General features: G+C 45.2%; 7 protein-coding genes across 15 annotated transcripts; 4 read left to right on the top strand and 3 right to left on the bottom strand.

The window, feature by feature from the left end:
* Positions 1–27,851: 27,851 nt before the first annotated feature.
* On the top strand, positions 27,852–65,348 carry runx3 (RUNX family transcription factor 3). Of its 3 annotated transcripts, none has more exons than XM_037241453.1 (8): positions 27,854–28,043; positions 28,278–28,363; positions 41,314–41,555; positions 41,973–42,129; positions 43,228–43,332; positions 52,845–52,988; positions 58,585–58,659; positions 62,788–65,348. In XM_037241453.1, the coding sequence occupies exons 2-8, from the start codon at positions 28,306–28,308 to the stop codon at positions 63,255–63,257; spliced, it is 1,251 nt and encodes a 416-aa protein (XP_037097348.1). In that variant the 5' UTR covers positions 27,854–28,043; positions 28,278–28,305; the 3' UTR covers positions 63,258–65,348. The 3 variants fall into 3 exon arrangements, with proteins under 3 accessions (XP_037097349.1, XP_037097348.1, XP_037097347.1); XM_037241452.1 differs by having other exon boundaries at positions 27,856–28,043; positions 58,582–58,659; XM_037241454.1 differs by lacking the exon at positions 52,845–52,988 and having other exon boundaries at positions 27,852–28,043; positions 58,582–58,659.
* On the bottom strand, positions 63,366–84,928 carry clic4 (chloride intracellular channel 4). Of its 2 annotated transcripts, XR_005096250.1 has the most exons (7): positions 84,498–84,928; positions 78,834–78,943; positions 77,585–77,710; positions 77,381–77,487; positions 76,422–76,603; positions 75,847–76,337; positions 63,366–63,379 (listed from the first exon to the last, which is right to left on the bottom strand). XR_005096250.1 is itself a non-coding variant. In XM_037241456.1 (6 exons), exons 1-6 carry the CDS (start codon positions 84,564–84,566, stop codon positions 76,173–76,175), a joined length of 759 nt encoding a protein of 252 aa, XP_037097351.1. In that variant the 5' UTR covers positions 84,567–84,928; the 3' UTR covers positions 74,991–76,172. The 2 variants fall into 2 exon arrangements, 1 of the variants encoding a protein (XP_037097351.1); XM_037241456.1 differs by lacking the exon at positions 63,366–63,379 and having other exon boundaries at positions 74,991–76,337.
* A 289-nt stretch (positions 84,929–85,217) lies between these two features.
* On the bottom strand, positions 85,218–93,436 carry srrm1 (serine/arginine repetitive matrix 1). The gene is made up of 16 exons (XM_037241199.1): positions 93,284–93,436; positions 92,022–92,111; positions 91,801–91,923; positions 89,826–89,996; positions 89,582–89,670; positions 89,287–89,511; positions 88,924–89,106; positions 88,719–88,838; positions 88,389–88,597; positions 87,696–87,782; positions 87,492–87,627; positions 87,333–87,419; positions 86,731–87,195; positions 86,383–86,569; positions 86,134–86,307; positions 85,218–85,976 (listed from the first exon to the last, which is right to left on the bottom strand). The coding sequence occupies exons 1-16, from the start codon at positions 93,302–93,304 to the stop codon at positions 85,866–85,868; spliced, it is 2,478 nt and encodes an 825-aa protein (XP_037097094.1). The 5' UTR covers positions 93,305–93,436; the 3' UTR covers positions 85,218–85,865.
* A 207-nt stretch (positions 93,437–93,643) lies between these two features.
* Positions 93,644–100,259, top strand: cdan1 (codanin 1). 2 transcript variants are annotated; one of them, XM_037241137.1, is made up of 27 exons: positions 93,644–93,766; positions 94,262–94,863; positions 94,935–95,138; positions 95,258–95,451; positions 95,538–95,657; positions 95,720–95,798; positions 95,864–95,984; positions 96,070–96,179; positions 96,242–96,331; positions 96,410–96,485; positions 96,555–96,760; positions 96,833–96,968; positions 97,039–97,182; positions 97,255–97,421; positions 97,493–97,574; positions 97,654–97,743; positions 97,851–97,905; positions 97,972–98,215; positions 98,315–98,464; positions 98,550–98,613; positions 98,706–98,784; positions 98,863–99,050; positions 99,160–99,267; positions 99,342–99,405; positions 99,471–99,649; positions 99,753–99,860; positions 99,928–100,259. In XM_037241137.1, the coding sequence occupies exons 1-27, from the start codon at positions 93,689–93,691 to the stop codon at positions 100,015–100,017; spliced, it is 3,828 nt and encodes a 1,275-aa protein (XP_037097032.1). In that variant the 5' UTR covers positions 93,644–93,688; the 3' UTR covers positions 100,018–100,259. The 2 variants fall into 2 exon arrangements, with proteins under 2 accessions (XP_037097032.1, XP_037097031.1); XM_037241136.1 differs by having other exon boundaries at positions 94,259–94,863.
* Positions 100,260–100,382: 123 nt separating this feature from the next.
* Positions 100,383–116,174, top strand: stard9 (StAR-related lipid transfer (START) domain containing 9). Of its 3 annotated transcripts, none has more exons than XM_037241058.1 (27): positions 100,383–100,681; positions 102,054–102,123; positions 103,069–103,185; positions 105,731–105,847; positions 105,921–105,953; positions 106,018–106,079; positions 106,289–106,401; positions 106,727–106,869; positions 106,931–106,998; positions 107,208–107,305; positions 107,385–107,594; positions 107,661–107,758; positions 107,842–107,919; positions 107,985–108,059; positions 108,141–108,320; positions 108,680–108,731; positions 108,798–108,923; positions 108,998–109,083; positions 109,154–109,203; positions 109,268–109,452; positions 109,608–110,064; positions 110,126–114,565; positions 114,840–114,977; positions 115,050–115,233; positions 115,322–115,459; positions 115,541–115,601; positions 115,686–116,174. In XM_037241058.1, exons 1-27 carry the CDS (start codon positions 100,635–100,637, stop codon positions 115,763–115,765), a joined length of 7,506 nt encoding a protein of 2,501 aa, XP_037096953.1. In that variant the 5' UTR covers positions 100,383–100,634; the 3' UTR covers positions 115,766–116,174. The 3 variants fall into 3 exon arrangements, with proteins under 3 accessions (XP_037096953.1, XP_037096952.1, XP_037096951.1); XM_037241057.1 differs by having other exon boundaries at positions 107,982–108,059; positions 110,129–114,565; XM_037241056.1 differs by having other exon boundaries at positions 107,982–108,059.
* A 505-nt stretch (positions 116,175–116,679) lies between these two features.
* sptb (spectrin, beta, erythrocytic) lies at positions 116,680–133,286 on the top strand. Of its 2 annotated transcripts, none has more exons than XM_037241061.1 (36): positions 116,680–116,940; positions 118,955–119,233; positions 122,292–122,443; positions 122,535–122,708; positions 123,064–123,161; positions 123,235–123,315; positions 123,418–123,834; positions 123,907–124,024; positions 124,103–124,261; positions 124,343–124,645; positions 124,718–124,868; positions 124,940–125,229; positions 125,301–125,881; positions 125,972–126,109; positions 126,184–126,943; positions 127,122–127,324; positions 127,634–127,724; positions 127,802–127,948; positions 128,071–128,358; positions 128,455–128,709; positions 128,799–128,888; positions 129,058–129,345; positions 129,408–129,538; positions 129,618–129,822; positions 130,115–130,338; positions 130,401–130,551; positions 130,675–130,919; positions 130,995–131,133; positions 131,212–131,296; positions 131,370–131,566; positions 131,635–131,717; positions 131,876–131,936; positions 132,014–132,231; positions 132,312–132,485; positions 132,547–132,589; positions 132,700–133,286. In XM_037241061.1, the coding sequence occupies exons 2-36, from the start codon at positions 119,086–119,088 to the stop codon at positions 132,883–132,885; spliced, it is 7,074 nt and encodes a 2,357-aa protein (XP_037096956.1). In that variant the 5' UTR covers positions 116,680–116,940; positions 118,955–119,085; the 3' UTR covers positions 132,886–133,286. The 2 variants fall into 2 exon arrangements, with proteins under 2 accessions (XP_037096956.1, XP_037096955.1); XM_037241060.1 differs by having other exon boundaries at positions 131,635–131,741.
* A 3,225-nt stretch (positions 133,287–136,511) lies between these two features.
* Positions 136,512–140,680, bottom strand: LOC119116174 (synaptosomal-associated protein 23-like). 2 transcript variants are annotated; one of them, XM_037241398.1, is made up of 8 exons: positions 140,531–140,680; positions 138,851–138,962; positions 138,184–138,225; positions 138,045–138,093; positions 137,844–137,961; positions 137,367–137,534; positions 137,083–137,227; positions 136,512–137,015 (listed from the first exon to the last, which is right to left on the bottom strand). In XM_037241398.1, exons 2-8 carry the CDS (start codon positions 138,905–138,907, stop codon positions 136,953–136,955), a joined length of 642 nt encoding a protein of 213 aa, XP_037097293.1. In that variant the 5' UTR covers positions 138,908–138,962; positions 140,531–140,680; the 3' UTR covers positions 136,512–136,952. The 2 variants fall into 2 exon arrangements, with proteins under 2 accessions (XP_037097293.1, XP_037097292.1); XM_037241397.1 differs by lacking the exon at positions 140,531–140,680 and adding an exon at positions 140,342–140,524.
* Between the last annotated feature and the right edge of the window lie 350 nt (positions 140,681–141,030).

Below are 141,030 nucleotides of genomic sequence, written 5' to 3'. Positions count from 1 at the left end.
TCATCCTACACACACGTTGAGCTTCCTGGTCAACAAACTTTGCTGTGCCCGCACTTTAATGACCTTCCCCGGTAGGCATCGTTAACTTCTCGTTATGACAAATGAGGAGGTGTTGCACATTTGAAAGGTCACTCCGCTGCTCTTTCGGCGGCACGCCACTCGCTCAAACTCAAAACACATGTTCTCATCGTCTGTAACCCCGAAAGGTGTTAACTCTCAGAGTTCACAACCTCATTTAAAGTCGTCTGCGAGAGCTTCGGCTCGGTCGAGCTGAGTCATGCGCATCGACGACTCTTGTTGGCTCGGGCTACTTTTTGCGAGAGAGACAGCTGTTTTTCTTGAGTTCAGATAAACACAACCTCTGAGTGAAGGATGACATTGATACTATGCAACCATGCGTCAGATTAGGAGGTGGGGGCATGCACAGTTAATGTTAAGCGTGGACTAGAGTCACATGTTCTTTATTTTGGTATTTTGCCATAAGGGCTTTTCCCAGGCTTTGTACATTCAAGTATATTTTTAGACTCCTAATATGCAAATTAACATCCTGGTCCGTTTGAGGTGTGCCACATAATTGTCTCCGATTCTGTAGAACAGAGCAGGTAATTTCCTTGGTTGATGATGCTGTGGAAGATTTTGCCAATACCATATATTTATTTCATACACAATTGTGTAATCACCATAGAAGCTTGCACGAGTTGGCTTTATCAAATTGGTCAAAACAAATCCCATGATTAGTTTGGAGTTCACTTTTTCAACTATTTTTTATCACTTTCCGTGCACCCGAAGCAGAAAAAAAAACATCCCATGCTTACACGGCGGCATGCTTACACATTGATAAACATTCCACAGACTGTGGTGGAAACTGAATTTGGGATTGAAAAAAAAGCGGCTCTGTGTGCTTTTGTCAGCCAGGAGGAATGCATGTAAAGCAGTGTGGGCCGGCGGGCCTTTTAAAGCTGTACACCACTGGAGGGCACTGCTTCGTCTCAGTTTACACAGGGGGCTCTTTGTTGTTGTTGCTTTTGCTACACACACGGGAAGCTTAGCAGGGGCAAAGTTAGGTCACCTTGCTTGTGTATCATATCATACATCAGGGGTTATGCAAGCATCAAAATCTGATGAGGTTACACAATATGAGTACAAAGTGTAACAATGAATTTTAATTTTCATTGTCAGATTTCATTTGTTTGTATTGTTTTGACTTTTTGTGCACACGATCACAACAAATATTAGTGTCTAAGAATGTGTCCAATTAAGAGTTGGTCTAACATAACTTGTGGTTTGTTGGCCCTCGTTCCTGTCCTAATTGTCCTATTGTCATATTTAATAAGATAAGAAATGAGGCCAAAATAATGAATGCATATAGTGAGCGCAGCATTGCTATAACCAGTATTTACCTTAAAGAACATGAATGGCAGCGTGAAATACTTGAATTTGCTAAGAGGAAAAAATAACAACATACAAATGCCACACAGCATGAAGCTTCCTCCTGCAACCATGTTTTTCTACTTCCCTTTTTCCCTTCCTTGGGCAATCTGAAGGAGGTTTGTCTACGTTGGAATGCTACTGGCTTTCACATAAAACAGTCTGGCATCAACACCTTCGCATATGGGCCTCCAAGCTAAAAATGTGTAATATATTTGCTGTACACCCTTCCTAGAACAGTTTATCTGGCTTTTTTTTTTTCTTTTCAACTGATGAGTCATGTTATTAAATGAATAGTAAAGTAAGATTAAAAAAAATCATATATATATATATATATGCAAAAAAAACAAACGAAAATCATAAGAATAAAAAACATATATACAAAAAAAAAAGAAAATCATAAGAAAATAGGAATGCATGAGCAATTCCACAATTATAGACTTGTTGACGTTCTCCATGACTGACTGACAACCTTCAATCAAAGGATTTGACAAAGTGATGCAGCCCCCTCATACTTCATCATGTGCAGTGCTGGAAGTGACGCCTGCAGAAGCTCCAGCTTTATTGGCGGTGGGCAGACGTTCAAGTTTTTCTTTGACGCTCCTCCCTGCAAGCGGCTTTTATGGGCCTGTTTACTAGCATGAGCTTCCAGAGATCTTTATCCAGTGTGCCTTTGATTTGCCAGAGCTCTCATCCCACATCCCATATGCAGCAGCAAAGACACAGGCCTTTCAAGATGCACAAATAGAAATCTGGCAGTCATTTCACAGTCACTTTTTTTGCCCCCCCACCCCCAACCCCTTCATTTTACTCCTTTCTACTTCTCGCTTGGTCTCAACATTCTCAGATATAATTACTGAAGCGCTTTGCAGATGTTCCTATCCACTTCTCCAAGATCTTTGTAGAAAATGTGATATTGTGCCCGCAAAGGACTGCAAGTGCTTCAACTCAAAACAATTTCTGCCAACACAAAATGCCACCCCTAAAAATTAAATGTCAGTCTTAAGCACTGGTTAAAAAAATAAATAATGCAATGTCTCAAAGTTATTTTTCACGACATATGACAATTTGAAATTTGGTAGGCTAAAAATATTTTGCAAAAATCTTAGAAATGAACGCACATGATTTGCTTTCACGGGCCACAAAATAATGATGTGATGGACCATATCGGCCCCCCCAGGCCTTGGCTATGACAACTGTGTTTAAGATAACACAATAGGAGTTGAACTCATAATGTGGGCACTTTGAAATGAGAAAAATGTTGCCATTTTGGGGTTGTGAGGGCAGGAGGTTGTGCGTGAGGAAGCGGAGCTTAGCGAGTCTCCGTAACGGTTTCCGAGAGACAACTCTCTTAACTGAAACTCCCGAGCCCTCAGTTGCGAAACCCCCCATTGTGGTTTCCTTCCTCACCTCCTTGGCCCCTCAACACGAATGCCGACAGCCTCCCTTATAGCGTTGCCCTCTGAATCGCCTTCCTCGCATCCCTTCTTGATTTGAATCTTTTTTGTGGTTTAAAAGAGATGATGCTTATTCAGATCTGACGATGGCACTGGATTTTACTTCATGGGAGGAGATGTGGTTTCTTCAGTGAATGGAGCGATGAAGGTCTTCGGGTGTAACCATGATTAACTTTTGTGGTTAGGGTAGCGGAACACCCCCGAAGTTTTACTAGAGCTTCTGCTTGACGTTACCATCCGTGTTCCTTTTCTGCACAAGCTGGTATCGCCACAAAAGACTTCTAACTAGGTCACTTCTCCCTATTTTAAATTCAAATTAGCAAATCACCATGCCTCACTATTTGACCAACTTCACTCAAAGATCAGTAGACTATCCGTCCCCCAAAGTGTTTTATTAAAGTTCCAATCACGTGAAAGTTCAAAAATGTCTTGTAATTTGACATACCATAAAGAATGATGAAAAATATTCTTGGCATTGCCTACCATGAAAGATTTCTTGTTGTATTTTCCAATATGCAGAAATAAATAAATGAACTGCAATAGTAAATGGAAGAAAATTTAATACTTTAATAAGAGTTGAGACGTTGCCATGTCCAGATATAAGTCCAATTGACATCTACCACACAAAGGACTGCCAACAGTCGTGATCAAAACATTACATAAGACTTGTGTGGCGGTGGGCTAGGAAGTCTGGCTGGGATCCAGTGGCTTTCTGGGGCGCTGGCTCCTCTCTGTACATTATCCAGGATATTAAAGGAAATGCAAGCTGCCACAGACTCCACTACTGTGGTTTGCCATCAGCTCAAGTAAATGTGTGTGTTCCAATGGCACGCTCTCTGACATTAGGAGTGTGCGTCTTTATATGCGCAGTGGGGAGTGAGGAGGCGACGACTTTGGACACCGTGTTCCAAATTGTGAACATCTGGTCACCATAATAATATTCATAGAACTCACTCATTAGTCATCATAGCATTGGAGGATGCACTTCCATGTGCATCACCAAAGATTATCATTAGCATAGTTCAAGTGTTCGCAATATTTTCATCGCAAGACACACAACGATGATATATAGTACAAAAGTTGATTCGAATGATTGAGTGAAGGAAGAAGGAGAAGATTCTTCCTCTTGGAATTGGAACAAAAAAAACTTCCCACTTCATTATTTGTTTTACAACGAATACCACCCAGTGTGTGTGAGGAACTTAAATATGTGTATTTAATAGCTGAATATGCATGCGGGTGTCTGTGGGATTTTCACTTAATGTAGTTAAGCTGTGAAATACCCCAAAGTCTTTGGCCAGCTTCCATCCACACTTTTCCCCTCCCGCACTCAGCAAAACATTTATCAGAAGCGAACAGGGGCAGCTCGCATGTCGTGAGCCTCTGCGGAGCCACAAACAAATCAAGCAAGACTCTCCATCAAATGAATCCCCCTCACTTGACTGGTGGTTACATAAAGGTTACGCTGGCTGTGCAAGAGCATATTTCAGTAGGAATGATTAAATACACCCCTACAAGAGAATGGAAGATAGACGATCGAAATTCAGTGTAGGGGCAGGACTGTCAAACATTTCAAACATGTTCATCAATCATCTGTGAGGGCTTTTATTTGTGACTGGAAGGAAACCAGTTGGTATGGAAAGCTGGAAAAAAAAAAATCGACTTTCCCGCTCCCCATAGCTAACAGGAGAACGCCTATCCTAAGTCTGACAATGACCACAAGGGTCAGTTGCATATGACGTGGCCAATCTGCTTTGTTTGAGGTCAAATATGCAAACAGACGGAGCTTGAGGGTAAGCCTTCTGCTTTGTGGTTGAGACTACAGCTGGAGACACACTCTGTGGACTTCACCTCTGGACCTGACCATGGCTTTGGAGCACTGGAAGAGGGCTGTAGGGTTAGGGTTCCATCTTTACACTGTCCCTTGTGGAAGACTAAGGGGCTTTTAGGGCCCTGACCAGGATGCAGTCAGTGTCACGGGGTGAGGACTTCTCTCCATCTCATCTCAGATACTGCCGTCAATAAGGTGTCGAGATGACTTCAAGGAGGAGTCCCCACTGATGTTTCCTCGAAACCTTTGGGAATGGGAATGCTTTTACCCAACTGTGTAACATATGCGATGCTAAAATGGGCTCAAAAGTATTTGACATGATCAATCCAAGTGTCTGGATGATAATTGCAAATCAAATCTGATGACTGTGCAAAGGTCTGGTTTCTTAGGATGACCACTAGACAGGAATATTTAAGGATTCCTTTGACATCCCAGAGGCAGGTGAAGTCGACTCCCACATTTGATAACACTTATTGCGTTCAGTGTGACAGCAGGGATTGGACTTTATCCCAGTTGGATTTGGGAGACAGCCTAGTCCTCCAACTGGTTGCCAGACAATCACAGAACAATTGCAAAGAGAGTTGAGTAGGAACTGATCCCGTGCCAGCTGTATGACACCGATAGTGTCATCCAGTGTAGCATCACTCCTAACTGGAACCTCCATCACCTTATTGCGCCTTGTTATTTCTCACTGTCACTTATTTGTTCCTTTTCTGCGCCCGATATCGATATAATGTCTGTATATGGTCATTTATATAGGAGAAGCCAGTAGCGGAGATTGAGATGCATCTGACAACAAGGCAGCTGGTTCTTCTTTTGCTTTAATCGCTCCCAGAAAGCCAGGCAAAGTTTGATTTGTTTTTTTACAAACTGGCTCTTATTTTTTTCGATCAGCAACACGAATCCCCTGCCTCCCGCCCTCCCGCCGCCCCCATCCGCATCTACTTTTGATCAAATTTGCACCATATGCTTTTGAAGGCAATTGAAGCCATTGGAGGGTGAGCTTGTCTTAAACTCTGCTTCCCCATGTGTATGGTTTGATCAGGCCCCAAACCTGATGGGGGCAAGCTCCCAAATCCTAGGACGGTATAATGTTCCCAAAATTGCCTGACTGGAGATAATGAAGGCCTATGATTTTTTTTTTTTTTGCTCCTCACATCCAGAGAGACAGGGACTTGAACGAGGACGTGCTCACTGGAGCGTTACTACCAAATCAAGTTTCAGGAGTAGAACTGGGCAGATATGGGGGCATCAAAGGAATGACATAATCACCTCCAGTTTGAAGTCTGTCCTTCTACACTTTCCAATCCTCTGGCAGACGCAAGCAATAAGGTATGAAGTGAAGGGTTTAAAGAGTTTTATTTCACCTTGAATTACCACAAGCGCCGTGTCGTGTAATCCATATTGAAAGCCTTCTGGGAAGAGTTTGGGCAAACGGGGGAAAGGAAAGGAAGGCGGAAAGACGGGGCTGATTGCTAAAATGGATGCTATGTTACCCCCGTATCTTTGTCCCGTTGAAACCCTTCTCTTCTTCCGAAGCCGCGCCAATCAATGCCCTTATCAACTGTCTGATCACGCCGACTGGCCAAATTAGCTCCTGGCCATTCACAGAGTGATGCATCGTTGGTGTAATCAGGCAGAAATCAACATCAGAGAGAGAAGAGTGTACTCTGGAAAAATGGTGAATAGAATAGTTTAATGACCACTGATGGGATCTGACGGAGAACAGGATAAAAGTTAGACTACGCAACAAACTGATGAATAAATAGTTTTGAAATCAGACAGACTTTTCTTGAGCTAACAGTGGCAAGCATTTCGTGGCTGGAGTCCTTGACAAGGTATTAAGCAAAGAGTTACTGGCCCCAAGAGACAACCGGCCTTTAATTACTGTTTCGTAGTGGCAGCAGCAGTAAGCTGTTCAAAATAATCAATTCTAATATAACATTGTATTATTCCACGCTGGCTCATTTATATCAAGAGGCCATTTCGTTGTGTTAAAACGTGCCTGGATTTATTTATAAAAAGTCAAATACTTAGATGACAATAGAATAGTGCTCCATCACGTGAAAGTGAGCAGATGGAGATCATTAAAGAAGAGCGAATGACATTTTGTTAGGAGATGAGTGTTTTGAAAAAGCTTGCATGCACACAGAAAGCATCTTTGACATGCTGCAGCATGCCTATCAGCAGGCCGTCACTATTGATTTATTAATGCTAGAGAATGCTGCTGCGCTAATTGAATTGAGATCCAGGAAGTCAGTTAATGTAGCGGACAGCGATACAGGAATTTAATCTCCCCGGTGCACAGAATTATGACTCTTTCCTATATGTGTGCTGTCAGAGGGATAAAGGAGTAAATCAATCTTATCTACAGTTAGCCCCAATGCTTGCACCAGACGGTTTATGACAACCTGCTTCTGTTTCAAATGATAATAACAGATAAAGCTGTTTAATTGGCTTTTTTTTTTTTGGTCAAAAATATTGACAAGTAGTAGAGTCAGCATAGCAGAAAACACACTTGTATAGAAAAACAATATGCTCATAAAAGCACATGTACTACACGTTTGGTATGGCGTAAAAAAATAAATAAAACAATTTGCTACATTACCATACATTAAAATTCAATTTCTAACTTTGAGCTCAGCCCAACTGGTATTCATCCATTCGTCACCCTCTACCGACATCAGCAATACTTCCACGTAAGACCACCACCACTGGGACAACAAAAACCGTCCTAAAACATCAGAACCACATTTCCAACAAAAAATCACTTCTTAATGTATATATGTATTTGCACAGCTGCGGTATAGCTGCAGTTAAAAAAGTAAAGCCGTCCGTCTCTGACAGCAACAGGGACGCCAACACTTGCGAAGAGCAAAAACACACAGTCGCCAGGCTCGCTTCCAGCGCCAAACCACTACAGTGTGCTCACCGGCAACACCACCCAGCCCAGCCCGCCCAAGGTGTGTGGGCCTTCTATTGAATCACCATGAACGCTAGGTGTGGAGATGTACATTCAATTGACGCAGGTACCGTTCTTATATTGCATGGATCATAAAAACAAAACCACAAGTACATTCAAAATAAACGTCTTCATATATTTTACTATCGACCAAGGAAGTTTTGAAAAGAAAAACATTTTTTCTTCTTCTCAATCTGTCTGTTTCTTTTCCCAGTGTTTAATGGATACATGAACTATACACAGTACTTATTTTAGCCCCTTTAATCATGAGCTTTTATCGCATGCTCTGCCAAGACCTTCCACTCAGTTACTGGTCATGGCTGCCAAGAGAAATGAATGAAAATGTGGAGAAACTAAATATTGTGGAACCCTGGCTCACAAGTCAAAACTCATCTTCCTCTTCCTTTTGCAAATCTAAGCTATAAAAGAAACACCTTTTAGTGAGGCTGGGTATTGTATTCACAGATTATGGAGGGGGGGGGGAGGACACTTTAATCGGTTTTGGTGGTGTACAAATTTAAGGTCACCTGGCAACGTCTTCAGCAGCATAAGATCACAATCATAGACACAACAAATGGCTGTGTCAGCATTTTAAAAAGCCACTAAAAACCAGTGGCTTGAGAACAGAAACGGCATCATCATTCATCATTTTCCAGCAGGCCTGTAAGAGAGCAAACTGAGCCATTTCAACAAAGCCTTTTCACGCTAACATAAATGAGAAGACCAACATTGCTTGTGTTCAAAAGATGCAGCGAGAAGGATCAGGAGCGCGGATCAACATCCAGGCCTTCTTCGGCTTGTCCTTAATGGATGAGGGTCTCTGGTCGAGTCAGATCCGCAGGCTGATGCATTAGGCTTTGCAAGCACTCGAGAAGTACTTAATAGTTGGAAGATGTGGAAGGGCGTCCTGCCCACAACACCCTGCCCCGTGCCCCTTTCAAAACCACAGCTGACCAAAAGGGCACTAGCAAATGAAACCAAAGAAACCACCGGCCAGGCAAGAGCTTCAAACACCAAGGTGGAAAAAAAAAGAAAAAAAAAAAGAAAAAGGAGGCAGGCCTATCGACAGTTTGGTGGTCTGCGCTGATGGAGGTATTAAAGATATTAATTGCTTTTGACATGATTTTGTTAAGCCAAGCGGAAAGGCCTGCGGCTTCCAGTGGAATTTTGAATAGACCTGACTGGGCAGAAAGATTCCATCTCCACGCTGGAAGACAAATGTCCAATGAGAAGACTCAGTTGTCATGTGGCCCAACTGCTGACCCCTCTCGGGTCTCAACTAAAACCGCCTTTTACTGCATCCATTGTGAGGTTATCGTAAAATATATGTATAAATACATTTTTAATCTTCTCGTATTAATACATATGCACAACAAATAGATGGGTTACTAGTTTTGAAATCAATTATTGGTCAAATTACTGTAAAAAAAATAAAAGTTATAATAATACATTTAGCAAGGATCACGCGAGTTATGATTTGCTTTCGCGGGCCATATAACATGACGGGCCGGATCTGGCCCCCGGGCCTCAGGTTTGACACCATGACTTCAACAATACACCAGAAACCCAAAAATATTGCAAAAGAGAAATTGCAGATCTAATTAAAATAAAACAGAGACAGGGAAAAAATAAAGCACGTTGGAGGAGGAGAATTCTTGGCATACGAGATGTGGTAAGAGCAACTGGTCGAATGATTATAGGCAAAAGGATCACGCTTGCACCTATGAACCAACTGAGTGTCAAATGGAAAGCAGGTGCACAACAAAGACAGACTCGGCTCACCAATGCTCACCAAGACCTTTGAAATCTAATAAAACAGGAGCAAGACATGAACAACTGGCCAAATGACACCGTTCTTATTCAGTCAAAGTTGTGAGGAAAATTTCTGATAGGAGTTTCACCCACTGAAGTGCGTCATCTGGGCTGCAGCCTGCGCACAGGATGGCAAACAAAAACAGCTTGACGCATGACTTTAGCCACACACACACACACACACACACACACACACACACACACGCACACGCAGTAGTGAATCACCAGAAGACTGGACCTATACTTATGGTTTGCTCCCATGGTGACACCGCGCTGAAAATGGGAGTGGATGGTGAATCCCATGCATATGGATGTCCTCGCCGGATTACCATCTGCATCTCCACGGATCAAGGCGAAGCGCCCGGTAATCCTGGCCCCTCTCCAAACTCCCGCACGCCTCAATTAGGATCAACCCTTTCCTCCTCCATCCCTCAAGAAAACAGAAAGCGCTGGCATGTGGGGCTGCTGTTTTATTGCACATCTGTATGGGTGTGTGATGTGCCCGAGGGGAGATATTACTCTTCTTTCTTCATAAGAATAATCACTTTTTTAAAAAAAAAAAGGAGGAAAATCATTTGCAGACCCAGTTTTTGTTTTGCAAGAAACAGAGGCACATGCGAGTGACAGGGAAGAGTTGGACATGTAAACAGATAGCAAGTGAAATGTGGGGAGCGTGTAAAAAGTCAAGGAGGGATCAGCGGGCCGTTTATGTTTGAGTGCGTCTGAAAGCCGAGGCAGATCTGTTAATCTTCAAGAAAACTGCCCTCAGGAAGAAAGGGGGGAGGGGGGGGATTTTTTGTTTGCTTTTGGGAGGAGGGGGGGTCATGAGTGATTAACAGGTTTCCCTGTCAGTTTGCCGATTCACAAATGTCTGATATGGAGGTACAAAACATTTTCAGGAGAGGACATTGGATACTAAAATATATTACAGGTAGCGCTATCTCAGTCTAGCTCACATTTGTTGGCGCTGTTGGAGAAGGTTTTGAAGGCCCACTCTGCATGCCGCTGGTAAAAAATAAAAATATAAATTTTCTAATTCTATTCTTTATTTATTTATTTGTTTTTAATGGATTCGGCCAGATAGTGATTCACACTCCGCTGGCTAAAAGAGACAATGAAAGGGAACATCATGCAATTTATGGATTTAATTGTTCGCTGGGTGTTTGTCATTTTCATATGACACCGCCCAAAATATGTTGTGACTCACAATGTTTTCTATCATTCACCCCCAAATGATGCTGAGAATTCAAACAGCTTTTTCCTTCTCCAACAATGTCCTCTGCAGCAGATAGACCCAATAGACCTGCCAAAGTGAATTTACCTAGTTAAGTGAATTACAGGGTGATAAACGATACTTTGGCAGCAAGGCAGTAAACTGCTGAGAGAAGCTAAATACTAATGTGATTTGTCAAGGAGTTTATAAGCTGTAAGTGCTGCGATGAAATGACCGGCTCCATTAAAAGATATAAACACCAGGAGAAAGTCTTTGTTTTGCAGCCTCATTGAACCATCACAGGCCAGTGGTGACGGATGGAGGGAGGAACTGCTTAACATTTACCCAGTTTGCTTGTACACACAGACGTGCCACACTGTTTTCTTATTCCATGAGCAAGAATATCAAGCGTGCTGAGCGATGGACTTCTCATGAATAAATATTTTCTGGGTCAACCTCTTCATTTCCATATGGGAGGTCTCTTATATTGGAGAAAAGTACATACTAAAAACATCTCCCTGTGCATGAGCTCCAAACCAGACCTACAAGGACGGACACACAATCGTTTCAATGCGCGCACACACACACACACACGCCCTATCACTGTGGCTCCGCTGTGGAGGCTGAAGTGGCCTTTGTGGGCTGATCTGAATATCTGTGTCGACTCTGGCAGGGCCTCAGAGCGAGCGCCTGCTCCCGCCTGCTCCCGCCCGCCCGCCTTCCGCCTCGGCGTAGGGCACAAGGCTGCCAGCCGGCCTGCCGACCAACCTCGCTGAACCTCTGCCAAGCTCCTGACGCCATCCTGGGTGGTCCCGCTTCATGCGGCTCTGGCAGAGCTCGGCACCGTGGCCCCCCCCCCCCCCCCTCTACCACCCACCTACCCCAAGAGCTCCCGCAAACAACCTCACTGTGTTTCTTTCCCAATGTGGAGCACCACTGAGAATCAGTCAATGTTGCAAGTTATATTTTTATCATAAGGGAGGATGTGGATGTACTGTATATTTGAGGCTTTTGGCAAAGTGAAGAAGAATGTCTGCACACAGGGGCGTTTATATTTAGTCTGCATTTCAATTTGACTTCATACATTCAAAACCGAGTCAGGGTTTTACCGACGGGAGGAAAAGATGTCCTCTGGTCTTATGTTAACCCCGGGTCAAAACTGCCACTTTTAGTATCGGTCTCTCTTTCACTTTAACAACCTGCAGAGAAAACTTGAAATAATCAAAGGATTCATCTGCAAAGCTCGGGTTGGAATCTGCTTGTCAAATTACAGATTTCAGATTTTCCTTCTGCAGATATCACATCACGCAAGCAACAAGTCAAGCATGCTTGAACGCAGGGCAGGGCAGGGCAGGGCAGGGCGCCGCTCTTATTCTGTGTCTTTCCAGGCTTTGGAGTTGGGAGTCATGTTCCCGTGGAGCTCTGGAGGTAATTGTTCCAGGATCATACACACCATATGACAACCCCTCTGTTTCTCTCCGAGATTCATGACTGCTGTGCATGATTGCGGACAATTAAAATCATTAGAGGTTGTTAGCGGGAGCCACTTACTGCTGAGCTCGCTGTGAAGCTTGGGTGGGATTGTGGAGAAAATGGAGTTAAGCGAGGGGGGCTGGGCAGTCCGGTTGCAGGAGTTTGTGGAGATGGTTGGGGCGTCAAAAGGGAGATGAGCACCACTCTGCTGTAATTGAATTGCCAATGCAATGGCAGTAGCCATCTACCCCACCCACCCAACAAACAAACAATCTACCGCTGATGTCATCAGGAAAAAAAAAAACTCTTCAAAGAAAAGTGCCAACATGTGTATTAGCGGTGTGTGTAATCATGGGGCCTTAGGGGACCCTAATGGATTAGTCCACTAACACCCTGTCAACTATGGGGCCCACAAAGTGACTAACATTTTCAAATGACACAACCACTGCGTTGGAAAAGTCCTAATTGCCCCTTTTAGACATCATCAACAGAGGACTTAATAATTCTCAAATGACTCATTTCAAGGCCAATGTTTGTGGCCGTTGATTAGAGAAGGCAACAATACAAGCGGTGTATATACACAAGCCATCAACGGCATGTACTTTTCCGTCAAGAGCGGCTGGGCTGGCTTTTGGCACGCAGATGCCGCACAGATGTGATTGTCGCCAAAATGGACTTGGTCATGTACACAACAAAATATTTCAATCATTGGTTTAATGTGCCGATTATTTTGTCGATTAATCAATTCGTTGAAAAATGTATTTAAAAAAAAATAGGACACTATTTCAAATCGACATAAATTAATATTATAATTGATTCAATTACTGATTTAGTCAGTAGCATGGCAGAAAATGAGCAACACTGCTAATTAAAAGCAAACATTTTATTTTGATTCAACACAAAGATAATCGGTCCGCTTGCATGAAGCATGGCGGATAGCTGATAATATTTACTGTAAGTATCTAAACTATTAATCGGCTATCAAAAATAATTACGATTACATTGATAATAAATTACAGTTCGATGAATCGATGAATCGTAGCGCCTCTAAATGACTTCAAATAAGAGACTTCCGATCTCACCATTGGACAGAATCTTGCTCGATCATTCAGACCTTCCAAATGAGGTCTGGCGTGAGATTTTGAACTTGAATTAAGTTGAGATCATGTTCATAAAGTGGACAGCTGCTGTAGTCAATGTGTAATGTGTGTGAATCACCGGCTTGTACGGCAATGAATAATAGATGCTGTTTATGAGTGTATGTTTTCCATCTGACCCCTGGGTCTGCAAGGAAAACTATGGCGGGCCTCTTAAGGGGCTGCTGAAGGTGAATCGGGAGGGGACCAGACTGAGAGACAGATGCAGCTAGGCCTCAGAGGCGAAGCTTCGTTTGGCGCTTGGGGACCCACCATCAGCCATCAGTGACATGTTCAATCAGGACGTACACTCGCACACACACAAAATAAGTAAAACTATTGATATACGACGTGAAAATGGAAGAAATATGGAATTACATTACCAATCAAGACAGTTTCAAGTTGAAGGCTGAAAAAAAAACTGGGCATGCTTACAGTGCACTGACAAAATATTTTTTAGAGATGCAGAAAAGTCATGTGGTCTTGAGGTGTGACTACTACTAGGAAGGCCTCCTCCCCACATTGAAGACGCGCCATAGCGTGACTGTCTCCACAGTTCCTGAAAAAGGCTCCAGAAGGGTTATGCTTTAAATAAAACAAATTCACCACATTCACAAGCTCCAAAGCTTCAACTGGTCTCATTTGGGATGCACGGTCTTGACATTTGAATTCACAAAGCACCCGTTGTGCATTGGGCTCCATGCGCAATATTTTTAAGGTTTCTCCTTCTTGACTGAAGCCTGGGGGACTTAAGTTATTGCTCTAAATTGGGACTTTAGGGAAAAAAACAAATCCACCAATTCTGTACGGCTAATTCTGATACTGAGATAAAAATGTCAGTTATTGCAACTCGTGGTCTATATAAATAAGTAAAAGATATTTTGCTCAGGCCTCAGGTAAAGGTCGAGCAGCCCAGACAAAGTTCCTCTTTTCAATTAGTAAAAGCAGCTCGGCTGCAGACCCCAAAGACTCGCACAGCGTCGCTAACGATAAAGAGGTCAGAGACTGTGCGCTTTACAAGAGTGGTTATGGTCTGTGGGTCTCGGTCGTATTTTCACATGTGCAGAGGTTTTGGTTTAAGGATCAAGAGTAGAGGAGGAAACAGAGGGTTAGTCTCAGGTTAGATCACTCGGGCTGTAAACGTCAACGGAGCCAATCAGCCTACTGTAACGTTTGCTTTCATCTTTAAATTTGGACCATCGCTTTGTTGTGCAGTTTAGGGAATATAAGCATAGTTAATTCTAAGAAAGACCCGGCCTGGGCTGTGTGTAGTACCACTAGATGGCATGGTGACTCTAAACCAACTTGGAACACTTGGCTATCAAAAAGTACACTCATTTGTGACTCAGCAGTTTCCAACACAGTTTTGATGACGTTTTGCTGAGTACTTTAAAAATACAAGAACATTTAAATCGTTCCAGAGCAAAATGCTATCAACTTTTGCACCATCATGTCACAGAATGTTATGTCTAACCTTCTTACATACATGCGATTCAGCAAGTGTCAGGAAAACCCCCAAAATTCTGCCGTACTCGCACGAAGAATGATGGATGAGAAAAATAGGCCCGCTAATAACTTGTAACACGAGCGTGTTGTTTATCGGCGACAGTGTGTGTCATATGTGAGCATATCTGTGTGATCACAGTTGTAGCCTTCTAAATAATTCAGTGTCGCCCCCAGTGTGAACACAAAACGGAGGGGAGCCATTAAAGGAGCCAAGAGGAGGTCATTACGGACCTTCTCCTTTTGTAGCCGCCACTTCGCTTCCCCCGAGGCAACCTCGTCTCTGAACCGTATTGCTTTATCCTCTTGACGTTGGGCTCACGCTCCCACCCGGAGCAGCAAATGGGGTTGGTGGTGGGAGGGAGGGTGAGGAATAGGGGGGGTCAGAGGTTAGCCAAGCAAAAGCGTGACCTACAGCACTAATGCACTTGTAACACTTTAAAACACTTAAGTGAGAGTTAAACAGAACACGCACTCAAGGAGGACCACACAGAGAATTACTTTTTTTTTTTTTTTTTTTCATCCCCTCCTATTCACGTCAGTCATTTCTTTGGCATGCTAAATTCATGCAAAAGTGATCATGTTCCCTCTATTTTCTTAATTCCCCCCCTCTTTCTTGAATTTTGCGGAGGCAGCACAATGCCCTGGCGGTTAGCACGTCGGCTTCAAGTGGAGAGCTCCTCGGTTTGAATTTCCACATTTTGTGTAATTCATTCCATGGCGTTCTACTTTTTGGAGTCATTTTCAGGAATATTATGATAAGATCTGTTGTGTGTTGTGGCTGATTACTATTCTCAATTCAGTCCACCTCGAGACCATTCAAATCAGGTTATACGAACCTGATTGGCAAATTGGGCGTCTATCCTGGTCAACATTAAATGATATCACATCAGAACCTTCTAAAGGGGGTCAGGCGGGGGTCATTCCCCCTGGGTCAGAAGGTCAAGCAGCCACCAGAATGACAGCTGTCATCTCAGCGATGGCCAGCTTCTCTCTTCCAACCAGGAAGTGGAGGTGTGTTTGCGCTGGAGGCTGTGGAGTGTGTGGTTAAGCCGGCTGGTCAGTGGTGGGCCTAGAGTGGTCTGGCTCCAGCCACCAAGGAGCTCTCAGGCAACAGTGGCAGCCCAGAGCACTGACTGATAGCGGGCATTATCATTTGTTAAGTGCCCCCTTCGCCTCTGGTCAGGAACACTTAACACTGCCTGTGGTCAGTAAATGCTACACGACTGCCGGTAGCAAGGTAAAATATTCATTGTCGCGGAGTGGTGGTTTTCCTCTGCAGTAACCCTAAAAGCCTGGATTGGTTTTGGTTCTTTTAAACAGAGCCCTAAAACCAGGCTGCGCAAGAGTGGCCTTTTACTGGACAATATAATGGACCTCAATAGAATCTGCCTTCCTCACCACAAAATTAATAAGACTTTTTTTTTGTAATGAGATGTTCAGCGCTCTCCTACATCTGTTTGAAATTGAGTAGCTAAACCAAATATTTTTCTTCGTCGGCCACCACAACTGTCCTTCAAACAAAACAGACTTCTGGGACCAAAATTTCAGTGGACTAATACAAATCTGCAAGACAGTCAAGGAAAGATCTGATATTTTTAATGAATAAAATGCCAACTTCCATTGATGATGAATGGGATATATTTCGCAGAAGATTCACAGATAAAACTTTTCCCTGTATTTCGTGAATGAGGCCGATTCTTTTTAAATGTCTTCTTTTAGCTGCACATTTACCGTAATTTTCGGACTATAAGTCGCGGTTTTTTTCATAGTTTGGGTGGGGGGGCGACTTATACTCAGGAGCGATTTATATACATATACATGGTTTTTTTTCACTTTTTTGGGCATTTTATGGCTGGTGCGACTTATACTCCGGTGCGACTTATAGTCCGAAAATTACGGTACAAGCTTAGGAAAATAAATGACTTGTGAATATGCCATCTGTTAAGCCATTGTGCACGTGGCCTTGTTTGGACCCGGACATTTTAGACAGGAACACTCAAATATTAAACAAAGATACATTATGGTATATGCTTAAATGTCTTACTTGTGGAATGAAAAACTCAATGGTGACTTTTTTTTTTGTCATTCAACAGTTTTGGTGGGTCTCGCATTTCCATTTGATGAAAAATTTCTGAGACATCAGTGCTCTGAATGCATTTTATAGATTCCGTTGCCGCCATTGACACTTTTGCATCTTTGTCAGCGGGGAACTTCCCAGAAGACCCCATAGTGGCCTGCACGCCCCCCCACGCAAGTTAAAACACATGGCATTCACAAGTGTGCCAACACACAGCAGAGAGTGGAGTTTAAAAATCGCTGCTCTGTGCCGTGGATCTTAAATCACAAAGTAGTTGAACAGACCCTCGATTTTCTTTGCTTTTAATGGGGTCGACAGAGGAGCCCTCACCTGTGGTGAGTCTGGCATTTAGCAGCCTATAAACCTCTTTCCCATTTTTCATTCACTTCGTAGCCAGACGTGCACACACATATGCACACGCACGCACGCACACACACACAGCTGTTAACAGGTGCTTGTTTCCACATGATCTGTTTCCAGTTTTGTCTTTTGTCCCCAGATGGTGCTGCTCTGTCTGACCACAGAATTCAGTTAGAAGTGCAAGTGGTTTCATCCCAAGTCGCCTCAGACTGATTTCCTCGTGTGCAGTCGTTCCCACCCTTCGTCGAGCAAAAGCTCGGCCATCAAACAAAAATGTCACAAAAACTAGGAAAACTGAAATCATGAACATTTTCCGTTGCACACAAAAATAAATGTAATGTCAATAAATGTCACCAGCAAAGAAATTAGTATGCAAAAAATATTCCTAGAAATATTGTGGCATTGGATCATTTCTCACAGCACTCTTAATGATCCCCCCCCCCCCCCGTGTTTGTGAATCATTTCTGGGGTTGTGGTGTTCTTGCTGAGAGGACCCATGGGTGCTTGGTGACATGCTTGGTAAAGCTCAGAGTACTTTTGAGGCCGCGGCGTTGGCAGGCGCGGCTTTGAGATATGGATCCACTCCGCCGCATGTATGGCCACATGCTGCAAGACGTGTTTTTCGACTATGCTCTGTTTCACTATTAGATTGGTATAATAAAACGATTTCTGCTGCAAGGTAAATTTACATTCATATTCACCATAGAACTGATTAATAATACTAATCGATATGTTTTTTTTTTTTCCCCAAACGCAAAAACTGTAAAGCGAATCAGGCAGCAAGACTATAAAAGCATCGCCATATTTTGTCCAAGTTCTGAAAAATGTTTGGATGGATAGTCAACTATGAGGACATTGAATTCATTTAGCGATTGTGACAATGTCACCAACAACTTTTGTCAATATACAGCAAATTGACTTTGGTTTATGACATACTATATGACTGAAATCGAGTGGAAAAACATGCCTGCCATATCTTTTTGTGAAAAGGAGAACCTAAGAGTCGAATATGAAATTTCAACTGTGTTGCAAGATTTTCTAACTTAGACCATGAGACAGACATGCACACGAGGACGGACACACACACACACACAGCAATGAGCTGGCACTTCCCTCAACGTTTGTGAAAGTTGCGATTACGTCAATAAAAGTGTGCGACCTTCATACAAGGTGAGAAAAAAATGAATTGAGGCCAATCTGGGTAATTCAGTGGCAGTCCCAAGATGCTTAAAAGTGGCTGTGTGCAGAGGAATGCCATCACTTCATTAGGCAGACATCAATTAACAAATGTGTTTTGATTTAAATTTTAAATTATGTATCGTTTTACTTAAATCTGTAATCTACTTCGGTACAGAGGCAGAGTGTCAGGAGTGACCTTTAGTAATAGCAATGGTGTCACGACTAGCATCATGATGACGATTACATTCCCACGCCGGCCTAGCTCCGTCTGAGGCGAGCTTTTTCTCATGAAACTACGGCGATGGCCATCAAAAAACCAATAACTTCCTCAGACTCGGCTCACTTCCGCCTTCTGTGTGTGGAGACCTGCCGTTGCTATGGTTCCCCGGCTGGCGTTTGCGTGCGAGCAACTTAGACAGTCGTCTGGGGTTTCGCGCACACACAACAGGAAGACGCTTGTCGCACTTTTCAACCGTTTCTCACTTCTGCCTTCTTGATTTAAGAGAGGCGGGCGGGCGGGCGGGGGAGGCGCAAAGACAACACACATTGTGAAGATCTGTTCCCAAATGAAAAGTCGTGACGTAAATACCAATGTCAGAAAGGTGAAGGTTCACATCTTATTGTAGAATTACAACATAAGACATTCACGAAATATTTTGTGAATTTACATCATCGCTTTAAAAAGAAGTTAGATTAAACAGCTGATATTTGACCTATTTGGTCAAAATAAACAAATACATAAATACATAAATATATAAATCATTCAAAAACCCTGACGGTGTTTTTAAATGAAAACTGAGAATTATTATATTTATATAGCAGTTTCTTGTCTAATCAAGGAATTGTGGTGTGCTGTTTTTTTTTTTTACATTGCTTTCAAAAGACATGAATCACCTCACTCTCACTGATGGACAACTATATTTATAAAAAAAAAAAACACCTCTCATTGAATGAGCCTTTCAGTCCAAGAAATAAAGGTGCCCAGTGGGAAGCCATCTGTAAATGTAAGCCTACTGTAAATATCCTGAGCTTCTCAGTAGCTGTTGGGAAATGCATGTCATGTCCGTGCACGGTTACTTTTTTCTCCGTGTATAGAGTTGTCAAGCCACAGAGAGGTCAACTACGCTGTCTGCCGGCCGACTGAGCAGTGCCAAGTCGAGGCTCCTCCATGCCAACGTGTGTCTTATTTCTCTCATCTGTAGCGAACATTTCGGTCTGCATGACGCTGTTAACAAACAAAGCTGAAATACAATCTAGCACTCACACACACACCTTTGCCTTTCAGAAAAACCCAAGAGAACTTCTGGGGATTCAATTGGAGCCTTCAACAGTGTTCTAAGTTTCAGATTTTGTCACGCGCTGTACTTTGCCAGCAGTTTGGAAAGTAGTTTCAATTTTCTTAGATCAGCAAAAATTCAAATATACTTTACATAGCAGAACAAGGATTGAATAATAATGTTAAGTAAAGTTACATGGGAGTCGTTTGTGTTCTTATCTGTGAACGGAGAGGACACCCTGTGAGGAAAGGATGCACCAACTAACAGGGAGGGCAGGAAAAGATAGCCGGTAAGGCAGACCGGGGGTAGAGCTCCTGATGTGTGGTCAGATTAGATTGGCTACTTCGGTAGAAATCTTCAAATTGCGGGGTAACACTTATTTTTATTTTTATTGCAGGCCTGTTTTAGTGCCGCTTTTCGTCTCTGCCCCGCTCTTCTTTCTCCTGAACACTTTGAGTGTGCCTGCTCATCATAAAAAAAAAAAAATCACAACTAGTCATTATTTTAAAAACTTTTTTTTAGCACTGTTAAATATCAAATTATTGTTTATTATTATTATCATTATATATTTTTAGTTTTGATTATGATTGTTTTATTTTTATTATATATTATTATGATTTTTCAATTTATAATGATGAGAAACTGAAGTACTCGGGTCATCCTATATCTGTGTAGGATTGTAGTGAGGTTGGATTTCTTCATCATTTGTATTCTTTCATACACAGTAACAAATATAGTGACAATCACGCTGATAAGTTTAAGGGTTCTGTGGGAAAGTGTGTGCGTTTGTACAAACCACCTCTTTTACACGCAAATTACCAAGCAACTTTTTGTTGCGGTTACTTCTTTTGAATCTTAGGTTCTCAGTACCGAAGTGAGAAAGGTCAAAATAATGGAAGTGCCGCTTTGCGTACGTCTTGTCTGTGACATAGGCAATACTTGCTTTGCGAGTGGGTGGCCTCTCCACATTTAGCAGAAGCTAACCAAAGATTCTGGGTAGTGAGCGGTAGTTAATCAGCCACTGTGGGAAAGTATGTGGTAGCGTCAACCATGTTGTCTCTGCATGTATGCAGGTTCAACAGTTTGTTTGTGAACGTATCATGACAACTGCATTCACAATTACGCCAAAATAGAAGCAAGCAACAAGTGCACAGGAACAATTATTTTTTGTTGATTTTCGGGGGTGTTTTTGAGACACAATCATGTGAGAATAATAAATCAGAGTTAGAAAATACATAAGCACACACAGTCACAAATAGCAAAGAGAAATAAGGAATAAAAAGAAATGGTTCCTTCTCGGTTGTCTGCACGGCCAGCAAGACCACAACCACAAAGCCCCAGCATGTCTGCATGCACCTGGCTACAGTCGCTCCGTCCCAGTCAGCGTGCATGCGTACACATGAGCATTAAGTCATTAGCAACAGATGTACTTTCTTCACAGAATTGCAAAATTACAAAATGTCATATTTAAAACAGTTAGTAATAAGTGGGGGGGGGGGGGGGGGATTATATGACACACCACAGAATTAATGATCTCAAGCGGCAGGTAAACAAGGTCTTGAGAAGAGGCACCTGTGGCTAAAGACAAAATGTGGCAGTGTTTACTTTCTAGACCTGCTTTTTACACACATTACACATTTCTAATGTATGTAAAAACAATTCAGGAAAAAAAAGACTTAATAGGGTGTTGAAAGCCCATTGCGTGTGATCTCTGTGTGCAAAAACTGCAAACTGCATGAAAAGGAACAAATCTGCAACATTTGACACGTTGATGGAAGTAAAAAAAAATCAAATTCATGTTTTGAACAAGAATGTGCAAAAGTTGAAACGTTTGAAAATGATTAGCCACCCTTTCAATATCAATCGAAACGAATACGTGCAAATTAACACGAGCCGGTTCAAAAATTGCATTTCAGCTACAATTATGACGCAAATCATAAATGTCTCAGAAGTTCCTGATATCTATCAGAGGGTCATTAAGGAAACAATAAAGTTAGTGGGTTTGTGCAGTGTAATCTGGTTTTCATCCAGTGGATCTGGGATGCATTACAGGCTGGGGGAGAGACCGCCCGCTCGCCCGCCCGCCCTGAGTCGCCTTCATTAGGAACAGCAAACGCCCCCGACCCCTTAGATGAGGCATGCAGTGGCACCACATGGAATAGAACACAAGATGAACTGTGAGGCCGAGAAGATGCCTGTGTGTGTGTGTGTGTTTGAGACAAGGCTGTCAAGAGAGCCCTGCGTCACCAACACCTCATAAAGCATCCTAATAGACATGGCGCATATTTGTCAGACAGAGACAAACGAAAACAAGGCGGCATGAGGGGAGTGCTAAAAAAGAAAAGTGAGAACATTTTGGAGAAATATGCTGCTTGCGATCATGTTACTAAGAGACTACACGTTTTATACATACGCCCGCTTTTACACTTTGACAGACGTACGCTTGGTTTTAGATATTTCCTGAGCCCCTTCCCCCCCTTTCCCTTGCTTGGTCTAGGCCAGGTACCGAAACATGTGGGTTGCGACATGAAAGCAGGTCACTGCTACATATACAGAAAAAGGCACGCACATGTAAGATGGCAGAGTTATGACGAGGTATGGTTTTAATGTTGGCCCTGTTTCGAAAATATAACATTGGCAGGAGGAGCAATTAGCCTTTTTCATTTTCTGTTTACTTATTTCACCAAATCCAGCCCACGTTTGTACTGTTAACATTAATGGAAGTTCCAATAAAATAATATGTTGAAGTAGAACTACTTTGTCAACTTATGAACACAATCCGTCAAAATGTCGACCTAATGAATTCAAATAATGTATGTAAATATGTTGTTTGGGTGCTTCCATAAGAAATACAGAATGAACACGGTCTCATGCTCACAAAGTCGATGTTAACCGCTGTGCATCTGCAGTAGAGGAACATCCTGCCTGTCTCAGACAAGCAAGCTGGTCTGCCACATCCAAAAGCCACGTCTGAACCACAGGAAGTACGTACCAGAGCGCCGAGTATCGTGCGCATGCACAGGTACTGAAAGTGCAAAGTGCACCTGCAACTCTGCAAACATCTACTGCAATTGCAAGTCCGATTTTATTTCGCCAATCGGATGGGAAAGAGGGAAATAAAGTCTCGCAGCATTTTCGCGGACTTTCCCGATGATACGCTGAGGTCACCGGGATCAGCCTGGTTTGTGGCATAACCATGGGCTGCTCTCTTCTCTTCTCTTCTCTTCTGGTTTGGTTTGTGTGGTGTGCGTGTGCTACATGGGGGCATTTGGGGTGACATAGGTCTCGGCTTTATGGGTGCTTTTATGTGAAGCTGCCGCGCTTTACCCTCCGACTACTTTCTTGCAATGATGTGGTACCTCAAAGCAGTGTGAATTTACTACTTTGGTGAAAACAAGTGGTTCAGAAAACACACACATACATAAACACACCCTCACACAATATAATATGGAAGTACGGTGAAGTAGTAGTAAATATATTCGGAATATGAAAGACTAAATATAAATAAAAAAAGAGACAAAAATATACAATATAAATATATATATAAAATATTTCTATATTTATGCTTTGTATGTACCTTGTCAGATGAATGGTTGATAATGGATGGATGAAGGCAGGCAGGCAGGTAGAGTTTGCAAGCAAGGGTAGCAGGCCAAGTTAGCAGGCAAGGCTCCAAGGAAATCAACAATCCAGTGAAGGTCACTCTGTTTTCCCGAGTCCGGTATTGGTCTGATATTTAAACTGTCAAGTGGGTTCCAAAGCAGCTTTCTAATGGTTTCGAAAGGGCTTGTAAAGTGCTGTGTGACTACCAGGTCCTTCAAACAATTCTGCTGCAGGTGTGGCTCATAAGGTTAAAGGTTACCAGAAGCCATTTTAGCTCTAAGGTACTTCAAAATAAGTTGAAATAATTATGAGTATCAATAGAAAATGTAATTGGATTTTCAGTTTTATTCTTTATTTTGTAAGATTTGTATTTATTTATTTTTTTAAAAGTTGTTTAAATATTTCCTCTCCTCTTCCTTTCAGCCCCTCCCCTTTATTTCAGTCAGTCCTAATAAATTCATACTATCCCTCAATATGGCTGCTGAGAGTTGAGCACTGTGACCAAAAAAACATGGATTCTCTTTTGCGTTTCTCCAGGAAAACATGATCTATTTCATAGCCATCAATTATTGAATTACTTTGCACTGCCGCTCATTGCCAGTAGCAGGAAAAGTTCTGAACAGGGGGAAAAAAAATGAATAACCAGTATTTGCTTTGGCATTGCTATAAAATAACAGGAAAAGCTTGAGTTGCTGTAAGCTTCTTTTACCTGCTGCAAATTGTCAGTGTGACCTCTTTGTGCAAGTCGAGTGGAGTTACTTTTCAGTGCAATGCTTGTGTTCTCCTCATCGTAGTGCCAGCTGACAGCGAGCGGCCTGCGCCGTGTGCAATGTGACAAAACGCAATGGTGCAACAACCCCCGTCTTCCCCTCCTCTCCGTGTGGTTAGCACAGTCTCCATGTCTGCTGGAGCCAATAAATAAATAATGGGCCTGGTGATCACTTCCAACCGTGATACTGCATGCTAAAACCGCCGCATCTGGGAGTGCCTGGCTCGCAACAAAAAGCAGCAGGCGTGTACTGGACGTCTTCTGCTGCAACGGTGGTAGAAGTCAGACACTTGTTCAAAATTTGCAAAATGACTCCCCAGACGCTTGATTACGCTTGATTATGTCAAATTGTTCCTTCTATAACAGTGTCCACCAAAACTGAATAGCAAATATAATCTCTGGGTGTGCTGCATTTTTAATCCAGTTTTTGCACTGAATCATGTTAAATTGTACATAATAATAATCATAATAATAATATCTGGTAATATCAATTAAAAGTGATTAAATATTTTCAATTGGCAATTCAACTAACTTAAGAAAAATAATCTTTTCTTTTTATGAGGAGCACAGTGGCCCCCAACCTGAAATTTTAGGGGCACCCATTATTCAAAGAACTCAGCAAATGTACTGCTCGCACGAGTGTGAATATAAGCACTCAAATTTTAAAAGCAAAATGGCAACATTTAGGAGCAGTCTGGAGTAAGGGTATAATTGCACAATTGCTTTGTAGGCGTTGGAACACTTTCATGGTGATTTCAGTTCTATGGAGGTGCTCTGAGGAGAAACAGCCCTGCTTATGAGAATAGACTACGGCTATTTCAATCAATGGAGGCAAAGGTCCAGTATGAGGCGCCACGAACATTTGGGCCATTCAACCTGTTGGTGCTCCCTAAAATGGGCTCCCAAGGCCTCACCCTGAGGCGGGAAGGGCCACAGTGTTTGATTCAATGACGGCCACTCCATTCTAAAAGCCTGCCGAAGTCCCACGCTGCATTCCACGTTTATGGGGAACATATGGGGAAGCCTGCAATTTTTAGACCACAAAATAAGCCCCTTTGCAGCTGGACGCACGACCGCACTGGGTCCTTTTTGAGTCGCGAGCCACACCCGAGAGGCGTAGGACCACTGACAGTGATTAAACCACCACAGTTTTCTCAGCAAAACAGGAGTTATATTGAGCTTAAATACAGGGGCTTGATAAACAAGGCTTGGGCAGAGGGAAAAAAAAGAATTGAGTGCAAGACAGCCACAATGATCTTCAGACTATTTTCCCCCTCACAGTCATGGGCAGTGCAAAGCCATGAGATTTCATTTCAAAACATGAAGCAGATGTTTACCTAGACAAAGAAGAAAAACACACCAGACGGAGAGAGAGAGAGAATTGGGCCTTGACTGGAGTGCTTGGGGCCACGTTACAAATGGTGCCAACTCATTCTTGAGCAAAGCTGCGGGATGGTCCTGCGTTCATTCAAGTGGAAAGCCATATTGGATATTTTCTTACCGCAACATTCTTTCAAATGTGATAAACAGCTGAAAGAATAACAAACAGAGTGTATTTTTACCTGCCGCTCGCACAATGCATGTGGCATACATTATTTTAAATGCGGGCTGTAAAACCAACCATCCAATGACTGAGTTCCTGAGGTTCAACCTTTTCTAAACAAGCGCAGATGAGGCCACGTCTCGGACTCGTACCCTGACTGAACCGGATCTTAGGTATAGAACATAAGGCGCCTTGTTTATCAATTTGCAACATCCTCATTTTTTGCTGGAGAAGGTCAGAAGGTCTGGCAAGCTTTTATTTGAGCAGCCAGCACGGGCGAGCGCGACAGCAGAAGACGCTGAGCTGTAATCTGTCGCTCGGTTGGCAGGCCCAAGCCGAGGCCACGTCGGGAGGCGGGAGAGGTGTCGGAAGAGGAAGTCGCGCTGTTTGTGAGGTTAAGTCGCGGGCCTACAGTGGCCGTGTGGACGCACTGATAAAAGCCCTTGGGGCCACAAGCGCGGCCTCAGGATTCGGCCACACTTGCCGACACGCCGTGTCATTTAGCCTGCGTTGCCGCCTAACTCCACGGCAACTGCTCATTTAAGGGGCAGTGCGGGCTACCGGGGAAAGCTCTCTGACACACACACACACACTCGTTCAGAACATGGTACTGTATATACACATACAAACACACGCTGTGGTCCGTGCTGCACTCGTGTCCGGCAATTAGCAAAACACACCGTGGGCTGGCATCTGTACACAAGACAGTGTAAAAAACAAACCATGGGAAGTAAAGTGGGTCACATGAGTGACCAGACGGTGGTTTGGTTATGTTCTCCCATCGCCAGACGTGGTCATTGTGTCGCTGGGAGACACCAGACAGAGGAAGTGAGGATACCACACGTTTGCAAAGGCCAGTGATTTGTGCTTGCATTCACATTAACGGACACATGCACACACTGCGACATGGCTGATGTCACCAAGGACACTCGATTGGCCCTTGTAAGTCATCATTGTCAATAATATGAATAATATACTAACTTACCACTAATTTGGGTGTCCTGACTAATATGGTTGGCACACACAATTAATGCTATGATTTTGAAAGTTTTTAAATGCAATTTTAATGATAATTGTGTCTCAATTTGGTATTTTCCAATTATACCAATATGTATGTGCACACAGCAATTTAATGAAATAAGATCAAATTAATCAACCCCCCCCACCTATGATAATAATAATAAAAAGACAATAACACAATGGTAGAAATAGATTGCCGGCAAAAAACGTCTTGTGTGTAACAAGCCTTGTCCTATTAAAGACTTTGGTTTAACACACTGCTTTGCCAGATTCATTGGACCTGGAAACTCCGCATTAACACATGTGGTCGGTCATTTGAGACAAAGGAAAGCCACATCTGCCAACCCCAAGTAGATTCAAATGAAAATGGCCATTGAAGGAATTAAAGACTTGGATAGATTAAATGCTTCTCAGAAGTGATTCGGAAGTGGACAGACTGATGGATTTGATGAGTTGGGAAGCAGATCTCCAACAGTTGTTCAATTGCGATCAATTACCTGCAAATAAAAGTTCCTGGTAAATGAGATTATCCACAAGAATTAAAATTCAAGCCTGGTTTTTGATTTTCAAATGATCAGTTCCACTTTAGAGCAGGTCTGCAGGTCCTTGGGATTTCCATACCTAGTTCCTGTCAGCACCACGTTTTTATTCTGAGTGTCAGCGCCATTCCTTCTGTGTCTTGTAATTTGACAAGATTAGATTACGATACTATCAAGTGGTAAGTGAGGGTGGAGGTTTTTCAGGTCCCAACCACTTCTTGTTACAAACGCATATGTGACGTCAGTCAGACAAACGTCAAACTTATACAAGAGCTACATTGAGTCTATTTCCTTTCTCATTTGCTTTTGCCATGCAGTTGACCTCAAACATTTTAACGTTGGCTCGACTTCTGCTGCACTGATCATGGTGCTCTGTACAAACCACAGCGGCGGAGTCCACCGCTTGGTTTGAAAAGAAAAAAAATAATAGAATGATTCCAAGAACTTGATGAAAAGTGAGAGTGCAAGAATGATGGAAAGTACGAAGTGAAACATAAAAACCGTTACCAACCAAAAGATGATAGGAAAGGAAACGAGCGAGGGAAGGAGGGGAGGGAGAGGCCCGGTGACCTCACGTCACATGTGACACGGGCTCCACCACTCACAGAGAGGGAGAGTTTGTGCCTGTGTGTGGAGGATGGCGAGAAGGATGCAGATGCATTGTGGCTTTTAGCTTTTTACTAGCACTGACGCCTTTGTCAAGGTTCCAACGTCGGGCGAGACAAACTAGGAGCACGCTATCAGGCTACCTTGCTAACCTCAGACTCCGCAGCCTGTTGCGTCAGACGCAACCACAAACCGAAGCCTTCTCACGCCTTGAGGTCACTTTGGAGGCCTCCGTCATCATCTCCAGCTCAGGTGAGGCCGGCCACCTGAACACTTTGCATCAAATCGCTTCTGTTGCCACTTCTTTTACTTTGTAACTTCTCGTCTCTGACCTCCATCTTCATCTTCAACTCATACCGCTGCTGTGTGCTGGTTTGTGGCTTTTGAGATTCCTGCGGCGGTCACAAAAATTCTTGCTCGCAAACGGGCAAGTCGCCCAATGACTGCTGTCCTCTCGGGCTCACCGCCGGCCGTCTCTTCCCAAAGGTTGGTGGAGGCCAAGTGTTCCTCTGTCATGGCATCCAACAGCATCTTTGACTCCTTCTCCAACTACAGCAGCAGTCTGCTCAGAGGTGAGTGCTGATCCGCCCCTCCCGTCTTTAAACCCCCTCCCCTAAATCCTAAAACCCCCTCCCCTGCACGGATTGTTCTCTTCCTGCTCTGAATGTTCCATTTCTATTTTTCTTATTTATATGAACGTACGCAACACGGTATTTGAAAGTCTGTGGATGTGTTGGCCATATTTAGTTGCGGCAGCCGCAGATCTCCTCTTCTTCCTTGTGTTTTACTGTAGGCTTGATGGAGTAGCACCATTATGGTGTTCTCACCACAGACTCTCAGTGAGAATACAAGCTCCGTGCGATTAGGCTTTTTACCGGACAGAGCAATACAATAAAAGAGAGTGGAAAAAAAAAAAATAATACCAAGCTCCTTTACTTCCAGGAGGTACTTTTGGTCTGTGTGGTGAGGTGAGTGCACTAGCCTTAATGAACAAAGCATTTGTTGTCATGGTAATTCCAATCTCATAGCTTTTGACTGGGAGTAGAAAACTATTTTTTTTTTATATATATATATATATATGGAGACAAAGTGATTGTAAGCTTTTTGAAAGCATCATCAAGTCGCTGGAGGCAATAGAAGAAATCAAAATCAGCGTCCCAATTAACGCCTCGCTACAGTGTTAATTACAGACAGCCATAAGAGCTCCAAAATGTTACCAGGGTGTATTTTAAAGTCTGTAGAGCTTCGCAAGGTCTGTACATCAGAAAACAATACATCTGTGGCTCACATGAGACCCATCTTGGTTGTCTCAGTGGAACCACAGCGACAATGGATGATGTTCCAATGTTCATTTAAGCTTCCATAAAAACTTGTATATATTCCTCGTGACAAGCTCCCGCCTTTTTTTCACTCTTTGTATTTTGAAACCACTCGTTTGAGTGACTCTTATTGTTTTTAACCCAACAATCTATCAGGATGGTCAAACTTCCAAAATAAATGTGCTCTGGTGGCGCCACTTTTTGATTTACAGACGGCCCAAACGGGATATGAGACAGTGAATGCAAAACTCGAATCACCATTTAAAATCATTAGTGAAAATACAATATCCTTTTCCAATTTACAATGTCACTAGTCTGAAAGTGAACTGTGTGAGAACAAAGGCCAAGAGTGATTAAATCATCCAGCTCAATCTGAAACGATTTCAAATGAGGGAACCCTCATGTAACGGGAATACTCTGGTGGTTTGCAGTGCAATTTGACCAAAACTTTCTTTTTCAGACTTAAATCGAACTGGAATTAAGAGGAAACTTTGACTTTAATAAGGTGCAACATGCAGTTTATGGAAATAAAGCCGTCATCATCTGATAAGGCATCAGGGGATGTATGGAACATTTCTCGGATTTAGACAATGACACGAGAAGCCTATTTCAAATAAAATGGTGGCCTACTATTGCACATCTGACAGAGCAAACATGATGGGCAACATCAGATGTGCTTTGCGTGAGAAGCCAAAGGACACCTCACCTCAGAAACCTCAGGCCTTTGCTAAAACTCGAGCATTAACCGGCACGCTTAAAACATATGACACATGCGCATCGAGGCGCTCACAAGCCAGACATTGCAGCTGTGGCATTTAACTCCTGATGTGCCGTAAGACAAAATGACCAACTGTCGGTATGTTATGAGACGATGGAGAGATTTGAGCAAATGAGGCGCTAATCTCATTGGGTCTTCCGATGCTGCCGCTGCTGCAGCTCGCTGATCATAACCACAATGAGGCTACACCTGTTATTGTGCAGCTTACACACCATTTGATAATAAAGCTAAATTTTGCACACACAACTCCATCCATTTGTTAAGAGTAGAGCAGAAATCCAAGCTTGATTCCCAAAAAAGGTTTATAGCTGGGAAAAAAAGATGTCAGGTCATCAGATCATATAAAATGCTTGGATATATTTGTATACAATATACAGACAGTATGAGTCAGTAGGACTTCCTTCTAACAGGAAATATATATTTTAAAAAATATATATTTTCCATTGCATTCAGTAAAGTAATCAATTGATCAAGACATCTTTTTTTTTTTTTTTTGTAATTTGAAATGCAAATGTGGTTGATTTGGAGGTGTTTTCAGTTAATAGCACATGTTATTGTTTAAAAAAAGAAAAAAAACCTGATCAAGTTTTTCTTAGGATTTCCCCTTCACCGTCATTTTTGCAAGATTTATTTCACATTTTGTTTATGCGGGAGTTCACTGTTTAGTGTTACACTCCTGAGAGCCAGCTCCCTTTGTAGCAGGAAAAAAAAAGGCCTAGGTTTACTAGAGTGGGACTGCTTTTATCCGTTAGTCTTATTGCGCTGCATGAATGGAAGTGAGTACTTAAGAGTGAGAAATGCGTATTCTGTTTTTTTTTTTTTAGTTTAAACCTGAGTAGACACATAGAGTGGAATAAAAGATTAGTTGAAATGCATGTCAATCACTGGCAGTGGATACATTGCAAATAAAATAAAACACTGGCACTTTGAAACTGTACGAGCAAAAAAAAAAGCACGACATTTTCAACATGATAGAGCTGGCAAATGGCAAAAAACGCAATAACAATTTGATTGAGATGATTTCTTTGACATAAATAAATGGGCTTGATTGGAGCCTCTTAAAAGTCTTGCTGAGTGTGAGGCCCCCGCCCGCGAGATGCCAAGCTGAGCAAGCTGTAACTAGATATTAACAGTTTCAATATTTGAAAGTGAAAGCAAATAATAGAAAACTCATGTCAGCTACAGAGAAGTCAAATTCTGTCTCCAATTTAGCCGGGTATAATATCTATTTATAAAAACTCTGAAGGCATATTGGATAGAAGAAACATTCTGGACTTGATTATGTCTGTAAACGTTTTGGAGGTACTTATTTACTTTTTGGTCTGTCTCGCCGTTTTCACTGTCTGTCAACACAACTTTATGGGGAACACTTTTAGGGTTAGCTAGTAAGATGGCCTCATGTAGCGAGTACTGAGGGGCGCTCTGATTATGTGGTTGACTAATGTTAAAGCCGTCTCCGCCCTTCTACACTTTTGGCTCAAACCACCACGTCGAGCCCTCCAGTGGGTCAAGGTTCGAGTCGTGCTAAGTGTAGTAGTAAATACAATTTTCTGGTGGTCTGCAAAATGTCTCCATGCCAATCTGATAAGATTTCATTTGTCTCTGTCTGAGAAGAATGTGCTGCTTTTGTAAAGTCGAGTCATATTTTGATGCATTCCTGTTATTATTGTTATTAGTAGGATTTGCAATAAATTAGCAAGAGTAAAAAAATACTACATTGTTTGTGTTACAAAATATATTTATTAAATGGCAATTATGTTCATTTAATTGCTTCTATATATTTATTCTTTATATTAATAATAAGAATAAAAACAGATTTGTACAGTACCTTTCAATTGCTTAATAAAGTGCTTTCGGCACGATGTTGGCTGAGGGAGTCGCAGCAGGACATTGTTTTGGAATGTGTCACTGTGGGGTTGTACTAACCGGAATATATTCCGGTTAAAAAAGTTATAGTGCCTACATTTGACATGTATTGCAAAATTCCCATGAGTGAATGTTGAAGAGAAATGAGGAGTAGTCGTATTTTAATTTATTATTAGCCATATTAACTCAGCTCACTGATTTTTGCTGCAGTTTAGTTCTTTACATATTCTAATTGATTATTATATTATTATATGATGACATATTATTCTAATATATGATATGATTTTATTTTATTTCAAACTCATCCGTTGTATAATTTGCCCCAAAGTAAACTGGAGCCAGCTTGTTTGTTGTTTTTCAAAGACACTATGGAAGGGATTCCCTGTCACAAGTGTCCCCTTCCTTGTCTACTCCAATGTCTGTCTGTCTGTCTAGCGGTGTGAGGTCATGCATTGCATGTGCTCATCTCTTGGTCCCAGCAGTCACAAGCACCTTTATGCTATAGCTCCTCATAAACAACAAATATTCTTCCACCCACATGTGAATTCAGCGCCTGGTTTCCTTTCCTCATGCTGAGCCAGGGAAACACATGTCAGCATGATGACTGTGACGTTCTTGCCCTGTCTGACCAAAGCGTAATGGCTAGTCGGGACAAACATATGGTCTGCTCATGTGTCATTCCGTCGGCATTACCCACACAGCGCAAACAAAACATCAGAGGTGTTTGAAGGACTTCCCTCTTGATCTTACAAATGTTTAGATATTAAATATGAATCGATTGTGTTTAACTCATAGAAACATGACGGCCATCGGTGGACACTGCCAACCTGGCAGAAAGACCTTTTGTGTGAGGGAGACTGACGGACTCTTTAATCAGCGTGATGACATAAGAGCGGGCCGGTCGTTGCCGAGTTTGATCAACCTAATCACCAGGCAGCCAGACTCCACGCTACTGATTGGATTTACAAACGCGCCTTGTCATCGTCGTGTCATTAGCTTGTCGTTAGCTGTGGCCGCCTTGACGTGGAACAGCGGAGAGCGGGGCCTAAACACTGCAATCAGAGGATTAGTGAGTAGTCGCAGTCAAGCCGGCCTCATGCGGACGCCTCAGGCTCTGAGTCAAAGAGGGAAAGTCCTGCCCTCACCATGTCGGAGCTCCATGTGGCCTGGGTGCTAACGGTACACCGGGAACGCCACGGCTGATTAGCACCAGAGATGATGAGAGGAAACATTTAGTCACTTCGGACACATGGGTGGTTTCCTGGAATCCAATGGAGTCGGGTCTATGGCTATTGCAGTTTTATAAGGAGGTCTTCCATTGGGTGGGTGCAGGCCTGGGAACGGAGCCCAGACTTGTAAGTTTAACTGGTGCATGCTGGGCTGTCGCTCTTTGTTCTCCTGGCAGAAAGAAAAAAAAGTCTTCGACATGTGGAGATGGTTCATTTTCCTTATTAGATTTCATATAGAAGTCAATTGGAATAACTGACAATCATTATTTGCTGCCAAATATTCCTTTTGCGAGGCATGACAGTATCGTGTGTTTAAGTCTGCTCTGGAGCTCCTTGACATGCAGGCTGAGAGACGCCACGCCACGCCACGCCTTTGTTTCCTTACAATTAAAAGCCCAGAAGGCCTGCCAAGTACTTTCCAAGAGTTGTCTTGGGTCTGTAGCGAAAAGTGGCACGGACGTTTGTCAGGAAACCAGCGCCGAGTTTGCTGCTGGAAGCTGGACGGATTCTGCGGTGAGTCAGATGGCGCTCGGGAAGCAGCAGTCCTCTGAAGAGGGAAATTAATGCAAATTCAACATTTGGGGCGCCCTTTGAAGTCTTTTTGGACTTCAATGAGTGTGACAGAACCTGGAATGACCTTGTAAGAGTCATGTAAAAAGTTGAAAGGGATAAACACTGACGACGGTAAAATGCTGGAAATACGCTCGTAACAGTACACAATTGTGCCTTTCCAAAATATTATAACAGCCACATATTGTCAACGAGATATTCAACTAATTGTGATTGTGGTTGAGGCTTACGAACTGCACTACGGAAACGTGTTTCTGGTTTTGCTACCATCACGGCTAAACCAGAGTGGCTCAGTACTGGCAACACCACCACAAGTGTGTGTGTGTCACTCAGAACTGAGCGTTATTATCTTTTTATTGACAGTTTTCGTAGCACCCAAATCAATCAATGGAGCATTTGATACAGCTCAGGTGGACCTTCACGTCACTTCATGCCAGTCTCCAAAACATGATGCTTACTCTCAAAGTAGAGCAGTCAAATCTCTACAAATGCCAAAAGGAAAAAGCTGCCTCTTCTGACATTCTCTCCATTGACCAAATATCAAATCCCTTTTCATTCATGCGGCATCATCCATCTTCCTTTCACTTCTCACTCTCTCTTATCTTTACTTTGAAAGCTTTTCCTCCAGCAAAAAGAAGACGGCCAAGCACAAAGGGGCATTGTCTACTGCTCCAAATGTGGTTTGCAGACTCACTTTTAATACCTTGGTGGTTGCAGGAAGCCAAGCATGCTTCCTAATATTTGGCTCACATGCGATTTCATTCGAGGAAAGACTGAGCTATGACAGCCTTGTCCCCCCCCCACCCTTTCTAGTGGCATAACTACATTTGTGTGGAATCTCCAGCGTTCTAGGAGAGAGTGGAGGCAGGCTGCGTTGCCAGTCAAATGTGTTTGGGTTGTCAGACTGAATGGCTTCCAGCACTGCGATCTGTCTCCTCTCCTCGTCACTGAAAGCTGTTTGATCTGACAGAAAGACTCCATTAGAGACAGGAAAGTTCAACTGCTTGGAGGTTGGATGCCTACAGCAGCCCAGAGAGGAAAAGCTTTGCACACGCAGTCTGGTTGCAATCTTGGTGTCTATGACGGTGTGTCTATAAATGTCTCTGAGCATTACCGATCAGTAGGCTAGGTGCATGTGCGTTGATAAAGGTTACACTTTAGTTCCATACTTTATGGACAGATTGCCAAGACACTCTTCGGGATTGATGAACTAGGACATTTTTGGACAATTGCTTATATATGTGATTTGTGGGAACAGTTGTTTAAGGCCCATTTGTCTTTCAGCGTGACTCGCACAAGCTTTGGTAGCTTGAGGGATTACGACCTTAAATTTACTTACATAGTGATGTAAGGACCAGTTGTCCCAAAACTTTGCAATCATACCTTTGTTATTTTCTGAGGTACCTTCATGTTTTGTGGTCAAGCAGTATTATAGTCCCACCGCCACCACTGAACCCAACCGTCAATTCGGGTCAGCCGTGCCCTAAAATATAAAAACACGTGTCGATGGCTTGATGAATACATGTAATTGTTTAGCTCGACACTCTCACTGCACGTGTTCCATTTCATGTGGCTTCAACTTCCACTAATCATGAGGAACTTTGACAAATATGACTCACTCCTCCAAGGAAAAAAAAAGAAAAACGTGAAAAATGAGTGATACTTGCATTAGACGTGGCACGTTAAAATGACCACTTGTTTGCTTGTGTCATAGCTCTTTACTTTTTTGACAGCTCAAAAAAAGTTCCAGAAAAGCAACATGCTATTCTTTCATTCATGTAGATATGAAATTGTGTGTACAAAATGGTGAATTTTTGCTCCCCTGGTCAGACGTTCAGCACCATTAACCCTCTGATTGTAGAATGGCCCCTGGCATATAGTCACTGTTTTAAAGTTTAAAGCGATTAGGCAAGTGTGAAATCCCGTTTAAACATCCCTCCCCTGATCTTTGTGTGGGAGCTGGCACGAGTTAAACTGTCATTGGCAGGAGCTGTATTTTTTTTACTGTAGGTAAATGCAACATGGCAGTACCGCAGGTGTGTGTGTGTGACTGTCTGGTTGAGTACACCCACCAATCCCCCGGTTTGTCACAATAAAACAGTGACTTGTCTCTGTTAGTGTCTCTGGCTTGCGGCCATCCTGAGAAATGGACTCCAAAATTTTCATTGGACACATTCGGCAGAGTCAGAGTGAGTCAGGATCCTGTGTGGCGTGAGTGTGTTTATGTGTAGGGGGGTGGGGGTGCTGTCACTTTGGCAACGCAACTGCACATATTGCAGCGATTACCACAGCGGAAAAATGTTTTTCTGCAACATGCAATTACTACAGATTACAGATTGCCGTCCTTGCATCAGAAGCTCTCGCCAGCAAAGGAGAAACACTTTGTGTGTGTGCGTGTGTGTGTGTTTTGTCACACACAAATTCACAGACAGACAAAGAGACAAAGAAAGATGAGAAATGATTATAGCTTTCATGAAAAACCACAGCAGTGGGACTTGATGTATTTATGGTCGTCATTTGAATGTAAAAGTTAGATGGACTCTCAGAGTGTAAATAAAGATCCCGTGAAGAAAAAAAAAAAGTCCTTCACAAGATAAATGGGCTTATTTTTATTTCAAAACATTTCTTAACTCAAATAAATTTGGGACTTACTGTAATGTTTAGTTCCAGGTTACAAAAGCAGTAGTGATAGCAAATAGCTTCCCTCACTTGAAACAATATAGATGGAAAAGCAGCGGCCCACACTAAGGTGGGGCCTTATTTACAAAACCCACCAGATCAAAAGTCTGCCCAAAGTACTCCTATAATAGCATGGGGGTTCTTTTGGTGAGCTGCTACTTTTAGTGGCTTTCCAAAGAATAAACAGGCACAGGAACCACATCACACACTGCTAACTGTCATCATTGGGTGAGTGGAGTACCCGATGGATGATGTGAGGGTGGAGCCGCCGTGACAACGGGCTTTATAGCGTGTGTGTGTGTGTGTGTGTGTGTGTGTGTGTGTGTGTGTGTGTGTGTGTGTGTGTGTGTGTGTGTGTGTGTGTGTGTGTGTGTTGAGAAGGGGCAGGTGGGCTCGGGCTAATGGGGCCTACCCAATATCGCATTTTATTTGGAGGCTTAATTGTACATAAAACAACACCACGCTACACCTGCAGGTAGTCGGCATTATTGTAAATATTTCCTTTGCTTGTCAAATGCTTTTCTTTCAGAAATAGGATTTGGGAAAATTGGAGTCAGTATGCTAACAAAATCACATTTGACAAAAGACAGCAATGATGTCATCGCTAAATGGCCATTTAGAAATGAGGCACCATCATGTCAGGGTTCCCTCGATCACTGTCTGCCGCAAGTACAATATATTAGTTCTAGCGAGTGGTTTGTTTGTGTTACATATTTAATAATACCAATATGTTGTCATCATATCATTGTATTTTATTTACTGTACCCAGATGCAAAAAAAAATATTTTGCTTTTGTTTTGAGTGTGTGAGCGTGTGTTCCATTCAGAGAAATGGCATTGATCGCTTTGTAATATTTCTCTCTCCCATGACCAGCCAAATGACAGATTCACGCGATAACATGTTTGACACATTTTGGCCCATTTCAAAATGAAACCCTTAAAAATCAATTTACATTGACGACTGAAATATAAACATAGGTGGAGTCGTCCCCCAACAGCCATTATTTTGCTCAATTGATTCAGGAGGCTTTAATAAGCCCTTGGCTCCACTCTGCACCTTTTATAGAACGTAAGCAGAGTATTAAAGATGCATGAGGCCGATGGGCTCGCTGTCTACTCCGGTGTTTTGCCTCATCCCAAATCGTCCTTGTCCAAAATGTATAAAGTGGAAATGGCTTTGGTGAATTCCATCATCTAATCACAGACACTCTTCTCCACTATATGGAGCAAAAAAAAAAAAAAAAAAAATCCATCCAACAGCACACAACGAGGTGGAATGGGTAAACAAGTTGAACGTTCCAGAGCCACCGCAGAATTCATCATTCATACAAAAAAATACCCAGAGCCCAGAAGTGGTCCTGATTTAATCCGGAGGAATAAAACTCCATTTCATAGTTGTCCATTCACAGCGCTCGTATTTCCACCGAGCACAAACCTCGAGAAGAAATTTGAGTAGACACTTTTGGGAAGGAATGTATTCGGTGGGTTGAGGGCCAAAGCCTGCCCTGTAATTTGTGAATGTACAGAAATGTGTGATGGCCGCAGATTCTCTAAAGATAGAATCTTTGTCTTAGGTCATCGCCCAACCTCAAACTAGGTCTAATTGGCTCCACAGCCCCCTTTGCAAATGAATAGCTAGCCATCCAAAAGGCTTATGTCTCGCGGCTCTGAAAATAGCCCAAATGTTGACCTAGGTTAATAGATTCTATCAAGCTAGAAAAAAAATATGAATATGAAACTGGGAGAGGATTCACATAGCTGAGGTTTCGCCCATCTTCAAAGTGACTTTTAAGTGGTTCTGAGGCAGAGTGGGTGGCAGATAGATGCATGAACTCAAATCATTCCAGTCGCCAAGTCAAACCGTGTTCATCTTTGCATTACAAACTTTAAAAAAAAGTTTCACTCATGTTTGTCATTTCTGGACTTAGACAAAGACAGCATCAAACGTAAAAGCTTGACTAACTGTTCAATAAATGTTTTAAAAGGAACATTCAATATTTTGGTGTGTAAAAAGAAGCTAACCTTATGCTCTAAAAAATAATCGTCATAACTTTGGTGATGTAGGTGCTTTGTGGCGCTGATTTGTTTACCGTTCTTGTCACACGAGTGTAAATGAAATTATTCACTCATTTGTTTTAAGACAATAAAACACTGAAACGGTGCATGATGAAGCTGGACAAATACGCATGAGCACTCGTATGCAGGGTGGGGGCCGATCTGAGGTGAGTTTGAGGTTTTGCATGTCCTCCAGCAGTTCTGTCTTGATTTCAAGCCTGACCCACCTAAATCATTAAAAAGCGTTCAGGATCCGCGGCGAGCTCCGTTCATGCGGCTGAAACTGTAGAAAGTGAACGGTGAAATGCAGAGGTCCAAATGTGACAGGGCACATTAAGGCATAGAACTGCTGTGCATGTGTGGTCTCAATTTCAATAATGAACCACCTCAAAAATATAGCACAAGTATTATCTATTGAAGTTTTACTATAAATAGAGGCTGTGTGGTCGGTCATATCATGTATTGGCTCATCTGTAAGAACTTGGGCTTCGCAAAGATGGTTTGAGTCCTGCTGAGAACTGAACAATAGCAGCCATTGTTGGTGAGCCGCTACTTTGCAAGATGACTGCTGTCGAGGTGCAAGGCACTGAATCAACTTTCAGCTTTTTGTGCGTGCGTGTGCTTTTTGGTGTGGTGGGCAACAAAAATATACAGTCATGCGTCAATTGAATTTGGGGGTTAAAATGAATATGATAAATATATTAAATAACAGGGGTGATGCTGTGAGTGGGAAGAGCTGGACATTTTCACTTTTACCCCCCATGGCCTGGATGAAGTCATAGACCACTTTTCAGTTTACACTTCAAAACACAGCTCAAAAAAGGTGTTTGTAGAAAAAAATGGAGTCACATGCCAGGAGATGAATTTAAAGTGATACAATATAAGCTCTTGTGAGGACATATTTTGTTTGCTTTTAATTTAAGGGAATCCAAATTGTCAATTTAAACAAGCATTATCCATTTTATGATTTCTACACGGAGATGCGTGAGTTCAAACAAGTTCATGTCTAATGCACATCTAAAAGTCACCGGCATGTGGTGAGTCTTCATTTGCAGGTTTATTTCTATTTTTATGTATTTGTGAAAGTCCGTGCATGGCTCTGACTATCGGTGAGATAGAGAATCGAGGCCAATCTCTTGAAGACGACAATAGCACTAACGTTATCAACGAGATTAAAAAACAACAACTCAAGGTTCAAAATTTTAAAATAATTAAAACTGTTTAATTTTTATTTTCTTAAATGAAGTGATTGCATATGCTTTATCGGAAGCAATGTGTGCTTAATTCCTTTTAGCACCGTTTTTATTCCAGTCACTTAAATCGCAAAGCATTCTATCACGCATTCTATTTGTTAACTCCCAGATTCCGTTGCTAAATGATCAAATAAACGATTCTAATAAATATCAAAACGCAGCTATCGCTCATTGCTTCCATATCGTTAGGCGTGCACAAAATAATCACAAATAATCTCAATGTAAAAATGAACATACTTGTGGCTCTATAATATGCTGTGATCGAACGAATATGTAGAAAATTCAAGATTATTTAATTCTGGAAGTGGCGGGGCTTTATTTTAATAGATTACATATGCATGTACAATATTTAGATTTTTCTAAACGAATCGACAAATGTTATAGTTAATTTTATTTTGATTAGTGGGTATTAGGGTATGGTCTGATCTATTTTAGAGAAGAGATGAAAAGTGTCCTCTCCACGCAGACGCCGTTTGAAATTAAAGGCAAATGCGCCAACTAGTGTGTGCAAGCAGAACCACACGCTGGTTTGCCGGCTGGGCTCTCTAATGAAGCCACTCTGAGCCATTAAACACGTTTGCCCAATTTAATGCTTCAGATTAAATTATTTCAGTTTTTTTTTAATTATATAAAAAATATTTACATTAAAAGTGCAGACGAGAAGCATTGCTGTTTTCAATGGGGAAGAAAAGAGACACATTTCCTTTCTTTCTTTTTTTTATGACTCATTGACAGTTCAGAATCAAATATATCAAAGTAGATGTTTTGCTTTTACACGTGTTTAAAATGTAATAGTTGTCAGACTGTCAGAAATGTCTTATGTAAAATCATTTTGTGTGTGTTAAACACAAGTCGCAAATAATTTACGGATGCAGCCTAAGTGAGTTTTTAAACCTAATGCTTTTCATTTTATTTAAAAAAAAAAAAAAAAAAGGCGCACTGGTCATTTCGCGTGTATCCTTCTGATAAAACGTAGAGACAGAAAATAAAGAGATGGCTTAATAATTGAGTTTGAGGCGGCTTGAAGAAGTAGCAGCGGCGGAGACTGATTGGTCTGCTGAAAGCCCAACCCAGAAGATTCATTGGTGGAAACCATCTCCACACTCCCGACCACTCAAAGACTAAAATGATTCGGGTAAAATAATCCGCAGCACTCTTGAGCTCTCCATTCAGCCTCGCGATCGTTTTCGCACGTCCTTAATCTTCTCCCCGGTGGATAACTTGGAGTGAAACATCTTTGCGGGCACGCGGCAGCCCCTTGATTGGGGTGTTTTTTGCTTTTTGGGTGGACGAGGACCCGGATAAAGTTTTACGCACGTTTTACGCGCGGGAGGACACTTATTCTACAGTTTCACTTTGGCTGTAGCTGTTTGATTGGAGTATTGCGAGATCTCAAGTGACTTTTCTCCACTTTTATTTGAGATCTTTTGCTCTCATTTACACGAAAAACTCTGTCAGCTGGACTCTTTCTTTTTTTGGCAACCAAGTCTGGATTTTCTCGTCAAAAATTAACTGGTATTTACGCATTTCACGAGTGTCATAGGACTTTCTCAATGATTCACCACCATCTGATCTAGCTCTCAATCATCCCTTTTTCCAAATCTGTGGTTGAGAGCTTTCCTCTGCGTCGGTTGCGCCGTCGCCTCCATCCGCAGCAGTCAAGAAAGAAGACAAGAGCAGCATCAGACTTTGAAGAGCTGTGCAAAGTTGTGCACCGACCCCCCCGGCAGCTTGACACTGACCCGAGCTGTTGTTGTGATGCATATTCCCGTAGAGCCGCCCACCACCAGACGGTTCACGCCGCCTTCCGTGTCCTTCACCTGTAGTAAACTCGCAGACGGCAACGGGGCCATGGCCACCCCTGGCCCGCTCAGGGCGAGAACCGACACCAGGAATGTGGTGGACGTCCTGGCGGACCACGCCGGCGAGCTGGTCCGCACCGACAGTCCCAACTTTCTCTGCTCAGTCCTGCCGTCTCACTGGAGGTGCAACAAGACTCTGCCCGTGGCTTTTAAGGCAAGATCATGATTTTGTTAACATGATGCAATTGAGCAAATTCAAGTGTGACAAAATATGCACATTTTTTAACATGTATTAGTGAAACAACACAGCTGCTTCTGTTAATTTTTTTTTTTTTTTTGAATATTAAAAAGCAGTATTAAGATAATGAATACAAAACTTTTTGTGTAGAAATGTCGCCTAAGAAAGAACCAAAATTGCCATACGTTCGCATTTATAATAATAAAACAGCATCATTGAAACATGACACGCACATATTGAAGTGAATTATAACAGAGCTTTTGGGAGAATTTCCCATGTTGATACATATTATTGGGGAGATTATTTGCAAAGGGATGAGGTTTTTGTATGCATGATTTGAGGCTGCACGCGGTGACGGCGCATGCACCCGCTTTTTTCTCTTTGCGCATCCAGGTTGTGGCCCTTGGCGATGTCCCTGACGGCACTCTGGTCACGGTCATGGCCGGGAACGACGAGAACTACTCGGCCGAGCTGAGGAACGCCTCCGCCGTGATGAAGAACCAAGTGGCCCGCTTCAACGACCTGCGCTTCGTTGGGAGGAGCGGACGAGGTGAGCACACAAATGCAAAGATTTTTATTGACCAAATATATCAAATATAAATAGAAAACTGAAAAAAAAAAGTCTACTTTAATAAGTAAGCTATTTTTCCTTGATGATGCGTGTTGCTTTTTTTAAAGATTAAAAATTCCAACTATGGAATAATTTGGTTAGGGTGCAGCGCGTTCCCGCAGTCGGTGTATCCTGCATGAGTTTCTGAATGCGTGGGGTGACCAATTCACTGTCCATTTGGTGCTGTGGATGAGATTGGTGCAAGTCATCTTTTAAGTTAATTTTCGCAGGCCTCCTTTGTGTCAATGTTAATGCGTGAGCTTGCACTGCGTTGTTCCTGAAATAAATAAATAAACAATGAATAAATAAATAGATAAATAAATAAATAAATAAATAAAGAAATAAATAAATAGCACAGTCCAGGGCAGTGACTAAATCTAATTTATATATAGTGAGTTAGACGGGCGTTTTTTCTATAATAACATATCCAAGAATAAAATAGATTCAATGTTTGCATTCCCTGAAAACTCTCCCAGCTATATTATATATATTTTCTAAATCTCTTTAGAAGTATTTCGAGCCTTTATAGGGGCCTTTTATTGTGTATTTTATTCTGAAGTTCACAACAATGAAAGCAGCCTATTGTTTTTCAATTATAAGGTAGCCCACACATATGATTTAGGCAGTAAATTAACACCATGGTTTTCCCCCTTCCTCCCACACAGTCTCTTTTTAACACGAGATGTCTCTCTCATGTCTGCATGGGACGAGACCCCCCACTTCACCCCTCCGCAAACTTGGATGCAGATGGGAGTAAGATCCCGCATTGTTGAACAATAAACCATCACTGTGAGCCTTTTCAGGCAATCTGGAGCACATTCTCTCAATAATCCAAATCATATAACCACTGTCAGGCCCTCAACTGAGGTGGTCCCAAGTTCCCCCCCATTTATTATTTTTCAATGCCAAAGGCCTCAGCGACACCAAAGCTGCCGACGCTTAGAGGTTGCATGAAAGAATGAAGTGTTTAAAAACAACGGGTTTTAATAAATGACATGAAAGTCAGACGTGTAAATGCTGTGCGTTGGTGTTTTGCAGGGAAAAGCTTCACTCTAACCATCACTGTTTTCACCGGACCGCCTCAAGTGGCCACTTATCACCGCGCCATCAAGGTCACTGTGGATGGGCCACGTGAACCCCGCAGTGAGTACACGCACGCACACACACACACATTGCTGTGGTATTGTCACCAATAGGGAGAGCGACATACAATTCAGTCTGTTGATTGGTCATCAGAGAATCAGCCAAATAAGAGGCAAGCACAGACTAAAACTAGACTATAGCACTTGTTTATAGAAAAAAAAAAAAATGGAGTTACACATTTTAGATTTGATCTGACTATATGAACATCAAGAAATGCATTGATGTGTGTTTTTTTTTCTTTTTCTTATTTCATTCAGTAATTGTTTTTTCCACACAATTCTGATATCTTCCTAAGAAACCTCATTCTTGTTCATCAAGTTCTTGTTATATGACTTTTTGTATTGAGGGGAGGGTGAAGTTGCTCCATTGTTACTCAAAAGGGATTGCACAGATTTGCTCAATAATCCAACATGCAAATCACTCGAGTAGTTTTTGCCGAGGCCTTCATGGCACGAATGAGACGAAACAATAACGTCCTCTCCTTCTTAGATTCCTCATATTTGTTGGCTTCACTAAAGAGTTAAATAACCTCCAAATGCAAATTTCTTTGCTGACTCTGCTATTGTCATCCAATAAACACACCCCATAATTGACTTTTACGGTCTGCGGCATGTTGCGCTCAATTCTACCTACCGCTTGGTGGAAAAGTGACTTTTTCTTTACCAGTCTAGTCATACTATACTCGACCAGTCACACACCGTAAGTAAATTGCTTATTTAACACGCAGCTTGACTCCCAGCAACTGTCCGTCCGCCCCAGCAAGCCCTTCCATGAGTCAGCCGCCCCCCCCCGGTTGTCTGCAGCTATGCGCACATGCAATGCGTGCCATTTTTCATGAGCTCAAGGTGGGATAGATAGGATGGCTTGGATTTCATAACCATTCCAACAGAGAGATCCAGTTTTTAATGGTTCTAGCGTGCGGGGTTTCCAAACGGGTAGATAGCTGAGGCTTGTGCTCATGTCTGTGATATTTGGGACAGCGGGGGGATTTAGTTCAGTCAAAACAGAGCACGGCAAGAGAGGTATCAAGTGCCACATGGGGGTAGGGGGGCACTCAACGACATGTCCCCCCTCCTGCAAGTTTGCACGCTATTTGCAGCGGCGAGAGAACAGATAATAATAAACCGAGTATATGCATTTGGATATTTTCAATGTGATTGTGTGTATGCAAGTGCGTGTATCTGCAAGCGTCTCGGCTTGAAATAACCGTGCGCACGTCTCCTGTCTGTCTGTCAAAATGTTACAGCTTGAGCTGAGGCGTCAGAGTGGCCGTGCTTCTTTTACACTGGCCCATTTCGAAAAGGTGACGGTGTTTAATATAGGGCAGGACCGATTTAGGTCCCTGCCAAAGTTGATGCATGCTAGCTCGCTCAGTGTAGTATAGTAAAAGATGGTTTTGTAGGATGCAAGAGTTGTATTCAAATGGAAAGATGATATTTACCAGTGTATACTACAACCATAAAAAATAGTGTTAAATTAAAGCTGTCTGACGATAACAAAATGTGGAAAATGACCAAATGGGTTTTGAAATGCCATTTTCTGAACATTTTAGAAGCAGAAAAGAAAAATGCAAGTTCAATTAAGGGGCCTATTTTTATATTAAAAAAAAAGAATACATTGAAAGAATATACTGTAATATCAGTCATGTCATCTCATTACATAACACAAACATTCAGAATTTTTTTTAGGGCCGCAAAAAATAATCGGATTACTTTCTAACCGCAAGGCACCGCTTAACATCGTCCGTGCAACTTTTACACGCAAGGAAGGCAGAGAGGCGCTTTTGCCATTACATACAAATAAAAAGAATAGCAGTCTGACCCCCAGGGCTAGTTGCGCACTTCGGTGCTGCTTCCCTCCAACTTTTCCTGCCTTCACCCGTGAAGTCAATGCAATGTTACAATGTCATTTCACAATATAATATCTACTCTTAAGGAGAAAGCTAGTGCACAGTAATTTTCACCACGCTGTGACTTATGTGCCCCAAGTTAAATGTTCAGCCAAGTATTTTTGACTGCCGATTTCCTCATCACACATCCGGCATGCGTCACCCCCCCCCCCTCGCTCAAACTATCTGTCGTATTATTATCAAACTTCTGCTGAGGCCACACTGGAAGAATAACTGTCGCAACTGAAAGCTCGTCCTCTTTTACTTCTCAGAAGTGCTTTTGACAAAAGAAAAAAAAAATGTTGGTTGTTGTTGCTATCAGTTCCCTCACACCATAAGCCCCCCCTGCATGGTTCCTCTCACCAATGAATCCTCCAACTATATTTTTGGGTGCTCTTCTCCATGCCGTACTTATGCATGAGATCAGCCGTGCCTATGCACTTATGGGTTCGCTGGTGCTGTTTGTATTTCTGTATCTGGAGCGTTCGTCGCTGTCAGATGAATCAGAACCTTCATGAAGTCATTGAGTTTGATTTTGAAATGGCCCTCCGTATTTTTAGCTACTGATATCACCTTTTAAAATAACTACAAATGTGGACGCTCACAGGACACTTGATTAAACATTACATGGGAGGTTAATGTCGTGTTTGGGTTTTGTTATGTTTGAGAGGCAAAACACAAAAAATGATTTCAGTTTATTGTTAAATTAATATCACAGTGACAGTTCAATTTAATATTTCAAAAAAACCTCATTCTGGTTTCTTCCTCTAAACTTCCGAATGAAGCTGTTGTATAGAATATCTGAGGCATAGCATGCAATGACGCTGAAATAATTATGAATACACTCGTGCAAACACACCCCAAGTCCGTCTTTCTACTCCTGGACTTGTAGGTAGCTGCACACACCCAGTCAAATAAATACAGGCAACAAAACACCACTGAATGTGTGTCTGTGTGTGGCTATTTGCATTTGGCACACATACTGTACAAAGTATGCAAATAGACACACAATGACATTTGCTTCTTTTTCCTATGATATTCCATAAAGTCAACAAAAGACCCTGCCCCTGTGTGTGTCTAGGTGTGTGTGTGTATGTGTGCACCTGCCAGGTGCTTGCATCGCTTTAAGTCGGCGCCCTCCGCCGTGGGCCACGCCCCTGCTCCACAAATCACATGAAAGGTTCGGCATCGGTGCGAATTGCTCTCTCAAAGGCGACTTTGATGTTTGGAAATGGAGATGGGTGTCTTTGAAAGACAGGCCTGCGGGTGTATCAGTGCCAGGGCAAGGCAGGGGAGGGGGGGAGGGAGGGCGTGTGCTGCTGGGTGCTTTCCTGACTGCTAATGCTATGACTGGATGATGTACTGCATGACCTGGAGACACATTACCGGCTTCGCTATGTCGAGGTAGTGCAAAGATGAGAAACAAATTATTATTATTATTATTATTATTATTCACCCAGCAGTTGTCAACTTCCATGATCCTTGCTAAAATCTGCACTGAAATGTAAAATTTGCATGTGTGGTAAATAATGTAGAGATTTTGCAAACAAATGTTACACTTTTTATTCAAAATTCATCCGTTTGTTTTGTATATCTAATAATTAAGGTTTATTTTTATTTATTTTTATTTATTGGTGTGACCACCATCACGGCCCTCTAAGGGAAACTGTAACCCCACAGTGGGCCATGCTAAAAAAAACGAGTTGGACACCCCTAACCTAAGCAGTTCCCTCAACAGAGAAGACTTATTTGTCTATTAGCAGCACTTGGAAGTTGCAACACAGAGACAAAGTTTCTATGACCAAAAAGGGGAAAAAAAGATCGTCAAAGAGTGTCTAATATGTGCTCTTGAAGCCAGCTGATGTCTGAGAAAGCCACAATCGCCTCAGGCTCAAGTGCCTTCTTTTTTTCCTCTCAGACTAAAATTTCCACCCTATATTTGCTGACGCCAGATAGAACACCCAGACACACTATGAATTACCAAATTATTTACAGAGGCCTCAAACAACACCATGAATTCATTCAGATCATGCGAGTCATGCCGCCAAGGAAGACGTTTGTTAGAGAATGACCGAGACGCGCCGCCAACGCCGCCGCTCGCCTCCCTCCTGCCGTCTCCCCTCGAGCCGCTAAATGTACCAGCCAAGCGTCTTTCCTGTTTACTTACCTACGAGGGGGAAGTAAAATGCTCGCTCTGTGCGTCCGCGCTCTTCCATATTTACTCGGACCCACACAGGAGGGACCCATTACAAGCTTTCAGGCATAATTCAATAAAAGTTCCGATCTGCATTTAGAAAAATAAATGGCCCGTGAGTGAGGGAATATTTTCTCCTCGGCTGCATTATGACAATAAACCGTTTGCCGAGGCATCGGGCACAGGGGTGAAGTGGAGTGTGTGCATGTGTGTGTGTGTGTGTGTGTGTGTGCGCGCACCTGCTGCTTACTGGAAAGGACTTTTTGTACCACCACCATGTGGTTTGGGTGTTTATATCTTCAGGCTTTATTGGTTCGAAACAGTGAGCAAATAATAGGTGAAGCAAGCTCTTTTTTGCCCTTCCAGGACTTCAGAAGATTGTAAACAAAGAGGGGAAGCCTTGCCATGTTAAAGCATACAGAAGAAGACAGGCCCAACTCTAGTGCCAGTGTGAAAATGACACATTGTCACAGTGGAAAAAAAATGCACCCATTTTATATTTCACACTTGACTTTGACTCAATAGTCATATGTGTTACGGGGCGAGAAGCCGTTTGACACGTCTACTGGCGTTGCGTGGATGTATGTGACAGCAGCGGTAGCTCTTTTCCTTTCCCACAGCGTGGTGAGGCCCCGCCTTTTCACCTAACACTTACATGCACAGACAAACACGACAAGCCGTTCATATTTGAAGCGATGCAATATCACAAGTTGCTTTCATGGAATGTGTCACTAGCACCAAAAGCAGCACGGAAAAATGCACAAAGAAAAAAATCATATCCACCGAAATGTCTTCAGTGTCACAAACACACACACACAAAGTTGCAGCACAAAAGCAAGCTGATTGCTCCGAAGCATGCTACGGGCCCTATTGTGCCGCTCGGGAATCCGAGCGCATTTGGCACCCCTTTGCTTCTCTTTGCTTGCCTCGACTTGCCTCCCTGTAGGCCTGCCCTTGTGTGTGGCACTGCCTCCGGTGCACACGCACACACATTTAGCAGACGCACGCAATGAGCGTTATCGTCTTATCAGAAAAGGAAGGCTGCGCTCTCTGCTCAAGCAGTCTCATGTAGCAACTTCCGTTGACGGGAGGGGGATTTTTCACACTGCCGCTCGTCCCCCGAGACCAATGCTGCATCTGCCTGAGGGACCCGAGCGCTGTGATAGCGATGAAAACAGAGCAGCAGAATGTTTGAAAAGATAAAAGTTGGCCTTGTTGCACACATCCTGCGCGCACACCTTTAATTAGGAGAACTATGCGTGCTATTCTCTTTCAAAACGTTTATGTAAATGAGGCTTCCAGTTGTGTAACGTCTGCGTGCGGCGAGCACGGGACTCATTTAGGCCCAGACGAGACAGCCACAATCGCCAACCAAGGGTAAAAACCACATCCTTCAGGGTCAGCCTCAAAACAAGAAGTTTGATTCGCCCCGGTCGAGATACCTAAACGTGTGATTGGTGGCCTTGGGAGCGGCGAGTTGCGGTGATCCACACTGAGCAAGTCAAAAAAAAAAAGACCCCAAAAAAATAAAAAGGGAAGTTGAAGAAAAAGAGGCGGAAAGACAGGCCGGGTAGCAACAGGAGGAAGAGAAAGACAGGTGTGCATGACTTTACTCAACAGATGTTGAAACCTTGTTGAAACGGAAGTTTGCTCACACGCTTCAACTGTTGCTCCACTTGAACAAACTATGGATCACGTTCCACGCTTAGCCTTTTCGGCCGGCCGGGCTTCTCGTGCAAATCCCATTGAACGTCTCCAAAATGGCCGTCACTGACTTTACAGTTGGTCACACATAGTTTTCATTTCAATGTGTGATTCACTTCAATTGTAGCCTGTTATCCAGAGCCTATCAAGTCCATTTATATAGCAAATACAAATATTTACACTTCAGATATACTGGGTGCAAACTTGGCTTTGGGCCAAAGCACGTTTTGCCCTTTTGCTGTCTGGATAGGGTTTCACTTTGCCCCTGTAAAAGCAGCAACTAAAACGGAGCTTGTGTTTAATGCGGACAGAACACGTTTCTTGATTCGGCAAACACCCAAAGAGGAGGATGAAGGAAGGAAGGAAGTAGGTCGTAGTACTGGCTCGTTCAGCTGTCATGCGACTAGCGGGCGCATTGAGCAAATATTGTCTCCATGTTGGGCTGATACAGGCTTTGTGGAGGGAAAGTTGGCCACAACTCAATCAGGTTTGCTGTTAATACGCCGTGTGGTAACCCGCTCTCATGAAAAAAACAACTTTTCACAGCTCCACCACAAAATGCAGCATAGGCCAGAAATGAGAAAGGAAGTCGTTTTGCAGTCGAGATAAAACACACACACACCCATTCCTCCTCGGTACATTATTAATACCAGACATTTTATATTCAGCATTTTATTTGTTCTTCATAGACTTCCATAATGCTTTCAGATGATTCAGAAAGGAGGCTAGTAAATGGACAGCGTCCATTTCTGCTTGGCTACATATTGAGCGCCCGCCGCTGTTTAGGCCTCATGTGTGTACTGGCCCCTGTCTCCCAGCTCTATCTTGTGGTTATGATATCATTGCAAGAAAAACAGGGCATTCTCTCCTAAGTGCACACTGACACATAAAATATTCATCCCACCGCAAAAACCCCTCTGAAATGGGGCTGCAGTGAATCTCCGGCACCCCGTACAGAGTAGATGTCAAACGTTGGCGGTCGCTCCAGCTACAACTGGGGTCAACAAGCCAAAGACACAGAATTAACCTGAACGTGGAGGTTAACTGGGAGATATGGCTGGAGAACATACAGCAGGGGCGTCAAAGTCATTTTTGTCGTCATAGTTTTCTTCGGAGGCCCATTATGACTTAGATTATATACGATTATTAGATACAATGCGATTTTTTTTTCTATTTTTTTAGAAGTGAAGACTATTTGTAATTTTAGTATTGACGCATGAAGTTGATGCACAATTTCACGGGCCACACAAGATAATTTGGCGGGCCGTATCTGGGCCCCCGTGCCTTGAGTTTGACACCATCCCACACCTAAGCGCAGACTGGCCAGTGAAATATACAATATCTTCCAAACATTGATGAAATCTCATAACATGACACGATGATTCAGAAGAAACTTCGAACTGATCGTCCATGCAAGTCAGCTCGAGCGGGAAGTGTGTCATTTGGACAAGCAAACATTTGAGAAGGTGAGGAAGAGCGCTTAATGCTTCCTCCTGCTTGATTAGAGGTGTTAACAGCATCTGTGGCCCCAGTGTTAATGATCTCCTGGCGTCATTCGAATGAAGCTCCTCAAAATAGCCCTCTCACCCGACTATAACCTTCCACTGGAAGCAAGATTCAAGTGTGTGTGCACGCTTGCGGCCAGCTTGAATGATCACTAAAGAGACGCACTATTCCTCTTGCGGCCTTCGAAAAACGGCCCAATTATTATTTTTTCCCCCTGCCCGACGGGCTTTTTTTTTTCATGCAGTGATCGGCGGGATGTATACTTTCCCTGACCTGATCCTTTTGAGGTGGTGTAAATCTCTTAATAACTACACAAGGACACATATAGGGGGCTATATTTGGAGGCGTTCCTCCCCTGGCAGCCCCCAGACCAGACAGTAGCCTCAGTGTGGCTGACTGACTGAGTGTGTGTGTGCATGTTTGTGCGTGTGTGTCATAATATGTGTGTGTGTGTGAGAGGGGGAAAGAGGAGGAGGGGGATCTGACTTTCATTCCTTCTCTCTATTGCGGTTCAAAACAGAAGTGGACCGTACCAAATTGGGTCAAAAAAGGTTTGAGCCCAATTTATTGATTTATTAATATATTTATAAATAAAGATATTTATATATTTAATATTATTTTTTCTAATTTAATGAACTGTTTTTTTTATTATTTATTACAAAACAAGCTTTTTTTTATGTGTGTTAATCTTTCTTTTTTTTCCCCCCCTCTCGACTGTGAGCCAGATGTGCAAAGCATTATCTCGCCATGTCTTCCTGATCTGAATTTCTTTGAATCATAATCCTTATCTCTTCATCGTAGCAAAACCTTTTTGGGCAATATCATGCTTCCGTTTTTGCTGTTTGGGGAAGGCCCTATTTTGTACCGCCGTGCTGAAAGCAAGGCTCATAAACGCATCGGTTGGATGCTTTTGGTGTGGAACAACTTGATGGGGCTCACAATGTTCGTTTAGATAAATGATAAAAAAAAATGCTAAATATTTCCAGGGGATCGAAAGCTGTTCTAGCTGCAAAGACAAGCCCATCGTTTTGTCCATGTAGTGTATCAGAGTGTGTGTTCCCGGGGAATGGCACAGGCTGGCCTGGTGGGTGGAATAACATCCCAAAAAACAAACACAACTGCTGTGTCTGCTCAGACAGATGAGTCATTAGCGTGTCTTTCATTTTCACACACACAAGCACGCACTCTTTGTTGGAGCTGATGTTGCAAAGATGCTCAGCGTGTACTTCAGAGATCAACACAACAGCGTGTGTCTTCTTGGAGGCTTGAGATTTCTATATTGTCGGTCGGGATGGAGGGGATGCGGTGGGCACAACCAAATGGACAGAGCGGTAAACGAGAGGAAACTTTACCCATGGGTCAGCCTCCAAGTGAAAATATATTGCCCATGGGTCAGGGGAGAGAAAGGACGGGCAAAATCCATATTGGTCCGTCTGCCTTGCCCCCTTTATATAGTGATAAAATATTCAAATCCAGCCATTACTTCACATTAGGGTAGTCTGCAGAGATGCCAAGGAGAAAACCACAGAATGTATACATGCCGCTTCACACACACACAGTTTTGGCGCGTTACATTAAAATCTCTTCCTCCCATTAGAGGGAATAAGCCTCATCCGGACTCGGACATTTAAGGTGTGTCCAGATAAATGTAAAGTGTGTGTGTGTGTAAGCGGACATGTGAGTGTCCACATAAAAGCCACGAGGAGAGTTTTTTTTTCCTTTTTCCATTGTTAACAATAAAAGACAAAGTGATGATGAAGGTCGCTAAATATGAGCTCATGTTCTCATTAAAGACAAAATAGTGATGATAGCATCTCACTCCATCCGGGACTTTCCCGATGACTAAGTGCTGTGTCGGTCCAAACTGGATTTGTGTTTGTTCAATATTTCTGAGTCTGGCGATTCACGGAAAATAACATTTGTCAGGGAATGATTTTTTTACCGGTGTTATCTGTGGATGACACGCTAGCAGGTGCAGTGTCTGGCCCATGCATTTCAAGGGCAATAATATTTTGCACTCGGAGGTTGAAAACAGGATTTTGTTGGCCCCTTGTATAATGTGACTGACTTTGAGAAAAGTGGGAAGCGGTCCAAATCATTGCTAAGATCATATTACTTGTTGATATTTTTTCTTTTGTGAGGTCAAATGACAAGAGCCTTTTTTTTTTGCTCTAAATGCGATCGGTAGAATAACATTTGATTACCGTTGCTTATTTTCAGGGCACAGAGTGAAGATGGAAGACTCTCAGAAGCAATTTTCAGACAGGCTTTCAGAGATCGAGCGCTACCAGCGAAGCATGCGAATAGGTCCGGTGAACAATAATCCTCGGCCCCTTCCGCAGAGCCACCTCAGCACCACACCAGGTGAGCAATTGTCACACGTTCACTCGGATCTTTTATCGGCAAAGGGAAGTCCGTGTCAGCTTTGTCCCCACATGCCCCGCGTTGGTGGGTCCAAGGCCCCACAGCGTGCAGCTTTTTGCGGCCAGGTGCCGCCAGCCCCAAACTTGGCGTGGGTGTAGAACTTGGCCTCTGCACTCCACACACGACAGCCTCAGGAATGTAGCAGCTGCCCGCTACCTTGGCAATCACGTCACTCTCAGACTGGCTGAATACTGGAAGGGGGGTAGTGGACTTGGACTCAGACTTAGGTGGTGTGATGTGTGCATACACTGTCAACAGCTGCGTGGGTGAAGATGACTCTCTGTCATATGTCAGAAGACTTTTTAACAAGATTCCACGTCTGGACTCACGCAGACTAAACACACACACACACACACACATGGCGTTTGCTGCCCTCCTCTTCCCGCCCACTCTTTAGTTCTCATGACTGCTAATGAATCTCATTACCTTGGTATCAGCATGTTGCTGCGTTTGGGGGTGGTTGTTTGTGAGCTCGAGACCATGCGTGGGTGCAGGATTATCAGTGTGTATCACAGCCATTCACCACTGTTTGGCCTTGGGCTCAGCTTACCCAGCACTGAGTCACCAGAATGGACCTACACCGTAGGTTCTACAGGATCTAGCAGCTGACTAAGGATAACACAGGGACTTTTATCCAGCTCCCACATGTCCCTAACTTATTGTTGATTGTAAATCAGATCCTTTGCACAGCCTGTACTGTACAGAAAAGATGCAAACAGACAGCAACTTGTTATCGTAGAAATACGATTTGCTCCACTTCACACAAGCACCAGAGTATGACATATAACCTCGGGACATAAATATATATATATATATTTTTTTTTACTGACACAGATCTCATGAAAGTCAGATGTACATCTGGAGGACTGAGTGAAAAAGAAAATTTAAACTGATATTTAATTGTAACTTAATCATGTCTATGGAGAAAAAAAATACTTGTATTGCATAATGTATTATTTATTTTTCTCTTAAATTCCACTTATGCATTTAGATTCAATGTCGTACTTTGGCACTTAATGTGTACATTATTGTGAATTGTACAAGTGGAAAATTGTTCATTTTTACAATTACAAGTTCCTGGCTGTAATAATAATAATAATGATTATAATAATTCCCTTTTTTAAAATATGATCTGAAAACTCCCTCATGACAGCTTATCCAAGATAATAACCAGCTCTCTAAATCTCCATTTTCAGTGACGTGATAGGAAATGCTCACGGTCTGGTACACAGGAGCGACTGACACTTTTTTTTGCCCCGCACGTAATTAGTTGAGGAATTAAAGCATAAGTCTTGCGGAGAGGCTTGCGAGCGTCGTGATGTTGCAACCGACACATGCGCCGTATATACACTTTGAGCAGACAACTCATCATCATTAGAGCCTGCTAGGGTGGGTAAAGGCTTTAGCGTTGCCAATGGCTGGAGGCCATTGAGGAGAGGCGTGTGTGATTAAGACAAAGAAAGGGATCGGCTGGAAAACCCACACACCTTAATATGTGGTATTAATGCCATGAAGGCATACCAGAGCGCCTAATAATACATTGTTACAGACTCCGCGACCTCCCACCTTGTCTACAAACACTTTCACACTGCCTTTGTGGTAGTCCACAATAGTTAATAAATACAGAACTCGCCTGAGCGTGCGTTGCTTCATTAAGATAATTAAAATCACAGTCTCGGGTGTGAAACTTCACAATTTGGGTCCCGCAATTGGCATTTGGCCACAGTTACGCTTCTGAAATGGGTTTGGTCCAAATCAACAACCTGTCTCGCGTTGGTTATCTTGCATAGCAAAAAAGGGGAGGGGGGGTGAACGTGACAGAGGTTTTATACTTTGGAGCGCACGTGAAGGAATCGTGCACAGGCAGCAGTTTTACAAGTTCAAACATAAGGACGACTGTTTTCAAACTCATTAAATAAGGCGTTTACACATAAACAGACCAAACTGTTGTAATTTGCTGATGCAGTACTTTTAATCTCGCTCGCCTGAATGAGTGGCTCACTTTTCTTGTGTGTATCACACACACAAAATGCCCCACAGGCCTGTTGAAAGAAAAAAAAAAGACATACATACACAGTTTGTCAGTAATGCAAATTCTTCACAAGAGTCCCAGACAGACGGAATAATTAAGAGATGATTACCTGAGCATGCAGTAACAGGATTCCTGCACTTTGGCAGACGTTGTCGCCCTCACTGCTTGTTTTTGTTCTTTTGTGGTTACAGGTAAGCCTGCTAGACATGTCGCTCATTCCCAGCAAACTCCGATGGGAGTGTATTTGCGTGTGCGGTTTGAAATCCAGGGTTTGACTCGTGCAGTCAAGCAGATCTGACGCGCAAGAGATCTAAATTGTTATTCTAGATTGTCTGCGGGTGGCAATTTGCTGTCTTCCTGTGATAGGCAATGTGTTCATCTTTGAGTAAATATGTAACTGTGACCGCGCCATCTTGCGTCACATAAAGAGCAACAATAATTAAAGTTAAGGTTCAAAAATGTTTTGAAGATTTCGAACAGAGCTCAAATCATAGGTGTCAAACTCGAGGCCAGATACAGCCAGTCACATCATTTTATGTGGCCAAAGACAAATTGTGCATCGACTTCATGTATCAATACAAAAATGAGTTTGACACCCCTGTCTTAAATGAACAGAAACAATAGTTATAAAATATGATTTTTGTTATATTAGAAAAGACTCCAGTTTTGCCCTTCATGCTAAAACCAGACCAAACTCAACCCTCGAACAATCACTGTGGCAGGAATGAGTTGAGCCAGGGTGACCAAATGCAGCTTGAACCGGGCGGGGTTTTTTGAAGGGAAAGGGAGTTGGAAGGGAGGCAGGTGGGGAACACACCACACAGACGGACGAGATAGAGACTCACGGCCAGCAAACAGACAGACAGACATACATAACGACCAACAGAAGTCCACTTGGACAAGCATAAAATTCTGACCGTGAGCCTCCAAACAAGACCGGGGCAAAAACCCGACAAAAGGAACACGGGCAGGGTTTAAATACATGAGACAACGAGAGGGAGCAGGTGACAGACATTACGGTCATTGGAAAGGGGTGTGGCCGAGTGACGTTGCCGGCCCAGCGTGCTCTGGCACGTCACGTGACACACTCAAGAGTTTTTTTAAACAAAGAGGAAGCAAAGCTGAAGTAGAGTATCAGATACCTTCTGCCATCAAGTCACTTGATAAAATCAGCCCCGGAATGATCAACCTCAATTTGTTGATGTACTCAACCTTCAAATTCTTTTGCACTCGCCCCATTAATGAGACTTGGGGCACATTCCCGGACTTCCTCCTGTTCTGCTGCAGCTGTGCCTTCTTGTTCTGTAAGCCTGAGCTGGACTGGCTTGGAGAAAATCTTGTTTGATGCAGAAGCAGCCTAGTCCACAGCGACCACAGTGTTTACTCCACATAAACAAGTCGACTGGCCCCCCAGCTTGGAGGTGGCGCTCTGCTAGCATCACAGCCAAGAGCACGGGAGTAATTCCCACATCCAGAGTGACATGATCAGCCAATTAGGTGCATAAGCGAGACAGGAAATTTTCACCGTCAGCCATCTACGGCGTGGACTTAAAAGTGTGGCCAAAGATTGGTGCCAAACCTCAGCAGGAAGTCGGGCCCTTTGAGGCCAACGCAACCAAAACTAGTCCTTAAAACACGACACTATTTATACAATATGTCAATGGCCGCCATGAGGTTTATTTGTTATGGTGCCTGTAAGCTTCTCTTGTGGTGAGCTTTTCTTTTTGACCCTGAAAGGAATACTTCGAAATGAAAACAGGTTAGATGTGTAGAAGAAGAAAAAAAAAAGGAGAAGTGAAAGCTAGTTGTACTTCACCGGCCACTATTGTTTGTATAAGTTATAATTTCACATCAGGCTTAGGCCGAGTTTCTGCAATTATAGAAACTCCACGCGTGCCCATGAACAGTCTCTATTGAGTCTGGGGGGAGAGAGAGAGAGAGAGAGAGAGAGGAAGTGCGGGGGGTTGACAAGACCTCTAAAAGAACTTGCAAATTTTCAGCCCATGTGTTTGTTTTTGCTCACGTTATAAGTGAGGGCTCAAAAGACATATCAAATGTCCAACGTAGCCCAGCCAAGGCCATGTTCCTCACTCACGTCTCTAGCACGCTCTCTATTCTCTCTCTTCTGCTTGGCGTCTTTGGTTCTCGCTGGCTCACGCTCTCGCATTCTCTCGCTGTTGCGACGCCTAAGGCCTAAGTGAAACAGGAAACCAGCACAAGGACCCGCTTTGACTGTTTCTCAATGACACGCTTCATTTCGTCAAACATCTGAGAGGCATCGCGCAAGCCAGAGTCATGAGGACGGCCGCCATTTTGGCTCTTCCTGGCCACTGCACGTCAACTTCAAAAAGTGTTTATTTATGTCCTCACGACTACATAAGAGAAGCTGGCTATTAGCAATCGAGCCGCCTCGTTCCCATTTACAGCCCCCCAGCCTCGCCCCAGCTCCACCCAGGGGTGGGCCTTTTTTATTAACAGGGGTAATCTGTGCGTCTGGTATTGATGTTGTCTGCTGGCCAATCAAAATATTTGAAGGAAATGTTTATTTTCTTGAGCAAATCACACCAGCTGCTTGCAAGCCAGTCTGAATAAGGCCATTTATATGTAAGAATTTGCCATTGTGAGCCATAGTGCAGGACCTCTCGGGGACTGAGTGCTGATTTGGTCCTTTGCAGAGGAAGTGAAGGGGAAGCGTGGATCTTACACATGCCAGTGTGGCTATAGGTGAACATCATTATGAACCATTTTCCTTTCGAGCATAGGTGTCAAACCCAAGGCCCGGGGGGGCAGGTACGGCCCACCACATGGTTTTACGTGGCCCGCAAAGACAAATTGTGCATGGTCACGTGTCAGTATTAAAATGCCAAATTGTCTTCATTGCACAAAGTAGCCATTTTTATTACCATTCAGTTTTTACTGGTCTCTTATTTTCAAAACTTGTTATTCATCAGTCCATGGAACATCAGTCCAAGCGGACTTGAGTCAAGTGCATCATTTCAGACCAAACGCAAACAGAGCCTGTTTATGTCAGCCCTTTTGCGGTGTGGCCGCTGAGTGCGAAGTAGGGTCCCACGCGCTGGGCCAGCCCATCCTCCACCTGCTTCTTGACAGCTTTACTGGCTGCGTTGCTGTTCCTGCTGCCTTTCACAAGTCTCCACTGCCCCATCATTGTCTGGTCTGCAAGACCCCAAAATATCTGCCAAGCAGCCATCAGGCATGTTTTCTCCAAGGCTGCTTCTCACTCTGGTGAGAAAATCAGCCGTCACTGCCTACTGCTCAGTCAGCAGAGGCCAGCCTGTGACAGGAAGACACATCTCCACATGCCAAGACAGTTTGACGGGTCTGTCATGATTTTTTTCGAGGGGGGGGGGGGCTAGATTTATTTATATGACGCAGGTGCTGACTTCATCACCCTGCACATACACCACCTACACATCCTTCTGCATGCCAAAATATACTTACTGTATGGCATGTAATATTGATGCAATTTGTGTTTTTCAGCAGCCCTGTGGCAAGATCAGATAGACACCCCTTCTCTGAAGACATGCAAGGTGGAGGAGGACCTCAGACCATGGCCAGGTAAGACCTTGCCAAGCCCTGACATGGCTAAGACTTTTTTCCATTTTGCTCACAAGAAGGATGGCTTTTCCAGACTTCATGTGAATTGAAATAACGTCATGTATTTTGTCTGTTCTACGTATATCACCGGGGTCGGTACTCATAGTTTCCTTCGGAGGGCCATTATGACTGTCAACGCCTTAGATTATATATAGTATAAGCTACACTGATGAAGAACTAGTATTGAAATCAGAGACTAGTAAAAACGGTTCAAATACTTGAAGTTGAATGGTAATAGAAATTGCTGGCAGTATCTGTAGTTTTCAATTTTATTATTGACGCATGAAGTTGATCCATAATTTGTCTTCACGGGTCACGTAAAATGATGTGATGGGCCGCATCTGGCCTCCGGGCCTTGAGTTTGACACCCATGCTCTATATAAGCCCATGCTCGTGTGGTCATGGGGTGAAAGCCAACTACTGTATTTTCCGGACTATAAGTCGCTACTTTTTGCACAAGATTTGAACCCTGCGGCTTATAGTCCAATGCGGCTTCTCTATGGATTTTTCATGACGTTTAAAATCAAATTTATAGTCCGGTGCGGGTTATATATGAACAAATCAGGATTTTCCCCGAATTTTATAGTACCGTAATTTTCGGACTATAAGTCGCACCGGAGTATAAGTCGCACCAGCCATAAAATGCCCAAAAAAGTGAAAAAAAACCATATATATGTATATAAGTCGCTCCTGAGTATAAGTCGCCCCCCCACCCAAACTATGAAAAAAACCCGCGACTTATAGTCCGAAAATTACGGTAATCATATAGTCCAGAAATGACAGTAAAGAGTCGTAAGGTGACTTCAGGCTAGTGGTGGATGGTGAGAAACAGGTCTGTTTGCAAAACCCAGGAGCAGCACCTATCAAAGCAGAGATTTTAAAATAAATTTGTATTCTGTCTGACTTTTAAAATAGGCAAAGGAAAAATGGTAAATTACAGTGGAGACAGTGGTGCGAAGGCGGGCACGACACAGGGTGTGCCATTCTGACAATTTTGGAGTCTGTTTCATTTTGCCCGTAGGGCTCTCAAACAGCTCGGAACATTCCTAGGACGCCACCACCCTGCTTAACTTTCTTCATCTTCATCTTTCCCTCCCACTCCTTTCTTTCATTTGTTTCTTGGCAATTTGGCTTGTGTCAGTTGTCAAACAGCCTTCTTATTTGTCCCCGACCTACCACAAAGCAGCATGCCACACAACGTGCGCTGAGTCATCGATACGAGCGCACGCAAAGGCGACGATTACGATGATTTGTACGTTGACCCAGTGACACTGCTTTGCCTTTGGTCCGTTTCGAACGAACAAACATTGTCTTTTTTTGAACAGATTGAAAATGACTTTATGCCTTGCTTTTTTTAAACCAAAAAAGCATAAGCAAAAATGTTTCCGCCGACGTGAAGCATGTTGACGTGCGAAAGTTGGAAAATCATTTGCATTCTACGTGATTCATTGGCCACGACTTCAATAAACAATTGGAGATGGCTCTCCTGTGCCATTCACACCCAGTTATCAACATTCATTTTACACCACATGCGTTTCTAGTTACCTAAACCAGTTATTCAAAATAAACCTGTTAACCTCAGACGGAAGCTTGAGCAAACTTTATTATAACCTCAGCGGAGTACAGAAGATTGTCATCGTATGTCATGGAAAGTACGAGGAAAAAGAGGATTCCCGCTTCAGTCCATTTTCTTTCCCTTTGCTAATTTGCCTGAGGCAACATTGCTTGTTTGCTGGCCGTCACAGTTTGCATCCAGCTTATGTCAACATTTCACAGGTGAGCACTTGGATTTGCATCTCCTCTTTAATAATCACCTCCTGCGTGCACAAAGACAGTTGTGCCGAGACACTGCCCTTGTGTTAACAAGAAGCGAAATCCCGTTTCCCCCGGCATAAGCAAATGAGTCAAAGCTCCAATCCGATCTGGGTTCCACGCTTCACTGTGGACTAGTGGTCTTTTTAAAGCAAAGCAAAAATGAGACGAAGGACTCCACCCCAGAATGAAATAAGTGTGTGGCGCTACGCTTCAGAGGGAGAGGAGCAACGGAACACTGTGTTCTTGTAAAAAAAAAAAGAAAAAAAAAGAAAAGTTCTGGTTCCCCGCTACTCGCTTTGTAGCCTGTGAACATCACAGACTTTGGACTGCGCCAAGTGAACCCTCTGGGGTCCATCTCCTCTCCTGTCCTTGCAAACACATTTCAGATGAGCCTTAATGGAGATCATGTGTGGTTTGGGGATGCAGAGGTTACAAGCAGCTACTACTAGTCTCGCTTTTTCTCTGCCAACGATACACCGCACTTACCACAGCCGCAACAGCGAAGCCTGTACTTAGGATGGGTGGATGGGTGGATGGATGGATGGGTGGGGGCAGGAAAGTATGCGGCGAGAGAAAACAGACAATCTTTTTGCTTCTCATTTACTAAACAGTTTATGTAACCCTTTCCTCTAGAGGGAGCTACTGTACCTCTGAGCGTTTTGGGTGGTAGCGAGCTCCGCTTGGCCTCCGGCCAAGAGCTTTGAGACTGCACAAGCCCATTAAGATGTTGTGATACGTGTCCAGTCGAGTTTCCCCTGAAAGAACACAGGAGTCGGATCCCCACCGCAGTTTAGCCAACACGTTTCCCCCAACTCCAATCAAGCGCGAGGTGGGCCGCGCCGCCGCCACGGGCCGCCGCCACGGGCCGCCGGGACCCCTCCCCTCTCTGCAGCGCTGCACCCTGACACCTAAAAATAGCACAGACTCAAGAAGATGAAGAGAGACAGACAGAGAGAAAGAGACAGAGTTCTTTCGGGAGTCCGGTAGGAATTAGTGCGCCGACTGGGCTTCGCCCGAATCCGCAGCAGCTGAAGGCTCCAATTTTCCTTGCGTGAAATCAGATATCAACTCCAGCGCCTGGTAGACTCTGGAAAAAGAAACAGCCCCCTCCACCGCCACCCCTCGACACCCCCAAAAAGAAGCCCAAAAAAAGCACACAGCAGGACCAGTGGAAAGTGCAAAGAAATATTTTTTTGGGGGAAGTTGAAAATGGACCCCGGTTCCCCAGACATAGGGAAAAGACATTTGAACAAGACTGTGGCACGCAAGTTTGGCATTTTCCCCCCTCAGGGCTGTTGCATGCAATGGCTTGCTTTTTTTTTCCTGCTGCCATCCAAATCCATATTTTACACTTGCAGTCACGTGGGCACATGAAAGCGGCTAAACTAATGGAGTCGCTCGGTCGGGTGTGTGTGTAAGCAGCAGGTGTCAGCAGGTATGAGGAAGTTTCTATGATGAACGTCAGTCAACTGGATTGAGGGCGTTTACGGTTATGGCTTATGGCCATATTGCCTCCGTCCAAAATGTGTCACTGTTGGGCAGCATGACAAGGGAACACACTCACTCGACAAGTCAGGCAGAGCCATGTGTTTGCTTCAGCTCCAGCTTGAACTTCTATAGGAGCTGAGATGATATCAGAAGGCCAAACAATGCCTTCAGATAGGCTTCTTTGCAAGCATGTGTTAAGTTACATTGCAATTTTCTGAGGTTATGGCAGGACACCTCCTTTGACGACGAGACACATTCATTTGCCAAGATGCTTTCTTTGTTCTGGGCTTTCTTTCCTTTTTGCCTTTATTGTCTTCACGGCTGCCTCTTGAGTACGATTTATGATGAGTTACACAACAAAGTTGTCTTGTTTATACAAAAGCGCCCATCGCGGGGCTGACAAAGGTTCTTTTCATTGTGCCGACAAAGATAGAATGCCTTGAGTTTTTAGAAGAGCGTTAGGTGGGCCTGCTTCGGTTCCTTCATCTTTATGAGACTGTGGGAAGATGAAGATGATTGCCAAGAACACATCATTCATTCTGTTCCTGTAGCAATTTTGCCCACACAAAACATAATAGTTCTTATTGAAAAAACCAGCTGACAGCACACAATGATTTTGTAAGCAACTCATGCAAAAAATGTTCTTTTAACTCATTCGCTGCCAATATCTTTGGCGTCTATTACCGTCAATGGCACTGAACGAGTCCAACGCCCACGTGAGAAGATGCTACGCAAACAGCTCGTCTCCTTTTCTAAATCCGTTTCCATGTTTGTTTGTGCCAACAGGGACAACGGATCTCTTCCAGCAGAGGACCACGTTCCCGTCCCCGCTGACCGACCCCCGCTTCTCAGACCCCCGTATTCATTACCCAGGGGCTTTCCCTTACTCCACCAACACTTCCAGCACCGGCATCAGCGGCCTCAGCATGTCGGCTCCGTCTCGATACCACACCTACCTGCCGCCTCCTTACTCAAACAACCAGAGCCAGAACTTCCAATCCAACTCCTACTTGTATTACGGCACAGGATCTGGTTCTTACCAGTTCTCCATGGTGGCAAACGCCGGGGGCGAACGCTCCCCTACCCGTCTCCTCTCCTGCTCAGGGGCCTCGGGCGCCGGCGGAGCCAACAGCCTGATGAACCCGGGCCTGAACAACCAGAGCGACGGCGTGGAGGCCGACGGCAGCCACAGCAATTCCCCCACGGCCATGAGCGCCTCGGGCCGTCTGGATGAATCCGTCTGGAGGCCCTACTGACTTGAAGGGTAGAAAAGTGAAGATGAACAAAATCCTGAACACTGAAAAAAAAAGCCCCCAAAAAAAAAAAAGATACATGATGCATGTTTGTCTTTTATTTCCATAGCACTCGCTTATTAAGACTTTCTGCATTGGACCGCTGACGTATTTTGTAAACTCTGCGTGAATTTTTGCACTGTGCTAACATATGTACCCTTTAAGCCTATCAAAAGCCATATGAGCTGAGAGAAGCCATATAGTGGACAGACTCTTCAGGCTGAGTCAGCCCTCATGGGTGGAGGAGAGCAACCAGACTGAATGTTTGCCCCGCGAGTGACTCAGACATCCCTCCAAGGCTTGGCTGCACTGCTGTAGCAATCAGTCTTTCTAAGCTTCCATTTGGAATTATGCAAAACTGTCAAATAACACCTCCCGGTTGCATCTTGAGCATCTGTGTATGCTCCTAATTTATTATCCAAATGGACACCTCGGTGATGCTGTGTGCAGGTCGGCTCGGGCACAATGGACATCCTCTGCTGTGACGTCGTTCGTCATTGAATCGAGTTGGAGCAAAAATGATGGACAATGTTTGGAGGCATGTACAGAGGAGAGTTGGATTTTTTCTTTAGTTTGTGCAGGAATAAGCCTTTGCCTATTATTCAGGCATTTTTTTTCCATGAAAGAAAAAAAGTCTGGTGTTTTGCAACTGGATGACACGGTTTACTTTTTGATATTTATTTGAGCCAAATTGTAAGGAAATGTGCGCGTATCCCCCTCTTCCTTAAAGCATTTCTCTTCGTCGTTCCTCTTTTTATATCTATATCTTTTTTACAGTATATGCATATCATGTTTTGTCGTTAAGTATATACATTTGGAATCCGTGTAATATATTGCAACTAAATTATGAGAAAGAAAACCGAAGCTTTAATGTTATTATTTCGTTTTTCCAATGTAGCTTTGATGCACTAAAAATCTTTATTTTCGCCGAACCACGCCCAACAGACTTTGTTAGTGAGATGGATCGCTAAAGCCTTTTTATCCTTTAAATTTCCCAAATTTGAATTTTATCTTTCCTGCGCTTAATAAGCCATCTGCCTAATTTTTGCACTATTCCAATAATACCCCCCCAACCTATTCAGTTTTTATTTTGGTGTGTATTTGTGTACATATTTGCTGGTTGCCTACATGCACAGCTCCTAATGATGAATAACTTCCATGTACATAGCGGCATCACAAGGGGGGGGGGGGGTCACAGCGGTATCTTCTTACCGACACCAGCGGCAATTATGCCAAAGAAGAAAGCTGTTAACTGCTCACAAGCCCTTTGTTCTGGGTAATCTGTAAGAACTTTGAAGTTCTTCTCGCCCTCAATGTTGCTTTTGGACTAATTTACTGATCAGTGGTGCCAGGGGCTCTTGACTCTGGCACTATTTCATACGCCCACACAGGATCATCTTCTGTGTATCAGGTATCGAGCTAAAAGAAGCTCTCCCGTAACGTGACTTAAAAAGTGTTTGCTTCCAATGTGGGAGAAAAAATGAAGTAGTAAGACCATGCCGTCTAATTTGTAGAGCGTCATTAGAAAAAGTTAGCCCATCTGACTTTGGGTACTTGTTGGAAGTCATTCACGGCCTTATTCCTTTGACTCATTCCTGTCTCCTTGTGCTGAAGAGAAAAAGCACCTTCCCGACTCCCCTTTTTAATGTGGTTGAAGACTTTTATTGTAGAAAGCAATCATGCAGCTAGAGGAAACCAAAAAAAATGGGGGGATATGTGTAAAAAATAGTAAATGACGGCTAAAATGTGTGGTAAGTCTTGTCATCTTCAATGTAAAACTAGGAAGCCAAATTGTACCAGTGAATTGTATTTTAATGTATATCGGATTAAAAGCCACGTTTGTTTTGTTTCTTTTTAAAAGAATTCCCTTTTTTTTTCAATGTACCAAAAACCTTAAGTTGCTTTCTCTGTTTTTATGCTCAAAGCATGTACATCTGATGTTAATTTAAAGAATTCCTGTATGTATTAATATCATTCATGTTTCCATATGAGTGCTTGTAAAGTTTGCAGATAATGTAGTTTTTAATAACTGTAATTAAAACTAATGTGTTACAATTTCTTTTTCAGACCATCTTAATTTATATATAAAATTCATATATATATATTTTTTTTTTTTTGTTATTCTGTAATATTATGACAAGTGATTACGGTCCACCACCCACTTTGAGGAAAATCCCACCCAAGTTCATTTTTTGGATCAGTCTTAATGGACACATTCTTCAGTATTATTTTCATAGCTCTTAAAACAATACCAAGCAGCAATAGGTAAAATATTGAAACTTAATGCTGCCATGTCTGGATTGTGAGGCCTCATATAATTGAACACAGGAAGGCGTTTGAAGGAAAAATGTTCAACATGATGACAGGGGGTAGAATTCTCGTGCAGAAACAGATACCAGAACGTTGGCTGAGCATAAACTAAAACATCATTAAGGTTAATAGAGCACAATTTCATGCCAGCACATTCTAACTCAAGCTAATTACATTGCATTTATTCACATACGCATAAGGTGACATTGCATTCATGGCCAACACCTCCATATCAAACGGCATTTCCAGCAAACCTTTAATTACCAGCCCGCCTTGTTACGATCAGTGAGACGGGCAATTAAGCACAATTTCAAAGGCGTTATAAAACGCCTTTACTGTCAACACAGTGGCACCAAAGGCAAAAAATAAAAGCACAAACATCAAATCCAATTCCACCCTGGCGGCTTCAGAGAGATAATAAATCATCGCAGGTAGTTTGAATTATACCGTGGAGCAATACTCCCTCAAATGTCTCGGTGACTATTTTATATTTCATACAGAAGATGTTTTATTTTGGTTTCAATTTTACAAGGAATGTTGTGTGTACCAGATACATAGAGATGCTTTGAGTTTGCAAATGAATCACAGTATCAAGGCTAGCTATGAGCATCCTGATGCTTTGTTGCTTTGCCAACAATGCCTCTATAGGCCTGAGACAAGCAACACACGCACACACACTTGTACTCTCACGCACTGCTGACAGATCTCCCAGTACCCCAGAGTCCTGACAGTTCACTTCCCATTGCCAGTCCTTTTCAAAGCTCCCGACGAGACACCCTGTTGCATGGCCAACCATACCCCCTCCCCAGAACGCTGCTCACCAAGCACAAAGAGAAGTTGATAAGCTTTCAATTAGACGGGGCTCAGGGGGATTTTCCAGCTGTCGTTGGATGTTCTGTGAGAGCGGGCTGTCTCGTCCACATGTGGGGAGCAGAGGAGAGCGCTCATCTGGAGGTATCAACTTCTTTTTATAGCCCTTCTCTGATCTTGCTTATGCTGTTCTTCCGAATATTGTAACTGCCCAGGAAGTGTGGAGATAAAAAAAAAAAAAAAAAAGGACTCCTGTCTGGAAGATGAAGTCATCAAAAAGCTGAATGAAAAACATACCAAATTGATTGTGTTCGTACCTGCTTCTGAAATTGCCTCCTGATCTCTCTCACCCCAAACAAAGCCATGAGAAGAAGCGGGTTCCAACCGGATCCATTTGGAAGTCTATTTTCTAACCAGACTGGTGGTGGGAAGAGAGGCTGCAGTCCAAAACCGAGATTCCCACAGCTTGATGGTGAAACGCAGGGGCAAGGGGCTGAGAAACCACCAGAGCTGTGATGCAAGCGTTCTCACACTGACGCCTGCTTGTCAGGAAATGGAAGAGAGAAACAAGTTTGGTTCTCCAAGTGGGGATCCCAGCCAAGGTAGTTTCTCATCAATGCTGGGTCTACAGAGACCGAGACCGCTCTGTGTGACAATGCAGCGGGCAAAGCCGAGTTCCCACAGTGGAGCTCCTCTCCATGGATTTTGGAATCATTGGACCCAGAGGATGGCTGAAAAAGGGGCACTTGCTCAAACACACATCTTCAGGTCAATTGTGAGAGTTGCTACAATTATTATTTTAGCAATTGTTTTTGTAAAAAAAAAATCTGTGAATATAGAACTCCACACATGAAGGTACATTCAATTTCCTTGTGCATAATAATTATGGCAATTAATATACACATGTGAGGTCAATCTGGTAGCATGCTTATTTTATAAAAAATAAATAAAAATAAAAATGATGACTCATCTGTCTAGTCATTGATTTCTAGGAAGGCGGTCAGTCAAAACCAGAAGAACTCCACAGACCACACTATGGTGGACCAGTAACTGAGACCTCCAAGGACAACAATGATTAAAGCCACAAAAAAAAAAACTCTGAATACATTTAAGCTGGTCTTGGTGCAAAATGACCACAAGTGTCTCCACCCAATTAGCCTTTAATTCAATTAATTAGTTTGGGTCAACCACAACTCTATAAAGCGAAAGAACTTGTCGCGTTATTGCATTTGTGCTAACTGGACTTCAACTGAACACTTTGGATTTGCAATGAACCAAAATATGGTTTGACTAAAAGAGTGGGTCAGTTTCCCAGAAACAACGTGAGTTGTTTCCCATGCACGTTCATGAGAAATGACACGATATTTTTTTCTCTCTCTCTTTGCTCTTTTCTCACACAGAAAATCTGAATAACGATCTGTACATGTGCACGCTGCTTCCTCTATACAACAGGAAATTAGCATCCACACGCACTGAGCACATCGCCACGCGCTGCCAGGCTTTTCTTTTTTCAGTGAAATGATGAGGAGGGAAACATAAATCCCAGTGGAGCAGGTCTCGGATCACTTCCTGCTCAGGCCGGGGGAACACGCTAAGTTGTTGTTCACATCAAGCAATCTTCCTATCGATCTATCGCCCCCCCCCCCCCACACTTTTTAAGTCTGTTTAAGTCATGTGGGAGAGTGAGTGGCCATCGCCTTGTATTGTTTTTTTTTCTTATTCTCACCATTTTTGGAATGGGGCTCCAAATCACCTGAGCATCCAGAGTGCTAAAAAGTAATTACTGTGATTCTCTCACCAGAATGACATGTGCAAGTGTGTGTGTCAGTGTTCACACCCCCGTGTCTGGCCAGGGCTGGCCATGGGCCCCCAACAAACCAGTTCCCATGGTTCCACAATATTCACGACCTCAGGGGACACCTCCCACTCACTGGTTTGTTTTCAACCTTAATGGGAGATCATCTTACACGTCTTTATCGTGTGTGTGTGTGTGACATAAAGTTTGTGAGTATATGTATTTTGTGCATTGTGCATGCACCTGCACAGACAAAAGCAAAGTATTAGTGGTGTGTGTCTGTGTTGTGTGTGTGTGCACCTGCAGGCATGTGTGTCAATACATTATCATGGTTTTTAGTATGCAGGGTTTGTACAACTATACTGAAATGTGTTGCAAATATTTTGGAGGTCCAAAAATGGGTGGGCCAGTTCATCATAAATCTCATCCCAAACAAATCCTTAAATCACTACAGATTGCTTTAGTGGCTTGAATTTGGGCAGACGTCTTTTTTACATGTTTTTGTTTGGAATAAATTGGACTTGAGTTCTTTTGCGGAAAAAACTTTTTATCCCATCTTAGACATAAGGAGCCAACTGTGTGTGTCTCAGGATTGTTGGCTTGTAGACGACACCAGACACCTTTAGTTCTTTATTTCTGCCCAATAGGCATGGAGGACGATGAAGGAGAAACATTTGTTTGGAGATGTCCTACAGGGAGCATTTAGTATATTTTGGAATAATTGCTTTTAAGCGCTGATATCTTACAGACAGATCAGTCACGGAACAAAGAAGGCTTGTGGGGGGACGGAGAATGAAGAAGCTACATTCAAGGCCTAGTAATGAAGGGGTTTTCCTGAGAGATGACAGCAAGGAGGCGGATCACAGGGGGACATGGGAGAGGTAATGGAGGGAGACTATATTGTGATTAAAGATGACCTCAGCTTGAGACATGACGCTCCCATCGCAGATTTTTGTATTTTTAATGAGACTTTCTCCTTCGTGTGATTCATGCAGGTGTTTTAGACATTCCAAATATTCATTCAACTGTTTTGCTTATCCCCAATTTTGAATTTCTATATATTACGATATAGACTGCTTTTTTGTAAATTGCCAAAATATTGATTTTGTTGGGTTTTTTTTCCCCAGAGAAGTGCTATTCCACTTTGCTGCAGTCATTCCGTGTTATGCCAAACGGTGGCCCTGCAGTTTTCTTTTTGCGGTCTCTGCAAATGCCCCCACTTTTCCGGCCTTGCTCCAATTTTCTTTAAATACAACAGTAATTGGTTTGATTTCCTACCTCCGGCCTGGTGGCCAGGGGGGTTACGAGGAGTTGTGGGAGCTCGTGAGGGCCAGGCAAAAGGGGGACCGCAGCACGCTTGGGTGGTAATATAGTTTGGAATTGAGTGCCAGCTCCTCCATTGCCGCTTTAGATGCTGTTTATAGCCAGATCCTGGAAGCCCATCAATGGAAACGTTCATAAATCTGCAGTGTGAAGTGTGCCAAGAGACGTAAAAAAAACACAATAGTGGGTCTGGGGTGACAAAAAAAGAAATAACATTTAGTGTGTAATTAACCTGCCTTGAGTCTTGGGAAAGGAAATGTATTTTTATCTACATTTCGGAATTATTAAAAAAAAAACTCTCAAGTTTGTGATAACGCCGTTGAAGCTGTTATATTGATTTTAGTGCGAAAAAAGGACCAAATATTAAAACCAGTCATCATCAAAAGAGCTATTTGGAGGGATTTAAGAGAAAGGGGGAGTGGGGCGGGGGTATGCATGAGTAATCAAAAAGTAAATATTAGGTCGTGTCCAAAGTCATTGTTCCGAGCTTCTAGTATTTCCTGCTCTGCCGTCAAATGAGAGCAAGCATCCAAAAGAGGCCGCCTGAGATATGTGCACTATTTGTCCCGGAGTGGCGCTGATATATGTCCAGATGGCAGTGGTGAAGCAAGAATACTGGAAAATCTCAGCAAGCACATACACCAGGAGAAAAGAATTGCCACTGGACTGTGGAGTGAACCTTTCCAGTCGAGTCATTGCTCGACAATTAAAGGCAGTGGTGATCTTAACGCGACACACCCCTCCTGACTCCTGATTGCACATGGGAGAAATTGGATCTGTATGTTGAAAACTTTCAGTCTGGGGTACGAGAGGTGTTGATTTTTTGCAGTGGCGACCTAGAGAAGACTGGAGTGGGGGGGGGGGGGGGGGGGGGGGCGAGTCCAAGGCCAGTGCAGCTTTTTACTGTCCAGTGGGTAGACAGTGGAGGACTTTGACTCGTTATGATGTCTGGAAAATAAAACAGACATTTTTCCAACTAAAGCATGATTCTGAGGTATGTGGTCCAACCACAGAAGAAATGGACCCAGGAGGCTTCCGTAAGGCTCGTGTACTAGTGCAAAGCGCACGTAGGGACTTCTAAAAATGGCATGACACACGCACACGCAAACGATGTGCGGCTTTCCCGGCAAGCGACAGTCCTCTCGGTGGAAACATTTGGTAACCAGTGCATTTAAGAGCAGAACGCTGATGGATTGCAGAGACACTGCAGCATTAAAGACAGGCAGAGCATTGGGAAACAGCGGAGCGTAATATCCTGGGAGAAGACGAGTTTGATGGTACTGACAAGACTCGTTTTTTTAAAAGTGAAGACAATTTGTCATTTTAGTCAAGACACAAAGTCAATGCAAAATTTGTCTTTGCGGGCCACGTCAAATGATGTGGCGGGCCGTATCTGGCACGGATATCGGAATGGAGCAGGGCGACCAAAAGCAGCTTGGACCAGGGTTTATTGAGGGTTGTTGGAAGGGAGGATGATGCCGGGAACAAGACCAACAGAACCGGCAAACTAACATAACTTAACAAACCTAGCGACAGAAACTGAACTGACAAAAGACAAGAAGCAAGAAACAGGAACCGTGAGACGTGAACAATCCGAAAAGGGAGTGAGGGGCAGACAGGACTTAAATACAAGACAGGTAACGAGAGGCAGGCGACTGTGATTAGTACATGATTGGGAGTAGACACAGGATGGGCGGGGCGTGTAATCAAACAGCCGGGGACCAGTCGTGGCCCCCCGAGCCTCAGGTTTGACACCCATGCTCTGAAGGAAAAAGGGTTGATCAAATTGAAATATATATTTGTGTGTTTTTTGTGCCACCCCAGTCACATCCAGTAGATCCAAGTGGCCGTTGTGAATATCATATGCGCACGCCGTGAAAGCCAGACCAACCCAATAATTACAGTGATCTGAAACAGTGAAAACCACAGTGCCTTTCCATGCAAAAAAAAGAAAAAGAAAGAAAGGCACAACCTTTATAAAAACAAGATGGTTTTGGAAGTAGAAGCAGGCGTCAGCTCAAAAACAAAAAGACTCCTGAGTTTAAAAACAACCAACCATCTTTACAACCTTATTGGAAAAACAGGGGCATTTATTTTTTGTATGCCACACAACAACATTGTCAAAACAATCCTGGAATACTTTTTGCATGCTGGGCCAGCTTTCGGTGACGTAACCGTAAAGAAACATTATACAAGTGGTGTGCTGTAACATATTTGACATGCATATCTGACAAGTTAGACAACCTTTCAATTCTCAGTATTTCCCAGTTTTAATTAGTTTCCGTTTAAATAAAAAATGCCTCTGAGTAATGGCGCCAGCCATTTAGAGTAAACACATCCGGGTAAATTTGCAATGTTAATGGGGAAATACATGCAATTCAAAAGAGTCTCCTAAAAGTCATCTTTGGTAGAGCAAAAAAAATCTTGCGGCCTGATACCTTATTATGATTAAACCAATATAGCCGAAAGGAAGTCTAAAAGCAGAGTTTAGCAATTGCAAACTATGAACACAGAACCTGCACCTGCACAATACGGAACAATAAACACATATGGCATGAATTGATTGCCTCTTGCTCACATTTATTTTGATGCTACTAAAGGGATGAACCTGAACCAGAATATTGGCATTGAAACAGAGCTGGAGAGTCAGTAGGGGACATTTGAGAGTAATCTGTTGTCGGTTCAATTGAAGACATGGCGGGGAGGAGTCAAGTAGGGAGTTTTTTGCTTTGCGTGGATGGATGGATGGCCTTGGCAGTCAGTGGTTGGCAGGAAAATAAAGCTTGAAAATGGAAGGCAGAGGCAAAACTTCAAAGGCTCATCATGGAAGTTTAAAAAGGAAACCTGCTCGTTCAGTTGAACACTAACTGTTGTGAAGACAGAACATACTTCTTCACTGTTGGGGCTTCGTGGATTTTCACATAATGCCGATTTTACAACGCACACATTTGTCATTCTTAGCACAAGTTGGACTCAGTGAAGTAACAACCTGCCAGGTAAAGCTAAAGTGGTGGGCGTGGCCGCTGACACAAGCAAGTCTTTTATGGCAAACAGTTTTCCCGTCACAGACAAAATAAAACAGGCAGCTATTGTATCCTCATAAAGAGACTAAACATCCCGACAAAGGCCCCTCGGAGGCCTGAAGAAGCTGACGTCACAAACACACAGTTGACACAGGACTTAAAGAGATGCCCCATTTTTTGTGTGTGAGACTTTGAAGCTTTACCACCCACATGTCTTTTTATCCAAACACAGCCACCCTTTGCACACAAACATCCCTGTGCTTGCTTCCAGTGAAAAAGTGCTGACAGTGGAAAGGAAATGGAAGCAAAAGCTGCAGGAAGATTCTGTGGCTTATTGTGCCCTCTAGCGGTTGGTGTTGTGAACTGCATTATCACTGGGTTTTTACCAGGCAGTAGTTAACCGCAGCTCTGCCACAGGGTGGACCCACATGGGGTGAGTGGCCAGTCAGGGATGGGGGCAGAGCAGCTTTTGTGTGCAGCCCAAGGGGGTCTACCACAGACCCCTATCTCCCTACCACAGTAGCCACCGAGCCCCAGAGAGGAAAAAGCCACCCCACCACATTTTAATGAGGGCTAAAATAAACAACGTGAGCCCACAAAAGCCACCCTGACTGGTTGACTGGAGGCATCGGCCCAGGGTAGATAAGCTGGCCTTTTACTTGGTGGTTTGGGAGTCGATGGGCTGGCTGATACGCTACCGACAACCATCCAACGGCAATTCACATGACAAACAAATTCGATCAAATCAATATTAATAATAAACCTCAATAAGTTAGCATATTCATATTCAAATTGAATTCAAAAATGAATATTCAGACTCATGAACATTATGTACAAAATGGGCACACGCACTCACAACTTCACCTATTCGCGGATGCTTTTATTTCCTCCATTTTAAAAAGGTTTTGTTGCCTTGTTTTTCATTTTGAATGCATTAAAATGAGATTATTTTGTATTCTGGAATCTGAAAGGAAAGATTGGTGTGTTTTTTTAAAACACTCCCACACAAAAAGCAAACCTATAAAACACACAAGCCATTTATTCCAGCCTTTCCACCAGATGCTCAAATTGTGACATTAACAGCATTTGAAACCATTTTAAAAGCTTAAATATATAAGAATATTCTTGGGTTACATGCTTTCCACCAATGTGCCACTCTGAATTACTTTAAGCACCATGATGTGTCATGAGGAGCTATCAAAGGCTTATTTATGACTTCTCTATGCCCAGCAGACAAAACCACTCTGTTGCAGCCCCCCCAAAAAAAGACATTAAGATTGATGGGTTAATGACAGCTACTATGATTTGAAGGCATTTGGAAAGAAAAATACACCTTTGCTGGAGTTTCAGCATGGCCTTAGCACTCTGCTAACCAGCTGCAGATGAAGACTTTGGAACACAGATGCCAATGTAACCTCGGATTGAAGGCCAACTTTTCGAAAGGGCCACGTAAAGGACATGGTGAGCATTATGTTGCAAAACACACTTGGGCTATGAAGGTTACAACATGGGAGTACGTCAAATTTACTTGAACATTCCTTCTCTCTGACTGGCACATAAATAAGTTAACACAGGATTTGATTTGAAAAAAACTATGACAATTCATAAATGCGGCGAATGTTTGTTGACCGGTGTAATTAGAGTGATTTTAGTACTTTTGGTTTACCAAATGCAGAAAAAAAAGAAAATAAATATCAATACATGATGGTGATGTTAATGTTTAAGTAAAAAAAACATGAAGATGAATTTTGTTTTGTTGTAACTTGTTTAAGTGCAGACAAATATAAAAAAAATACACTTTGTTCCAGCCATGAGGAACTCCTTTGGCCTTACACAGACTAAACCAAATGCGAGGCAATATTACACTGCCACATGGCATGTCAAATGCATCGGGGCTCTTGTGCAAAGAATAGTTTTCACACATTGTAGGACCAAAACCTAGCTGGGATAACAGTGTGTACCCTTGGGTGAGATATTCCACAAGTGTAAATATTTAGCCAGCTGTATAAATGGCTGTTGTGTAAAAACCTGTTAAGTGAGAAAACCAGCTTGGCTGAGGGGAAGGGAAAAAAAAAAGATCAATGCCAAACAAAAAAATGTGCCACTGTCGTTACGGGTGGGTGTCACACCAACACAAAATGAGTGAATATTAATGTTCTCTCCAGTGACGGGAAAGCACAGACTTGGCTTGAAATTTGACACTTAAAACGATCTGGAGAGCATCCAACAACTACAGTCCATAATTTGTGTCAAATGAACAAAATGTATAAAAGCCATGTATAGATCCTCGCTGCTCAGTGAAAAACAGCCTTTAGCTATGAGAGTCAACCTTAAATGCAACATTAAGTAAATATAAATAAAAAGGTAAAAATTTTGATCGAGCTCTTGCATTGTGTCTCAAGTGTGCGATAAAAATACACTCCGTGGCACACGTCAAACACTGCCAATAACAAGTTTATTTAAAGTTGGTGCTTGGAAAAAAATAAAATTATAACACAACAGAGCACAACTTGGTGTTTATCTTGGTGCAAGGGAAAACACGCATTGAATTAAAATGATGCGAAGTAAGGCAAAGAGATGAACGCTCATCCAAAATTGAAATCTGAGCGGGCGGGAAATGGCCCGGTTCTTCCAACCGTGTCCATGCTATGTATAAAATTTACACATTGAAATTCGAGTGATCAAACAAATATTTACAATTCCTTGAAGCAAAATTCTATCCTAACAAAAAAATGTGAAAACTGTTGGACAAAATAATATTTTGCTTTTTCGGCACTACACGCTAAAGCACTTGTTGAGCTACTCTGATCATGAATACATTCACTAGTTTGAGATTAACCAACAAACTGAAGATTTATTTTCATGCTATTCTGCCAGGTGCTTTTTGAATCGTCAACCATTGACACCAGTGAGTGAAAGTTGGTGTCTTTTCTACTTTCCCTGACCAGAATAATGTGCCCTTTTTTGTCCTGCAACTTGAGCTGAACGCGCTAGCTCGCTTTTTTGGCGTTGCTGTTTCAGTGCACATTTTCCTCGACATGGCAATGTGGTGAATCATACAAGGCGTGAGTGAGCTACATATAAATTAGATGAAGCTGCTAGACCTCAAGTTTTGACTTTGTTGAGAAGATTCCCCAGTAGAGCTACAAAAATGTGTTTGGTTACCGGCTGACTTTACCTGGAATAACAAACTGATTTAGCGGATCAAGTAGATGAACACAGGTTTGGGATTAGTTTTGGTCAAAACAAACAAAACACTGAAAGACTAAACATTGTTCACAAGCCAAAAGACGCTTCACCAATTTTGCTACTCTTGTTTGTGGCCTTGCCTCTGCACGCAGAGAGAAGGTCACTTTAAAGGTCACTTATCAGAGCGTGAAGGTGATCCGGACTTTTGGTAAGCCCCGCTAACGGGCTGCTTGCTTTGCCGTGGTAGCGCCTCACAACTCATCAGCAAACGGAAAAATGATTCATGTTTGCTCACCGAACTCGTGACATATGATGAACCGGGAAAGGGGGAACAACGATATGTAGTAGTTTTCATTCTCGTGTGTGTTTGCACTCTAGTCCGTGTGCTGTGTGGGCGTGTAGAGATATGGGGCTTCGAGACAAGCGAGCTTATTTGACCAGCCTCTTGGCTACATCCGCGTATGCGATTTCGATTTCCATGTCACTCGGACAGGTGTTGGTGAACTCTTCACGCGTGTAAGCGTTGTTCAGGTATTTCCAGATGGCCGTCATCTCTTTGGGGATGTCAAAACCTCTGTATTTCTTGGCCACCACCTACGAGATTAGGATCAAGAAAGAGTTTTACATCTCAATCCATTTTGTATTTGAACAAAAGTGAACGGTGAACGCAATCGGCACCTTGACGATATGCAGCTTCGGCAGCAAATTGCAGTCGGCCAGGGTCATTTCTTCTCCGTCCAAGAATTTGCGGGTGGAAACCTTGACGTCCTCGATGCTGTTGTGATCAATCTCATCAGGCAAGGGTGAGCGAAGATATTCGTCCAGCTTCTGCAGGGTCTTCAGCAGCCCGCGCTCCAGAGCTACACAGAACCACACGTTTGGAGGTTTCAATTCATGTTCAGCCAGAGACAGACTTCCTCAGTTTAGACGTATTGCAACTAACCACAAGGGGGCAGTATTTTATCAAAATGCAAACAAGAGCCTGTTATGAATGTTAAATGATTACTCCTGTTCAATTTTTGTCTATGCACAGACAACATGGAAACAAGGTTACATATTTTGACCTCAGTCCATTTAAAGTCGTGTTAGAAAATATATAAATACTATGTTTGGAGCATTGTTCAATAGCACTATATATATTACGGGGCCACTTATCAATGAAGCATAGCGTTGAGAACCGCCACACTGTTTATACTGGCTGGCTCAATATTTTCCCAGGGCGGTGGATAGCCAAACAGAAAATGCCAGAGGATCATGACATTTGATAGTACACAACATTATTAAAAGAATATTTCAGTCGACGGACTACATACTTTAATAACTTTATCGCCATTATCTTATTGACAAAATTGCTCTGAAAATTCCTGTGTGGATGAATGGTTTGTTTGGCTTCCGGCGTGCCCTATCAGGTGAAGAGTTTAAGGACATGAGGAGGAAGCAGAGCAGGTGTTTTTGTGTTATGCCTGTAAGCCACCAATCACGTCAGAGCAAGCATGTTGCTGAGCAACCACTAAAGTCCTCAAGACTGCATCATTTCTGTCTGTCTTTTCTTAGACAATCATGTGTGTAACTGTATTTTCTAAAAATACTTTGCAGAAAACATTTGCATGTATGATAGGGGATTCCTGGAGCCCTACCTTCATTTGCATCTGGTTTGGAGTTCTTAATGAAGGCCGAAAACTTGGCAAAGATGTCCATGCCAGCTGTGTTTGACTCGGGGTGTCTCGCCCCAAGTTTGACATACCTGCAAATAATACATACTTGGAAACAAGTACTTGCAATGTATTTGCCAATAACGTCAGTCACGGGCACTGCTAGCATAGAGGTGATAAAATGCTCACTTGGGCGGGCAGAGGACGTCCTCAAGGAACTCCTCGATCTTGTTGACGTCTGTTTTGACCTCGCCGTTGAAGGTGACGAAGGGAGGATGCGTACCTGGGGCAAGGTTCTGCAAATCCGCAGGCTTCCTGCGTGACACCGAGGAAAGATTTCATGTGAGCAAACCTGACATTCAAAACAAAATAAATACAAAATAATCTTGTGAGCAATTCATTAGGAAGGGATGCTTTTCACTGTGTTTATGTCCTGCCTATCTTACATTTGCATTTCAGACCAGATGCCCTTGTTGGCAGATTGTTAAACAGACACGCAAACAAAATGCTGAATGGTTACTGTGTACACAGATGCTTCGTTCTCTTCAGCCTTCAATAACTAACATGCTATATTTTCATAGAGCCTTCAAAAACGAGAACAGAAAGTCAACTAGGGCTATCAGGCTAAAAAGTTCAAAGAGTTGGGCAAGATTTGGGACGAGGCATCCGTGGCTCCAAAAACAGGAAATCACATCAAGCCTTTGGCATGCAAACAGGAAGTGGCACCCTTGGCCAATGCTATCACAGAGCAGGGAATAAGAAGCCGCCGCGGGATTTCATTACTCATATTAAAAGGTCAAGAATATATCCCTTTGCACTTTTTAGTCGTGAAAATTACAAAATTAAAATCTGGAGTTGTCAGCAGCTGCAACGTGAACATTATTTGAGACAAACCTGAATGAGAGTAATATGCAGTCAAAAGTTTGCCAATAGAGAACAGATGTCCAATTGACCATGGCTGAAAATAGTCGAGCATTTGGATGGTGTGGCTTGGCAAGATGAAGTTTTAGATGAATCATAGAGAGAGGAAAAACACAGTGGGCTTGCTAAAGACTGTCTGCTTCTGGAACTTTCTCTTTTTATCATGCATAGTTTCATCTCTGTGATGATAAATAACACGGCGTCCAGCAAAACGGGCAGGATGTGTCTGGAGTAGCCTCAAACGAGCAAATTTTCTTCTGCCTGGGAAAGGCTCATGGGAAAAGTAAAGAAACAGTGAGCGTGCATGTCAGGACTGTATCACAGTGTTACAAAGCTACTGAAGAAATCCATTCACAAGCCACAACCTTATAACCACTTGCGGCACACATTCATATTTTGTCAATTACAAGACTAGATGTAAAAAAATGGGAACTAAACCAAATATATATAGACACCAAATGTGTGGCGCCAAATTGACTAAAAAGATAAGCCCGAGGGATGAAGAGAATGGCCGCACCTCTTGAGGTCCACGGTGGTGACGTTGAAGACGACGCCTTTGAGCCACAGGATCATAAACAGCCGTTGGGAGAAGGGACAGTTTCCAATGCTCTCGCCATCGCTTCCCGCCTACAGGAAATACACATTTCAATCATTTTTACCATCATGCTAACCACATTTCAAAAAATATATATACATACTAGAGATGCACCGATCCGACTTTTTCAGTTTCGATACCGATACCGATGCCGTGGCTTTGCGTATCGGTCGATACCCGATACCGATCCGATATTATGGTTGACTTAACATACCTCTACATGTGGAACAGAAAAGACTAAAGGCAATGGCATCAGGCATGACTACACAGTTCATTCCTAAGACAAAATGTAACAAGATAAAGCAGATTCATGCAATGAACTATTTATTTGTAACAAGAATTGTGCAACAGCAGCAATAAAGTGTATCAGCATTTAAATTCAAGTAAATTAGGATACAAACTTCTTAAAAAAAAAAATACAAATGTTGCAGCTGAAACTGCACTGGGCAAATATAGAAAGGGTGATCAAGCACACAGTAACCAAATATTAAAATAAATAGTAAACATGTAAACATTAGGTGCCGTTCCACATCACTCATGACCTGTTGATGCTCTAAATGCTCATTTAAGCAGCAATGAGAAGTGCTCCCTGAAAACAAGCTCCGCTTAGTACTAGTACTATAACTGGCAGTACTACCACCACCCCTGGCAACATTAGCTTTGCGGACATTACAAACTGCCGTCGAGCTAGTTGGCGTGTTCAGTTTAAAGTACCTCCACACAGCTGACTCTTTCGTTCGCTCCATGTTTGCGTTTGTTTAGAAAACTCTCGTGGCATGCGGCACACGTGCTGCTGACGTATGACGTAGCCGCGTCCCGCGGCACACGTGCTGCTGACGTATGACGTAGCCCGCGTCCCAATAGATTAAGGAAAGGATCGGCTCACAGATCGGCTGCATTTTCCGATACCCGATCCATCAATTTTGTTGATATCGGGGCCGATATCCGATCCAGATATCGGATCGGTGCATCTCTAATACATACACATCTATGCTATATTATGATAAAATTATTTGCAAGCACAGAGTCATGTCTCAAGAATAAAACAAAACAAAATAAACCCAAAATCCATTTGTTGGTATTGTACTCGGTCAGAGAGCCCTTCTTTTACACATGACTGGTCGAGCGGGGGAAAGAAAACAGAAAAGACCAAAGCGCCGACTGCCTTCTCTTACGCTTGATCACACTTTGCCTCCATTTATCTGGAGAAGGACTGACTCTCCAGAGTAAGAGGAAACCTCTGAAGTGACTCAGACAAGCTGGCTTCTTGTTTCCTCTCGTTCTAGACTTGACAAACAAAAGGGAATGAGCGCTCGCTGGTTTGAGCTCAACGCAAATGCTGTGTACACACTTCATCGAGAACAAGATTCACTGTCGTCAAAAACAAAACTCAACTGCATGAACAAAAGCCGTCGCTGAATGGAAAATATGGAGTCGGCTTCTTTCTGGTGGGAACAGGCTGGCCGCTGTTGTCCTCTGTGTGACAAGCAGTGGGATGACACGCTTTCATCTGCTGGTTTCCATTGTACGCCGCCCCCCCCCACAACATCCCACCCAGTCCAATTCAATATCAGAAAGGCTCGAATCACTCAATTTATGTTCTGCAAACCGATGAATGAAATGGAGATCAGTTGAACTGATATTACATGAAGGTTCGAAATCCATTTTCCAAACAGGGCCACCAAGGGTGCAGCATAGCGACGGTTACCATGACAGCATCAAACAGGACACGTGTGAAGGACAAATTGAAAAGTAAACAATGACCTCAGTCTTTTAGACGCGAGGCAATTTTTTATTTGCTGTACGTCATCACATTCACCCGAGCCTTCCTTGATCCAAAATGACCACGAGCAGCTGACAATGACAGCGGCTACTCCAGATTCTTTCTTTCTATAAACCACAGCTGTGGCAGTGTCGGAAAGAAAAAGAAAAACAGAGTGCAAAGTCCCTTCCAAAGAGCATTCATGCAGATAAAGAGGCAAATTATAGGAAATGGGAAGGCATTAGCCATGATAAATTGTGGTCTTGGGCACAAGTAAGAAGTAGGACTTTTAAAAGGCAGGACTGCTGAGTTCTTCTCTTCCTCCATTTCATCCCTCTCTCCTTATCCTGGGCCCCCTCTGTTGTGTGTGTGGGGGGTGAGTTTGCTATTGGAGGGGAGCAGGGAGAAACTATGCCAGAAATGTCCCGTTCATTCCGTCAAAGAAGGCGCCTTGTTTATGTGATGATATTAGATGTCACAGTACTATCCAATAGTTAAATAAACAGTAGATCATGTCGCAAATTGTGAAGCTGTAAAAAAACATGGTTTCTCAGAATATCTCTTCTTCAGCAAGAACTCTTGTACATAAGCATGACATTTAGAGAAAGAGCTCCTCCAGAATATTCTAGACAGAAACAACACAAAGCACTTTTTGTTTTTAGTTTTGGGCACGTCCCCCGTTAGCAACTGGCAGCCCCGCTGCCCTGTTGAGAGGGAGGCTTCGTTCACAACTTCACATCCCAATAAAAAAAAAGAAATGGGAGCCAAGATATTTTTGGGACGCCCTTATAAAGTTCGTAGGAGGAAAAGAAAAACTATTGCAGACAGTTGCGTCATCCTTGACAAAGATTTCACCCTTCCTGTGTATAAAAGTCTGAGGTAACAATTACTAAAAGACTCACTATCGCAGGGCCCTAAATACACACTGGATTGTTTACCTAATGTGAAAAAAATGCATCCAGCTGCCGAGTGAATGGAGGATGTGAGTCATGCTCAAGCCACCTCATCCATTGCTAGCAATGCTGTGTGAGCCTGTTTGGTCAATTATGGAGCTGATTTGATCTCCATTAGACATCCTTTAGGACAGGGGTGAACAACTACTTTTCCTAAGGGCCTGTGTGAGAAACGGTACCTTTAATGAAAAAAAATATGAAGTTATAAAATCAAATATTTTGCATCCCTAGAACAAAGTTGCAGCGGTCAGGGACAATGATTCATTTTCAGCCCAGTCCAAGCTCACAGCCTAATTTTAGTAACTTGGCGACCCGCGCTCGCCCCTCCCCAGCACACTTTATATTCTAAAATTGGGTGGAACGCTCAACGGGGTTCAGGCCATATTTTGACCGAATAAGGAGTTCGTGATGATACAATCTAGCAGCTTTCCTCTTTGAGCTGTGCGACACACAGCAGAGATGTTCATTTGGGTGCAGCTATGGCAACCACATTGCAACACCTCTCTCCCTCCCTCCCTCCATTTACTGGACTGCCCATGCATAAGCTCTGGGACAGTTTAAGAAAGAAAGAATCAACGTATAGTGGTCGACTGAACCAGAATAAAATGAAAATGGGGGGGAAAATATACAAACTTTTCTACATTTCACAATCCAACCCCAAAACAGTACAGATGATGTAGTTGGGAATAGGGAACTAGACCAGACCAAATTTCACATGACACATTTGAAAGCACAAAAAAATGGAGTGCGGGGATGACTAATAAACCCCACGGACAGACAAAACCGGAGGGGAGTAAAAATAAAAAAGTCAGATCCTTCTGGATCATGGCAGCGGCACAATAACATCCCATGACACGGCTGTGACTCATGCTTACATCACTCAATGGAAAGCTCTCAACGTCTCGTCAGACACACGACTACTGTGCACAAAAGGGAACTAAAGATCAGCGACGTGTTGGAATCTTCCTTCCTTTTGGCTCGTCATCCTTTTCCATCTTTTGCATCCTCCTCACCAACAAGTGTGTCTCACAACAAAGATGAAATAAAAGAATAAATACCAATAAACATGGGATTTTTCCTTTCTCTTCATGAACAATATTAGCACTGTCAACATTTGTGCTACATTAAACTTGTACTCCACTTGGAAGAATATGGCACGTGAAACACAAGCAGACTGGATTGCATTACAAACGATCCAGTTACATGTAGTATATGTTGGCCTCACAAACATGAAACAAATACTTGAATGCGGGTTGAACTAAATTGCTTAAGATCAGAATCAAACCCCAACAACAAAGCAAGCTTGCAATCCTTTTTTGTAGCTTGTTTCCCGCCATTGTGTTTCACGATCAGTCTGTTTTCTTGAAAAGTGCAAAAATGGTGGAAATTGGTTCCTTGCAATCATGGAGGGTACAAAATATTTTTCCAGGAAGCTGGTCAATGGGCAAAAAACAGCAGACACACAAAAAACTGCACGCCATACAGGTGACTAATAAACCATTCATCTTTGCTCCTGCACTTGTGATGCCAACATCACTTTAGTGCTTGAGAATGCCAAACAATGGCAATGATTTTTCTAATTCAAAGAAGAAAACCCAAAATCCATTTCTTGGTTGTTTGGAACACCTTCCAAGAAGTCGAAGAATGTGTGTGTAGAGAAATGACAGGCCATAATTGAAAGGTTTATGACTTGGACTTGCCAAAGGTTAAGTGATTGTTAGATTAGCAAAGGTGGTCGGTCACATGTGGCAATGTAACATCATTACTAAAAAGTTCAAATAGAAGATATTGCAATCTGACAGCAACGATATACAATCTAACATATGCATCGTAAGAATTCTCTTTACACAGAAGGGGCGGTCACATTTTATGACACATTAGTCAAATAGAGCCCAGCCCAGCATTACACATATGAGAGAAGGTGCACAGTCCAAGCAACCAAGGTCAGAAGGAAAGAGTTAGTAAACCTTCCAGGCCCGTGGATGACCTTATCTCACCTGCAGACAGTGACATTCAATGCCCTGAATAAGAATTGATCTGGATGAATGTGAATATCCACGAGCACACTGACTATGTTTCCAGTCCATTCCATCAATGCGTTATATTACACCATTTTGCACAATCTCATTTCTTGGGGAATGCAAGTTACTTTGATAGCTATTGTTTTTTTAAACCGAAATTAAGACACCTTGTTCAGTAAAATGCGGTCTTATGACAGCTGCATGTCAAGTTGCAGGGACAGCTGCACTGGAAAAAAAAAACTGTTAACGATTAAACTGAATAGAAGTGATTTTTCTGAGTAGTTTTTCGTCCACACTGCAGCACCACTCAGTCGATTTAACACACATTCTCCCTCACAAAGCACTCGCAGCTTCTTGTGCACCAAACCCCCCTTTCTCGCATTTTCCCGCTCTGCATAAAAAAAAAAAAAAAAAGCCATACATTGCAGTCTGATGCATTACAGCATATTAAAAAAAAAATCTTAAATCCAAATTTCAGAGATGAGAGGGATACCAACACCGCCATAAGTAACAGCCATATTATTGACTAACACATAATTTGAATGCAGAAGGAGAATAAACAATAGTGGCAATTTAAAATAAGGTGTTTGCAACAAGGCAACGTTGGAGAGCTACTATCTGTGTCAGTGCAGGGGTTACGTTATGTTCGAGAATGGACCTCCAATGGCTGGAAGACTCCACTAAGCAGACAATAGGCAATGAAGTAAAGCGCGGCGAAGGGGAACCGTTAACGCTACCCCGAATGGGCCAGCACGTGGCAAGAAAGCTAACACTGCATTCGTATTGGGTCAAAGGAACTGTTCCGAAGTGTCTCGTGGTTAAAACAGAACTTTTTCGACGCAGATCTTACCTTGACAAACAGCTCGATAATCGGCTCGTTGTCTCCCTTGACGCCGTTTTGCGGTACCGACAGTGACATGGCGACCGCTACTTTCTTTTAACTTCAGCTGGAAGGTAAAGCGACTTTTCCTCTGGTCTACCACGCCCAACTGAAATCGGTGCTCTTCCCCCTTTCCCGCACTGAGGTCCACGTCCACGCTGCGCTTTGTCTGGCCAGAAAGAGCCCGGTAGCGGGTGCTGGAGGTACAAAAGCTCACACGACAATCCGGTTCGCCACGCGATCGCTCCCCTAACGTCGCCGTTCAATTTGAGAGGGGCTGGAGTGACGTCACTGGAGGGTGATGCTTGCCCGTTGAGCAAAGTAGCGGAGTGATCGTACAGTAACTAGATTTTATTTTTCCAAACCGAGACGCCACCGACAGCGGTAAAATACGAAAATGTGGGCGGGTTTGGGCTGGGAGGGAATGATGGAGAGGCGGAGTAAAGAAGCCCAGTGAAAGCAGCAAATGGACTGTGGTGGCTTCGCCCCGGATGTCCTGATGTGGACATTATCGAGTGTTTGTCCAATCTTTAATGAGCCATGCTGAATATTTTACCTTAAAAAAATCTAACGGTACACCACAAAAAAAACGCTCACAATGCACTTTGTGTGTTAAATCATTGAATATATACTTATCAATTTGAACATTAATGACAATGGTAGATTTCATTTGTAACATTAAGGAAGAGATTCTTTAAAAAAGTTTTAATTGTGAAAGGCTGACAATACAGATTGGGGGTACTAAATACAAAACAAAGCAGTCCCACACAGCTTACTTAGCTTGTTTCAAGGATGTCCAAAGGGGGAAAAAATGAAGTTGGATAAATTACAGCATCCTCAACAAGTCACAAAAACCAGCTGGTAAATCAAAATGTGCAATGCTGAGGCCAAAAACCTTTTTTCTTATTTTTTTAACAGCAGAGACCCTGCTTCGAATTTGAAGGTTAATAGGACCATGTACAAGTATGTGCAGGTTTTCCTTTATATACCACAGCCAGTGGTTCATGCAAACCAGAAACAATCACTGCACATGCAATCACTTCATAAAATGAGTCTACTTTTGGTTAGGGGAAGGGGAGGAAAGAAGAAAAAGAAAAAAAAAAAAAAAAACTATAAATCAACCCCAAATTTACATGTTCCCACGCTAATCAATTTGGTAGTGATGGACAACACAAGCGTTTAACAGTTTAGCTGGTAGGCTGACAACTCAAACACTCATAAGCAATGCCTCAAACCTGAAAAAGAAAATAACGCCAACAGTTTGTACATTCTAAGTTGAATCAGTTTTATCACAAACATCAAGGTTAATGTGAAAAGGAAAAGGATGCCCCTAGAGATTTAGGACATCTGTGATGGAGACACCTGCGCCTTTCTCATAGAGCGTAGGGCCTTCTCTCGCAGATGTTTCTCCAGGTCATCCAACGTGTCCTCCACGTCACTCTCTGATTCCTGAAAAAGAACAAATGCTGGTTATTTTGACGAAGAGAGGGAGAGACGCTCATGTCAGTCATACAACAATACATCTCTCCTACGTCGATGTTCTTTTGGCGTTTACTGAAAAGCCATCAGAAACCCTCCGCGGCTAAAGATGACAAACAGACATAACCTTTCTTGATTCACCATCTTCATCCCCACCCTGGTTCTGCTGGGTCTCTCCACTACCGGCGTTGACACTCCTTTCCTTCTTGTGCTTCTTGTGCTTCTTGTGTTTCTTGTCTTTCTTATGCTTCTTTTCCTTCTTCTTCTTCTTTTTCTTGGCACTGCCATCGACATCGGAATTCTGCAATGCAGCACGTGACAATTCAATTGTAGATTAAGAAATTATGATTTTGTTATGTTCAATATTGTGCAGTACCTTGCTCGGTGATCGGCTACCGGATCCACTGCTGGCCTTTTTGGCTAGTGCGGGGGACGCACTTGCGGATCGAGATGGTGAGGGAGAGGCAGATGTGGGGGCTGGGTGTTTCACAGCAGCTTGTTGAGGAGAAAGGGATCGAGACCTGGAGGAAACTCTCCTGAAAGGCTGAGGGCTCACAGAAAGTCTGTAAAAGCAACAATGACATGACATGACATCAACAAAATGGACATGCGCAAATTAAAGGTAACTTAAAAAAAGGACTAGAGAGCTTGCACTATTTGCTATTTTGTTTGTCCATTGTTAATAAAAAAAAATAAAAAAAGGTGCAAGTAGTGTCCTATTTACCGCTGATTGTTGCGTGGCTCTGGGGTGCGTGAGACTCTTCGGATAGGTTTTTCACTGTGTAATGGAGAGTGTTTCCGCTGGTTGGAGGATTCAAAATGTCTGGCAGGACTGATAGAATCTCTGTTAACGCGAGCGCGATTTGCGGGGGACTGAGAGCGCCGATTTGCTGCTGCTGCTGCAGCAGGAGATCGGGCATCACGACTTAGGCGGACAGAAGAGGGCTTGGGGCTTCTTCTGTGTCTCGGCGGGGATGTCGACGAGGGAGGCGTGCGCCTCCGCTGGATGGGGGAACTTCGGCGTTTGGGGGATCGAGAAGGACGGCGTTTGTGCCCTGGTGAAACACGTCTAGCAGGAGAGATAGATAATTTCCGCTTTTGAGGAGGTACGGGGCTGTAGCGACGCTGGATAGGAGGCGAATAACGCCTGTTGGATGGAGATCGTCTGCGGGGAGGTGGGGAAGGAGACCTGCAAAGCACCAAAGACATTTAGAACAGAGACTTTTTTTCTCCATGCTTCAACATTGTTACAGTATCAATGTCTATGTAGTGTTTCAGAACAAGACTCCACACCGACTGACTGTGTATCATGAATATGGCCAATACCTTCGTCTTGGTGAAGGGGACCTGCGACGCCTTACAGGAGTAAGGGAACGGCGTCTGCGAGGACCAGGAGATGGTGAACGTCTTTTCCTGAAAGTGACCCAAAAATACAAGTCAAATGAACTTTCCTTCATGAACAAAAATGATCTGCATGGGTCTTACCTAGGAGAGGCCTCTCTCTGTGGCCTCCTTGGGGAGGGAGAATGGCTACGCCTCCTCTTAACGTCACCATTTCTGGCAACTGGTCCTCCTTTTGGTCTCTTGGACGCTTCCTCGTCTGAGGAGGAAGATCCTGAATCTGAAACCAAAAAAGGTGCTTTATGGCAAATGAGGACTGACTGACTGACTGACTGAAATTCATCATACCTGAAGATGACTCCTGATTCTGTCTACGATATTGTCGTCTCTGCTGCACAGAATCCGCAGTTGCACCTTTCTCGTTTTTATCCTCCTCTGAAACAAAGATTGTAAATTATCAGTGACCCATCACACCCCCACCATGGACTGTTCTCCCTGCTGCCCTCTGGGAAGAGGTTTCGCAGCATCCGCTGCAGGTCCACCAGGTTCTGCAATAGTTTTTTCCCTGCTGTCGTCAGACTGTTGAACATTCAAACGTAGCATTCCTCTGCGCACTTGTAAATACTGCTTTTGTCTCCTGCACTGTTCACATACTTTATCACTGCTGCACTTTGTACTTTATAATTATCTTATTTCATATTTTTATATAGAAGGTCACTTTTCTTTTTAACCAGCCGAAATACCTCTACATTGCTGAAAGCCGTATGCAACGAAATTTCGTTTTGTACACACCTGGTGTTGACAAAATGACAATAAAGTTCTGTCTAAGTCTAAGTCTAGTCTAAGTCTAAAATGTCCCATGAGTGACGAGTCACCTTGACTTTGACTTTTTTGAACTATAAATTGTGGTTGCAATGAAGAGTCATTCTAATCCCATAACTTTCTAATAGGGAATCAAGATGTGTTTAGTTGACATTTTAAAATTGAAGAGATCTAAAGTACTTATTCGAATATAGAAACCTAGCAAGGTGAAGACCTTACCAGATGATCTGGCAGGAGATGCTGACCCTCTGCCCCTCATGACCCGTGGAGATGGTGATCGCCTGTCTTTCCTGGGAGGGCTAACGGAGGCATCGGGAAAGTGGGGCTGTTTTCGTGGTGGCGAGTTGGATATTCTTTTTATTACTTTTTTAGGTGAGCGGGAGGGAGAAGAGCTGCTGCCAGAGGATGAAGCTGAGCGAGATCGTCTCCTGTGGGACACATACGACACAATTAGAGCCGCTAGTGACATTACCCGTGCATATAAAACTAATGCAGAGAATTTTTAAGATTTTGACTTCACAAGGTTTGTAAGTGTTAGCAATGACTAACCTGCGAACAGGAGAACGCCTGGGTCTGTTTCTGGAGCTGGGAGGGGGCCGTCTGGGTGGGCTTCTTCTACGAGGTGACATTCTCCTTCTGGGACTTTGTCTTCTACGTGGAGAATAAGATCTGAAAGAGGTTAGAAGATAATTAGGGTTAACTACGACAGGTTTTGAAGACAATTCAACTTCAACATTACATAACAGAAAATAACCTTGAACGGGACCGCCGTTTGCGGTGGCGAGAATGAGAACGGGAGCGGCGCTGAGGTCTTTCCTTCCTACTGTCCTTCTCCCTTTCCCTGGATTTTGGCCTCTCCTCAATCTTGGCTTTCTCGGGTGGAAGCTCCTTCTCTTCAGTCACTGAGTCTGCTTTTGCCATCTCCACAACAGTTTCACTAGAGAAATGAGAGGTGTGCTTTATTTTATTTTTGACTGTAATGTCAAAATATATTGTCAAAAATACTGATTCCAAGGTTAATGTTACTTTTAGTTACAATGTTGATGCAAAGAGAATACTGGAAAAAAAAATCTCAGAACTACGTATCTGTCCTGTATGACAAAGTTTCAACGCGTACCTGGTTGAAGACGGTTCTTGGAGAACTGGTTCTGGTATGGCTCTTCCTGCTGTGTCAGGCTCTATTGGCTGCTCCACAGGTTTTGTGGAAAGCTGCATTAAGGGTGGAGGAGGTGAACTCCCACCAGGTAGCGGCACTTTACGTCTTGGGGAGCGTGAAGGGCTATGTTTCCTTTCGCGCCTCAATGGAGACCTGCGTCGCGGCGACGGGGACCGAGTCTTGCGTCTAGAAATAAGATGACAAATGAGTAGGATCAAACCTTAACCATGCTACATTGAAGGGGGGACGGTCTTACCTTCTCGGGCTCTTTGACTGAGCCCTTTCTCTTGCATCCTTTTTGTCCTCCTCTAACTTCTTCAGAGAAGCAAGCTTCTCCTGTTCAATCTGTATGAGACGACAAAACGGTTGGCACCGCTAACAATTGAGCATCTTCAAAGTTTGGATTTGTGCCATCAAAAATGCAAGGTTTCAAGACTAGATTGCATTTCATGAAAAAATGAGACATTTGTCATATTTGGTCTAATCAGGGATAATCATACCTGTCTCTGCTTAATCTCTTCTTTCTTCTGTTCCAAAAACGCAGTTGGGATGCCAGCAATGTTCTCCTGGGCACTCAGCAACAAGGGCCAAAGGTCTCTCATGAACTCTCTGGCATTTTTCCCATTCAGGAAACCCGTCAAGTTAATCTGCATCATCTTGCTATCCGGGTGCTACAAAACACAAAGCAGGGGAGGGAGAGAGAGAGAGAGAGAAAGAGAGGGAGACAGAAACATAACGATATTGAAATAATGGAAGACAAACACATAATTAAGAGGTAGGATCTCTCAATTGGGAGCGCCTACCTTTCATTTCCCACAAATATACCTGTGATTGATGGTAACTGTAAAATAATGTATTCATACTTAAATTTATAAACGAGGAAAAAAACTGAGTGCACTACTGGACTCTGAAAATAAATTTCATTTGAACTCCAATTCAAAGCTGAGAATATGCTCGCTGAGGGGAGAGAAATCTAACTGACCAAAACTTGCATGCAATATTTCTACCAAATTCTAATTGCTGCTCCTAAATATACATGTATACACAGAGTGTATACAAAATCAATCATTTTAAGAGATTTATGTATATATAAAATAAATGATCTTGTGTTTAAGAGATATTCATTATTATTCGTGTGTCCCTTCTCATCCCATATTCCCCTGTACAGTCTCCCCACAGTCTACAATTTCAGGTTTTTAAAAAAAACAGGCACAATACAGAGTGCATCAAAACCCAACACTTTAAGTACAGTTCCGGTGTCTTCAGTGAGTCCCGTGGGATCAGTGGGCATGGAGCTCCCTTGGCTTGCTTCCGCCTCACTACTGCTTGAGACTCAACCACCTTGAGCTTAATGTTATATCATTTATCTAAATTGCAAGAGACGAACAAGCAATAATGAGTACAGAGCAACACAAAAATAAAAGGTGTTATTCAACAATGTCAAGTCAATCATTGTTCTTACCATGGTCTATTTGCAGTACCATTAAACTTAGCATATCTAGCCAGAGCAACCATATGTACACATGAATGTATAGTTAAGCGTATTTTAATGAAAATAGAAACTAGCTACAGACCTTCACCAAAATGAAAGAATATTAATGCAGCTTCTCTCCTCTAATGGGCAGTGTGACAAATAAATTGATGAGAGCCACTATTTTCAATTTTAAACTGTAGTCACTACATAAGATGAGGACCAGGTACAATGAATGTGTAGATTACAGTATTGCGAGTGAATAATTCAAGACTAAAAAGCCATGATCTCTAGATAATAATAACCGGGTGGATCAAGTGTGATGGACATAAATGAGCTCGCTAAAGCTAGGGGATGTTTCGTTCCAATTTCCATTGGCTGAGGTGCAGGAATCATTAGGTACCAATACAGTACCTCTTGGGTTGGGTATACAGGACAGTATGTGATCAGACACATCCATCTGTATCACAACCAGGACAAAAATGCATAATACTCAAACAGAAATTGGTTGAAAGCCTTCTACCTTTGTGCTAAATGCGCAACTGCCCCCTTTGTACCTACTTCAACTGTATTTTAAGGGATCTGGATAATTTAATGATCTGAATAATCCTACAGGGAATATAATAATGGCATTTTTTTTTTTCTCAGGTGTGTCTATCACTGGCATAGTAATGATCCCTATATATAACTCACCTCAAAACACACACTGCATCATGAAGGGAGAGATGGGCTCAGTGACTTTGGGCTCAGGAGAGAGCTAATTAGGTGTTGGTGCTATACTTCAGATGCAAGGTATAACATCCATATTGGTTCAGGCCTTTTAAATCATAAATCACATCATAATTAGAAGTATGCTGACACTTTGTTACATAACAGCAAAACATGATTCATCACACCAATTGCTAATTTAACCACTCACATTTGACAAGTTCCCTTCTTTAATGAGAAAGCACTTCCCTCAAATATACAGTTTTGTGTTAAGAGACCAAAATTAAAAGCATTACCTTATCATCAAGCTGGTTAAATATGAACTCTATGACGACATCATCTTCGAATCCCAAAACCTCTGTCACCCGTTGAGTAATCCATGGCTTTATGACTTCGAGGTTGACTTTGGTCATATCCACCTGAAAGCAGCATCAGCAAAATGACAATCGCATCATCCAAAACAATTTTGATTTTTTTGTTCGCAACAAAAAGACATACAAAAGTAGCTTTTATATACCTTCTTGTCCAGACATTCTGCAAATTTCAGCTGCTTTAACAGTTTCTTGTGCTTGTTGCTGAACCGGTTGTCCTGCTCCGCACTGGTGCCCTATAGGAAAAAAAATTGCACCTTTAGCAAATTTTAGCCTCTAGTGGGAACGGGGGTTTACACACTTTGAAAAATAACAGCTTTATCAAGCACTATAATCTGTGTATAAACTTAATTCAAGTCTTTCTTGGTGGCTGTATTTGCCTTAATTTGTTACTTTAACAAGATTTGATCTATTTATGACAGTAATGTTGTTTAAAAGTCTCGTTGTTTGACATTATCTGAATTTTAACGATCCTTATTGTGATTTTTGCCAATTTGCTCTACCAAAACAAATAATCAAGAGTTACTCAAAGCTTTTTTTTAATAGAGGCATTTACCAAGTAATTATTAGAAGGACTATTTTCAAGGTTTCCTTGGTTCACTTTATTCTTAATTACAAGTGATTTTAGAGAAGTACAATTTAGGGTTTATCGACCCACTTCTGGTAAACCCACATGGAAGGCCCTACTAAATTGTCACTTATCGGGATATATTTGAAGAAAAGTATCCCAAAATTCCCCACCATAAAAACTATTCTCACATCCACAGTACCTCTTAGAAGATGATCGAAGGGTCAAGTGATCGCGATCGGGTTAATTTACTGAGATTAAACAAATGACATTGATAGCCATGATGCTAGCGTTAGCTAAATCAACGACTGGATTATTTCATTCCGGAAATTGAAGGCAACGCATCTGATAACGGTCAACATCATATTTAACGTGGACAGAGTTACAAATGTGTCATCTGTTTGGTTTAGACATGATTGCTACTTGGATATTGTCTTTGAGTCCGACATTAGCGTTGCTGCAACGCGCTCATGGAGACCGAACGATGCACCACCCGGGCGCCATCTTTATTAGCTAAAGCTAGTCGCTCTCATGTAACCGACTATCAAAGTTAAATGTAATTTTCCCTCGTGTCACGGGAATTGAAGTCTAAAAGCATATCAGGGCAATACATTAGAACATTACACGATGAGGGTCGGTTGCTAAACCCTGTTCGAATAGTTTAAACGAATATAGAGCAAATCACAATGTTCACGCACCAGTTGATAGACAGTACCCAAAACTACAACGTAACTCAATCGCAACCGGCCCAGTATGTAAATGGATAACGCTAGCTAGGAATATATCACGACAAAATTTAAAAACTGCTTTTAAATGTACTCAATTTAAAAAATATCTTACGCGGAAGAACCCCGCGTCCATCGTTGAAGAAAATGGACGTTAGAATAGAAGACCGTTGAGTGAAGTCGTGTGATACTATGATGTTCCGTATTCGGCCTCGTGAAGAATGCGATCCTGCAGGAGGCAACATGAATTACACCCACTGCTGTAGAAGCCTGCCTAGACAAGACAAGCCCTCGATTCACCGAATTTTCCCCTTTAATCCCATGACATAAACAATACGTGTGCTATTTTAACGTATTTTGTCGAGAAGCGAGACATTCTCGTTATATTATAGAAGTTCATTTTAGATGCAGATCGTAATAAAAAAATATTGACGTCACATGTTACCACTTGTGCGCATGTGCATTGGCTGACCCCGCCCTCTTCCTGTCAGTTCATCCCCCGCGCAAGTGCCTGCTTGGAATGGCGGCTCTTTTGGAATCGCTACTGGCAAGGAAAGTGGACCTTAGTAAGGTCTTGGACTGGCTGAAGAATATCCAGGTGGGTCGGAAATGCTCTCGAACCCCTTCGGTGACTCGCTCAACTCGGGTTCGGTGTCGTGCCATTCGTCGAATTGGTTGACATGAGCACATTGCGGATTGTAAACAAAACTTTTAGCTCGACAGCTAAGCAGCGTTAACTCGGAATAATAGGGACACATTCATTAGTCGCTGCTGAGAAAAAGTTCTTAAAAGTGTCTGCATTCCCTTTGTTATATTGCTGTTGTAATTTGGATGGTTAATGCTGCTAAACAAACATTAGCCGGAGCGTAGTTAGCTTCGTCAAAATGGCCATTTTAATAGATTTTTTTAAGTTTGTTTCTTGGGGTTCCAAACCCTTTGTTTTAGTTGAAGAACCTTATTGGAGAGTTTCTTCTTTTTTTTTTCAAGAATTTTGGGGGGTTATTTTCTTCCTAATGCATTTATCAAAATAGGAGTCAATGATGTTCAGATTGTTGTTGTTCATTTAAAGGTTTATTTTTTTTCTTGTTAGCAGGATAGCAACAGTCTGACCTTCAGCGATCCGGAGTCCACCGTCAGCAAGCAAGAATTCATCCCCTTCCTGCTTAACTTTCTGCGAGATCAGAGCAGCCAGGCCCTCACCCATGGCCCCTCCACCCCCGCCAAGACCCCCAGGCCAACCGCCTCGGCACAGGGCCCCGCCGAGAGGAGGGCCGGCAGGTCGACGGGCGGCGGCTGTCGCAGCGGCAGCCGGGTGCAGCTATTCTCGCCTGCGGCGTCCTCGGGCTCCGAGTCGGGCTTGAGTCACGTCAGCAGCCCTTCCTTTTCCACCGGTTGGAGTCCGGCGTCCAGGCCCTCGGGTTCGGAGCGAAGGCCGAGCCAGAGGATCAGTCTTGGAGACTACGTGATGTCTTCCCCGGAACTCCAGAAGGGTCGCAGAAGGACCGGGAATGGCGCGGGGAGGCATGCGGGAGGAGGGCGGGCGGCGTATCACGCCGGCGACAACGGGAGGAGAACCGGTAGAGGAGGAGCCTTGGGCGGGGCCAGCGAGCAGGTTTCTCCTCCGTCTGCGGGTCAGCTTAATTTCAACAACTTGGAGGAATTCCCACCCGTCGGCTCGTCGCCTGTTACCCCTACGTGAGTCAATTTGACTCTTCTCTGCTTTCCAAAGTATTTGTCCTTTAGATTTGCTATCATTTGTCCTGCAGGGAAAGCAAACCATCCAGAAGAATCAACCCAACGCCAGTAAGCGGCGAGCGGTCACACTCCAAGCCAAAGACGTGCTTCACCTCCACGCCCTTCACGGAAGCCCCCAGCCCGACGTCGGCGGGGACGGAGAGGCCCGACAGGTGGGTGGCAGCGGCCAGTCCCCACAGCCTGATGGAGGAGAGGGAGCTGCTCAAGAGAGAAAAGTAAGCGCATCGTCCACAAGATCACGCCGACCTTTTTAGGATATTTTCTGACACAGGTTCTAATTGAGGTGTACTTAATAATACAACCGGCGGATGTCATTCTTTCCTCCTGTCCCCAGGTGTAAACGAGCCCAGCAGACCTGCTCTCCTCCGCCGGCCTCAGAGGACCCGCACACCCCCACCAAGTCCGGGGTCGGAAGACTCGACTCCAAGGTGACGCCCGAGCAGCAGGCGCCCTGTCCTGACCCGTCCAACGTCACGCTGACCTCGGAGCTGGACGTGCTGGCGGAGCTGTACTGCGCCTGCATTTCCGGTACGCGAACCTCAACGGGGTGCCAGAAAAGCGAGGAAAGAGTGCAAAACAATATCTTTTGGGATTTTTTTTGTTTTTTTTGTCAGAAAACCAGGTGCCAAATGTTTTTCTGGAGCTCTTCTTTGCGATGCAGCTGCTCACGTCTCAATCTCGCCCTCCCGACGACGGCGAGGAAGAGGAGGAGCGTGTGTGTCCGCTCAACACGAGTGAGTAATTCTGCTTATATCAAACAAATTCCACTCTTGTGACGACTCTGCGTTTTTTGTAGATGTGCTGGAGAGACGCTACCTGAAGAACGTGCACAACTGTGTCTACTTTGCGGTGAAGGTGCTGGAGCATCAACATCAGTGAGTTTTCATTTTCGTACAGTCGCCCGTCATACTTTTTTCTTGACTCTCGTTTTGTTTCGCAGGTTGTTAGCTCACCTGGACAAGTGCACGTTGCGTCTTCTGGCCGAGAACGAGAGAGTGGCGTCATTCTCGCCGCTCCTCAGGGATCGTTTGACTCGGGCCCAGGACGGACGTACAGCCAAGGTAGCGCAAAGAGATCCAGTCATTCGTGGCATGAAGTGGTCGTTGAAATGACGAGAGATGACTTTTTAAGCTCGTTGTCTTGTAGCGCTCTCCCTCCGTTTCCACCTTCATCCACTCGGTGCCCTTCCAGCCCGCCACGGACAATCGCTCCAACTTCGGCAGTGACAAGGCCTTTCACACCTTCAAAAAGCAAAGGTAACTACGAGATTGGAGACGGATTCGCTTATCTGGCTGAAATGCAACTTCTGTTTTCTCAGGGACATTTTTTACGAGGTGCTGCGAGAATGGGAGGACTTCCACAAGGAGCCCGGCTGGAACTTCGACGTCACCCTCGGGAGTCGCATCAGGCAGGGCAAAGTTTTTTTATTGTGACTTTACTTTGGTGCCGTTTTAACTCATCTTACTGTCATTTTTCTTTTCCTCAGAGGAATGATGAGTCAGCTGACCGCCGCTGGAAACCACTCGCACTTTTCTCGTCTCTTCCTCAAGCAGCTCGTTCAGGTCGGTCCGCTCATTCCGACCTCATTCCCTCCACATGAATCCACTCCCAAGTTCTTCTCCCCTGCGTAGATGTGTAAGGGACCTCGCGCGAACGGCCCCACCGGCGACAACCCCGACGCCGACCTGCTCGGCATGCTGGGAGCCGACGGCCTGGGCCGCCTGAAGCGTCTGGAGGAGCGTCTCATCCAGCCTCACGGCATCGGCGGCCCCTGCCCGCCGCCGTCCTTTCCCGGCCACCAGGAATTCTTCCGGGACTTTTTGCAAGCGGCCAGTTGGTGAGGGGCTGTCGCGTCGTAAATATATAAAGACATTTTTCTCTAAATGTGACTTGATCAACTCGGTGTCAGCTGTCAGCTGAACCAGCACCTGCAGGACAGCTTGTGTCAGCAGCTCCTCCAGCTGGACGAAGTCTCCATCTTGACTCCCGTCGGAGAACAAGAGGACGGCGAAGAGGCGGCCGGCGAAGGGGACCTGGAGCAGCAGGTACGCAGACGGCCGCGAATGAAAAGTGCACGCTGCCAAAGCTGACTGAGCGCCGCCGACCTCCTGTCAGGACGAGAAACAGCGCTTCGCCTCGGTGCTTCTCCTCGCTCGTCTCCTGGCCAAGTTCTTGGGCTTCATCTCCTTCTTACCGTACCGGACGACAGAGAAGCCCTCCAGGGAGATCCAGGAGGCGGCGGTCGCCCTGCGGAGCAAGGTAAAAAAAATTAAAAATGTCTTTTTTTTGCCTCCCTTTGTTCCACTCTGCCTCCATGTGCTACCTGAACAGAGCATTCCTGTGCTGGACGTGTGCGGCGTGCTGAGGAACAGCGTGAAGCGCAGGCGCACCATCTTGACCGTGCCCTGGCTGGTGGAGTTCCTCTCCATGCTGGATTTCTCCGGGCCGCTGCTGCCCACCTACAGGGTGGTCCTGGGCACGCTGTGTCTCCTCTACAGGTAGCGAAGGGATACCAAGCCACTTGATTAGGAACAATTGAGATGGGCTCTCTTTTTGTATGCACCGGAAGGAAAATCATTCCGGGCAGATGCAGCGAGACGTCTTACCTGAACAGGCTGCTGATTGTGTCCGTGCTGGGGTGGCTCTTCCAGGTGGGCGGCTCCCCGCACACTTTCAAGTCGCGTCGCAACACCGCCGCTTACACTCGACGTACCTTCTTGCCTTTACCAGATCCCGGTCATCCCAGAGGAGCTGTTCTTCACCAGCGACTTTACCAAGGTGGCCGAGCTGGAGGAGAGCGACGCCGATGCCGCCGGACTCGTAAGTCCTTTCAAATGCCCGGCAGACATTTTGGAATGAATACATGGATGATGTCAGAGGTTTAATTGTGACTAAAAAAATGGGATGTGTGTGGTGTCTCGATACAGGACTGCATCCTGCTGGTGGACCAGCAGCTCCTCTACACATGCTGTCCCTTTCTTGGTAAGTGTTCACATTTGATCGCGTGCTGTGCGCTTGAGCCCACCATTTTCTTTTGCTGTCCGTCAGACGAGTTCCGCAAGCTCCTGGCAGCCTTCGTGTCAGGCAGCAGCGCCAAAGGCGGCGGCATCGTCCGCAAGATCACGCCGACGTCGGCCGAGCCTCGAGACGTGGCAGGCGGCGGCACGCGGTCGCAGCAGAAACTGCAGGCGGACCTGGAGCAAGCGTTCTTCCACAACCAGCCGCCATCCCTGCGTCGCACGGTGGAGTTTGTGGCCGAGCGGGTCGGCTCCAACGCCGTCAAGCACATGAAGTGCGTATAAGAGCGTCTCAGTTACGAGGAGGTCCAGCGTGAATAGTGAACATTCAGGACGGAAACAAATGCAAATTGGCAAGGGTTTGCTGCTCACAGGGCGACGTTAGTGAGCGAGCTGGTGGAAAGAGGGGATAAGATGCTCCGAGACGGCCTGGAGTCACCCAAAGCCGACCCTTCCAAACTCAACGAGTCCATCTGCGCTCAGCTCTGTGAGGCGGGACTGGAGGCTCTCAGCAGAGCCACCAGGTGCCACAACTCATTTATTTATTTAGTCCCCGTTTCATTCATGTCCATTTTTTTTTTGTTTATCTCCATCTTTAATTATGTGCAGATTTTGCTGCGAAAAGAGTCCAGAAGCCATTCGCATTTTGCTCCCTGATGACACCGCCCCTGCTGTAAGTCACATTTTATTTGTAATTTAAAGAAAAAACAACAGTATTTTCTCTTTGAGTGGCTTGATTGTAACTTTTCCAAACTTTTTCTTAAGGTGCTGTCCACCTCTGAAAACATCACCATCCACCTGGCCACAGAAAAAGCCTGCAGCTGGCTCTCCGCTAACATAACCGGTACCTTTCGTGTCCGCCGCGCCTTCCTATTTGCTCAATCAACGTCGTTAAGAGTCGGCCTCCCCTTCTTCCATTCAGCGCTCATCCGCCGAGAATGGAAATGCAGGTACGAGCGCCTCATCAAAACTCTGACTGCCGATTCGGCCGACGAGTCGGGCCCGCCGCTTACCCCCAAGAGGACGCAAGGGGGCGCCAGAGTCACGTCCTGCCCTCCCTATTGCACCCACGCTGCCTCGCTGCCTTCTGACGTACTTATCGCCATCAAGGTACGACAAGAACGGTTTTGAGTTATGAGCGTGGGCACACAACAATTAAACGCTGCCGTGAAGGTTATTTGATGACTAACTGGTGCCAGCTTCTCAACTTGATTGACAGGACCTGCTGAGCGTGGCCGCGGGGCCCAGGATGGACGAGGAGCTGCCGACCGGCTCGCAACTCCAAAAGCTCTTCCGGAAAGTGCGAGACACGCTGGGCTGCAAAAAGGTGCAAGCACGCTGAACGTTTTCTTCTCGGTCACTTTTAATTTAACACCTCTTTATAAATCCATTTGTGTTCAGTTCTTAACAGCCGTGTCGGAGCAGATGCTGCTCAACGCCACCGTTCTGCTGGCCTGCCAATTGGGTAAGCAAATGGTGAACCAAAAATAGAAAAAAATAAAACACTAATCATCTTGTGTGTGTGTCCAGTGTCTGCAGAGCTTCCTCTGGCTCCTCTGTTGGGTGGCGCCGAGTCGGAGCCTTCTGTCAGAGCGCTGCTGGAGCAGCTGAGCGAGCTTTGGGAGCAAGACGACTGTCGCAGTGCCCCCCTCCACCTGCTCTTCACCCCGCTGACCATCACCGCCGTCCTGGAGGCCGGCGGCAACGAGGTTCATCACAACATCCCCTTAAAAATGGCTCCGTCCTTTACCTTCTCTTTGTGCATCTTTCCTCGGGTTTACAAATCCGATTTTTTATTTTGTTATTGTTTAGTGGAACAACTACTTGTATGTAGTGAGGAGACTGGTGGATCGAGGCCTGCTGTCTGATGAGGAGCTCGTATCACACCGGACCAAACTGTCGAAGCAGAGCCTTCCAGCTGTGAGTGTTTATCACCTTTTCCGAAATCCATCATCTTCATAATCTTTAATTGGTTCTTACAACTTAGGAGCTGAAGGAGAAGTTTGGAGACAGCAGCGCCTCCTGTCAAGTAGACCTGCTGCAACTCTCTAAACAGACGTTAGAGGGCGCCACATAAACCAAAGAAACACAGGCGTTGTCCTGTAACTTGTAAAATAGAAAGTTCTATATATGCAAAAAAACATTGATCAATGTAGCACTTTTGACATGCGAGTCCTTACATAAATGCACGGCTGCGTTTCCTCACTGTCTCCCTGTTATGATGCTGCTTGTTTTGTTTGTTTTTAAAGAAAATTTTAATATTTTGCCACTGAGTTGACATGTGGATAATCATAATAAAGAATTCTAATGTTTACATAACATCACTGTAAGCAGCGTTACAAAACATCTTTTACAGTGTTAGCGCTTGTTTCGGCCGATAGAGGGGAACATTTCCTACAGTGTTGGTTTTTTGCTCGGCCGCGGTACCGCCCACTCGTGACTTTGGGAGCCCAGCAGGAAGTTCCGTAGCTTGGCTTGTCAGTTTGAAAGTGTCCGTCTAGCGGTTGGTGTTCGGTACGACGGCGACTTACCTCCGGTGGAGATGGCTTGATGAGCGGCCCTTACGCGCTTCCACTAACCGCGGCTGTTTGGGAAAGCCATGTCCCGAGTCCCGCGATGGAGACACCCTGTTGAGTCCAACGCCGGGTGCGTTTGTGAGCTGTTGACGCCGAGCGGTGGAGCACTGCAGTCGGCATGGCCAACGTCAAAGTGGCGGTTCGAGTCCGACCGCTCAACGCCAGGTAAAGTAGTCTTACTTTCTTCAGAAATGAATATTACAAAACGCTTCTTTTTTTGATTGAAACTTACAATTTCACTTATTTCCATAATTCCAAAGTGCACTTTTTCCTGTCATGTTGATTGTTTATCCTGAAGTGGCGCTGTCAACATTATATGTCAATCAAACAAAATTATTTTTAACTAAACAAAATAGTGCGATACCAGTCCTAATATTCATCTAAATTTCTGAATTTAAGATCATATTTTTTTTGTAAATGAATGAAGTAACAATGTTTTTCAAGTGTCACTTTTTTCTTTTTTTCCCAAATCAAATCTTCTGACATTTTGACCCATTCGACGTTCTTCAATAGTCACTTAAAATTGTCTTAAACTGGATGGACAATCAACTTTTTTGTATTTGATTCAAAACAAAAAACCTTAACAAAGGCCATTGAAGTTCCAAACAATGTTTTCTTTCACGCACGCTTCCTGCTGTTTGGCACCACAAAATTACTTGTCATCTGTCATGCAAATGAGACTCACTGTCCCCCTTTCCTTGGATGCATTTCAATACATTTTTTTCACTCAGAGAGCCAACAAAATGGCCACATCACTGACAGAACCTGGTAGAGTCACTGAAAGGCATAGTGGAGTTGGACATTTGCATTTAAAAGTTTACAGAAGGTTAAATTAAGTTCACCATTCACTAGTCGCTTATGTGAAATATCGGGGTGACAAATGTTGGCAACACCGGTTCTGCTCCACAGGCATTCTCAAATTGTCCAAATATTTGTAAGAAATATGCAATTAATGGCAAAATATCACTTTTCTCAAAAGTACTGGTCAAAATGTCAAGTAAATAAATGCACACACACCTCCCGTATTGCCTTGGGTAGTACTCGGGTTGCATCAGATGTGCACACTTGGAGAGATGACCTTATTATTATTAGTTTTGTGTGTGTGCTGTTTCTGCTCATCCAAAGACCCAGATGCTGGCCTGGATGAAGTCCAGTCCTCTCGCTGTCAAGCCGGCCCCGGTGCATGTTACGCTCTTGTTTTGATTTGAATCTCATCAGGAGCTCTCACAGCACAGAGCTGACCTGCAACTTACAAGCGTCCAACTAACACTCCAAATTTTTTGGGAAGGATTGGATTGGAACATAGCATAGAGCTCCCCAGATACTGACAGAAAGTTGGAGTTTCTTTTCCTCTGCCCAGAAACAACAAATATTAGTGCCGTACCGATGAGCTTAGAGGAGCTTGTCTCAATGTCATAGTGGGCACACTAGAAAGAGCAGGAACAGGTCAACGGCCATTTAACAAATGCATTGTGACAAAACATTTGTTCATTTAACCCAAAATCATAATCACAGTCTTGTTGTCACCGCTATACAGGGAAAGTGCAGATGGAGGGAGGCTGGCAGTCCAGGTGGAGGACAAGTTTGTGAGGATCCAAAATGTCAAGGTTGGTATTTACAGGCTTTTTCTAATTCCTTTATTTGAGTATCACCTGCGAGGGGGAAATATTAGATAACTGTTACGTGAACGTCTCTCTGATGGTGTCCATCAAAACGGTTCTTGTTGTAAGTAAGCCTTCTGCTTTTCCTGCCAAGCGTTTGTGAGCCTCCATACACCAGATAAGAAGCTCCGTTCCGTGTTGACTTGAGACTTTTATTCCTAGCCGCTGAGTCTCGGCATGTGGGAACCATTACTTCGTTGGCGACGTCGTCTCGTAATGTGACACCGACCCACCGTGTCTCGTGACCCGTGCTTAGGCGTCCCATTGGCCGGCGCCATTTTACGTTCACAGAGCGGTTCCGCTGAGATCCGTGTTTACATTTGAGGAAAAGTCTTGCGGTCAGGGGAGGAGGAGATGTGTTACAAATGTGACGGGGCCGAGATAAACCACATCAGGCGGGTCTCAAGGGAAGCATTACTTGCGGAAAGTGGGACTCCTTGAGAGAGGAGATGAAACATGATGGCAAAATGATCACAGTGAGCACCAAGTTACTTAGTGGATGTCAGAGATTTGTTCAAGCGAGCCTGAGCCAAAAATATAATGCTGAAAATATTGAAAGATGGAGAAAGACCAACAAAAATATACAAATATGCTTAAAAAAATAGTCCTAAAAATAATTTTATTTTTGAACCAAAAAAACAAAAACAATGAAAAAGCCAAACAACAAAAAACGCGCCCCCCCCCCCCAACACACATTGTCCACAAGTCATTTGCTACGCCGACTTTCCATTGCTCATCATTCTTGGTTCCCCGACAGTAAGCAGAACGGTGTCAAGTGCACTGAGGCAGGTCGCGCTCCAAGCGGCGCTAATGACCCAAAAGCGCTTGCTCACAAGTTTCCACCTCAAATGTTATTTATTTGTAAGATATGAACCACTTTGCGTTCCACAGCTGGAGCCACGCGCCGACCACGGTGTGGATTCCCGGGAGAAGCTCCTGGAGTTCGGCTTCGACTACTGCTACTGGTCGGTGCGGCCCGATGACCCCCGCTGTGCGTCGCAGGAGGAGGTCAGCAAAACAAAAACACAGCGTGATAAGATCTGGTAGCTGCCATGCCTCCCTCAAATTGGCTAATTGACATTTTGTGATTTTTTTTTTTTTTTGGGCTGTTTCTCATCACATCTGACTTTGTATTTGGAAAAAGATGTCAGACTTCAGGACTTTGCATTCCGTTGTTGACCCGCGGTGGGCGAAAAGGACGCCGTGGGTCAGCAGCGGGAATGCCGGAGAGAGCGTTTTCTGAAACGCTCTTGTTTGAGCTGACGCAAACGCTTGTGAAGTGAGACGGAATTTTAACTCGTGCCTTTCCAGGCCGTGCGACCGTTTCCCGCCACGCCCGACCGACGACCCCCTCGGGATAGCTGAGCGCGGCTTGCCAGACTCGTTTACAGCAGAACCGAGTGGGGGTGCAGATGTGGTTGACGTAAAAAAGGAAAAAAAAAAAGTTTTCTATCTGGTTGTGAGGGAGCAGAAGCACCCGCTGCTAAGGAGCGGAATCTTTCAAGCGAGCCAGCGAAAAAACTGTGCTCTGACCACTCTGCATTTTCAATTTTACACCAAAGGAAGCGCTCCATAAATAGACGAGAGGAAAGGAAAAAGATCACCACAATGCTCCCAGCCTTTTTTTTTTTAGTCTGTGTTAGTTTTTTATTTGGAGGCTAATGAAAAGCTCCCCCCCACACACACACACGTATTGTTCTTTGACGCTTGTAAACAGTCAACTGCTCAGAAATGCGAAAGATTATGAGGTTGCACTCAGGGGGGAAATACGTCATCCGTGTTGGAGTTTGGCTCCAACTTTTTTTTTTTCTCCCCCCTCTTCCATCCTCCGCCTCCTTGGATTTGATTCTCACAGTTTGTAGGTCTGTGTGTCAGTGGAAGAATAGTTGCTCTGTTTACAAGAATCCATCTCACACACACAGTACAGAAATGTAGGCCATATTGACAAATAGATGATTAGCGTGGAATTTCAATGGCGGTATCTACAAGCGAATCATTAATTCGGCTGCCGTATTTCTGATAAGGAAAATTTGTATTCAGTCAACTTCTACGTGGGCATAACAATCGGGCACTCTGTCATCACAATTTGTCTTTGTGTTGGAAAAATTAACGTCCCTCCTCAAATAAAACTTTTTTTAAAAAATTGCCTCAAACAAAAAAAATCTTGCTGTGTGATGGTGGCATTAATGTAATAAATAAATAATTTGCTAATTGGTAAAAATATAAATCTCGCACCTGCTTGTTTTTTTCGAGCTGTACTATCATCTGCGCGTCCCATATTTAATGAAACGCACGCAGTCCGACCGCACGTCCTCCCTCCCCTTCAGCGTTGAGCTAATTTGACCTACAAATTCGGTCCCCAGCGTGACAGACGAGAGCACTGTTCCAACGGAGTTCCACATATTTCTCCCTCTCCAGAAATCTCTTCTTTCTCTCTCCGGGTCACACACATGGGCAACATTTTCGACTTTGGCTCAGTGAGGCCAGCTGTTGCGTTTAAAGGGAACCACTCGCAGAGCGTGGGACGCCAACAGAGAATTTTTTTTTTTACCCTCTGCAGCTGTTTAGAATTGTTTGTGAGAAAAGCGGTCGGCTTGCTCCTTGCAGTAAGCTTGTGTTTTTAAACTGCAACTTGTTGTGAGGTTTGGTGCCACAAAAAAAACGCACCAGAAGGAAATCCGGGTTCAGCTTTTCCTGTCTCATTGTTTTCTCCAAAGGCAAACACTTTGTGCTTTGTGCACAACCCAAGCGAGCTCCTTCCCGTCCCCGAAGACACGTTATAGGCGCCCATGTCGGCACTTTCACCGGACTGCAGTTGTTTGTGCCGACCACCTCCTCCTAAAAGTTACCGGCTGTCTGCTTTCAAATAGAAATGCCCAAGCGAGTGAACTTCCTGATTCTTTCCAACCCCCAGACCTGTGGAGTGATTTTTAAAAAGGTCAACTTCAACAAGGCCTGTAGCGTTTACGCTTCTTTTGAGAAGCAGAAACAAGCAAGCTAACCCTTGGTGGTCACAAATGCTTTTATTCAGCAAGAGTTGCGTCACAAAAATCACACTTCCATCGTGAAAGGGGGGGCCTGCTGAGTAGTGTATCTCCAGAAGTGCTTGGTCAGTGGATCGTCCCGCTCCTAAACGCACCAATTCACACGCTCCTACAAAGGACATCGCTTAAGGGGGCTTTGGCGAGGCCTTTCAAGCAAGTCCAACTTAAACCCATCCCCGTCGTTTTGTAAGCTTGCCGACTCGGACTCTCCCGGTCCGAACTTTGTTGAAAGCGTGCCCGTCTTTGATCTTTGCTAGCAACGTTGAGAACATTCCTCCGCACTTGCTCCGGTGTGTACTTAGTCGATGAGACTTTACGGTCCAGACCCCGGGAGGGAGGGGGGGACCCCACGCTGATCCGGCACTGTGTTATGCTTTGGAGGTAGAATGAGAGATCAGGTTAACACAGCCATTCCAAACATATGTTACCTATGGATGGATCGCTGGAGTTACCAAATCACACCAGTCACTGACCTTGTCTTGTTTACTGTGCATCGGTTTCTCGCTCAGGTGTTCCAGGACTTGGGTGTGTCGGTGCTGGCCGGCGCTTCCGAGGGCTACAACGTGTGTCTGTTTGCTTACGGCCAGACGGGATCCGGCAAGACGTACACCATGATGGGCACGCCGGTGAGCCGAATACCTTGCCATGAACCAAATGCTGAACTGTTTTTTTTAATGTTCCTATTTTTTTTTACACTAGGACTCTGCAGGTTTGACACCCCGGATCTGTCAGGTACGTTAGTGGATTAAAATGTTCTTTACTTTGTGACTTTAACATGACTAATTTGCCGTTTAAGGGCCTGTTGCGGTCTGAGGCGCCGCTTCCCGACGGGCAGAACTCGAGCAGAGTGGAGATCAGGTAGTGCTTCGTTTGTGTCGTCCCGTTTGACTTGAAATCCAAACGCAACAGCTGGCCCGCAATGCTTGGAGGCAAACCGAATCCGACAAAACAAGTTGTTCCTGTTCCCAAATGTGTTTGCGCACCTTGCCGCTTATTTGTTGTGCCTAACTCGTGTTCCAGTGAATTTGAAATGTGTTAAATTATTTTTTATTTTGTTGGCTGTGCAGTTTTCTGGAAATCTATAACGAGCGAGTACGAGACCTGCTGGCGACCGGCGAGCAGAAGAAGAGAACCTCCTTACGAGTCCGGGAACATCCTGAGAAGGGGCCCTACGTGCAAGGTGGCCATCTTTCTTGGTTAATTTGATACTTCTAATTCCCTCCATCCTCACCACACACATCTACTCATTCATCGTCTGCAGCCAAAGCAATCCCAGGTGACCACAGGAAGTGAGCTCATTTCCTGTGAGCTCCTTGAACGCACCACGTGCTGCATTTGGAGTCACTAGAGCCCATCTGTTGCACACGTGTGTGTTTGAGCCTCATTTCAGTGGCATCTTAAAAATCGGCTGATGTCATGCCTCCACTTAACTTGAATAAATGTCTTTAGAAAGACAATATGACAGATTATTTTTTTTCTGGTCGCTGGTTTCATTTTGTCTTTAGAGCTGTCGCAGCATGTGGTGTCAGACTGCCAGCAGGCCATGGAGCTTCTGGAGGCAGGCGTGGCCAACCGCATCACGGCGGCGACGCACAACCACGACGCCAGTAGCCGCTCGCACGCCATCTTCACCATCCAGTACACTCAGGTCTGACGGCCACTGTGAACGCGCAGGAATGCCGAGAGAATCTCATTGTTGATGTTCGTAGGCCACGCTTGAGAACAACCGGCCTTCAGAAACCGTCAGCAAGATCAACTTGGTGGACCTGGCCGGGAGGTGAGAGCCAAAGTTGACAATGCTGCCCTCTTGTGGCTGAAAACATAAATGCAGCCTTACTCCAACTGGATTAAAATGTATACAATTTTACAAAATGATTAAAAATACATACTTATTCATATGTTGTTCACAATATATAATATAAATATATATATATATATATATAATGATTCATAATTTTTTGCTCATTTTGTTTTGTGTGCCTCTAGCGAGAGAGCAGACCCCAATTACTGCCGAGACAGACTAACTGAAGGCTCCAACATCAACAAGTCGCTGGTCACACTGGGCATCGTTATTTCTGCCCTGGGTTAGTCATCTCATCATTTTCGATTCCCCCCCACCACCCCAAACCTCCCGGGGCGTTCACGGTCCCGCTTGGTCCGCAGCCCAGAATTCGCAGATGTCCAGCAGCTGCCAGAGCATCAACAGCGTGGCTTCGGAGGGCGACGGCAGCACGGCGGGCAGCCACGGCAGCTTCCTGTCCGGGGCGGGGAGCGCCGGCAGGAGGCACTGCTTCATCCCCTACAGGGACTCGGTCCTCACCTGGCTGCTGAAGGACAGCCTGGGGGGCAATTCCAAGACCATCATGATCGCAAGTACGTCCAGCATGTGGGGAAAAAGTTTCAAGTTTAACAACTGAAGCTCTTTTTTATTCCTTGCAGCCGTCTCCCCCTCCGCCAGCTGCTACAGCGAGAGCCTCAGCACCCTCCGCTACGCCGCCCACGCCCGGAATATCGTCAACAGGCCCCGGGTCAACGAGGTCACTAACCTGATATCACAGAGGTTCCTCTCAATCGATCAAAATGGAAACAAACTCCAAAGAGTGGTTTAACGTTTGTGCAGGACGCCAACGTGCGGCTCATCCGGGAGCTGAGGGAGGAAATCGACAGGCTCAAGAGCATGCTGCTCACCTATGGGATGGTAAGGCTTCTTCTACATCGTCTTTGTTTTTTTTTTGTTGATTTCCTCTCCCACCTCGCCAGCAGCGAGATCCCAGCCCCTCCCTGAGTGACGAGAGGGACGGGACGCTTTCGGACATGGTGCTGCAAAACGAGATGAAGGTAAACGCCTGTCTGGGAGGGGGGGGGGCAATTTTATCAGCCAAGTATTTATCTCCAATGTTCCTTCTTGGCGTTCCTCAGGTGGAGCAGCTGACCAAGGACTGGTCAGAGAGTTGGCGGGACAAGCATGAACTGCTGGAGCGCTACAGCGTGGACATCAACCGGGACCGAGCCGGCTTCCTCATCAACTCGCCGCGCCCGCACCTGCTGGCCCTGGATGGGGACGTCCTCAGCACCGGCGTGGTCTTCTACCACCTCATGGTGAGGCGGGCTCTGTGTGTGCTGGACTGTTGGATAAGCAGCTGCTAAGTTAGCCTCCACCTTTGCTCAGCTCTTTGTCAGCATTTGACTTTTTCAAGCTGTCTTCACTAAGATCTTTTCTCCTTTTCTTTGCTAGATTCTTCTTCTTCTCTTGCTATTTCTCTGTTCCGCTACAATAAGAAAAGGTAATTGTCTTGTCTGCTTCTGTCCACCACCCGTCTCGAAAAGAGGCTCAGACTCTGAGTTGGATGTTGAGAAGCTCGCGTCTGTCAAGCCCCTCTTTGAATCCGCCAGTCAATGAGAAGAAATGAAACAAAAGGATGAATCAATGTACTCGATTGCACCCGTTTTCATTCCAGGAAGGACTTACCCGCATTGGACCCCAAGACCACTTGGAAGAACCGCAAATAGGTACGAAAACACATCACTCACAGTTTACTATTCACAAATTATTTTAATTTGATTTCATTTGATTAGTTTTGTCAGGCGGTGCCAGCTGTGAGATCCAAAACGACGGTGGCGTGGTCACGCTGAGGCCGCTGCCGGGTTGCGTCTGCCTTCTCAACGGCAGGGAAATCACTGAGCCCAACAGGCTGGCGCAAGGTCGGGAAAATGACTCCTCACTTTTGACCCCTTCCAGAATGTTACAAAAAGACTTTTCTCATTTGTGTGAGCAGGAATGGTGATCACCTTAGGAGGGCTTCATAAATTTCGCTTCAACCACCCGGCAGAGGCGGCCGTCCTGCGGGAGCGTAGACGCAGAGTACGTTCAGCTTGGCTCAAACATCTCGCTTGTTGCCGTGTGCCGAATGTTTTGCTTTCTCTGCCCTCAGGCAAGTGAGGGCACCTACACTGACCTTGGCCCTCAGACGCCAAACCAGAGGTACACGCCCTAAAAATCCAATCGGACGAGTCTCTCGGTCTGACTCGTGTGTCTTTAGTCACAGCAAAACGAACGAAGAGCCATCTGCGTTGCGTTTGTCCCCCGGCGAGGAGTCGACTGCCAGGCGGCGTTTGCAGGAGCAGCAGTGCTATGTGGAGGACTTGCGCCAGGAGATAGGTTCTGAGCAGAGGCGGGCCGAGAGCGAGCTGGAGAGGGAGCGGGCCCAGCTTCAGCACCAGCATAGCGAAGGTAAGCAAAATTGAAAGGGGCAAAATGGCTGCTTTGGACTGAATTGGCCCACTTTAATTCCATTTATTTTTCAAACACTCTGAAAATACTCGAAATGAAATTGTGAAATGATGAATTGTGATTCGAAAATAAGCCGTGATTTGTTAAACCAACAGTCCAGGAGTGGATCCTCCAGGAGAAGCGTCACCTGCTGGCCGTCGAGCAAAGAGTCACGCAGGACCTTGGGGTTCAAACGGACTCCCAGCCCGACCCCCTTCTGAAGTGCCTCAACAGATACGTGTTGGACGAGCAGGAGGGTCAGAGAGACAAATGTCCATCGCTGGTTGTCAGGGCCAAGAAGAAAGCAGTCCAGGAGGAGCTCCTGAAGCATCACGCCCTGCGTCGTGCAGAGAGCCGCCTTCGCCGCAAGAAGTTGCAGTTCCAGCTGGAGAGAATTGCCCGCAAGAGGCGTCTGCTAGAAGCAAAGAGAGAATTGCAGCAACTGGAAAAGGCCCTGCTCGCTGGACAGGAAAGCCCTGAGGAGGGGTCTCCACCAAGATTCATTTCCCCGAGATCTTCCTTCTCTGCTGATCTTGTGTCCCGACTGTACCCACAGCAGTCCCCGATCTTCAGGTAAGCATCTGCAAACTCCTCATAACATTTTCTGAACTCACAAATGTTTCCGTTCCCACAACAGACAGTTCCTGATGAGAAATCAATCCACAGAACTGACCTCAAAGTCCACATCTCCTGCTTGCGTTGGCAGCAGGAAGTGGCTCTCAGACGAGTGCCTCCCCCGGGAAAGGACCCAGAGTTGCTCCGATTCACTTCCCTCCGGACTAAGTCAGTCCTGCCAAGACAGACGAAGATCTTCTGAAAACATTGCGCCGAATTCCAAGATGGAGGAAGGTTCTCTGGTTCAACAGCGTCAGCGGCGCTTTGAACGAAAACCCCTGCTGCCACAAAGAGAACTTTCTTTTAAGAACAGATCAGAGCAGAATCCAGCAGCTGTGCCCAAGTTGCCACTTTGTATACCCACACAACCACCTGGCAAAGAAAATGTAGCGTCCAAAACAAACGTACTAGCAAGTCCTTGCGTGGATCTAAAAAGACCATCACAGTCTGGTGTCACCAGGAAAGCCTTCTCTAATTTCATGCAACCACCATTGGATTCCAACAACCCCAACGTTGTAGAAAAGATGCCCAGTCGGTCTCTTGGCATCCACGAAGATTCTAACGTGGTGAGTAGAAGTCCGAGTAAAACAGCCATCTTGTGTGATGAGCTCGAACAAAACCTTCCGTTTGAGGCTTCGAGACGATGGCACAGCACGCAGGCTCTGATGAGCAAGACGGGCCAATGGGTGGAAAGGCAGCAACGTGAATGGAAAGTAGTCGGGGAACGGCACGAAGCTGCCTCCGACTCCGACAGCATCTTCTCCCTCGATTCTTTAGCCTCGGCTCTTGCGCTGAAGAGTGCGCAAGTGGCGCAGAGCGAAGCAGACAGCGAAGACAGTGAAATGTCCAAAGACTCCTTAGCGGCGGAGAAGCGTTCTGCTGTGACCAGCTCTTGCCGAAAAGTGGTTCCCACGTACTCTTTGGTTGCCGATCACCCGTGCGGCAACAGGACGGCTCTAGAATGGGGCAGCTGTCCACAACAGGTTCTCCGTGCAGGGATGCACTGGGGCAAAACAGATATCCACAAATCAACATCTGAAATTGCAATAGAAGACAATTTCAAAGAGGCGCAAAAAAGTCTACCTGGTTCTGCCCTGGCGAGGTTGTCCGAAAACCCGCCGCCACTTACGGATGCTAGTTCCTCCCATGAGCTGGCAGGCGGTACAGAGACCCACCGAGATTCTCCGTCTTTCCGAAAAGAAAGCAACCAACATTCCAGCTCAGTCAGTGTGAGCCTCTCAGACAGCCCAAGTCCATCTGAAGTTGATAGCTTAACATCAGCCCCCCAAGGGAAGGACCAAGCAACCGAGACTTGGATATCAAAGGAAGAGAAAGAACAGTCAGACAGCGAGCCTGAAAGTTTCCTTGCAGATCCTGAATCATCGGATCAGAATGCCGCCAAAGATGTCGATGCAACGTATTTTGCCTCGCAACCTGAAGCAGCTTGTAAAAATTCCAGGAAGCGAAACCAAGAGTTGCAGGAGGCTTTTGAGGGGAGCCTGAAAATTCCAAAAAGAAGCCCTTCACCTCTGGGAGATAAACGTTCTGATAACAATGAAAAGAAAAACTCTGATATGGGAATCTCCAACTTTGGATTTGAATCCGCTGGTGTTTCTGATCCATCGCTGAAGAAGCCTGTGAAAGCCAGTGACCCCTCTGTGGGCGACGTCAAAGTAGATCATGTCGCAGTAAAACAAGTGGTTGCCAATACGAAGGAGGCGGGGTGTCAAAGTGGTCGCCCCGCAAGAATGTATCGCTGTCAGTCTGAGGCCATCTGCAGCGCCATCGACTTGAGAATCTCAGAAGTGGTCCAAGAGCATTTAAAGCGCTCATTGATCGGCAGCGGTGGCAACAGGAGCAGCAACTGGAATCCGAGACTTGTCTCTGATTTTGTTGATCAGAGAATCAATCAGCCAATGAAACCGACGTACGATAACAAGAGCGAACAGGTGACCAACCACGGAGAAGCTCCTGAAGTAGAAACTCTTGCTCCATTGACAAAACTTGACAAGAGACCAGCTGGCCGCACCAATGGAACCAACGATGCGATTCAACCGAACAACAGAATTGACGTGAACGCACCGTCGCTAAAGGAAGCTCGCAAGTTCTCTTCTGATGGATGTGACGTCACTGATGCCCCACAAGGAAATGAACCTTCGGTCAAAGGGCGAGATCTGCTCGGCAGTCGGTGCTCGAAAGACGCCACCAGTGAATGTCAAGGTTGTTCGTGCAAGTTTGGCAGAACTTCCATCGAACCTGAAGGACCTTGTGTGAGTCACTCTGAAGTCCCAGAGAGGTTTTCAGCATTAAGGAATGAAAAGATGAGTGGCTGCGGATCTGAAATGGCGACCGTTGGCACACAATCTCGATTATCTCTGCTAAGTAAAAAGTCCAAAAGGTTCAGGAGGACCAAAATACAAGCTACCCCTTGCTCTTCATTACAGACATCATCATCGGATGAAGACCAAAGCTCCAACAAACGGGCATCTCCTCAACTACGACTTGAGAGTGAAGGCAAAACGGATGCCGACATTTCCAAAGTGAATCCCAAAATGGAGCTGATCAAAGATGTTTTGGTTTGCAGAAAAAGATTCTCGTTACCTCCGCAATCAAGAACCAAAGACCTGCAGGATGCGGGCAAGTCTCAGGAATCCCTCATGCATTTTGCCTCCAGCGACATCAACCCATTTGTTCACCAGTGGCAAGACGGCGACCGCTCACGCTGCAAGAACCCCGCCTTCGGCAGTGCTGCCGATCTGTCCCGCAAATCTTCGCTTTTGAACGTGCCTGACAAACGCCTTCCGAGGTGCTGTAGCGTTGACAACGGCCTAAACGGGCAGAACCCGCCCTTCACTTCCCATTTGAGCACCTACGCTGCCCACAAAAGGCTCTCCAGCACGCTGAGCAGCGTCGAGCCGGCGGTCACCAACACCTCATCCGGCGGGTTGGTCTACTCGTCCGATCCAGAGTCCAGTCCAAGTTCCAACCGGAGAACCACAACTCCAGAAAAAGAAGGCATTCAGAGTGAGTCAGTCGCCCCGCAAAGGAGGGAGCGTCACAAAAGAAGTCACACGGACGTTCCCAAGACCCGGGTTCAAATGAACGAGTTCCTGACATGGACCAGTATGGAGAGCATGTCCGTCCACATCTCCAAACTGATCCACAGCACCTCTGACCTGCTGGAAGATGTCCAGGGATTGAGGACGGGTCGCAGGTTGAGCGGGTCAAGCCCTCGATCGATCCCCAACGTCAGCGTCAACTGCTCGACTCAAACCGCCTCGAATGCCGGCGTTCAGACGAGACCTTTGACACTGACAAACACAGAGAGGCACCAAAGATCCACATCCCACGAGATCAACGTGACATTGAGACTGATTGGCGCTGAGGTGATTTCACCCAACAAAGACTCGGGTGACAGAGAAGACAGTACATCGAGTGTCTTCCAACCTGGGACTGTCGGATGCCAAGGCCAAATAAGATCAGCCCCCGTAAAGAAAACCTTGCCTGAGATGTCGCACCATCATCTTACCGCCGCCTCCAAAAACAGCTACAGACCAAGCAGACAACAAGAAAACCAAATCCCTTGGCTGAGAAACTCGCCAAAGCCTGCGACGACATTCACAGATCGGGCGTTGTCACCCATTGTCACTGTGGATGTCCGGCAACAGTCCAAGTCTGGAGGAAGACATCAGCATGGACGCGTGGACAAGACTGAGGCTTCTTGCAGGTCATCAGGACCTGATTGTGGCTTTTGCTTCAGTAAATCGCCAGAGAAGGTCTGTGAAGTGAGTGGTCCAAGCCTTAAAGACTCTGAAGATTGCTTCCAAAACTCACCAGTGGACCAAAGAAATACAAACACCCATCCTCAGCCCAAATGGAATTCTTCTCCCTGGTCAGACTTGCAGAAATACGCCGCTACCTCAGGAAAGACAACCAATGTTCTTGTCACCCAATCCAAAGGTACAGAATGCACCAAACCAGCCCAGCAAAGACCTCAAGGCATCGTCCCTTTTAGCGGCGATAGCTGCAGTCCATCTTCCACTGCGTCCCTGACGCCCAGCGAGTGCAGCACTGACATCCTGCTGAACGCTAAACCCATCACCAGAGTGGACCCTGAGACATTACCCGAGAACCTGCCCTTGCACAATAAGTTCACCAACTGGTCCGGCATCCACCCTCAGCGCTCCACGTTTACAGACACCGGTGAGAGCTGTGCTTCCAACTCTGAACGAAGGTTAAGAGAGATCGAGCGTCTGCGTCAGGAAAGGGAGCACGTGATGGCTTCCGTCGGCCTCGGGGCCAGCTCCACGCCGCTGACGGTGGAGCTCGCCGAGGCCAAGCTGCACTATGGCCTCGGAGAGACGGACGCCCTGCTCAAGATGCTGTCTCCGAGATCCACGGAGGATCTCCGAGTGAATTCGCCGACGTCCACCCTTGGAAAACAGCAGCTCCACAATAGGTAAGTGTTCTGCTTGTAATGGACTGACAGTGTTGTCATCTCTGGAACAAGGATCTGGACGTCCTGGAGTACCTCCAGTACTTGATTTGGCAGTAGGTTGGTCCAAATGGATGAATATCTACTAAAAGCTTGGACTGTAAGCTTTTGTAAGCTTTGACCCTATCCCACTGACTGAGCATCCGACCCACTGACAGATCATACGTCATATTTCTTGGTGTGATGAGTGATCAAAAAGCTTGGTTTTGACCTTATCTAACTTTTCTTCCCTTCCTAGACACCGTTTGAGCATTGAAGGTTTGCATGAAAAGACAGAGGACCATTCTCAAACGAGTCGTCGGGCTCGTAGCCTGAGCCCTTCCAGGCATCGTCCCCCGACCGCGCCCGGCCCACAACTGAAGCCAGAGAACAGCAGGTACGATATCGCAGACTCATCCCATCTCAAACCTGCTTTTTCCTTGCACCTAACTCTACCGCTTATGGGTAGAATACGAGAGCTGGCGAGCGGCGACAGCGCGCAGCCGTCGGACATCGGGCAGCTGCTGCGCGATTACGGCCGCGCTCGACAGGAAGCCATGAGCGAGATCGCCAAGGCGAGGGAGCGACTGCGCCAGAATACCGAGAAAGAGAAGAGAAGGATTCAAGAGCAGCTTTTATCTCCAGAGTCTAAGGTACAGTCTAATCCAGAGGTGGGCCGTCTAGAACCTGAGGCTCATTTCTTTCATCTGGACCACTGACCTTTTGGGGGGGGGTGGGCAGGATGATCCGAGGCATGGAAGCAGGATCAGCAACAGTACCTTGTGCACCGGATCCAGCCTGAGCCTGTCATCTGGACCCACGTCGGGGTACAACAGCGGCAATCCTCTGCAACATGGCCACAGACTAACTCCTGGACATGTAGGACATTCCCAACACAATGCAAAAACTCCAATGAAGTCCAAGACTTGACCAAAACTGTGACTACTTCTGTTTTTTTAGACCACCACGTTCCCGGAGGAAGGGAAGAAAGTCTCCTCACGAAGCTTCATTTCCGCTCGGGGTAAGTCACAATTTGAGAACTTGGTGCTCAGCGCGGTTGAATATATTCCGTATAAATGGGGTGATTGTCCGTTTTCTGTATTAGACGCCCGTCTTGAGCCCCCGATGGCATCACGCAGGCAAGCGGCCGTCATGGCCGACCTCGCTGACGCGGTGGACACGTGATTGGCCGTCCAAGACTTCATTTTGCACCTGACGTTTTTTTTATTTAATTGAGGTTTTTTTTATTTTTACACAACAAGAGCACTATTTCTTTTCTCCGAGCAGCTTTATTTTTCTATGTATGAAGATTGGTTTTTTTTTTGGCTTTCTACAATCGTTATGCTAGTTTACCCAAAGATACTGCATATTATGGTTATGTTGTTTTTTTTCCACCCGGGAACAATCTATTTCTATTTCCATTGTTATAATGTGGGCGGGGTGGTCATGGTGTGTCTTTTTTAATCTGGAATTCCAATGGGGCAAAAATAATAATGGATATTGCTTCAATTTTAATGGTTTCCTTGGGGGCGGGGGGATTATGATTTGATAGTTTGACCCTGGAGGAAACCTTTTGTATTCCCAATTTGATATTTGGGACTGACTCATTCTAAGGGAAAACATAATGTGGACAGTTTGACCCTGTGACAAGGGAAAACCAAAGACAAGAAAACAAAGCACAATGAAGCAACACAGTGACTGGCATTTTTTTGTTTTTTGTTTTATTGCTGTCCATTTGTTTTTTGTTTTGTGGTGTTGAAACTTATTTATGTTTTGAATTGTAAAAGTGTGTTTTTATAAGCATAAATATTGCAATTTTTGCAGGTTTTCTATATATTACCAAAGTTTTCCATGTTTCCATCTTTTTGAGCAAACTACACATTTTAAATATTGAATGTATTGTTTTATTATTCTATGTCCTTAAGCCTTGAGCCCTTGCTTTGAAAGGCACTCAATAAATGTCGCTCATTTTGAAATTAAAAATCTTTTTTTTTTCCTCTGTTACACTTTGGGTGTGTGTTTATGTGTGCGGGGGGGCTGGCTATAGCCTCGCACCCGCAACACAAGACGTGCAACTTTAGTTGTTGCAGCCCCGTGTCGGGAATGTATGGTCCCTCCCCACTGAAGGCGCCCACTCGTTATTTTTAACCCCACAGGGCGGGTCAGTGGGCCGGCTGCCTCTCGGGAATGAGCTTGACGCGCAGTCCCCCACTACCCTCCCTTTTTTTCCCGATTCCCCCCCTTTCCTGGTCCCCTCCAGGCAGGAGCAACCCCAAGTGGGACCCCGATGCGTCCATGGGACCGTAAAGTGACCACCGGCTGGGACGAGAGACTCCACCTGGACGGATTTCCTCCAAAAAGTGAGTGCAAAATTAAAAACGCGATATATCTCTATGGACGTTCGAAGCGCGGCTGTCAGCAGGCTCCCCCAAAACACCTGTTGGGACGTCAAGCACCGAACAGCACAGCAGCCAGCCCAAATCAATACTTGTCCGACTTGGATTGTTTTCAACTGTTTTTGAAGTTATTTGTGACGTTTACCAGGCGTCATTTTCCCGCAGCCGACCACGAGTGACTTTTTACGCACGACGACGCGCGCGTAAAAAGACAACGCGTCCTCGTGCATCAAAGTGACTCCTGTGTAAACGTCAACCAAAGTCATTTTCGGCTTGTTGTTTATGTTGTAAATGTGCGCACTGGATCGTTTTGGTCAACAAAGGGGTGTCAAATGTGAGTATAAATAACTGTTAATCAGCTTAAAACAAACTTGGTCTATAAATGCCATTTTTCTTATAGAGCTAAATGTAGAACAATTTGAGTTTTACCCTCGCCAAAAATGAAGTTAAACACTGTTTATAGATCCAACAACATGGCGTTTTTGTAGTCCCCAAATTTGAATATAATGTATAACCCAGCAGCTATTTTCAGACTTAAAGTAACTGAAATGTGTGCCTTCTTTGTGAGTTATCAGTGAGTTTTTTATTGCTAACAAATGATTTCCAAAACACATGAATCCAAAGCAGAGCAAGCCAAGAAATACTGGAGTTCCCTCTTTATTCCCCTTAAAAGGAAATTCGTGTGGACCAGCCAGCACGTTATAATGTAAACACACTCCAGGAATAGTTTGTAGACTTATTTCTTAAAGCAAGGCCTCAGAGGTTGCCCCTTTTTATTAGCTTGTATTCAAAGCTAGCAGTGAGTAGAAGACGATGCTGGTGGCTAAATGTTATGTCTGGCTTGTCCACTGCCACCCTCCTCTTCCTCCCTCAGTCCAGTTGCTGCAGTTGGGGTTGCAGAATGCAAACGACCTCACCCCCATCGTCTCTTATTTCGTCCCCCCGCAGTCGCAACGAGTACGCTCACCAAAGTGGTCATTGCATTGTTTTTAAGGGAATTGGCGTTTTGTGCTCCCTCCTACGAGCTCCAGTTCGGAGGGCAGCAGCACCATTTTGGAGCAACAGTGCAAGATTTTCAAGGAACGCTAGCAAAGGACAGTTGAGGGCCGTTTGTCCATTTGTGCTCGTGTGTGTGCGTGGGGCCGATAAGCCCCGCCCCCTGACCCCCGCCACCTCCGTGTTTGATAAGGTCCCTCTGTGAATGTGTGATAGTGAGCGGTATACTGAGGGAAACCTGAAGGACGCGTCATTGAAACGCCATCCGTTGGGGCCCCCTGGCCACCCTAAAAAAAAAAAAAAAGCTCAGTGCAAGGCTACTTGTACAGTGAACCCTCACTGTTTATTTGCACAGGTTAAAAAAAAAAAAGCTCAGCGCAAGGTTACTTGTACAGTGAACCCTCGCTGTTTATTTACACAGGTTACAAAACTCCCAAAATGTTTAAATATTGACGTTTAAAATGAAAAATGCCTAAAAAAAATCTTCAAAACTCCAATATACATCTTTAACCATTTTTGATGAAGTAAATTGATAAATAAATCAGTAAGCAAATAATGATAATTTAATAATAAAGGTCTGTATTTGCGAGAAGCGTTCAGGTTGCATGCCGGCAACGGTTGGACGACATCATTCATGGTGGTGTCACTTTGGAGTGTGTGTGACTCCACCACTCCCCTTGACATATACACACACACACGTGATAAGGGAGCCATGGCGTCGCCTGATAAAGCGCCATTCCGCGCTAAGAATGAACACGCTGTCAGCAGGGGGGCGGGGTCAAAATGACAAAATGGATGCTAAAGGACATCTATTGTTGACATCCCTTTTCCAACAAGTCAATTCCTTTTTGAGAGCGATCAGGAAACAAACGATATTGAATTTTAAAATTCGTGTGACAAATTTGATGGAAAAAAAATTGTTAGAACTTCAAACTCATCAGTTCAGAAATTTGATGGGGGTCATTGTTTTTCTTTGTTGCAGACCACAACCAGGAACAGAAGCTACTTTTTCTTGTTTTTTTTCTTAACCTTTTGAACGAGAGGACCTGAGGACGTCTCGGCGTACCCCTGCTCCCCCCCACCCCCTTCCTATTATCCGCTAAAAACTCCACCATGACGTCCACTACGGACTTTGACAATGCGGAGATCACGCAGCAGTACAGTCGCATCAACACTCGCTTCGATCTCCCCGACGAGGAGCTGGACAACGACAACAGCTCGGCCAGACTCTTTGAGCGCTCACGAATCAAAGCTCTTGCAGGTGGGTTTGTTTTCTCTCTGTCTGTCTGTCTGTGGTGCTACGCTTTTGTTTTCCCCCAACCCATTCGCTCAAGTTTTAGTCAAGAAAGTCCCGAGTCGTAAAATTGGCCACTTAAGTCTCGGGTTAGGTCACCTGACTGGAGTCCGCATTCCCAGAATGATTCCCGCCTTGACGGATGCGCGCAGCTGTAGGCTCGCCAGCTCGCAGCTCTTTGGAATTTTCCGCCTTAAGCACCTGTGCCGCTTTTTAAAAATAGACGCGTTTCCGGCGTAGTGAAGGACGGACTTGTGGGAGGACTGTCAGAAGATTCATTGTTTGAAAAATTGGGATATTAGACAATTTGTATCTTCAAAAATTCTCTGACATATAAGATGTAATAGATATCCTAGTTGTGAATGATTCATCAAGAAGGGGAGGGGCTTCACGAAATGTAAAATAAGGAAACCAAGGCAGATGCAAATGAGAAATGCCTGAGAGCGGCAGCATCATCACGCAAGTTACAAAGATGAAGAGGAGGAGGAGGGAGGGAAGGAGGAGTCGGCACTAGGAAAGGAAGGCAGAAAGCCAGCAGGCGGAAGAGAGGAGAGACGCCGTCCCGTTCCTCTTCTTCAGAGTTTATTGGTGGGCGGCGGGGCGAAGATGAGCAGCCCGTGCTTGCTGCGGGCGGCGCCCATCAGCCAGCCCCGACTCCGGGACGTGAGGATCAGCCTGAAGGCCTCCTCCAAGATCCAGGACGGCAAAGATGCGAGCGGCCGCCGCTACCCGCCGGCCGAGGGCGACGCCCCCGTGCGCAGCCGGAGCACCCCGCCCGTGCACCGGGCCACCAGGAGGGCGCCCCGGGGCCGGGTCAAACCGCAGGAGCATCACCCGGAGAGGAACGGCGCCGTCCTCCTGCAGGTGCCGCTCACCCTCCCGGGGCTCACCGCCGTGCCCACGCCGCCCGCCGCCCGTCAGCGCCCTGTCCACCCGTCCCCCTCCTCATCCTCGTCGTCCTCCTTGTCCGGCCGGAGCATGAAACGGGCGCGCTGGCTCAGTTCCAGCGCATCCAACATCTACTTTAACTCCATCCTGGACGGACGTTTCCGGCAGCTGCAAGGTAGCGCGGGGTCACAGGGGCGGCTTGAGGGGGGGACCTGGGCCTCCCTCTGGCACCCGACCGAGGGCTCTTTGCATGAATTAGCCAGTCAAGCACACGGAATATATTTATTGAGAATGAACAAAGGCGATGGATTACAAAAAAAAAAGTCAGAAAAAAACAAATACCTGAAAATGACCTTAAGTTGCTTGCTCTGCTATTAGCTAGTAATGTATTCATCCAAAGGCCGCTGTGGCTTTGCCACACTTGTACACCAACTTCAATAATTCATAGCAGCAACTTCTAAAGAGGTTTTGGGATACCCCACCCCCCCTCAGCCCACTTTCAAAACCACAATTAACGTTTTAGCGTATTTGGGCTTTTCTTTTTTTCTGCCACTTTTGATATTAAAAATGTGTGTTTTCGGCCGTCGGTTTGACACGGTGGCGATCGATCTGGAACTAAGGTCCGCTTCGGGCTCCTAGGGTTGGATTCAGCCCAACAGAAATCGTTTCGAAGTCTATCAAGAAGCGCTGAGTGTGGGGAAAAACGAGGTAACGAGGCGTCGTACACACGGTACAGCCGAGTACAGGCGAGTACAGGGAAAATCCATCAGCATGAATAAGTCATGTGTGGCCTTTCGCTCGGAGTGCGCGAGAGAACGTAAGGAAAGGAAGACTTGTCAAACACGTCGCTCTTTAGTCAGTCTTGTACTGATACGCCCGCCAAAATGATAAGCAGGGGGGCGGGGTCAACTGGGATGATGATGATGCTGATGATGGAGATTCAATCCAAAGATTTCTCATCTTAATGCTTTTGACGATGTTATGCTGCGTACGTCTAAAGCCGCCCCGTAAATAATTTAGCCTGGTTTAATGTTATTTTGATTCAAAGGGACACATGATTATTGTATCCCCATTTTGATGACTATGAACCATAGAGCTGCAATTTAACTGGTTCAACTGATAATGTCATTGCTAATTGTGTAACATGAGGAAAGTTTTTCTTCAACAAATACATTTTTTTGTAACATTCCAACTCGAAATAATTACGTTGTTTCTCTCTTTTTTTTTTTAAATCTTTGGAATTTTGACTTTCTTATTGGGAAATAACTTGAAAAAAAATCACATATGTGTTTTCATTTAACTATGACATAACTTTTATTGATATTCCGATTTTTTTTCTCTTGAACTCATTTAAACTGTCATTATTATTGGACTTGGACAGACTAAAACCAAATTGCGATGTTTTTTTTTTAAATGTAGTCATTTTGTTGTTGTACATATTTCCGTTGTGACGTTTTCATCAAGTTTTTCCCTTGCTTGTAATCTTAAGTGGCGTTTTGGCAGTTTGACCAAAGAAGCGCATTATCAGTTGCACACGGCAAGCTTTGTGACTTCGCCCATAAATGATTCACACGTCGAAGTCAGCTGAGATGGAGGGAGGAGCAAAAAAAAAAAAAAAAAACTACAAAATGAGAACAAGATGCATTGACTTGAGGAGACGACGGTGCAATAAGGAGCGTCGGCTAAATAAATGATGCCGTCTTGCTGCACGCAGGACAAGTCGAGCGTAAAACTGTCGCGCCGATTAAAAACCAGGCAAATAAGACTCCGATGACGTCATCGTTCCCCGAGTATAAAACTTTGGAAGCGCCGTACTGGTAAATGCAACAGCAATTGGAGGCTGAATATGCTAACGCGTGCAAACAAACGTGCATTAGCGCGTGCGCACTCGCTGACTTTGCCTTTTAAACAAGCGCAGCAGACATGGTGGAAAGACGTAATGAAATCACGCAGCAAATGGGATCCTCATGATTGATTTAGGGGCCCGTCTGCAGAGGTTCAAGCTGCTTGTTTTCCCTCCACGCATGCAAACATCAACATGGAAAAAAGAAACTCCATTCATCTAATTTTCATCAAAATTTTAAAAAAATTCAACGTGAATCTGAAATCTGACCCAGATTTTTTTTTTTTTCCTCAGACGAGCGCGAGGCGGTGCAGAAGAAGACGTTCACCAAGTGGGTCAACTCCATCCTGTTGCGAGTCAACTGTCGCATCTCCGACCTTTACTTGGACCTCCGTGATGGACGCATGCTCATTAAACTTTTGGAGGTCTTGTCCGGAGAACGATTGGTAAACAAATTTTGGTTTTGGGGACTATCAAATCTTCTCAATAATGTCAAATACTGACAAATACTTTGCATGTTTTTCCGGCGGGCCTCAGCCCAAGCCAACCAAGGGCAGGATGCGCATCCACTGTTTGGAGAATGTGGACAAGGCGCTGCAGTTCCTCAAGGAGCAGCGCGTCCACTTGGAGAATATGGGCTCGCACGACATCGTCGACGGTAACCACCGCCTCATCCTCGGCCTCATCTGGACCATCATCCTCCGCTTCCAGGTTTGTTTTTGGCCTTTGCGCTTTGAATTCTTCTGTGAGCGAAGGCGCGGCAAACATCAGAACACGTCTTTCGCCTTCTCGGAAGGGCTATTTATTTTTAATTTGTGAGCGACACTGTTATTTTTAGTTCAAACAATACGGCGCTCTGCATTATTCAGTCTTTGGGGAAAAGAGGAAAAAAGTCCACGTTTGACTTTTAAGCTTCAGAGAGCTAAATTTAGCCACCTCTGAGGATTTATTTGTCATGTGACTGTTCCAATCGTAGTCCTCCACACTGGGGACATGCAAGAATAATAAAAAAAAAAATCTTATTGTATGTATCTTAAATCATGTTATTGATCGTCACCCCGATCAGATCCAAGACATTATTGTGGAGACGGGCCAGGCCGACCAGAAGGAGACGCGCTCGGCCAAGGACGCTCTTCTTCTGTGGTGCCAGATGAAGACAGCAGGGTCAGTAACTCGCTTAGCTTAGCATAGCTTAGCTTTCCACTTCAGTGTGAATTATTATTATTTTTTTGCACAGTTATTCCAGTGTGAACATCACAAACTTCACCACGAGTTGGAAAGACGGCATGGCCTTCAACGCTCTCATACACAAACATCGGTAAGACAAGAGTTCCAAATATTTTTTTGTATTTATCATCCATCCATCATCATCATTCTTACTTTCTCTGAAAAACCAAACCCCACTGTCTATGCCTCCCAGACCAGATCTGGTGGACTTCAACCAGCTGAAGAGGTCCAACCCGACGCACAACCTCCAAAGCGCTTTCAACGTGGCCGAGAAGCACCTGGGCGTCACCAAGCTCCTGGACCCGGAGGATGTGTTCACCGAGAACCCGGACGAGAAGTCCATCATCACGTATGTGGTGGCCTTCTACCACTACTTCTCCAAGATGAAGCAGCTGGCCGTGGAGGGCAAGCGGGTGGGCAAAGTCCTGGACCATGCCATCGCCACCGAGAAGATGGTGAAGAAGTACGAGACCTTGGCGTCGGAGCTGCTGGCTTGGATTGAGCAGACCATCCTGGTGCTCAACAACCGCAAACTGGCCAACTCGCTGTCTGGCGTCCAGCAGCAGCTCCAGGCCTTCAACACCTACAGGACGGTGGAGAAGCCGCCCAAGTGAGCAGACGTCCGGCAATTGCAACGCTTCCTCGATGATTCGTCGATTTAATGGCGGACACGTCCCGACAGGTTCCAGGAGAAAGGCAATCTGGAAGTGCTGCTCTTTACCATCCAAAGCCGCATGAGGGCCAACAACCAGAGGGTCTACACGCCCACAGAAGGAGCGCTGGTCGCCGACATCAACAGGGTGAGGTGTCCGTCACGTGACCGTGACCGAGTAATTGGTAAAAACGTCAAGTCATTCTTGGTACCGGGGGGTCTTCAGGCCTGGGAGCGACTGGAGCGCGCCGAGCATGAGCGCGAGCGAGTCCTGAGGGACGAGCTGATTCGCCAGGAGAAACTGGAGCAGATGGCCAGACGATTTGACCGCAAGGCAGCCATGAGGGAGACGTGGCTTCTGGAGAACCAGCGATTGGTCGCGCAGGTACGCCAGTACCGTCGCTTCCTGTCCATTACGGAGCCGCCAGTCGAGAATCGCTGATTGAGAAAGCGTCGCCGTCTCCAGGACAACTTTGGCTACGACCTGCCAGCGGTGGAGGCGGCCAAGAAGAAGCACGACGCCATCGAGACGGACATCGCCGCCTACGAGGAGCGCGTCCAGGCCCTGGTGAACATCTCCGGGGAGTTGGAGGCCGAACGCTACCACGACGCCAAGCGGGTGGATGCCCGCAAGGACAACGTCCTGCGCCTGTGGGACTACCTGCAGGAGCTGCTCAAGGCCCGCAGGGGGCGACTGGACAAGAACCTGACGCTGCAGAAGATCTTCCAGGAGATGCTCTACATCATCACTTGGATGGATGACATGAAGGTAAAAGCACCGACTCAGCGGAAGAAGAAATAAAATCGGAACGGATGGCTTTGTTAACGTCTCCTTGCTCAGGTCCGGCTGCTGTCTTCTGACATTGGGAAACATTTGTTGGAAGTGGAAGACTTGTTACAGAAACACGCTTTGCTCGAGAAAGACGTCGCCTTGCAAGCCGACCGAGTCCAGAACGCCAGCGCTGCCGCTCTCAAGTTCGCCAACGGAGAAAGTAAGTCTGACTGGAACTTTGAAAGCTAGTCAAGGAAGTCAACGTCCTTCTGCCTCCTCCTCATCTCCCAGGTTACAAGCCATGCGATCCCCAGGTGATCCGAGACCGGGTGGAGCATTTGGAGCTGTGCTACCAGGAACTGCTGGACCTGGCCGCCCAGCGCCGGGCCCAGCTGACGCAGTCACGTCGCTTCTGGAGCTTCTTGTGGGAAGCGGCGGAGCTGGAGAGCTGGATCAAGGAGAAGGAGAATCTCTTCTCCTCACTGGACTACGGCAAGGACCTGACCAGCGTGCTGGTTCTCCAGAGCAAGCACAGTGCCTTCGAGGACGAGCTGGGTGCTCGCCGAGCCAACCTGCACAAGGTAAAAAAGGATTTTTAAAATGAATTTGAGATTTTCTTTTGTCTAGAGTCTTGCCTTTGTTTCTGTGCCAGCTTCTGACCGAAGGCGACGAGATGATCAAGGAGAACCACTTTGGTGCGCCGGTGATCCGAGAGCGCACGGATAGCGTGGAGGGGCAATGGCGGCAGCTGGAGGAGCTGGCCGCCTTCCGTAAACAGAACCTGCAGGACACGCAGAGGTTCTTCCAGTTCCAAGGGGACGCCGACGAATTGATGGCCTGGCTGCTGGACGCCAAGCGGCAGATGAGCAGCGACGACACCGGCCATGACGAGTACACCACCCAGCGGCTCGTGCGGCGCCACGACGACCTGTGCAACGAGACCGCCAAGACGGCCGTCACCGTGGACGCCCTGTCCAAGCAGGCCAACGGATTACCCGAGGAGCTGCTGAACACACCCGACATCCAGCGCCGCCTCAAAGACATCAAGGACCTCTTCATGGAGCTCATGTCTCTTGCCGACGTCAGGCAGAAGAAGCTGGATGACGCCATGGCACTCTACACCATCTTCAGCGAGACGGACGCCTGTGAGCTCTGGATGGGCCAGAAGGAGACTTGGCTGGTGGATTTGGGGGTGCCTGACAAGCTGGAAGACCTGGAAGTGGTCCAGAATAGGTACACAGACATGATGTGATTCTGATTCTAATATTTAATCTCAAAGGTTAGATGAGCGTATCATTATTTGGATCTTTTTCTTGCCTCCAGGTTGAGCATTTTGGCTCAGGATATGGCCAACGTTCAGTCGAGAGTGGATGACGTCAACAAGGCGGTGAAACAGTTGGAGGACAGCAGACACCCTCGCATAAAAGACGTCAAGGAATGCCAGACCAGACTCAACAAAAGGTGATTTCTTTTCTTGCAAGTAGTTCGCGAAGGAACTCCGAAACTAAAATCGCTCTATTGGACCATTGTTTCAGGTGGGACGCCTTCAAGGCTATGGTGGAGGATAAGAAGAGGAAGGTGGACTCCACGGTCAGCCTGAACAACTTCGGACTGGAGTGCGATGAGACCGCTGCTTGGATCCGAGACAAGACGCGTGTGATCGAGTCCACACAGGACCTGGGCAACGACCTGGCCGCCATCATGACCATCCAGAGGAAGCTGTACGGCATGCAACGCGACTTGGCTGCCATCGAAAACAAGCTCCAGCTCCTGGGGGCCGAGGCCAACCGGCTGGCGGCGGAGAATCCGGAGAACGCGCCGGGCATCTTGGCCCGCCGGGCCCAACTGGACCCAGCCTGGGGCGAGCTCCAAAAGACCCTGAAGGACCTGGAGGAGTCGTTGGGCGAAGTCAGCAAGCTGCAGTCGTTCCTGCAGGACCTGGACGACTTCCAGTCGTGGCTCTTCAGGGCTCAGAAGGCCGTGGCCTCCGAGGAGATGCCCGCCTCGCTGCCCGAGGCCGAGGAGCAGCTGAGCCTCCACGACGCCGTGCGCGACGACATTGACGGCCACGTGGAGGACATCTGTGCCATCAGGGATACCGGCGCGCAAGTCACGCTCGGCCTGGAGGATGACCCGCAGTATCGGGAGCTGGTGCAGACGCTCGGCGGTCTAGACCGAGGCTGGTACGAGCTCCAGAAAATGTGGGACCGACGCAAGAACTTTCTGGATCAGTGCCTGGGCTTCCAGCAGTTCCTAAGGGATAGAAAGGCGGTGGAGGCCATCCTCAACAACCAGGTGAGACCCTGGTTGCTACCTCCACTGAGCAACAAAAGATGGCTGAGAGATTTTCTCTCCTTAGCCGTTTGTAGGCTAGAAAGTAGTGGTGGGAAAACGAAGCTTCAAATTTGCTACATGAACCAGTTGTATTTTTTGACTCGGCTCTGATAGCGTTTCTGATTCTGATTATTTTCAGGAGTACACCTTGGCCCACGTGGACAAGCCCGACACTCTGGACGGCGCCGAGCAAGCCCTGAAGAAACACGAGGACTTTTTGAGCACCATGGAGGCCAACGAAGAGAAAATTGATGGCGCTCTCCAGGTGGGCCGACAGCTGGTGGACGGCGGCAACTTGTATGCGGGGAAAGTGCAGGACAAAATGGACTCCATCAGTGACAGGTGCGTGGTTGCCTCCTCCACCAAGTTTGAGTTTTCTCTTCCCAATGAGAACTTTGTGGAACTCATGAGGCATATTTTTCCCTCAAATTCATCTTTGAGAAACATTTCCCGACTTGATGGTCCTACAGAGCCCCACAGGACTCTTAACTCCCACAATGCATTTGAGCAGGCAGGTTCCAGCGCTAATGGATATCGATTCACTTTAAAGCCAGAGTAGACCCTCTGATGGCCTTTTTGCATTACTGTGTTTTTCTGAAACTCGAGCTGCCCTGCAGGAAAAAAAAGCCCGTTTTTCTGTTTGACGTTCAGGCACAACAAAAATCAAGCGAGAGCCCAGGAGGTGTCGGAGAAGCTGCGAGACAACCGTGACTTGCAGCACTTTTTGCAGAACACTCAGGATGTGAGTTCAGCCTTTGCCGTCGGCTCGGTGTAGCATTTAGCGTCCGCTCATGCGAGTCCGTCTCTGTCCAATCCCAGCTGACCGTGTGGATCAATGAGAAGATGCTGACCGCTCAGGACACGTCTTACGACGAGGCCCGCAACTTGCACAGCAAGTGGCTGAAGCACCAGGCCTTCATGGCCGAGTTGGCCTCCAACAAGGACTGGTTGGACAAAGTGGACCAGGTACTTACCCCACTGATGAGATCCAGACTTTGGATTGACAGAGGCCAAGAAAAACCTTATCGTTCAAATACAGCCAGTTTTTGTTAGCCTAGCCTGCTTAGCATGTTGATATTTGTCCGCAGGAGGGTCAGGAGCTGATGACTTCCAAGCCCGAGTTGGAGCCAGTGGTGCGGGACCGCCTGGCCGCCCTCCACCAGCTGTGGGAGATGTTGGAGTCCACCACGCAGGAGAAAGCTCGGCTGCTGTTCGACGCCAACCGCTCGGAGCTGTTTGACCAGAGCCTGGCGGACATCAGGAAGTGGCTGGGTGAGCTGCAGCAGCAGCTCCAGAGTGGGGCCAGCGATGACGGCAGTGGCGGCCAAGATGTCAAAGACCTGACCAACGCCAACATCTTGCTCAAGAAACATCAGGTTACAAGGCGAACAATTGTCGGGGCCACTTTTTGGGAGGAGTGATGGCTTAGTGTTAGCGAATCTTGTCGTGTAAGCTAACAGGTTTTTTTTCAGGTGATGGAGAACCAAGTGCGGGATCGCGCCCGGGAGCTGGACGAGCTCCAAGAGGCGCTCAGAACGCACGGCGGCGGTGGTGGTGGTGGTGGAGGTGATGAACAGCAGCAGCCCGGGCAACCTGAGCTGGAAGTGGAGCAGCAGAACCTGCAGGTGCAGTTCCAGCAGCTTAGCGCCCCCTTGGCACAGCGCAGGGGCAAGCTGGAGGCAGCCAAGGCCGTGCATCAGTTCTACAGAGACCTGGCGGACGAGCTGGTGAGCCTTGCAATATTTTTCTTTTTCTCTTTCTTTCATATTGACATTTCTTGACGACTCTTTTTTTTTTTTTTTTTTTTTTTGTCCAGCTGTGGATTGACGAGAGAATGCCGCTGGCGCTGTCGGAAGATCACGGCAACGACCTGCAAACGGTGCAGATGCTGCTCAAGAGGAACCAGGTAACCAGATTGTACAGAGCACAAAACAGGAGTAGCATCAATAAAAATGAAATATTTGTCATATGCAAAAGTCTACACCCCCCCGTTCAAATGCCAGCTTTTGTAATATGAGCAAAAACAATGATCTGAAAGTCCAATTTGAATTCAAGACTGAGCAAAACTTGCGCAGACCCTGCAGAAGGAAATTGAGGGCCACCAGCCCCGCGTGGACGAGGTGCTGGAGCGAGGACGCGGGATGGCGGCGGCAGGCGAGGACGGCGGCCCCGAAGTCGAGCGGCTGGCCAAACAACTTGCCCAGCTGGAGGAGGCTTGGCCGCAGCTGCGGGAGCAGATGACGCGACGCAAGGACAGGTTGGACGCCTCGCATGGAGCGCAGCAGTTCTACAACGACGCAGACGAGGCCCAAGCCTGGATCGGCGAACAAGAGCTCTACATGATCGCCGAGGAAAAGCCAAAGGTGCGGCCATAGCGTGGCACCGTTGGATTTCGCGTTTGGGGTTCACCACCTTTGGTCCTCAGGACGAGCAGAGCGCCATGTTGAGTCTCAAGCGTCACAACATCGTCAAGCAGGCCGTGGACGACTACGCCGACTCCATCCGCAGTCTGTCCGAGCGAGCTCAGAACATGTTGGCGGAGGACCATCCCGACGGGTGTGCCACTTTTCCCACAAAAGTGACCCAATGCGTCTCCAATCAAACGCTAAGTGGTTTTGATTTTCTTGCGACGCAGCGAGAAGATCATCCGACGTCAGGGCCAGGTGGACAAGCAGTATGCCAGTCTGAGCGAGCTGGCTGAGGAGCGGCGCAGGAAGCTGGAGCACACCTACCACCATTTCCTGCTCAGCCGTGAAGTGGACGACCTGGAGCAGTGGATCTCCGAGCGCGACGTGGCCGCGTCCTCGCAGGAGATGGGGCAGGACCTGGACCACGTCACGGTATTATCGCCTCTGATATTGATATATAGCTTATATATATTATAGTACAGTTTGAAAGTAGGGTTTTATACTAGAGTTAGGGTTTCAAAGTAGGGTTTAAAGCTAGGGTTAAAGGGTTTAGACTAGGGTTTCAAACTGAGGTTAGGGTTTCAAACTAGGGTTTCATACTAGTTAGGGTTTCAAAGTAGGGTTTCAAACTAGGGTTAGGGTTTCTATTTTGAAACCCTATCCCTAGTTTGAAACCCTACCTAAAAATATAAAGTCTGACATTTACAAAATGACTTTGTCCCAGCTGTTGAGGGACAAGTTCCGTGAGTTTGCACGCGAGACGGGCGCGCAGGGTCAGGCGCGCGTGGACGCCGTCAACCGCACCATCGACGAGCTGATTGAAGCAGGCCACGGCGAGGCCATCGCCATGGCCGAGTGGAAGGATACCATCAACGAGAGCTGGGCCGACCTCCTGGAGCTCATCGACACGCGCGCTCAGCTGCTCAGCGCCTCCTACGAGCTGCTCAAGTAAGCCAGATCCACAGCAGAAATGTTTGTGGGCCGCTGTACCTTTCCGCTTTGCTCTTCAGGTACTTTGTGGACGGCAAGGAGCTGGTGGTCCAGATCGGCGACAAACAGAAAGAGCTACCCGAAGACGTGGGCGACGACTTCAGCAAAGCCGAGTCCTTCCACAGGATGCACGCCGCCTTCGAACGTGACTTGACCTCCCTGGGGAAGCAGGTAAGGGCGACCTTTTCTTGAATCATAAATCCAAATATTTACGCTATCTCCTGCAATGTTTAGATATTTTTTTAATTCTTTTTATGATTTTCACATTTTTTATTTTCTCCGTGTCCCTTCAAGGTGGAGCAAGTGCAGGAGACGGCGGGGCAGCTGCGCGCTCAGTACGCGGGCGAGCGCGCCGACGCTATCCAGGCGCAGGAACGTGAGGTTGTGGAGGCCTGGCGGGCTTTGCTGGACGCCTGCGACGGGCGCCGCAAGCAGCTGCTGGACACGGCCCACAAGTTCCGCTTCTACGCCATGGTGCGTGACCTCACCGCCTGGATGGAGAGCGTCATCCAGCAGATCGACACCCAGGAGAAGCCGCGGTGAGCGTTTGCCTCAAATTCACAAAAGCAACACTGAGCTCCACTTTTTCAGTCAAATATGAGTTTGGCCAACAGGGACGTGTCATCAGTGGAGTTTCTCCAGAAGTACCACCAGGGCATCCGCTCTGAGATCGAGGCGCGGGGGGCCAAGTTCACCGAATGCATGGACCTAGGCACGGCCCTGCTGGCGCGCAAGCACAGAGACTCTGCCGAGGTTGGAATCGAGTGACGGGAAATCTTTGGAGGGTTATTTCTTTTCAATCGCTGATTTCGAACCATTTTTCTTGTCAAGATTCAAGAGAAGATGGCGCAGCTGGGGGACAAACGTCAGGAGATGATGTTCAAGTGGGACGACCGCTGGGACTGGCTACGACTTTGTGAGTGCAACAAAAAATGTAATTGAAGAAAAAAAAAAAAGGATGCAAGCGTCATTGGGGTGTGTCTGTGTAGTGTTGGAGGTGTGCCAGTTTGCGCGCGACGCCTCGGTGGCTGAGGCCTGGCTGGTGGCTCAGGAGCCGTATGTGAGCAGCAGGGATGTCGGCCAGTCGGTGGACGAGGTGGAGAAGCTGCTTAAGCGCCACGAAGCCTTTGAGAAGTCCACCGCCGCCTGGGAGGAACGCTTCTCTGCCCTGGAACGCCTCACCACCGTACGGCCGGCTCGACGTCTCGTTGCGGCGGCTGGGCAAATTCACCAAAGTTGTCCTGTGTTGCCTAGTTGGAGTTGTTGGAGCTGAGGAAGCAGCAGCAGGAGATGGAGCAGTTCCTGCAAGAGCAGCAGCGCTATGAGCAAGAGAGCAGGTACACCCCTAAAAATGTCATACTGTTTATTTGACTATTTTACAATACATATTTGATTGATTTTTTTTAACGTCAAAGTATTTCATGTAAAAAGACACATTTGATCTTGCTGTGTTTGCAAAATGAGCCAAGATGATTTCAAACGTTCTTCCGCTCAGGAGAGAAGACACAGGATTTGCTGAGTCGTCACAACTCTTCACAGTGGAGGAAGAAACGCTGGTGAGTCTGTGTTTTTTTAAAAAAAAAAAAAAAAAAGGAGACAAATATGTGATGGCGGCATGGCGTATCTCCTCCAGTCCGGCGTGGCTGAGCCCAGTTCGGGCATCCCTGAAGGGACGGCGCCCGCGGAATCCCAAATGAGGGAGAGCGGCTCTCTGGAGCTGGAGGCATCCATTTCGGCGGTGGGCGAGGAGACGGAGCGAGCGGCCACCTTGCCCGCCCAGACGGTGCTGCTGAAGGGCGTGCTGGGTCGCAAGCAGGGCGCGGGAGGATCTGGGAGGAAGGTGTCCAGTAGGTAAGAACCAGACCTGTAGAGATTTCATTGTTCCCTTTTTTTGGAATTTTTTTTATGTGGCTGATTTGTACATTCCGCAGGTCGTGGAACAACTTGTACTGCGTTCTGAAGCCCGGTCAGCTGGCAGCCTACAAAGACACCAAAACCTTCGGGCAGGGCGCCACCTTTCACGGCGAGGAAGCGCTGGCCTTGACCAACGCCAGCTGGGAGCTGCTCGGCAACTATAAGAAGAAGAAGCACGTGGGCAAACTATGGTGAGGCGCACTCCAGCTCGTGCGGAAAGACGTCAACGTCACCTGTTTTCCTCTTTCGCAGTCTTGGAGACGGCAGTGAGTATTTGTTCCATTGTAAAGATGAGGTGAGTTTGTTCATTTTAATTCTTGAGTTTAAAAGGATAAAAGAATATATATATGTGGAGAAAAAGTGACAAAAACAAGGAAAGAAAAGTATTTTTTATTGGCGTTTCAGGAGGAGCTTCAGCATTGGAGCCAGGCCATGGCGAGGGCCATTCCATCGCCCGCGAACGAAGGGGGGCCCTCGGGGGCCACCAGCCATAGCCTGCCCCCGCCTGCCTCCTCCTCCTCGGCCTCACCTGGCCCCATTGCTAAGAAAGACAGAGAGAAGAAGTTCGGCCGCTTTGCAAAAAAGAAGTGATAAGATTTGGGAGGGGCGTCAATACGCCACTATTGCGTCCACTCTGTCAAGAGCACGCTTGAGAGTTGTTTTATATACATCAACATAGGTTCATTTGCCTGTATTTAAGCCAACACAGTTTAGGGGTCAGGGTCAGGGCTAGGGATATAGATATATATTATAGATATAGATAAATATAATTCTTCTTTTTTTTTTTTTTTATGAAAGCACAGGAAGGGTCTTTTTACACTCAACCAAAGAACGACTTGTATTTTTGCTTTAGCCGCATGTTTGGAGGTTGCCACGTATGACAATAAAAAAGTTTTTGTGCCTCACGCAATGGTTGTGAACTCAAAGGATACTGTGCACATGAATCTGGATTTTTTTTGCTCACATTTCTCAAAAATAAATGACTATTACAACTTTTGGCTCAAAAGGATTTTGTTCTTGAGAGATTACAACTTGTATTGACTTGTAATGAAGTGGCCTGTTATTAAGTACACCTGAAAATAGCGGTGTACCTAATGGAGTGTCTGTGTGATGTCACAGATCAAACAGCCAATAAGAAAGTGGGGGTGAGGGCGGGTGGGGCACTTTTCAGTTAAGCTTTGGCCATGATTTTTCCCTAATGAAGTGGCCTGTTATTAGGTACACTTGAAAATGGCGGCGTACCTAATGGTGCGTCCGTGTGACGTCACAGATCAAACAGCCAATCAGAAAGTGGGGGTGAGGGCGGGTGGGGCACTTTTCACTTAAACCAGGGGTGTCGACATCCAGTCCTCGGGGGCCGCGTTCCAATATGTTTTCCAAGTTACCCTCGTTAAAAACACCTGCGTGAAAAGTTTTAGCCATTTTCACGTTCTGCAGGAGCTAAAACTTTTCACGCAGGTGCGCTTAACGAGGGAATCACACGGACACTCCATTAGGTACACCGCCATTTTCAAGTGTACCTAATAACAGGCCACTTTATTAGGGAAATATCATGGTCAAAGGTCACACGTGTCAAGCTCTAGTCCTCGGGGCCGCGTTCCAATATGTTTTCCAAGTTACCTCGTTAAACACACCTGCGTGAAAAGTTTTAGCCATTTTCACGTTCTGCAGGAGCTAAAACTTTTCACGCAGGTGCGCTTAACGAGGGAATCACACGGACACTCCATTAGGTACACCGCCATTTTCAAGTGTACCTAATAACAGGCCACTTTATTAGGGAAATATGGTCAAAGGTCACAGGTGTCAAACTCTAGTCCTCGGGGCCGCGTTCCAATATGTTTTCCAAAGTTACCCTCGTTAAAAACACCTGCGTGAAAACTTTTAGCCATTTTCACGTTCTGCAGGAGCTAAAACTTTTCACGCAGGTGCGCTTAACGAGGGAATCACACGGACACTCCATTAGGTACACCGCCATTTTCAAGTGTACCTAATAACAGGCCACTTTATTAGGGAAATATCATGGTCAAAGGTCACACGTGTCAAGCTCTAGTCCTCGGGGCCGCGTTCCAATATGTTTTCCAAAGTTACCCTCGTTAAAAACACCTGCGTGAAAAGTTTTAGCCATTTTCACGTTCTGCAGGAGCTAAAACTTTTCACGCAGGTGCGCTTAACGAGGGCATCACACGGACACTCCATTAGGTACACCGCCATTTTCAAGTGTACCTAATAACAGGCCACTTTATTAGGGAAATATCATGGTCAAAGGTCACACGTGTCAAGCTCTAGTCCTCGGGGCCGCGTTCCAATATGTTTTCCAAGTTACCCTCGTTAAACACACCTGCGTGAAAAGTTTTAGCCATTTTCACGTTCTGCAGGAGCTAAAACTTTTCACGCAGGTGCGTTTAACGAGGGAATCACACGGACACTCCATTAGGTACACCGCCATTTTCAAGTGTACCTAATAACAGGCCACTTTATTAGGGAAATATCATGGTCAAAGGTCACAGGTGTCAAACTCTAGTCCTCAGGGCCGCGTTCCAATATGTTTTCCAAAGTTACCCTCGTTAAAAACACCTGCGTGAAAAGTTTTAGCCACTTTCACGTTCTGCAGGAGCTAAAACTTTTCACGCAGGTGCGCTTAACGAGGGCATCACACGGACACTCCATTAGGTACACCGCCATTTTCAAGTGTACCTAATAACAGGCCACTTTATTAGGGAAATATCATGGTCAAAGGTCACACGTGTCAAGCTCTAGTCCTCGGGGCCGCGTTCCAATATGTTTTCCAAGTTACCCTCGTTAAACACACCTGCGTGAAAAGTTTTAGCCATTTTCACGTTCTGCAGGAGCTAAAACTTTTCACGCAGGTGCGTTTAACGAGGGAATCACACGGACACTCCATTAGGTACACCGCCATTTTCAAGTGTACCTAATAACAGGCCACTTTATTAGGGAAATATCATGGTCAAAGGTCACAGGTGTCAAACTCTAGTCCTCAGGGCCGCGTTCCAATATGTTTTCCAAAGTTACCCTCGTTAAAAACACCTGCGTGAAAAGTTTTAGCCACTTTCACGTTCTGCAGGAGCTAAAACTTTTCACGCAGGTGCGCTTAACGAGGGAATCACACGGACACTCCATTAGGTACACCGCCATTTTCAAGTGTACCTAATAACAGGCCACTTTATTAGGGAAATATCATGGTCAAAGGTCACAGGTGTCAAACTCTAGTCCTCGGGGCCGCGTTCCAATATGTTTTCCAAAGTTACCCTCGTTAAAAACACCTGCGTGAAAACTTTTAGCCATTTTCACGTTCTGCAGGAGCTAAAACTTTTCACGCAGGTGCGCTTAACGAGGGAATCCCACGGACACTCCATTAGGCACACCGCCATTTTCAAGTGTACCTAATAACAGGCCACTTTATTAGGGAAATATCATGGTCAAAGGTCACACGTGTCAAGCTCTAGTCCTCGGGGCCGCGTTCCAATATGTTTTCCAAGTTACCCTCGTTAAACACACCTGCGTGAAAGGTTTTAGCCATTTTCACGTTCTGCAGGAGCTAAAACTTTTCACGCAGGTGCGCTTAACGAGGGCATCACACGGACACTCCATTAGGTACACCGCCATTTTCAAGTGTACCTAATAACAGGCCACTTTATTAGGGAAATATCATGGTCAAAGGTCACAGGTGTCAAGCGCTAGTCCTAGGGGCCGCGTTCCAAAATGTTTTTCAAAAACTGTCCGGGATTTTGTTCGACTGCCTCGCATGTACAGTATATTGTCAATACAATTGCCACTCCATTCCATTTCACTCTATTCCAGGTTTCTCTGTAATCGTTCAGAAAGAAGTCACGCACTTCTCCTCAAATTGCGCCACCTTGCTGATTGTGTGTGTGTATGCATGAGAAGGAAGTAGGCGAGTGCTTGCCAGTGAGTGGAAACAATGCCAAAACGAAAGTGCAGCTTTATTAAAAAAAAAAAAAAATTGCGTGTTCACCAGGGTCGTGATGCATGTGAAGCTGAGTGCCTAACGTGCAAGGCTTACTTAATTTTTTTTTTCTTGTAACATGATTTTTATTTTGGGCAAGTTTGTTAATGTTCACAAGAATAAAACAATATTTGGACTTTGTCACGTGAGAGAACAAACAATTTAATAAACAAGAGACAGTTTTGTAGCTTTATTACTGACAAAGTTTCTCAACAAAGGAAGTTTTTTTTTGTTTTGTAGCTGAGCAAACATATTTACACGGGGAGCGGCCGCGTACTGATCACAAGACCTGAATGCTAGCAGGCTGATTGCTAGCAAGAATTATGTACATGACAATCCACGCAGAAATCCCGTCGACGGGGCGTTAGCTTGTCGCTCCGCCGCGTGAAGCACATTAAATAGATAAAAAATGAGAGGATTTCATTCACAGCTCTGCTTGAAAGAATTAAATAGATGCATCGTGGAAGTTATACACATACAATAATAATTACACGGAGGGCCATTTTATGTGTGGGGGGGGGTCGAAATCAGTCCATAGGTAGATGATGCAGAGAGATGTTGAGAAAGGAGACGTGGCCATTGTGAAAAGCGGTCATTACACTTTCTAAAGCAAAGGTAGGTGACCGATCCCGTATACATTTCCGATTTGGCGCTCCGCAGAGCGAGCTGCTGCCTAGTTGATGAGCTTGGTGGCTCTCTGGTTGGCTTCGTCAATGCGCACTTTGTTCATGTCCGCCTGGAAGCAATCAAAACAATGTCGGTGAGTGCCGCTCATGAAAAATGAGTCGGATTTTGAGCGTCACCTTATCAGTGATCCGGTCGATCTGTTTGTTGTGCTTGTCGATTTCGGTGCCCATGTCCATCGCCATGGATTTCAGGTTGCCGATGAGGCCGCCGACGGCGTTTAGGTTGTCCTCCATCTCGTCCTCGCGGGCGTCATCGGTTATCCTGCAATGGCGTTCAAGTCGCCGCGCCAGCACAGTTCGATGCATGGCATTTACATTTTCCAACAATAAACATCTGACCTCATCTCACCCCCCCCCCCCATCCTGCAAGGAAAAGGACAAAAGGTGGAAGGAAGACCGACCTCTTGATGTAGGGTCCAGTCGGCGGTGGCGCGCCGGCCTGACCGTTGTGAATGGCGGCGGGTTGCTTTATCACCACTTTGGAACCGTCGCCGTTGCTTTCGTTGTCGAGTCCGCCGCCGATGCCCCACGTGCGCTTGTATCGGGAGTCGTTCTCGATGGAACTCACCCTAGGAAGGGGGGGGGCACGGCGTCACAACCGGCGAGGGAGAAGGTAAAGCACACGCAGGACAAAGCCCTTCCCCTACCTCATCTTTTGGCTTCAATGCGAGGGTGTTTTGGGAAGAGCGGTTGTCGATGTTACGAGTGTCATGTTTGCAAAAAGCCTCTCCAAACTTTTGCGCTACTTTTTAGCTCAATGCAGTTTCATACACAATTCTCAAATCAACCGCTTTAATATTTGTGTGATGAGACTGATTGCTTCAAATCTAACAACAGTTAATGTGTCATGATTATGTTTGTCAGCAGAGGCGGCGTACTTGTTGCACGGACAGATGCAAAGTCCGCAGCACTTGGAGAGGTCAGTCAGGTTCTTCTCAGCTAGCCGCATGTCCTGGTTGATCTGGTCCATGCCGTCCTCCACGCGATTCAGCTGCTCTGAAAGACCGAGTGGGCCGCTTGCCGTCAACCGCCATCGTGGCCAAAATCTGAACGGCAAGGGTGTCAAGCATCATACACACCTCCTTGCTGGTCCAACATCACCATGGTTTTGATGCCAGTTTCTTTGCTCTGCAAACAGCAAAAAGCAGGACAGGATGTCAGAAGCTTCATTCAATTCCGTTTGCTTGGTCAGGAAAGCGACCAGGCCGCTTTTCTCACCTCCTCGGTCATTTGCAGCATCCTGCGCGTGCTCTCCAGCGACTGCAGACATCACATGCATACATTTCATTTTGGATTCTTAATTCATATTTCCAAAGGAACCCAACGTCTCTTCCCTAAGGTGACAAAAGTGTGAGGAATAGAAAACAAGGTGCATGCAAAGAACCTGGAATGTGGTTGCTCCTATTTTTTAGCCAACTATGAGTTCAAAATGACTTGGGCAATTATGCTACAAGACAAAAAAAAAAAAAAGTTGAGGTTTCAAAAAAGGCCCTGGTCGGATTCTTCCAAAAAAGATCATTTCAATATGTGAATAAAAATATAAAATGAATAAAAATGACATCAAGAGAGTGAGTTAACTGGTTTCTGACCTCCACTGAGCAGAAGGCGACAAGATGTCTGCCAAGCAGGCGTAGGCACAAGGAAGGAAGAGAGAGACAGAACAAGACGACATCATCGAGCACACGCACAACTTGCAAACAGGAGAAGTCTCGTTCGACTATGCCCCTGACAATTCAGTTTGTCAGTGGGACATTTTTTTACACCTTACAAATGTCGAGTGTTGACCCAAGGCGGCTTAGCAGGATCGTTGCAAATATTCAGCGGGGCTTTCGGTGTCTGCAATTTGCAGATAGGGTCAGTTTCGTGCTGGCGATGCCTTCCTTACCTCATCCGTCACTTGGTTGGCCCTGGCGGCAATCTGCTCCACCGTCATGTCATCCATGTTGCTGTCCAGTTTGGACGCTCCACCCGTGGCGCTGAGCTCGATAGTCTGCGGCCTGAGACGGGACACAAAGAGAGCTGAAGTCAAAGGAATAAACAAATTCTAGGTGACATTTTTTCTTCTCTTATCACGCTCACTATGTACTGGAGCGCCAGATTTTTGGCTTACACTCACAGCGCTAGGAATTTTAGTACGAGGAAATAGGTGAGATGCTTGAATTGATTTTGCTTTCAGTGCTCAACTGCTTGAGGAAAGCCAACTTGCAACTTCCTCCCGCGAGTGCACGTTTGCGATGTCACAACAAGGCCCCTTTCATGTCTTTTGCCGGGCTGGCTCTCGATGCGCGCTTCCTTCGTGATCGGCTGGCTTCGTTCTTTCATGGCTTTAAGTCAACGTTTAACTTGTCTCGTGAGGGATTTACGGCGTCGCTGTGGTTTATGAGCAGAGAAAATGCAATCCAGGCGGATTGTGACCGTTAAAAGCCGTTTGCAGACGTCTAAAAGTAAACAAACCACATCAGCAAGCCCCGACTTGCTCTCTTCAGAGGATGTTGCCAAGTGTTCAAAGTCACTGGTTATGTAGTCCCCCCCCCCCAAATCAATGCGACAGTTGGCACATTTTGGCACACAAACAACAAAAACTCTACAAGGCCATCGGGGGAGCGAGGAAACTGTGGAGGAATTCTGCTTCCTTCGCTTCCTTTGCCAACATTTCCCTCGGAGTCAAAACTGCAGCGACGGCACTTTGAATGGAAAAAGCAAAAGGGAAATGGGAGCATCTGCTTGTCGAGAGGATTTTTTTTTTTTTTTTTTTTTAAAAAGCTGCTTCTTTTCACATTATTATTAAATTTAAGAGTTAGTTGCATTATTATTTGTTTTTAAAAACCCAACATTTAAACAAAAAAAACATTTCAATTGGCCCACATGACTCTCTGAACAAACAATGCAAACAAGGCTCATGTCCTCCAAGTTCTGGTTCTTCTACCCAAACCTGTTCCTCCAGATCTTGGTGCGCTACACAATGACGTCTTTACTGTTTTCTACCCACGCAAAATTTCACAGAATTCACCTCAATAAGTGTTTTTTTTCCCCTCTCAGGCGGCATTGATGTAAATAATTAGGGAATACTTTAGAATCTTAACTACACAGAAACAAAACCACACAAACTATAATTCACGTTTGGGGGGTGATTAAGGGGAAACAAGATAGAAGTGTTCAAGTTAGGGTTATTTATTTAATTTAAAAGACCGGAGTTGCCGATCAAATTATTTATTGATCTAGCAAGGGACAAAAAAACTTGATACAGGTGACGTTAGCGTGAATGACGTGCTTGAACGTGTTCAAACAAATGCGACGTTAAAGGTAAACCGGTTCTAACCCAAACATTGAAATAATCGTATTGACTGTTATAAAAAGACACAAAAAAGTACCTTACATTGTACTTGTATAGAGTGGCCGTCGACAACCGGTTTGGATACGAGCAAAGTCGCCCCACGGAGGCGACCTGGAGGAGCTAGTCGGCTAAAGCTAGTTCCGCTTTCCCCTCACGCCGCCACCCAAATAAACAACGCCGGCGGACGGGGCGAAAAGCCGATAAAGACACTTGAGGGCGGTCAGTACTTACCGTGAACCCCTCCCCGTGTCGAGGTTTTTGAGCCGGCAACTCCTCCTGGAGTCAGGTATGTGAACTTTGCGAAAGCGCTAACTTTCGGGATTCCTTCACTACGCTTCACTTCTTCTTCCTCGGCCACGCGCACGTACGCACGTACGCTCGTATGCAACGCGCGCGCGAGTTGCCAAGAGGCGCTACCTCCAAGGACCGTCGGAAATTTCTCGATTTTGAAGACGATTGCTTTCATGATTAGTGCTTTATTTTTACAGTCACTTTAAATAATGAACAGTAATTTCAATCAGGATATAAATATTGTATTGGACGCTAGGTTCCATGTCCAAACGTCCAATATCTAGAATCAAAACTTCTCCAGAGAGCAGAAGAGTTGCCGTTTTCCTCCACACGAGGGCAGCATCTACCCTTCAACTACACTTCCTTTTAGGCCACGTCGATGTTTTTTTTTTTTTAAAAGGGGGTGTCGGTCCTCTTGCGTTGAATCTAACTAGCTGTTT

Source organism: Syngnathus acus, chromosome 22, assembly GCF_901709675.1.
Source record: "Syngnathus acus chromosome 22, fSynAcu1.2, whole genome shotgun sequence".
Classification (NCBI taxonomy): domain Eukaryota; kingdom Metazoa; phylum Chordata; class Actinopteri; order Syngnathiformes; family Syngnathidae; genus Syngnathus; species Syngnathus acus.
The sequence above is the reverse complement of the archived record's forward strand: the minus strand, read 5'-3'. Positions and strand labels throughout refer to the sequence as shown.

Coding starts and splice junctions, on each gene's coding strand:
- runx3 (XM_037241452.1), top strand. CDS start 28,306: ATGGCATCCAACAGCATCTTTGACTCCTTCTCCAACTACAGCAGCAGT. Junction 42,130..43,227: donor CGTTGGGAGGAGCGGACGAG/GTGAGCACACAA, acceptor GGTGTTTTGCAG/GGAAAAGCTTCACTCTAACC. Junction 52,989..58,581: donor CCACCTCAGCACCACACCAG/GTGAGCAATTGT, acceptor TGTGTTTTTCAG/CAGCCCTGTGGCAAGATCAG.
- clic4 (XM_037241456.1), bottom strand. CDS start 84,566: ATGTCACTGTCGGTACCGCAAAACGGCGTCAAGGGAGACAACGAGCCG. Junction 78,944..84,497: donor TTATCGAGCTGTTTGTCAAG/GTAAGATCTGCG, acceptor TATTTCCTGTAG/GCGGGAAGCGATGGCGAGAG. Junction 76,338..76,421: donor CGAAGCTGCATATCGTCAAG/GTGCCGATTGCG, acceptor CTAATCTCGTAG/GTGGTGGCCAAGAAATACAG.
- srrm1 (XM_037241199.1), bottom strand. CDS start 93,304: ATGGACGCGGGGTTCTTCCGC. Junction 89,671..89,825: donor AAGAGATTAAGCAGAGACAG/GTATGATTATCC, acceptor CGTCTCATACAG/ATTGAACAGGAGAAGCTTGC. Junction 86,308..86,382: donor GTAGCCGATCACCGAGCAAG/GTACTGCACAAT, acceptor GCTGCATTGCAG/AATTCCGATGTCGATGGCAG.
- cdan1 (XM_037241136.1), top strand. CDS start 93,689: ATGGCGGCTCTTTTGGAATCGCTACTGGCAAGGAAAGTGGACCTTAGT. Junction 96,180..96,241: donor CACACCTTCAAAAAGCAAAG/GTAACTACGAGA, acceptor CTGTTTTCTCAG/GGACATTTTTTACGAGGTGC. Junction 98,614..98,705: donor CTGATGACACCGCCCCTGCT/GTAAGTCACATT, acceptor CTTTTTCTTAAG/GTGCTGTCCACCTCTGAAAA.
- stard9 (XM_037241056.1), top strand. CDS start 100,635: ATGGCCAACGTCAAAGTGGCGGTTCGAGTCCGACCGCTCAACGCCAG. Junction 106,999..107,207: donor TTGGTGGACCTGGCCGGGAG/GTGAGAGCCAAA, acceptor GTGTGCCTCTAG/CGAGAGAGCAGACCCCAATT. Junction 110,065..110,125: donor CAGCAGTCCCCGATCTTCAG/GTAAGCATCTGC, acceptor CCGTTCCCACAA/CAGACAGTTCCTGATGAGAA.
- sptb (XM_037241060.1), top strand. CDS start 119,086: ATGACGTCCACTACGGACTTTGACAATGCGGAGATCACGCAGCAGTAC. Junction 122,444..122,534: donor TCTTGTCCGGAGAACGATTG/GTAAACAAATTT, acceptor GGCGGGCCTCAG/CCCAAGCCAACCAAGGGCAG. Junction 132,232..132,311: donor GGGAGGAAGGTGTCCAGTAG/GTAAGAACCAGA, acceptor TACATTCCGCAG/GTCGTGGAACAACTTGTACT.
- LOC119116174 (XM_037241397.1), bottom strand. Junction 138,226..138,850: donor CCAACCAAGTGACGGATGAG/GTAAGGAAGGCA, acceptor TGATGTCTGCAG/TCGCTGGAGAGCACGCGCAG. Junction 137,962..138,044: donor GATGTTGGACCAGCAAGGAG/GTGTGTATGATG, acceptor TCGGTCTTTCAG/AGCAGCTGAATCGCGTGGAG.